The 144,179-nt window shown below is 52.0% G+C and overlaps 1 protein-coding gene across 1 annotated transcript; it reads right to left on the bottom strand.

Moving 5' to 3' along the window:
- Window positions 1–43,041: 43,041 nt before the first annotated feature.
- Window positions 43,042–110,676, bottom strand: LOC144731183 (inter-alpha-trypsin inhibitor heavy chain H2-like). Its single transcript, XM_078612150.1, has 20 exons — window positions 110,519–110,676; window positions 93,293–93,474; window positions 91,802–91,906; window positions 87,008–87,170; window positions 81,729–81,833; window positions 81,060–81,197; window positions 77,206–77,322; window positions 74,942–75,110; window positions 74,504–74,629; window positions 63,939–64,120; window positions 62,791–62,982; window positions 61,533–61,672; window positions 61,069–61,238; window positions 54,126–54,182; window positions 50,537–50,623; window positions 50,137–50,250; window positions 48,052–48,280; window positions 47,162–47,334; window positions 44,338–44,449; window positions 43,042–43,193 (listed from the first exon to the last, which is right to left on the bottom strand). Exons 1-20 carry the CDS (start codon window positions 110,657–110,659, stop codon window positions 43,055–43,057), a joined length of 2,841 nt encoding a protein of 946 aa, XP_078468276.1. The 5' UTR covers window positions 110,660–110,676; the 3' UTR covers window positions 43,042–43,054.
- Between the last annotated feature and the right edge of the window lie 33,503 nt (window positions 110,677–144,179).

Below are 144,179 nucleotides of genomic sequence, written 5' to 3'. Positions count from 1 at the left end.
AGGAGGCGAAACCAATGAAACTACGAACCTCCGTGACCGAGGTTGGCGTTGGCCATGAGCTGACGCAATGCGTCTTAGCAGGGTCCGTCGAGATCCCTGAACGACTCACGATATGGCCCAAATACCTGACCGATTCCCGAAGCAGAAAACATTTAGCCGGTTTAAATTTAAGCTTAGCGGAACGCATCCTGAGGAACACCGCTCTCAGTCGCTGGAGGTGCTCCTCGAAAGTCCGACTAAAGACGATGATATCGTCGAGATAAATCAAACAGGTATCCCATTGGAGGCCCGACAAAACCAATTCCATGAGTCTCTGGAACGTGGCGGGAGCGGAATGTAAGCCCATGGGCAAACGGTTGAATTCAAATAGGCCCCCAGGTGTCCGGAAAGCAGTTTTAGGTTTAGACTCGTTATCGAGTGGCAATTGCCAAAATCCAGAAAGCAGATCGAGTGTGGAAAAAAACTGCGCTCCCGCCAAGGCATCCAGCGACTCATCCATCCTGGGGAGCGGATACGCATCCGCCATCGAGATTTTGTTTAAGCGGCGGAAATCGACACAAAACCGCAAGGACCCGTCCTGTTTCTTTACTAGGACAATAGGAGCACCCCACGGACTAGAAGAGGGCGAAATGATATCGGCCGCCAACATATCATTAACCGCCGATTGCACATGTTCCTTCTCGGCTGGGCTGAGCCGGAAGGGATTCTGACGAATAGGGGCCGCGTCCCCTGTAGCTATGTGGTGGCGCAACAGGTCAGTGCAGCCGATATCGTACTTATGTTTGCTGAACACGTCAGCAAACTCGATTAGCAAACCCCTCAATGCTCCCAATTGCACCGCGGACAAGTTAGCAGAACCGGCACACAACGAGTCCAACCACTCAGTCCCCTCATCACTTGGAGGATGCGACTTAACAGTGAAATCTGCTTGAGCCACGAGCCGTTCCTCAACGGGTAGCGGCGCGGCGTGAGCCAGCACCGTTCCCTGCGCAATTACGGCCGGCCGCGACCCCGTATTCAGGACCATTACGAACGGCTCACTGTCCCCTCTCACCATGGTTTGAGCAACCGCTAAGTCGAGGCCCCTACTGGCTCTGTTAGACGGCCCCAACAGCACCCCCTGTGCCTCCGCACCCACCTCGAGTGGCTTCCTGAACCGAAGGGGTACTAACATTTGCGATCCCGGGGGCACCCGTACAGTGTGAGTCGCCAGCGCCTGCACCGTCGCACAAACCGTGCGCATTTTGGTAGGGCTCGACAAGAACGCAACCCGCCGACCTGACGGAAGCTCTATGCAGGCCTGATCTATAAGAATTTTGATGGGCATTTTGGACAAAAAGTCCGTACCTAGCAAACAGGGAACGGCCAGCGATGATGATACAAAAATAGGGCCCGCCAATTTGATGTCACCAATGCAAATAGTCGCCCGAATCTGGCCGATGATCCCCAGGGATCCCCCATTCGCCGCATAAAATGGCACGTCTACTGGCAGAAGGGGTCTACTTTGGACGGGAAGAATGTTATAAATAAGGTCCGAGATGATGGTGGCCGACGCACCCGTGTCAACAAGCACCCGGACCTCAACCCCGTCAATGAACCCCGTTACCACGGACGACCCGGCCGACGCAGCCACGATCCTGTGGGCCAATTCGGACCACTCGACTGCTTGCGGGCCGCGTACGGACCCCCCTCGCCGAAATGAACCCCCGGCACCCAGCCGCGAACCCCCCACCGCGAAGCGGCGACCCGAATGTGCCGTGTTTGTGGACCGAACGTGTGAGGTGCCGCGACTTGCCGGGTTTTGTTGGGATGACTTGTGGCCCTGGTCGTCGTCCCGACGTGGTCCTGTGGCGCGCTGACGCGGGGCCCGGCACCCGGCTGCGACGTGACCCCGAAGGCCGCAGTTGTAGCAGACGACGGACGTCGTAGGTTTCGGTTGCTCCAGCTTGCGGGGCGAACGTGTGGGCGAACGACCTCCCGTTCTCCACTCCCCCGGACGCGATGCAGCGAAGGCCTGCTCCTGCCCCGCAGCTGGCTGAGGTTCGGCGATCGTGGCGGCCAGTGCCGCGTTCCCCGCCCATTTGCAGACGACCCCCGGCTTGCGTTTGAGGACCTCGTACGCGTGGATGCTCGTGGCGATCGCCAGGGAGCAGATATCCATCTCGTCCGCCACGTTGATGGGGACCCCCAACTCGTGGGCCAACACCAGCAGCTGCTCCGTCACCATGGCGTCCTTCCCCTCCTTATCCATGCGGGGAAAAGCTGCGTCCGCCAAGGCGAGTAGTGCCGTGCGATAGGCGAGCGTCGTTTCTCCAGCCACCTTCCGCCGATCGTAGAACTGGTGGCGACACGTGGAGGGCGGCCCGAACACCTTCGCCATCAGGTGTTGTGCGGCCTGGAGCGTAGAGCGGGACGACCTTGCAGCAGATGTGAAGGCTGCAAGCGCGTCGTCGTCAAGCATCGCTGGCAACGCACGCAGGGCAGTGGTGTCGGACCACCCCGACATCTCCTGATGAGCGAGGAACCTTCGTTGGAAGGCTCCCCAGTCGCCCCCATCCGCCTTGAACGCCGACAGCGCGGGCAATCTTTGCTGGAGGACCCGATCGTCGTCGACGTCGGAGAGATTTTCCCGCGCTCCGCTGTAGTTGTGTAAAATGTCGGCTCGGTTGTCAGGCGCAAAATGGAGGGCTCCGGCGCGCGCTGATGACGTGGGCTGCGCTGCGCGGAGGTGTCCGGCCACGTGGCGTCCGTCTTTCCCGCCAATCGGTGGCGGCCCCCCAAAAACGGCGGCAACTTCCAGACTTTTGGCGCGAAGCGCCTTTTGGCGGGAATCCTCCAACGTCGCTTCCTCCACGACCCCCGCAGCCGTTTTTCCGCTCGCCGGAACGGAGATGTCGGCCAAGACAGCGGCGGCGGCGAGTAGCAACTCCGCCAACCGGGAGTGCGCGTCCTGGAGGCTGGTGTCGGAGGCAAGCGGAGCGTCGGCCATCACCGCGAAGTGCTGCATCGGCGGCAACTCCTCGTCCTCTACTCCCGAGGTCGGTGTCCCCGGTACGCCGTCGTCGTCCCGACCTCGCTCGTGGGTACGGGTAGTCTTCCTCGTGTCCATACTTCTTGAAGACAGGTTTACTTCTGACGCCAGTTGTAATGTAGTAACTCGGCGGGAGACGACTTCACGGGTAACACACTCTTTATTTTATCAAACTCGTTCACAGGTGACTAACACCTACTTTGTATCTCGGGTGACAAACACCCACTTAGTATCTCGGGTGACAAACACCCACTTAGTATCTCGGGTGACAAACACCCACTTAGCTACTTGGCGACTAACGCCCACTGAGCTACTCGGATGACCAACATCCACTTAGTATCTCGGGTGACAACCACCCACTTAGCTACTCGGCGACTAACGCCACTGAGCTACTCGGGACACTCCCTGCCCGGGGTATCCGTCTCGACTGTGGGTCCCCAGCCCGACCCACGGGGGCGTCGGACCCCGGGTCCCACAGCCTCGCCTCCGAGCCACACAGGGCCCCGGTCCCCACAAGGACGGCGGGACTAGGGGTCTCGGGGCACTAGGTCTTCAGCTCCGTCTTCGGGTCTTCAACTGGGTAACTCTCCCCGAGTGCTCTCGCGCGTCCCCCTTTATACCCCACCTGCGGACGTCGCTGCGAGCACCCACTTATTCGACCAATCGCCGGGCGCTGGCTACGATCCTGTTTTCCCACATCTCATCGTGCCTCACCACCCACGCCGCGCCGCCCCGTCATCTGTCACTCCCGGCGCGCGCGTCCACACCACGCCCACAACGCGTGCCCAACCCCGCACCCCGCGCCGCCCCGTGATCCATCACTGTCACAGTCGGCGCACGTCAATACCACCACTACAAATGCATAGTTTCGCCAATGTATAAGTGTTTATTCATTCATTTTAGTCAAATGCACAATCTCGTAATTGCATAAGAATTTTAGTTATTCATATTAGTCGAATGCATAAGATAGTTAAATGCATAAGAGGTTTGAGTTATTCAATTTAGTTAAATGCATAGTTTCGCCAATGCATAAGTGTTTATTCATTCATATTAGTCAAATGCATAATCTCGTAATTGCATAAGAATTTTAGTTATTCATATTAGTCGAATGCATAATATAGTTAAATGCATAAGAGGTTTGAGTTATTCAATTTAGTTAAATGCATAGTTTCGCAAATGCATAAGTGTTTATTCATTCATTTTAGTCAAATGCATAATATCGTAATTGCATAAGAGTTTTAGTTATTCATATTAGTCGAATGCATAATATCGCAAATGCAGAAGTATTTTTAGTTATCCATGTTCGTTAATTGCATAATCTTGCTCAAGAATTATTGACGCATGCTTGACCTGCATGATAGAATGTCACGTGCTTGTTAGAATAAAATTGTTATCACAGAAGCGTATCGAGTGTTCATTCCAAGTCCATGCAAAACTATCTTATTCTTGATAACTGTATCCTGTGATGAGATATGAAAATGGAGACCTAAAATATCATAACACACACTAGGATAATCGGTAAACGTTAAATCGATGATAATCGTGTTATCCTGATTGATAGCAAGCATCCGCATAAATCACTACGATTATCTCCGCGATTATCATAATTTATGCATATAATTACACGGCCTGTGGAGGGGTTACGTTCTGGGATCTTACACTAAATGAGTTCTAAATGAGTTCTATTTGAATATATGTAAAATAAAAAAATTTTGCGTAAAAATTGTAAAATTTTGGGAATTTTTTTTCACGAACATTAATTGTCTCGCACAACGAGTCTGTGTGGAAAATGTCAGCTCGATTGGATCACGGGAAGTGGGTTAAAAAACGACCGAAAGATTTGCATGGTCGTAAGCAAGCAAGCAAGCACGCAAGCAAGCACGCAAGCAAGCAAGCGAACTTAATATAAAGGATTTAAAAACTCCGACCCAGGGGCTTACCCTGCCTCCTCCCCCCCCCTCAACCAGTATATATACAAGGTCGGGTCTCTTGGAATTTCTCTTTACTTGATACAGCAATCGTGCTGTGACGGTTCCACCTGAAGACGGAAGCTTGTGTCGCCTCCGAAACGTCGTGATTTTTTATTTAACTTTTTATTTTATTAATTTTAATTTTATTTTTTACCTACGTGACCGAAAAAACCCAAGAGTACTTGGGGGGGTTGTTCGCCTTTTTGCGTTTATCCATCTAACACCGGGTGGCGACACACCGGGTGGCGACACACCGGGTGGCGACACACCGGGTGGCGACACACCGGGTGGCGACACACTGGTATTGAGACTAGGCCCTAAAGAAGGATGCTCTCTCCGGTGTAGACAAATGCCACATTATCAAAGCATGTTTTTGTCTGCATGTTCACCACAAGTATGTGTTTTATGTCCAGAAAGGCTACAGCCTATTGCTACGCTGTTAAAGGCCCCACCACTGAGCTGCTATGTAGCCCTTGTTTCTCAAGAGCAACCTGACCATCACAAATCATTGCTCAACGAAGTGGGGCCTCATCATTATCACCATGTGGAAATGTACAGCAGAAGCAGCCAATTACTCTAAATGTGTGTTGACGTTGTTTCTAAATGTGGAAGGAGAAAAAACGGAGGACCCAGAGAAAAATCCACGCAACCACGGGGAGAGAGATAGAGACGCAAACTCCAAATATACAGCAGGCGTCAGGGTCGGTATCGAACCCACAACCTCCTGTATACCAGGGGAAGGAGTTAACATTTCCTGGCCACCACGGCCGACGTCGTGAGTGGATTAGCCAAAGTTTACTACATATGGTGCAAATAACTTTAACACTTTCACAGAGACCCACAGACACCCAGACCAATAAAGACCCAAACAGATCCTTAGACACCCACAGAGACCCCCAGAAACCCGTAACACAAAACCTTAACTGACTGTCTGTGTCTGGTGGTGGTGGCAGGTTTAACGATTACACATATATACTCATGCCTTCTAACCCAATAAAAACCTCTGTGGGTGTCTAATGGTGTCTCTTTGGGTGCCTTTGTGGGTCTCAGTGAGAGTGGGTCTCTATGGGTGTCTCTGTGGGTCTCTGTGGGTGTCTCTTTGGGTCTCCATGGGTGTCTCTGTGTCTCTGTGAGCCTCAAGGGATGTAGTTGTTGTTATCGTTGTCGTAGCTGTCGTTGTTGTTGCCGCCCCGGGGTTTGCCGACCTTGTCCACAGTGAAGAACCATACTTGTTTCATGGCCTCCAGCTCCAGCTTTTGGCGATGACTTAGCTGAGGCCCAAAGAGATCCAGGATCGCTGCACACATGACAACAATAACAACATCTTAGACTTTTAACTATTTCTGTTTTGTTTACATGCCAGGTAAGGCCCCCGCTAGAGCTACATCGTCATCGTCGTCATCATCATCACATGGAGACTCATCACTCCACTCAGACCCACAGAGACCCATACTTGTATCGAACCATAACGACCCATAGAGACCCATACTAAAACTAGACTATATATTTTTATTTTGGCAGGTAAGGCCCCACCGAAGTGGCTGTGATCTTCATCACGTGGAAATATATAGCAGCAGCCAATTACTGTATACCCATGTAACATGGCTGCCATGACATCCCTCGTGCAACATGGCCACCATGACAACCCCCATGCAATATGGCTGCCATGACATCCCCCATGTAACATGGCCGCAGTGACATCCCCCATTCAACATGGCCGCAATCAAGTCCCCCTTGCAACATGGCCACAGTGACATCCCCCATGCAACATGGCCACCATGACAACCCCCATGCAACATGGCCGCTGTGATATCCCCCATGCAGCATGACCATCATGACATCCCTCATGAAACATGGCCGCCCTAAAGACCCCCATGCATCATGGCCGCCGTGAAATCCCGCACGAAACATGGCCATAGTGACGTCCCCCATGCAGCATGGCCGTAGTGATGTGTTGTATATGTTGTGATTATGAAATTTTGATAAAAATAATAAAAATTAATGAAATTTCGAAAAATGCGCATATCGCATTCATTATGTTAATGTGTGTAATTATATGCATACATTATGATAATCACGGAGATAAGCGTAGTAATTTATGCGGATGCTTGCGATTATGTTAATGTGTGCAGTTATGATAATTAGGCTTAGCTTCGTTATCCAGAGTTGTATCAATCAGGATAACACGATTATCATTGATTAAACATTTACTGATTATCTTAGTGTGTGTTATGTTATATTAGGTCTCCAATTTCATATCTCATCGCAGGCTACAGTTCTTAGGAATAAGACAGTTTTGCATGGACTTGGAAAGAAGCACTCGAACGCTTGGTGTTAAGCAATTTTAATTCTAAACAAACATGTGACACTCCGATATGCAAAGGCAAAGTAGACGTTAGTAGATTCATCGGCAAGATTATGCAATTAACGAAAATAAATGACTAAAACATTTCTTATTCATGTAACTTGACGGCAGCAACTGCTTTGCACGATGAGTTGATTTGAACGCACCACCATGAAATGGCAACCCTTTTTGAACACAAAGATAACTTTTTGAAAATCTTATTCGTGTGCGTGTTGTGTGTGCGTTGTCCCTTTGTAAAATTAATTAAATTTTCTTAGAGCCGGGAGTTGTGTCGTTAGCTTGTGGGGTGGGGGAGATACAACCAGCTCTTTAGAGGTTCCTCTCGCTTGGGCGTGGCCGCAGCGAGCTCATGCTGTCTCCCTTTCTCCACTGCTCGATTGAGTGGCGTTGGCACGATGTCTGCCGTCGTGGTGCGCGATGATTCCGTCGTCGGATAGCGCGCAGCTCCTCCACGAGTCGGCACGACGCTCGGTGACGTCCGAGTCGTGCTGCTCGTGCGCTCTCTCTCCCTCTACTGCTAGATGAGTGGCGTCGGCACGATGCTCGTCGTCATGGTGCGCGATGATATCGTCGTCGCTCTGGACGTCTTGTCTGTTCTCACTGGGTGTTGGTCGGTGTGTGTATAAAACACACTGCGCATTCGATGGCGCTTTCTCTCTCTTGGTGGCAACCCCCGGCTTCTCCACTGCTGTGTTGATTGTTGAGTCGGCACGATGCTCGCCTTCGGCGGTGTGCGATGATATTGTCGTCGCTCTCTCCTTGATCGCTGCCAACTTCACACGGACACTCGCCCTTCAGGCGGTGTTGACTCAGGCTCTGCACAACGCGGCTGTGTGCGCTCACTGGCTTGGAGCGCTCTGGCGATGAACGATGGCTCTTGTTGCTCATCCGCTGCTGCTCGTCCTTTTCGATGCTCGCTTGGTCGACGCTTGGCGATTTCCGCCCTTCCTACAGGTTGTGATTGCTTGTCGTCACTTGTCACTCTCTCTTCTCCGTGCTTTCCTTTGTTCGTGCAGCTGCCAGCTTCACTTGCTCTTAACCACACCTCGTCACTTCGTTCTGCGAGAAGCGACACCTGCGATCGGTATCGGTGTTTGCTCCCTCACGACGCTCCGCCAGCCGGAGCACGGCTGAACCCAGCCTCGACCCAGGTTGAACTCAGATTTCTGCGACTCGAACGACCCCTCCTCGTTCCATCTCTCTTCGAGGCACGACGCGCCCCAGCTCCCTTGCGAGCCCCGTCGCAACGCCGCGTTGCAAGTCGAGTTGCAAGACTGAGCACGACTCGAACCAGACTGTTCACTCTCCTGCGCGTTTTTGCTTAACTCAAAAACGTGAACACCCTCTCCTCTCTGCGCGTCTCTTGCGAGAGAAAAACAAACAACAAACCGAGCGAGAAGAACCAGACACCCTTGCGACCCCTCCTCGCGACCTTTTCTAACCCCCTAAGTATTTATGGGCCATCTGTTTGTGCCAGACCGTTGGAGACAAAGGTGGCTGAGGAGATTTTTGCAATACATTTATGTGGTCCTGTGTGTTACATTTATTCTTGATATTTCTTATGAGTTCCCTCGGTCTTAGTATATCGTGGTTATTATTCGGTCTATGAATATTCGTAATGATCCTCGTTACATCATTATTTTGAGGGCTTGCCAAGTTTAGTTATGCGTTTCTTTCCAGGGATTGGTGTTTATTTTGAGTTATATTTTAATGTCCTGAGGTTAAGTGTAACTAAGTTTCCACTTAAGCTTTCTGGAATACGTATTCTTTCGTTTTTAGTAAGGTCATGCAGATAGAAACATACAATACAAATTAATCTATGTGCGGTGAATACGAGTAATATGAGGGAATATCTAATAACAAGCCCCTATTGTTTGCTGGTTAATTCTTTTGTTAAGTTTCTACTTTTCGTTAAGAAAAACGTTAAAGAAAACGCGAGTTGCAACAGTTGTTTTTCCCTGCTCTGCACGTTATCCGTGCATCTCCAGACCTTTTGGGAAGGTCATGCCATCGACCTTTTGTCCATCTGGATGTCTCTGACCTCTCTGTGCTCTGAAATCTTGTCACTTAATGGCCCTCCCCATTTCACAGATTCCCGGTGTGCTTGTGAGGAGTAGAGGCTGTTTTCATTATTTAATTAAACAATATATATATGTTAAAAAAAACGTATTATTATTATTTTTAATATTAATTTTTGAAAAACAGGGCATAGATACAACAGATGTACCCCATGCAACATTGCTGCCGTGACATCCCCCATGCAAAATGGCCACAATGAAGTACCCCATGCAACATGGCTGCCATAAAGTCTCATAAGCAACATGGCCACCGTGAAGTCCCCCATGAAAAATGGCGGTAGTGACTTCCCCCCATTCAACGTGGCCATTATTGCTCACTGCTGTTCCTCACCTCGAGGCGATTTACTGCAGATAGGGCCGGTGCCGGCTGCGGACAACGCGCTCCACGTGTTGCCAGAGACTCCCACCCTCCTTGCTCCAGCTTGGCTCGTCTATATGCACATACACACATAAAAGCAATATTGGAGTAGGCTCCTCTACACACAGACTTCAAATAAAAGTAGACGTCAGGGTCGGGGTCGAACCCACGACCTCCTGGAAACCAAGTGAGGTTGTTAATATCTCGCCATCGTGGTGCCACAGAGTAGTGTACAGGCATCACAAACACTCACTACATCTCGCGGAGGATCGTTCCGCAGTTCGGTTCGCAAGTGCGAGTTGTTAGTCGATGTTAAACAAATATATTTCATGGAAGCTCGTTCGTAGTGTGGGTGGTGTTTGTAAGTGTGGGTGGTGTTCGTAAGTGAGGGTGTTGTTCATAAGTGAAGGTGGTGTTCGAAAGTATGGGTGTTGTTCATAAGTGCTATTGGTGTTCATAAGTGCTGGTAGTGTTAGTAAGTGCTGATAGTGTTAGTAAGTGCTGGTGGTATTCGTAAGTGAGGGTGATGTTCGTAAGTGTGGATGGTGTTCGTAAGTGAGGGTGGTGTTAGTAAGTGCTGGCGGTGTTCGTAAGTGTGGGTGGTGTTGGTGAGTGCTGGTGGTGTTCATAAGTCGAGCGTAGGGGCCCATGCGTACCTCCATGGTGTTGATACTCAGAGTGACTTCTCTCACGCAGCAGTCCCCAAGGTATCTGTGTGGAAAGCTGTGGGTGGGGGGGGGGGGGTGGAGATGGTGTAGAGAGTAACAACACTAACTCACATCCTCACCACTTTCCCACATCCCCCAACCAGGAACCCACCATTCTAACCACGAAACCCCATCCTCACCACAAACTCAACACGGACTCACATCCGCATCACGGACCCACATCCGCACCACGGACCCACACACTCACCACGAACCCACAACATGGACCCACACACTTACCACGAACCAACAACACGTACCCACACATTCACCATGAACCCACAAAACTCACATCGTCAAAAGTTTCGCTCGGATGGCTTCAGCAGAAGTTGTTCGAAAGGCGACGATGATGAAGCTGAAGCAGCTGAAGTTTAAGAAGCTGCCGTCTCCTTCACGCCCGTCGCGAACTCTGAGGAAGCACGTGGTGATTGCGACGTCACCGGTGATGTAACAGCGCGAGGGATGTGACCACGCCCCTTCAGCCACGCCCCTCCGAGTGACGTGCCAGTGCGCGACCACGCCCCCGGAAGCCGCCCCTCCTCTGGGCGACCCCACCTCCACCCCCAGCTTCTACTTCTGCTTCCGGTCGGGGCGAATGGCGGTGATGGCGGGAAAAATCTGAACCCTGTCTGGGCCTCCTCGTGGTCGACTCAGCCTGAAGATGCCGACACGGGGCTCTGTGTGAGGTGAGTCTGTGGGTCTCTGTGTGTGTCTGTGAGAGGTGAGTCTGTGGGTCTCTATGTATCTCTATAGGTCTCCATGTATCTCTATGGTTCTCTATGTATCACTATGGGTCTCTGTGTGTCTCTGTGGATAAGCGTGGTTTCTTAAGCGAACTAGGGAATGTGGTGGGCGCGTAACATGGGAGACGATGGGAGCTCTATGGGATTGTCCGGCGAGTGCGATTGTAATGCGTAGTGCGGATCGGTAGGGAGGCTTATGTCATGTAGGGAATGTGGAGGGTGGGTTAAGTGGGAGCCTATGGGAGCTCAATGGGAGTGGCCGGCAAGTGCGATTGTAATGCGTAGTGCGGATAAGCGTTGTTACGCGACCTGGGGAATGTGGGGACGGGTAACGTCGGAGACTATGGGAGTAGTCGGTGAAGGTGATTGCAATTTGTAGTGCGGATAGGTTAGGTAAGTTCTGTCCATGACGGCCCGTGCAGAACTCATTAATTGTAACTCAGACACGTGCCCCACCCCACTTGTGACGTCACCACGGCACTTATGCCAGGCTAGGTGCATGTACTCTGAGGCCACGTGAAGTGTCGAAGGGTCGCTGCTGGCAGGAGGTCACGGGACAGACCCAGCAGGTGCCATGGGTTGACTGCTGTGCCAGACTAGGTGCAGGAGGAGGCCACGGGACAGACCCAGCAGGTGCCATGGGTTGACTGCTGTGCCAGGCTACGTGCATCTGACGACAAACATCTGGGCAGTTCACCATCATTGGTTCAAGCAGAGCTTGTCTCTTGCTTCTGTTGATGAGACATGGAGTTGGGCAGACTCCAAATACACAGCAGCAGCAGGCATCGACAGGGTCGGGATCGAACTCACGACCTCCTATGTACCAGGCGAGGTAGTTAATATCTCATCAGGGTCGGGATCGAACCCACGACCTCTTGTGTACCAGGCGAGGTAGTTAACATCTGGACCAAAGTCACCTGAGACCCAGGCAGCAGCAACTCGCCACAACAAACACAATTGCAAAGTTCTGTTGAGTCAGCTGATTTATTAACAACAATCGATAAACAAACAATGGTCTAGATATATATGTACACATTATTACATTATAACTTTTTTTATCTCTATCCTAACTCTTCACACGTGCACGTGGCTAAGCAGGCTCTAGTCCATTGTGTGGTGAGTGGGTGGTGAGTGTGGGTGGTGTGATGAGTGTGGGTGGTGAGTGTGGTGTGGTGAGTGGGGGTGGTGAGTGTGGGTGGTGTGGTGAGTGTGGGTGGTATGGGTGGTGTCGGTTGTGTGGGTGGTGAGTGTAGGTGAGCGACGATGACGACGATGGCGATGGGAACTTCTCCTCCGGCTCCGCTCTGTGGAGAGAGGCAGCAGCACCACAGCAGCGCATCATCATCGTCATCATCATCAACATTGTCATCATCAACATCATCGTCATCGCCATCGTCATCATCAGACCCACAGAGACCCATAGACCCACAGAGACCCATAGACCCATGTAGACCAGAAGCCACTTGGCCATCTCAGCTGATAGCCGAATCAAGTGGGCTGATAACATCATCATCATCTTCATCACGTGGACATTCATAGCGGCAATCAATTACTTGAAGTGCGTGACGCCGATTCTCAACATGTAGGGGAAAATATGGAGGACCCTGAGAAGAATCTACGCGGTGACCACCACGGGGACAGAAACGCAGACTGCAAATATACAGCAGAAGGCATCGTCAGGGTCAGGATCGAGCCCACGACCTCCTGCGTACCAGGCAAGGTAGTTAACACTCACTACATCTCGCAGTGTTCGTAAGTGAGGGTGGTGTTCGTAAGTGTGGGTGGTGTTCGTAAGTGTGGGTGGTGTTCGTAAGTGAGGGTGGTGTTCGTAAGTGTAGGTGGTGTTGGTGAGTGCTGGTGGTGTTCATAAGTCGAGCGTAGGGGCCCATGCGCACCTCCATGGTGTTGATACTCAGAGTGGCTTCTCTCACGCAGCAGTCCCCAAGGTCTCTGTGTGGAAAGCTGTGGGTTGGTGGGGGAGGGGTGGAGATGGTGTAGAGAGTCACAACACGAACTCACATCCTCACCACTTTCCCACGTCCCCCAAACAGGAACCCACCATTCTAACCACGAACTCCCATCCTCACCACAAACTCACAACACGGACTCACATCCTCACCACGAACTCACAACACGGACTCACATCCTCACCACGAACCCAACCTCACCAATAACCCACAACACGGACCCACACACTCACCACGAACCCACAACATGGACACACACTCACCACGAACCCACAACATGGACCCACACACTCACCACGGACCCACAGCACAGACCCACACACTCACCACGAACCCACAACACGGACCCACACACTCACCACGAACCCACAACACGGACCCACACACCACGGACCCACAACACGGACCCACACACTGACCACGAACCCACAACACGGACCCACACACTCACCACGAACCCACAACATGGGACCCACACGCTCACCACGAACCCAGAACATGAACCCACACACTCACCACGAACCCACATCCTCACCACGGACCCACACACTGACCACGAACTCACAACAGGTACCCAAACACTCACCACGAACCCACAACATGGACCCAATCTCACCAATAACCCACAACACGGACCCACACACTCATCACGAACCCACAACATGGACACACACACTCACCACGAACCCACAACATGGACCCACACACTCACCACGGACCCACAGCACGGACCCACACACTCACCACGAACCCACAACACGGACCCACACACTCACCACGCAGCCACAACATGGACCCACATCCTACACACTCACCACAAACCCACAAAACTCACCTCGTCAAAAGTTTCGCTCGGATGGCTTCAGCAGAAGTTGTTCGAAACGCGACGATGATGAAGCTGAAGCAGCTGAAGTTTAAGAAGCTGCCGTCTCCTTCACGCCCATCTCGAACTCTGAAGAACCACGTGGTGATTGCGACGTCACTGGTTATGTAACAGCGGGACGTGACCACGCCCCCTTCAGCCACGCCCCTCCGAGTGACGTGCCAGTGCGCGACCACGCCCGCGGAAGCCGCCCCCCGCCCCTCCTCTTTGGGCGACCTCCACCCCCAGATTCTACTTCCGCTTCCGGTCGGGGCGAATGGCGGCGATGGCGGAAAAAATCTGAACCCTGTCTGGGCCTCCTCGTGGTCGACTCAACTTGTAATGCCAACACGGGGCTCTGTGTGAGGTGAGTCTGGGTCTCTCTGTGGTGAGTCTGTGGGTCTCTGTATGGTGAGTCTGTGGGTCTCTGTGGTGAGTCTGGGTCTCCGTGTAGTGAGTCTGTGGGTCTCTGTGTGGTGAGTGGGTCTCTGTGTGGCGAGTCTGTGGGTTTCTGTGTGGTGAGTGTGTGGGTCTCTGTGTGGTGAGTCTGTGGGTCTCTGTGTGGTGAGTTGGTGGGTCTCTGTGTGGTGAGTCTGTGGGTCTGTGTGGTGAGTGTGGGTCTCTGTGTGGTGAGTCTGTGGGTCTCTGTGTGGTCATCGTGTGGACATTCTGATTCCCACCATAGGAATGTGGAATTTCCGCCACCGGCTAGGGACCACTAACGGAGATGAGCAGAGTTCAGTGAGCCTTTGAAAGTGGAGCAACGGTGACTTTGAAGTCTAAGTTTGGCATAGCTGCCGTCTTTACTGTCGCCTGCTTTACTCTTTTTGCTGAGATGAAGAGTGGGGAAATCAGCTCGTGGTTTTTAAAACAATTGTGCCCGTACAATTATTCCATTCATATCATACGTGCCTTTCTCTACTCGTGCATATGGGTCATTAGAATAACACCACGGGTGAAATCTTTTGACACGAATGCTGTTGCCTGAGTTTACTACAAAACAACTCACGGCCACTGGAAAATTAACCAATCTGAATTGCCATGCATGTGTAATGTAGTAACTCCACGGGAGACGACTTCACGGGTAACACACTCTTTATTTTATCAAACTTGGTTACAGGTGACTAACACCTACTTTGTATCTCGGGTGACAAACACCCACTTCGCTACTTGGCGACTAACGCCCACTGAGTTACTCGGATGACCAACATCCACTTAGTACTCGGGTGACAAACACCCACTTAGCTACTTGGCGACTAACGCCCACTGAGTTACTCAGATGACCAACATCCACTTAGTACTCGGGTGACAAACACCCACTTAGCTACTTGGCGACTAACGCCCACTGAGCTACTCGGATGACCAACATCCTCTTAGCTACTTGGCGACTAACGCCACTGAGCTACTCGGATGACCAACATCCACTTAGTACTCGGGTGACAAACACCCACTTAGCTACTTGGCGACTAACGCCCACTGAGCTACTCGGATGACCAACATCCACTTAGCTACTCGGCGACTAACGCCACTGAGCTACTCGGATGACCAACATCCCCTTAGCTACTCGGCGACTAACGCCACTGAGCTACTCGGCTTCACTAGGTCTTCAGCTCCGTCTTCGGGTCTTCAACTGGGTAACTCTCCCCGAGTGCTCTCGCGCGTCCCCCTTTATACCCCACCTGCGGACGTCGCTGCGAGCACCCACTTATTCGACCAATCGCCGGGTGCTGGCTACGATCCTCTTTTCCCACATCTCATCGTGCCTCACCACTCACTCCGCGCCGCCACGTCATCTGTCACTCCCGGCGCGCGCGTCCACACCACGCCCACAACGCGTGCCCAACCCCGCACCCCGCGCCGCCCCGTGATCCATCACTGTCACAGTCGGCGCACGTCAATACCACCACTACATCACCCCCTACCACATAGCTCGCAGCCGCCCCGGCTGCTACAAAAATTACAAACCCTCCCTGTGTGCCCCGTAACACAACACAACAACAAGAACAACAACTAAGCTAACAACACAACACGACGCGAACACCACCATCCGCAACCCTCAACCAATGCCACCGCGACAACAGAACAATATATACAAACCGGCGAGTGACAATAGCAATGTGTATACAAAAAAAATAAATGGAAAATTTTTTTTTTTTCTCTTTCGACTCGTGCAGTGTCCCCTTTTCTTCCGAGCGTCCCTACAACGGGACATTATCCCGGCAGAGGGGAACACCGGGCGAGCTCGGTGTAGAGCACAAAAAAAACCCGTCCTCATGAAAATTGTTGAGACCTAGCCCGAGTCCGCCTTGCCGGTCCGTCGTACGGCACCAGACGCGGTTGAACGTCCGGTGGTGCCGGCGGTTCAGGAAGACATCGGCCAGGCATCGAGGACTCGTGCGTGCCCCGGGGTTCAGGCTCTCGATGGTCAGCAGCCGTCAAGCCCGAGGCACCTGGGGGTGGGTCAGGTGGAGACACGTGAGGATCAGCCTGCGACACCTCCCTCCCCGAGTCGACGGTCACATCACACGCCCGGTCGTCACGGCACAGAACGGGGTCACACGGTGCCGCATAGGGCTTCAGTCGGGAGGGGTGCACATACCAACGGCGTTTCCCCCATTTAATCTGTATACTCTGGGGCCGTGCAACCCGCACAATTTCCACCGGTCCCCTCCAAGGTCTCAACAACTTGGGGGACGTAGCCAACGGTGCATGTGGACAATGCAGCCAGGCCTTATCGCCTGGTTTCCAATCATGCGTATGCACCCTCCGCTCATGCAATTTCTCGTTTGCAATTTGCCGCGACCGCGAATTCAACCTTGCCCCCTCCCGCGCTTCAGTCAATTTGGCGATATTAAATTTGATGTGGTCTGCCAATTTAGATTTTGCACGTGGCTGGGAAATCCCCAGTTGGACGTCCATGGCCGGATCGGCCTCCCGCCCATACATAAGAAAAAATGGGGAAAACCCTGTCGCCGCATGAGGGGCCATTCGATAGGCCGCGAGTACCCCCGGCACCTGTAAGTCCCAATCAACCTGATCGTCGCAGACCTGTTGGCACAACATAGACGTAATCGTTCTGTTCAGACGCTCAACCATCCCGTCAGTCTGCGGGTGGTAGGGGGAAGTACGCACTTTCTTTGTACCCAACAGGTCGCACACCTCGCGCAACAAAACGCTCGAAAAATTCTTCCCTTGATCCGTCAGCAAGCGTTCGGGGGCGCCCTTGTCCAACACATAACCCTGGACAAAGGCGTCCGCCACCGCCGCAGCCGACTGGTTGGCGAGCGGCCATGCCATAGGCCATCGGGTGAAGTATTCCACGCCAACCAGCAGGAACCTATTTCCCCTTGGTGTAACCGGAAAGGGCCCCAAGATGTCCAACGCTACCAATTCGTTTATACGCGAAACCTGAATGGATTGCAGCGGTGGATTAGCCGCCAATGGTGGCGGTTTCCTTTTGGCGCACTCTACGCATCCCTTAAGAATATTCGCCACGTCGTTACCCATCCCCGGCCAATAATAGTCTCGCTGGATTAGGGCGAGCGTTTTGTGAAAACCCAGATGCATGAGCCGTTCATGAGCTGCCAGAACAATCCTACCCCGCATAGCAACAGGCACCACGAGCACGTGACGCCGGGACATGTTGTCCCACCTCATCAACAGGCCCTGTCTGCACACCCAGGAACCGACCCGCGCCTCCCCTTGTTCGGGAGCGCCAACTTTCCGACGCAGCGTAAGTAGGGAGCTGTCGGACATCTGGAGGCGGCCCCACTCAACGAGGGGCAACGACAACAGCGAATCCCTCCCCGTGGGGGCGTCCTCTCCCGGGGTGTCAGTGGCGGCGAGCGCAACTCCCGGGGCGCCGGCGACCGGGGGTTTGCACCGCGCTGATCCCAACAAACATGTGCAGTCCGTGCACGGCGGCAACCGCGACAAGGCGTCCGCGTTTGAGTGCCGCAACCCTTTTCGGTAAATCGTCGTGAATTGGTAGTCTTGAAGGACCTCCAACCATCGGGACAATTGGCCCGATGGCTGCGCCACGCGCATAGCGTATTGTAGAGCCGCATGGTCCGTCCGGACCGTAAAATGACGGCCGTAAAGATACGGCCTGAATTGCTGTGTAAAAAACACAATGGCTAACAATTCACGACGAGTTACGCAATAGCGTTGTTCTGCGGGGGAAAGAACCCTACTACCGTAGGCGACCACCCGTTCAACCCCCCCGACCAACTGTGAGAGCACCCCCCCGATACCCGTATTGCTGGCGTCCGTGTCAAGCAAAAACGGTTGTGTGAAATCGGGGTAACACAAGGGGGGAGCCTGCACCAAAGCGTCACGGAGGGAGCAGAACGCATCCTCCTCCTCTGCCCCCCAGTGAAACCTCACACCCTTAGCCGTCAAAGCGTGCAGGGGCTTGGCTATGGTGGCAAATTGCTTGACAAAACGACGGTAATAGGAGGCAAAACCAATGAAACTACGAACCTCCGTGACCGAGGTTGGCGTTGGCCATGAGCTGACGCAATGCGTCTTAGCAGGGTCCGTCGAGATCCCTGAACGACTCACGATATGGCCCAAATACCTGACAGATTCCCGAAGCAGAAAACATTTAGCCGGTTTAAATTTTAGCTTAGCGGAACGCATCCTGAGGAACACCGCTCTCAGTCGCTGGAGGTGCTCCTCGAAAGTCCGACTAAAGACGATAATATCGTCAAGATAAATCAAACAGGTATCCCATTGGAGGCCTGACAAAACCAATTCCATGAGTCTCTGGAACGTGGCGGGGGCGGAATGTAAGCCCATGGGCAAACGGTTGAATTCAAAAAGGCCCCCAGGTGTGCGGAAAGCAGTTTTAGGTTTAGACTCGTTATCGAGTGGCAATTGCCAAAATCCAGAAAGCAGATCGAGTGTGGAAAAAAACTGCGCTCCCGCCAAGGCATCCAGCGACTCATCCATCCTGGGGAGCGGATACGCATCCGCCATCGAGATTTTGTTTAAGCGGCGGAAATCGACACAAAACCGCAAGGACCCGTCCTGTTTCTTTACTAGGACAATAGGAGCACCCCACGGACTAGAAGAGGGCGAAATGATATCGGCCGCCAACATATCATTAACCGCCGATTGCACATGTTCCTTCTCGGCCGGGCTGAGCCGGAAAGGATTCTGACGAATAGGGGCCGCGTCCCCTGTAGCTATGTGGTGGCGCAACAGGTCAGTGCAGCCGATATCGTACTTATGTTTGCTGAACACGTCAGCAAACTCAATGAGCAAACCCCTCAATGCTCCCAATTGCACCCCGGACAAGTTAGCAGAACCCGCACACAGCGAGTCCAACCACTCAGTCCCCTCATCACTTTGAGGATGCGACTCGACAGTAAAATCTGCTTGAGCCACGAGCCGTTCCTCAACGGGCAGCGGCGCGGCGTGAGCCAGCACCGTTCCCTGCGCAATTACGGCCGGCCGCGACCCCGTATTCAGGACCATTACGAACGGCTCACTGTCCCCTCTCACCATGGTTTGAGCAACCGCTAAGTCGAGGCCCTTACTGGCTCTGTTTGACGGCCCCAACAGCACCCCCTGTGCCTCCGCACCCACCTCGAGTGGCTTCCTGAACCGAAGGGGTACTAACATTTGCGATCCCGGGGGTACCCGTATAGTGTGAGTCGCCAGCGCCTGCACCGTCGCACAAACCGTGCGCACTTTGATAGGGCTCGACAAGAAGGCAACCCGCCGACCTGACGGAAGCTCTATGCAGGCCTGATCAATAAGAATTTTGATGGGCATTTTTGACAAAAAGTCCGTACCTAGCAAACAGGGAACGGCCAGCGATGATGATACAAAAATAGGGCCCGCTAATTTAATGTCCCCAATGCAAATAGTCGCCCGAATCTGGCCGATGATCCCCAGGGATCCCCCATTCGCCGCATAAAATGGCACGTCTACCGGCAGAAGGGGTCTACTTTGGACGGGAAGGATGTTATAAATAAGGTCCGAGATGATGGTGGCCGACGCACCCGTGTCAACAAGCACCCGGACCTCAACCCCGTCAATGAACCCCGTTACCACGGACGACCCGGCTGACGCAGCCACGATCCTGTGGGCCAATTCGGACCACTCGACTGCTTGCGGGCCGCGTACGGACCCCCCCCGCCGAATTGAACCCCCGGCACCCAGCCGCGAACCCCCCACCGCGAAGCGGCGACCCGAATGTGCCGTGTTTGTGGACCGAACGTGTGAGGTGCCGCGACTTGCCGGGTTTTGTTGGGATGACTTGTGGCCCTGGTCGTCGTCCCGACGTGGTCCTGCGGTGCGCGGACGCGGGGCCCGGCACCCGGCTGCGACGTGACCCCGAAGGCCGCAGTTGTAGCAGACGACGGACGTCGTAGGTTTCGGTTGCTCCAGCTTGCGGGGCGAACGTGTGGGCGAACGACCTCCCGTTCTCCACTCCCCCGGACACGGTGCAGCGAAGGCCCGCTCCTGCACCGCAGCTGGCTGAGGTTCGGCGATCGTGGCGGCCAGTGCCGCATTCCCCGGCCATTTGCAGACGACCCCCGGCTTGCGTTTGAGGACCTCGTACGCGTGAATGCTCGTGGCGATCGCCAGGGAGCAGATCTCCATCTCGTCTGCCACGTTGATGGGGACCCCCAACTCGTGGGCCAACACCAGCAGCTGCTCCGTCACCATGGCGTCCTTCCCCTCCTTATCCATGCGGGGAAAAGCCGCGTCCGCCAAGGCGAGCAGTGCCGTGCGGTAGGCTAGCGTCGTTTCCCCAGCCACCTTCCGCCGATCGTAGAACTGGTGGCGGCACGTGGAGGGCGGCCCGAACACCTTCGCCATCAGGTGTAGTGCGGCCTGGAGCGTAGAGCGGGACGACCTTGCAGCAGATGTGAAGGCTGCAAGCGCGTCGTCGTCAAGCATCGCTGGCAACGCACGCAGGGCAGTGGTGTCGGACCACCCCGACATCTCCTGATGAGCGAGGAACCTTCGTTGGAAGGCTCCCCAGTCGCCCCCATCCGCCTTGAACGCCGACAGCGCGGGCAATCTTTGCTGGAGGACCCGATCGTCGTCGACGTCGGAGAGATTTTCCCGCGCTCCGCTGGAGTTGTGTAAAATGTCGGCTCGGTTGTCAGGCGCAAAATGGAGGGCTCCGGCGCGCGCCGATGACGTGGGCTGCGCTGCGCGGAGGTGTCCGGCCACGTGGCGTCCGTCTTTCCCGCCAATCGGTGGCGGCCCCCCAAAAACGGCGGCAACTTCCAGGCTTTTGGCGCGAAGCGCCCTTTGGCGGGAATCCTCCACCGTCGCTTCCTCCACGACCCCCGCAGCCGTTTTTCCGCTCGCCGGAACGGAGATGTCGGCCAAGACAGCGGCGGCGGCGAGTAGCAACTCCGCCAAGCGGGCGTGCGCGTCCTGGAGGCCGGTGTCGGAGGCAAGCGGAGCGTCGGCCATCACCGCGAAGTGCTGCATCGGCGGCAACTCCTCGTCCTCTACTCCCGAGGTCGGTGTCCCCGGTACGCAGTCGTCATCCCGACCTCGCTCGTGGGTACGGGTAGTCTTCCTTGTGTCCATACTTCTTGAAGACAGGTTTACTTCTGACGCCAGTTGTAATGTAGTAACTCCACGGGAGACGACTTCACGGGTAACACACTCTTTATTTTATCAAACTTGGTTACAGGTGACTAACACCTACTTTGTATCTCGGGTGACAAACACCCACTTCGCTACTTGGCGACTAACGCCCACTGAGTTACTCGGATGACCAACATCCACTTAGTACTCGGGTGACAAACACCCACTTAGCTACTTGGCGACTAACGCCCACTGAGTTACTCGGATGACCAACATCCACTTAGTACTCGGGTGACAAACACCCACTTAGCTACTTGGCGACTAACGCCCACTGAGCTACTCGGATGACCAACATCCTCTTAGCTACTTGGCGACTAACGCCACTGAGCTACTCGGATGACCAACATCCACTTAGTACTCGGGTGACAAACACCCACTTAGCTACTTGGCGACTAACGCCCACTGAGCTACTCGGATGACCAACATCCACTTAGCTACTCGGCGACTAACGCCACTGAGCTACTCGGATGACCAACATCCCCTTAGCTACTCGGCGACTAACGCCACTGAGCTACTCGGCTTCACTAGGTCTTCAGCTCCGTCTTCGGGTCTTCAACTGGGTAACTCTCCCCGAGTGCTCTCGCGCGTCCCCCTTTATACCCCACCTGCGGACGTCGCTGCGAGCACCCACTTATTCGACCAATCGCCGGGTGCTGGCTACGATCCTCTTTTCCCACATCTCATCGTGCCTCACCACTCACTCCGCGCCGCCTCGTCATCTGTCACTCCCGGCGCGCGCGTCCACACCACGCCCACAACGCGTGCCCAACCCCGCACCCCGCGCCGCCCCGTGATCCATCACTGTCACAGTCGGCGCACGTCAATACCACCACTACATCTGCACTTTTTTTAACCACAATTCGTAGACAATCGTTCCTTCCTTTGTCTCTACAACAAACATCTCTTTAGTACCGGCGCTCATAGTGGCAAGTCGTATACAAATTCATACATTTGTTAACATTATTCACCCTTGGAGTGTGCACGACCATCATGCACAGTTTTAACAACACGGTTGCCAAAGACCGGCGACATGCATTGTTGTTTTCAGAGATCTAGGAGCCAGCTGCTTTGATGTTTATGAGTTTAACATTGTACGTTGTGGCAATGAGAACCACTGTCACATCTGATGGCTCTTCCAACGTGGTTCCCGTACAAAACGTGTGCTCGGCGTTTACATCATTCTCCACACAGCGGTGTGCATGACGAGAAACTTAATTTGTCTAGACGCGAGTCATCCTGTCAATCACAGTAGTATTTTGTCGTACATAGGGCTCGTCCTAAACAGGAGGGACGCGTGAACGATGGTATCGATAATCAAATATGTATAAACTTTGACCTATTCTTTGGTTCTTTCGGTAAAGTCACGTATAAAGATAAAATAATAAATTAAATAATAGCATACTACGACGTTTCGATTGCAACACAAGCAATCATCATCAGGTATAAAATAAATAGCAACAAAAATCTAACCAGAAAACTATAGACAGACATACAAGCAGACAGACATCACAAAGACACACAGAGAGAGAACACGTATCGGCACAAAGAGAGAGGTCGTTTCTGTGACGAAGCCTTAAATATAGAGAGGGGGCGGGGGCGGAGAGAGGGAGGGGGCAGAGGAAAAATTAGCATGTCAATGAGTGGACGACGACGTGGTACGGTAAGCAAGACAATGACGTGGTACGGTACGCAAGCTTGAAAATTAGGAGAAAGGCACACTAAAATTAAATAACCTAGTAAAATATCGAAATGTAATGTAATGCAACACAGAGTCGGTCAACACACAATTAACGCATAGCCCGGTTGATTACGTATTTCAAAGATTGCTAAGGCAGAGAGAGAAAACAAAAAGCCAGAGAGAGAGAAAAAAGATATAAGATAAGCTTAAAACGTCCCCGTAGAAGTGGTTCAATCTCAATTTTGGAGCTTTCGTGACTGCAGGAATTATTCTTTGGCTCTACCGAAAGAACCAAAGAATAATTCCTGCAGTCACGAAAGCTCCTGAATTCTAACCTAGCAATCTTTGAAATACGTAATCAACCGGGCTATGCATTAATTGTGTGTTGACCGACCGCGAGCACAAATCAGATTTGAAACACGGCAAAATTGACTCTTCCGCCGTTGCCGATCATTGCTACAACGCGGTGGGCTCTCATGAGATTGTTTTCTCCGAGACTAAGGTGCTCTGCAAACCCTCTGGCTACCATCAAAGGTTTGTACACGAAGCCATTCAGATATACAAACACAGACATAATTTCAACCGTGATGATGGGTACAAACTTAGTAATCATTGGAAAGATGTTATCAACCATACAAAAAAGATTTAATTACACATTTTTGGACCATCTTATCTGACAGGCACTATTTTACTTCACCGAGTATTTACATCCCAAACGTTTAACAGTACTCTCTTTATTGTCAGCCAACACTGGTATAAACATAGGCATTTTCGTTTTCCTTTTCTATTATGTACATCCACAGTGACTTGCGCATAAACACGGCGTTGACCACGACCACGAGTACCTCGTCCCTCTGTTAGCCCCGCCCCCCCCCTCCCGATTTGTTCCATTAATTGGCTACCACATTCTGATAAGCCCCTCCCCTCCCTCCCCCCTTAACTGATACTTAAGAGCTTACATCCTGAATCCCTCCTTCACTTGATGCAGCAAATATGGCTGTGACGGTCCCACCTGATGACGGAGACTTGTGTTGCCTCTGAAACGTCGTGATTTTTATTGTTTTATTTTTATTAATTTTTATTTCATTTTTTACCTACGTGACTTTACCGAAAGAACTAAGAGTATGAATCCTTGCAGTCACGAAAGCTTCAAATCTAGAATTAGGTGGTGTTGGTCGGAGATGCAGTGGGTCCTATGGTGTAGTGTTTTGATGAGGCAATTCTTCTGTGCTGGATGGTGGTGGGAATCAGGTTTTAGATAGGAATCTGTGTGGGTGGCTTTTCTGTGGATAGAGTGTCCCAACGAGCCGTCAGGCCTCTTCTCAAACAGAACATCTAGGAAGGTTTCCCTCATAAAAACACTACACCATAGGGCCCACTGCATCTACGACCAACACCACCTAGCCAGTGAATTGGAACAGAATTACACCAAGCCCTCAAGATGAATTGGAACTCGGACCGCATTATTCGCAAAGTTGTTTCTCCAACCATGGAGAAACAATTTCCTGAGAATCCAATCAAAACCATCACTTTACCATACATAGCGGGTGTACCAAAAATATTTCCAAAATCTTAAACAAATACAAGATCCAGGTATGATTCAATACAGTACACAAAATCCGTGATCTAATCCCATCTGTGTAGGAGGTAATTCCTGACATGCAATACCCTGGAGTCTATAAACTGAGTTGTACCTGCGGTAGCAGTTACATTGGTGAAATGAAACGACGCCTCGGACCGTGTTCGCGAACACAAGGCAGATCTGAAACATGGCAGAACCAATACCTCTGTCGTAGCTGACCATTGTTATAATGCTGTGATATTGTTTTTCCGAGGGTACTCTGCACACCTTCGGGCTACTATCAAAGGTTTGTTCATGAAACCGTCCAGATATAAAAACAGACAAAACTTGAACCGAGAAGATGGATACAAATTGAACACTCATTGGAAGGATGTTATCAACCAGGTAATGCCTTAACTTGTTGTTGTTGTTGTTTTCATCATTACCTGCCGGTTTACTGCTAGCCCCGCCCACACCCCCCCCCCCCCCCAGCCTCATGTCCTCTAGCTGTTCTTCCACCACCTTCCCACTTTTAGCCCTGCCCACTCCCCCCCTCAGCCTCATGTCCTCTTCCCCGAGCGCTCACGCCCCCCTACCCCATACCCTCCCCTCTCTTTCTCCCCCCTTGCATCCTCCCCCCTCTCTTACCTACAAAACCTCTTGCCACGGCAGCTCTCCCGCCGACTTCAGCATTTTCTTGCTGTGGTTGTTCCACCTGATAAAGATCGCTTGTGTTGCAATGGAAGTGTCGTGATTTGTTTTATTTTATTTTACTTATACCTACGTGACTTTACCGAAATAACCATAGAGAATGGATTCCTGCAGTCACGAAAGCTTAAAATCAAGATTAAAAGAGTTCAGTTTAATTTGTATATTTTTGAATAGTTTGTTTGCCTTTCCTGTCGTGTTTTTGTATGTTTTTGTTATGTTCTGACCTGCCCGATTGGACGGCTGTGAAAACAAATCTTTGTAGCTCATCGAATTCATCCAGTGTAAATAAATATTCATATTTAAATTCTATTGACCTCTGTGCGAGTCTATTGGTTTCCGAGTTTGTGGGTCTCTGTGAGTGTATGAGTCTCTGTGTGAGTCTATGGGTCCCTGTGTCAGTATATGGGGTCGCCGTATAAGTTTATATGTGTCTGAAGGAATGTATGGGTCTCTGTTGGAGTGTACAGTGAGGGAAAAAAGTATTTGATCCCCTGCTGATTTTGGACGTTTCCCACTGGCAGAGAAATGATCAGTCTATAATTTTAATGGTAGGTTTATTTGAACAGTAAGAGACAGAATAACAACACACAAATCCAGAAAAACGCATGTCAAAAATGTTATAAATTGATTTGCATTTTAATGAGGGAAATAAGTATTTGACCCCCTCTCAATCAGAAAGATTTCTTGCTCCCAGGTGTCTTTTATACAGGCAACGAGCTGAGATTAGGAGCCCACTCCTAAAGAGAGTGCTCCTAATCTCAGCTTGTTACCTATGTAGTGGTGATACGCGCTGGGGTAGGGATCGTGTGTCAGCGCGTAGTGATTGGCTGTGTGTGTTGGTGACGCGCGCTGACGGTGGGGGATCAGGGGTCAGCGCGGGGTCATGGGTTGTGTGGTGGTGATTGGCTGTGTGCCGGTGACGCACTTGAGAGGGAGTGATCGTGTGGCAGCGCGGCGTGATTGGTTGTGTAGTGGTAACACGCGCTGGGGAAAACGGATCGTAGGAACAGCGCGGCGTGATTGGTCAACTAAGGAGCGATGCTCACGTCGAGGTCCGCATACACTCCGTCTCCCGTGAGCGGGGACTATATAAGGGGATGCGCACAGGCGCACGGGGAGAGACGGAGGAAGAGGCGGAACCCTGGGACCCGGAGCCGAACGTCCGTGAGAGAGCCGGCTCGTGGGACTCGGAGGTTGTGGCCCACGCCCAAGCCGGGGTGGGCCTGTAGGCTTCACGGACGTTACGGAGTCAAGAGCAGTGTGTGTAGCCGGAGGGATAGAAGCTACACGAGTCAAGTGCAGTGTGTGTAGCCGGAGGGATAGAAGCTACACGAGTCAAGTGCAGTGTGTGTAGCCGGAGGAATAGATGCTACACGAGTCAAGTGAAGTGTGTGTAGCCGGAGGAATAGATGCCACACGAGTCAAGTGAAGTGTATGTAGCCGGAGGAATAGATGCTACACGAGTCAAGTGAAGTGTGTGTAGTCTGAGGAATAGAGACCACTCGTTGTATAGTGACAAGTCAAGATTTAATAAAAAGTGTGTTACCCGTCAAGGAGTTTCCTGCCGTCATTCAATACTTCAACTGGCGTCAGAAGTGAAACAGTCTTCCAAGCATGGATACAAGGAAGACCCGTCGGACTCACGAGATTGACCGCGAGGATAACCTTGACGACTCGGGCCAGCTGGCATCGGGGGGTGAGGAAGAAGAAATGCCGACGCCGCAGGATCCGCCGAGGGCGCCGGACGAGCAGTTGGGGACGGAAGCCGTGCTCCGCGAGGCGCACTCCCGTCTGGCGGAGCTGCTGCTCGCCGCCGCGTCCATCCTGGCGGAGATCAGCACGTCGGGAGGAGCGGGGACGTCGGTGGACTTTCAACAGGCTCGCCCCGGGGATTCCCGCCAAAATGACTGGGGGATTCCCGCCCTTTCTACTGCGCGGCCATCTTTTGGCGGGAATGGCGAGCACCACGTGGCGGCGGTTCTCCAAGCGCGCCCGCTTACGTCATCGACGCGCGCTGCGGACCGCCATCAGACACCCGCCATTGGGGCCGCCATCTCACACACCGACGGAGCGGCGGAGAGGAACCACGAGGCAGAGGACGCCTTCATCTTTCAACAGCGCCTTCCAACATTGTCAGCCTTCAAGGCGGATGGCGGGGACTGGGCCCAATTCCAGCGCAGATTTCTGGCGCATCAGGAGATGTCCGCCTGGTCCGACGCTACGGCGCTGCGGGCACTGACTGCCATGTTGGACAACAACGTGCTCGCGGCCTTCACATCAGCACGGAGGTCGGACCGCTCCACGCTTAAGGCCGCGTTGGGTCTCATGGCCAAGGTCTACGGACCTCCCTCGGCGTGTCGCCATCATTTCTACGCAAGGCGGAAGGCGGACACGGAGACCGTGCTCGCCTACCGGACGGCGTTGCTGGCTCTCGCCGACGCCGCGTTCCCTCGTATGGACGAGGAGGGCCAGGACGCGATGGTCTTGGAGCAACTGCTCAAGTTGGCGCAGGACCTGGGGGTCCCCATCAACACGGCCGACGAGATCGATATTTCTTCCTTGCGGGTCGCAACAAGTATACAGGCGCACGAGGTCCTTCAACGTAAACAGGGGGTCGTCTGCAATGCTGCCGTGGCCTCAGCTCCGGGCCCGGTGGTCACCGAACCCCAGGTTGTCAGCCCACGAGAGGAGGCGTTCACCACGGGACGACCGGGGGACTGGAGGTCGGGGGGTCGTTCGCCTCTGCGATCGGCCCGCAAGCTGGAGCAACCGAGATCTCCGACGACCCTCATCACGTGTTATAACTGCGGCCTCCGGGGCCACGTGGCGTCCGGTTGCTGCGCTCCACGTCAGCGCGCCATGGGACCTCGGCTGGACGACGACCAAGGCCCCAAGTCGTCCCTACTAACCCCGGCAAGTCGCGGCACCTCACATGCTCGGCCTACGTGCACGACACACATGGGCCGTCGCGTTGCGGCGGAGGAGAGCCGGTTAGGGTTCGGGAATTCGGTTCGGCGAGGGGGGTTCGGCCGGGACCGGGGGAACATTAAATGGTCGGAGTTGGGGCACAGAATAGTGGCTGCCTCGGCGGGATCATCCGTCGTTACGGGATTCATTGATGGGGTCGAGGTCAGGGTGTTAGTGGACACGGGGGCGTCGGCGACTATTATATCGGACCTCATTTACAACATTCTCCCCGTCCAATGTCGACCGCTGCTCCCAGTGGACGTGCCATTTTACGCCGCTAATGGGGGATCGTTGGGCATTATCGGTCAGATTAGGGCGTCCATTTGCATTGGAGATATAAAATTGTCGGGACCCCGTTTTCGTTTCTTCTTCCTTGGCGGTTCCTTGTCTATTGGGCACTGATTTTTTGGCTAAAATGCCCGTTAAAATTCTCATCGATCAGCGTTGCATTGAACTACCATCGGGTCGCCGTATTTCATTTTTGACGAACCCTACTGAAATTCGGACGGCGTGCGCTACGATACAAGCGTTAGCGACACAGACCGTGCACGTGCCCCCGGGTTCACAGATGTTAATTCCCCTCCGGTTGCGGAAACCGTGGGTGGGGGAGACCTCGGAACAAGGCATGCTGTTGGGTCCTTCAAATAGGGCTGTCGGGGGTCTCGATTTGTCGGTGGCTCACACTTTGGTTCGGGCTGACAAGGACCCGTTTGTGATGGTTTTAAACGCTGGGTCGCGGCCGGCCGTTATTCAGCAGGGCACCGTGCTAGCTCACGCGGCACGGATCCCTGCGGCAGAGCGGCTGGTTGCGCAGGTTGATCCGAGCCCCACGGGGAACATTACAGCGACGGAGGACCTTGTATGGGCCGATTTGCTGTGCGCGGACTCGAACGATTTGTCAACGGTACAGTTGGGTGCGCTGCGGGCGTTGCTGATAGAGTTTTCTGATGTGTTTAGTAAGCATAAGTATGACATTGGGTGCACGAACCTGTTACGCCACCATATTGAAACGGGCGATGCGGCACCGGTCAGGCAAAATCCCTTCCGACTGAGTCCTACTGAGAAGGAACACGTTCAGTCGGCCGTCAACGATATGCTGGAAGCCGACATTATTTCGCCTTCTTCCAGTCCTTGGGGAGCACCTATTGTGCTGGTTAAAAAGCAGGATGGGTCATTGCGATTTTGGGTAGATTTCCGTCGCCTGAATAAAATCTCTGTGGCTGACGCGTATCCGCTCCCCAGAATGGACGAGTCCCTCGATGCATTGTCTGGTGCGCGATATTTTTCGACTCTTGATTTATTATCGGGATTCTGGCAGTTGCCACTCGACGACGAGTCTAAACCTAAGACAGCGTTTCGGACTCCAGGGGGCCTGTTCCAGTTTAACCGGTTACCCATGGGACTTCATTCCGCTCCCGCGACGTTTCAGCGCCTTATGGAGTTGGTTTTGTCGGGCTTGCAATGGGATACGTGCTTGATTTACCTTGACGATGTCATTGTTTTCAGTAAGACGTTTGAGGAACACCTCCAGCGATTGAGAGGGGTGTTCTTGAGAATGCGATCGGCTAATTTAAAGTTTAAACTGGCCAAATGCCACCTTCTTCGTAAGTCCGTTAGATACTTGGGCCACATTGTCGACTCTTCGGGGATCTCTACCGATCCCGCGAAGACGGACTGTGTCAGTTCATGGCCGACGCCCACGTCAGTTTCTGACGTGTGCAGTTTCATCGGGTTTGCTTCTTATTACCGCCGATTCGTTGAGCATTTCGCCACCAGTGCAAAACTCTTGCACGCTCTAACGGCAAAAGGAATCAAGTTCCGATGGGGACCGGAGGAGGAGGCTGCGTTCTGCTCCCTCCGGGACGCCTTGGTGGGTGCCCCACCCTTGCGTTATCCTGACTTTGCGAGTCCCTTCTTGCTAGACACGGATGCTAGCAACACGGGCATTGGGGGGGTGCTCTCGCAAGTCGTTGGAGGGGTCGAAAGGGTGGTCGCCTATGGTAGCAGGGTATTGTCACCGGCGGAGCAGCGCTACTGCGTCACCCGTCGCGAGCTGCTTGCTATTGTTTTTTTTGTACAACAGTTTAGACCGTATCTATATGGCCGTCACTTTACAGTCCGGACGGACCACGCGGCGCTTCAGTATTCATTGAGGGTCGCCCAACCCTCGGGCCAATTGTCACGGTGGTTGGAAAGTCCTCCAGGACTATCAGTTCACGACTACATACCGTAAGGGGTTGCGCCACACAAACCCCGATGCCCTGTCGCGATTGTCGCCTTGTCACAAATGTGCGTGCTTATCGGGATCGGCGCGCTGTAAACCGACAGTTGGGGAAGGTGTGGGGGCGTTGGCTGCGACTGCGGGTGCACCAATCGGGGATGTTCCCACTACCCCTGAGGGAGAGGACTCGCTACTCTCACTGTCGCTGATTGAGTGGGGCCGTCTCCAAATGGAAGACAGCTCCCTGCTGGCGTTGCGCCGCAGGGTGGGGGGCCCCGAGGAGGGCCGTGAGCGAACTGGCTCCTGGGTACTTAAGCAAGGCCTATTAATGAGATGGGATAGTTTGTCCCGGCGGCACGCACTTGTGGTGCCTTCCGCTGTGAGGGGGAAAGTTGTCCTGGCCGCACATGAACGCCTCTTGCATTTGGGAGTAAACAAAACGCTTGCTCTGCTTCAGCGTGACTATTATTGGCCGGGGATGGGGAGTGACGTGGTAAATATTCTAAAGGGATGTGTTGATTGTGCCAGACGGAAACCGCCGCCCGTGGCATCTAATCCACCGCTGCAATCTATTCAGGTCTCGCGCACTAACGAGCTCATTGCGCTCGATATTTTGGGGCCTTTTCCAGTCACGCCTAGGGGTAATAGGTACCTGTTGGTGGGTGTCGAATATTTTACTCGGTGGCCTATGGCGTGGCCACTCGCCAACCAGTCGGCGGCGGCTGTGACGGACGCCTTTGTCCAGGGCTACGTCCTGGACAAGGGGGCTCCCGAACGCTTGCTGACCGACCAAGGGAAAAATTTTTCAAGTAAATTGCTGCAAGAGGTGTGCAACCTATTGGGTACTAAGAAGGTGCGTACCTCCCCGTACCACCCACAGACAGATGGGATGGTGGAGAGACTCCACAGGACTTTGACTTCTATGCTGTGCCAGCAGGTGTGTGAGGCACATGTTGATTGGGACCTGCAGGTCCCGGGGGTCCTCGCCGCGTATAGAATGGCCCCCCATTCAGCAATGGGATTTTCCCCATTCTATCTGATGTACGGTCGGGAAGCCGACCCGCCCATGGAAACGCAGCTGGGCCTGCCCGCACCACGAACAAATTCGAAATTGGCTGAACATATTACATTTAATATCCATAAGCTGACAGAGGCAAGGGAGGCCGCACGGCTTAATTCGCGGGCTCGCCAAATTGCAAACGAGCGGTTGCGTGCACGGAAGGTGTCCGTGCACGACTGGAAACCTGGTGATAGGGCCTGGCTGCATTGCCCTCAGGCACCTTTGGCTACGTCGCCTAAATTGTTGAAGCCATGGCGGGGACCCGTGGAGGTCGTGCGGGTTGCACGCCCCCAGTGCGTTCAGATAAAATGGGAAAGCGTCGTTGGTACGTCCACCCCTCCCGACTGAAACCGTTCTCGCCTCCATATGGCCTCCCTTTGTGTCGTGAGGGCCGAGCATGTGACGTGACCGACGACCCAAGGGGGGAAATGTCTCTGCCTGATCCTCACGTGTCTCCGCCTGATCCGCTCCCAGGTGTCTCGGAACTGACAGCTGCCGATCACCGGCGGCCGGATCTTCACGGCGCGACCGGTCCTTCCAGGCCCGATCCGCGCCGTCCAGAGCTGCCGGAGCCACCGGACGGTCGTCAGCGTCCCGTTCCATACGACGGACCGGCCAGGCGGACTCGCGCTAGGTCGCGCAACTTGTTATGACCTACCGATTGAGGAGTCGAGGCGGCCGGAGCGCCTCGTCACTGCATGTGGTCGCAGAGACACTGGACGCGTTCATTTTCTGGAATTCGCTTTTATTGTGCTGTTCGTCGGGCTGTACATAGCTTCTTATCTAGGTGTTGTTGTTGACTTTTATTGCGTTGGTTGTCGATTTGTACATAAGTTGTTGTTATTGTTGTGTTGTTGTTGTTGCGTTACGGGGCACACTAGGGGGGTGGGGTTTCTTGTGTTGTTGTTTAGCAGCCGGGCCGGCTGCGAGCTTTGTGGGAGGGGGTGATGTAGTGGTGATACGCGCTGGGGTAGGGATCATGTGTCAGCGCGTAGTGATTGGCTGTGTGTGTTGGTGACGCGCGCTGACGGTGGGGGATCAGGGGTCAGCGCGGGGTCATGGGTTGTGTGGTGGTGATTGGCTGTGTGCCGGTGACGCGCTTGAGAGGGAGTGATCGTGTGGCAGCGCGGCGTGATTGGTTGTGTAGTGGTAGCACGCGCTGGGGAAAACGGATCGTAGGAACAGCGCGGCGTGATTGGTCAACTAAGGAGCGATGCTCACGTCGAGGTCCGCATACACTCCGTCTCCCGTGAGCGGGGACTATATAAGGGGATGCGCACAGGCGCACAGGGAGAGAAGAGTACCAGCGAAGACGGAGGAAGAGGCGGAACCCTGGGACCCGGAGCCGAACGTCCGTGAGAGAGCCGGCTCGTGGGACTCGGAGGTTGTGGCCCACGCCCAAGCCGGGGTGGGCCTGTAGGCTTCACGGACGTTACGGAGTCAAGAGCAGTGTGTGTAGCCAGAGGGATAGAAGCTACACGAGTCAAGTGCAGTGTGTGTAGCCGGAGGGATAGAAGCTACACGAGTCAAGTGCAGTGTGTGTAGCCGGAGGAATAGATGCTACACGAGTCAAGTGAAGTGTGTGTAGCCGGAGGAATAGATGCCACACGAGTCAAGTGAAGTGTGTGTAGCCGGAGGAATAGATGCTACACGAGTCAAGTGAAGTGTGTGTAGTCTGAGGAATAGAGACCACTCGTTGTATAGTGACAAGTCAAGATTTAATAAAAAGTGTGTTACCCGTCAAGGAGTTTCCTGCCGTCATTCAATACTTCACCTATATAAAAGACACCTGTTCACAGAAGAAATCGATCAATCAGATTCCAAACTCTCCACCATGGCCAAGACCAAAGAGCTCTCCAAGGATGTCAGGGACAAGATTGTAGACCTACACAAGGCTGGAATGGGCTACAAGACCAGCGCCAAGCAGCTTGGTGAGAAGGTGACAACAGTTGGTGCGATTGTTTGCAAATGGAAGAAACACAAAATAACTGTCAATCTCCCTCGGCCTGGGGCTCCATGCAAGATCTCACCTCGTGGAGTTGCAATGATCATGAGAACGGTGAGAAATCAGCCCAGAACTACACGGGAGGATCTTGTCAATGATCTCAAGGCAGCTGGGACCATAGTCACCAAGAAAACAGTTGGTAACACACTACGCCGTGAAGGACTGAAATCCTGCAGCGCCCGCAAGGTCCCCCTGCTCAAGAAAGCACATATACATGCCCGTCTGAAGTTTGCCAATGAACATCTGAATGATTCAGAGGACAACTGGGTGAAAGTGTTGTGGTCAGATGAGACCAAAATGGAGCTCTTTGGCATCAACTCAACTCGCCGTGTTTGGAGGAGGAGGAATGCTGCCTATGACCCCAAGCACACCATCCCCACCGTCAAACATGGAGGTGGAAACATTATGCTTTGGGGGTGTTTTTCTACTAAGGGGACAGGACAACTTCACCGCATCAAAATATGTTATCAACCACGCAAAAAAGAATTAATTACACTTTTTTGGACCATCTTATCTGAGAGGCACTATTTTACTTTACTTTACCGAGTGTTAACATCCCCAGTTGTTTTTTAACAGTACCCTCTTCATTGTTCAGCCAACATTGGTATAAACATGGGCATTTTCGTTCTTTTGTCTATCATGTGTATCAGACCTCCCCTCCCCCTCTCTGTCCATTGTGTTGGCGTGTGCAGCAGCAACCGCGTCCAAGCCGTCGTTCAATTTTTTGGCCCCACCCCCTCCCCCTCCCGATGAGTTGTACTAACATTCTGATGAGCTCCCCCCCCCCTCTCCTCCCCCCTTCAACTTTCTTATAAGGGATTACATCTTGAATCATTGCCTCACTTGATGCAGCTAATTCGGCTTTGACGGTCCCACCTGATGACGGAGACTTGTGTTGCCTCCGAAACGTCGTGATTTTTTGTTTTATTTTATTTTATTTTCATTAATTTTGATGTTTTACCTACGTGACTTTACCGAAAAAACCTAAGAATATGATTCCTTGCAGTCACGAAAGCTTCAAATCTAGAATTTTGCAGAAGGGTCAAATACTTATTTCCCTCATTAAAATGCAAATCAATTTATAACATTTTTGACATGCTTTTTTCTGTATTTTTGTGTTGTTATTCTGTCTCTCGCTGTTCAAATAAACCTACCATTAAAATTATAGACCGATCATTTCTCTGCCAGTGGGCAAACGTACAAAACCAGCAGGGGATCAAATACTTGTTTTCCCTCACTGTACACTCCAACAGATACCCATACATTCCTTCAGACACATATAAACTTATACGGCGACCCAATATACTGTATTCCCCTGCCTGTGGTTTCCAGCAGCCCATACCCATTACAAGATCAAATGATTATAAATTTTAATAAGAATTTAAAAATCTTATTAAATGATGACACCACCCCATCCGCCCCCTTCGGTGCCTTCATGGTTTAATAGTTGGTCTTTTTGGCGCCACGGTCCCGAGCTCAGGTATGGGAAACTCTCTACTCTTTCCACAACTGCCCCATCAGCCAATTGGGAGTTATGGGGGTGGAGTGTCCGATGGTACAAAATACCCAGGCAGGTACTTAGTTTTGGTGGGGGTGATGGTAAGACCCCACCTCTTAGTGGCACGTCTCCAACTCTTCCTCTGAATGAGCAGCTATTACCAAATCATCGGCATACGTAACGTGGTTGACCAATAGGGAGCCATCCCTTGATCGCACTCGGGCATCGATCAGCCTCCCATTATATCTGTACCTAATGGAAATTCCCCCGGTACAGCTATTGAAGGCTTCACGAACTACGTGATCAAAATAGATGTCAAATAACGTGGGAGCCAGAGGACATCCCTGTCGCACCCCAAGGTGTACAGGGAACGGCTCCGACTCCCGGCCACATAGTTTTACCCGGGCCCGCTCACCATCATGAAGGTCATTAATGATCGTGAGCAGAGGGTCAGGGACTCCGAAAGCACGAAGAACAGCCCAGAGCTCAGGCCTACTGATGGCATCATAGGCCTTGACCAGGTCAATAAAGCAGAGATGTAGGTCTTGTTGGAATTCCCTTCACTTCTGCTGTAGCAGACGGACAGAAAATATGGCATCTGTGCAGGACCGCCCCTTTCTGAAACCGCATTGGGGCTCCGCAAGCCTCTCCTCAGCGTGCCTAGCAAGGCGATGTTGAATAATCCTTGCCAGGACCTTTCCCGGCACACTGAGGAGTGAGATGCCCCTGTAGTTGTTACAGTCTGTGCGGTCCCCCTTCTTAAAGAGGGTGACCACCAGGGAATCCTTCCAATCCTGCGGAACCCATCCAGTGGTCCAGACTCTTGTTATGTTGTCATATAGGGCAGTCTGTGCACAAACGCCAACCTCCCTCAGCATTTCGCTTGGGAGGTCATCTCTGCCCGGTGCCTTTCCTTGTCTCAGACTCCGGATCGCCTTCAGTACTTCCTCAACAGATGGCACCTCAGCCAGCCACTTACAGGGGGTGACTTCTTCCAATGTTTGAGGCACTGCAGCCTCAGCAGGGTCATCCCCACTTTGTGCCACGATGTTTTCCTGGCTGAAGGATTTCACCTCCCCCAGGACCTCACAGAAATGCTCAGCAAATCTACAAACTTGTTCCTGGGGGTCGGAGATTGGATCACCGTTTTTTCCCCTCATGATGGTAATAGGTGTGGCGCTGCAGGTTACTTTTTTGATGGAGTTAAATAGTGATTTGTGATCGCGGGCCACTGAGGCAGACTCCATCTCCTCCGCAAACCGCGACCACCACCCATCCTTGCAGCGCCTTACGGCTCTCCGAACCTCCGAGCGAAGGCTGCGGACAGCCTCCTCATTTTCTGACGTGGGATGCTGTAGCCGATGAGAGTGGGCCTGTCACACAGACACACCCACACACACACCCGCACAGACACACCCACACAGACACACCCACACAGACTCACAGACACACCTGCACAGACACACACACCCGCACAGACACACCCACACAGACTCACAAACACACCTGCACAGACACACCTACACACACACCCGCACAGACACACCCACACAGACTCGCAGACACACCTGCACAGACTCACAGACACACCCACACAGACTCAGACTCATAGATACACCCATACAAACTCACAGACACACCCACACATCCACACAGACACACCCACAGACACACCCACGCAGAAACACCCACACAGAAACGCCCACACAGACACACCCATACAGACTCATCCACACAGACTTACCCACGCAGAAACACCCACACAGAAACAACAACAACAACCGCCATTCGCCACTAAGTGGCGGTGACGTCACCACGACGCTTGTGCCAGGCCATGTGCACCTTGAGGCCACGTGAAGTGTCGAACGCCCGCTGGCAGGAGGTCACGGGGCAGACCCAGGTGCCACGGGTCGACTGACCGAGATGACCGAGATGACTGAGATGACTGGCTGATGCACCACCTGTGCCCCCTACTGTGCCAACTTGCTGTGCTTTAGCCACCCGGCGCTCCGCTCGTTGTTGTGAGCGTCGCTCCTCCGCCCTCCGTTGTTGTTGGAGGGCGACTGCCTCCAACTGCCCAGTAGCGTCCTTCACGAGCCTCCTCCACTGAGGCCGATCTTGACACCGCTGGTACCAGTCATCGGCAAGTCCACTCAGCTCCACGTCCTCCTGTACCACATCACTCCATCTCTTCTCTAGCCCGTGCCGCGCCCGTTTAGCCCCCTCGATCCGGCCGAACAAAAGCTGTTTAGGCATGCGGTGGCTGGGCATGCGGGCTACATGACCCAGCCAACGCAGCCTTGCCTGCCGGAGGAGCTCACTGATGGGACTTTGCCCAGATCTTTCAAGGACTTGTGAGCTCCTCACACAATCCAGCCTGGTTAAACCCAGGATGGATCGTAGGCAGGCCAGCCTAAATGTTTCCAACCGGCGAAGATGCTCCACTAGGGGGGTCCACGTTTCGCAAGCATAGAGAAGGGAGGGAATGACCGTGGCCGAGAAGACCTGAAGCTTCGTGCGGAGCGACAGACCAGGTAGCTTCCACACAGCGTTACGCAACCGATGAAAAGATATTGCCGCTCGACTGATTCGGAGTGAGACCTCTGCTGATAAACTGGAGCCGGTCATGAGCACACTGCCCAGGTATGGGAAACTCTCTACTCTCTCCACAACTGCCCCATCACCGATTGGGAGTTGTGGGGGCGGAGTGCCCGATGGTACAAAATACCCAGGCAGGTGCTTAGTTTTGGTGGGGCTGATGGTAAGGCCCCACCTCTTAGTGGCACGCTCCAGTCTCAGCAGCAGCGTCTCCAACTCCTCTTCTGAATGAGCAGCTATTACCAAATCATCGGCATACATAACGTGGTTGACCAATAGGGAGCCATCCCTTGATCGCACCCGGGCGTCGATCAGCCTCCCATTGTATCTGTACCAAATGGTAATTCCCCCGGTACAGCTATTGAAGGCTTCACGAACTACGCAGTCGAAATAGATGTTAAATAATGTGGGAGCCAGAGGACATCCCTGTCGCACCCCAAGGTGTACAGGGAAAGGCTCCGACTCCCGGCCACGTAGTTTTACCCGGGCCCGCTCACCATCATGAAGGTCCTTAATGATCGTGAGCAGAGGGTCAGGGACTCCGAAAGCACGAAGAACAACCCAGAGCCCAGTCCTACTGATGGTATCATAGGCCTTGACCAGGTCAATAAAGCAGAGATGTAGGTCTTTTTGGAATTCCCTACACCTCTGCTGTAGCAGACGGACAGAAAATATGGCATCTGTGCAGGACCGCCCTTTCCTGAAACCACATTGGGGCTCCGCAAGCCTCTCCTCAGCATGCCTAGCAAGGCGATGTTGAATAATCCTTGCCAGGACCTTACCCGGCACACTGAGGAGTGAGATGCCCCTGTAGTTGTTACAGTCGGTACGGTCCCCCTTCTTAAAGAGGGGGACCACCAGGGCATCCTTCCAGTCCTGCGGAACCCGTCCAGTGGTCCAGACTGTTGTTATGATGTCATATAGGGCAGTCTGTGCACAAACGCCACCCTCCCTCAGCATTTCGCCTGGGAGATCATCTCTGCCCGGTGCCTTCCCTGGTCTCAGACTCCGGATCGCCCTCAGTACTTCCTCAACAGCCGGTACCTCAGCCAGCCACTCACAGGGGGTGACCTCTTCCAATATTTGAGGCACCGCAGCCTCAGCAGGGTTATCCCCACTTTGTGCCATGATGTTTTCCTGGCTGAGAGATTTTCCCTCCCCCAGGACCTCACAGAAATGCTCAGCAAATCTGCAAACCTGTTCCTGGGGGTCGGAGATTGGATCACCGTTTTTTCCTCTAATGATGGTAATAGGTGTGGCGCTACAGGTTACTTTTTTGATGGAGTTAAATAGTGATTTGTGATCGCAGGCTACTGAGGCAGACTCCATCTCCTCAGCAACCCGCGACCACCACCCATCCTTGCAGCGCCTCACGGCTCTCCGAACCTCCGAGCGAAGACTGCGGTAAACCTCCTCATTCTCTGACGTGGGATGCTGTAGGCGATGAGAGTGGGCCTGTCGCTTTTTCTCAATTAACCTGAACACCTCCTCCGTCAGCCAGGGTTCCCGGGGAGGTCTGGACCGCGTACCCAAAGCAGCCATTGCAGCTGCATGAGTCACAGTCTTAAACCTCGCCCATTTACCCTCGACATCAGGTGGAGTGGGGGACGATGCCAACCCCAGCTGCAAGCGATGATGAAATTCTCGCTTGCAACTTTCATCAGCTAACTTAGACCAGGCCACTTTTGGTTGGAATGGGATCCTGGGTGTACACCCACCACCGGAGTGGAAGAATGGCAGGCGCATCTTACAGATGACTAGTCGATGGTCAGAGGGCAGATCAGCTCCACGGTAGGTCCTGGTGTCAAGGACATGGGCTCGCATCCGCTGGTCCGTCACTACGTAGTCCAGCAGATGTTCTTGCTTGGACCCGGCATGCATCCATGATGTTGTGTGGATGCGCCGATGCCGGAAGAGCGTGTTGGTAATTACAAGCCCATGGGCTGCACAAAAATCTAGCAGCCTCCTACCGTTATTATTGAGCTGATCTGGCCCATGCCTTCCAATCACTCCAGACCAGGTGCCAGTATCATGACCAACTCGGGCATTGAAGTCACCCAACAAGATGACTCTGTCCCGAGTGGCCACTTTAGCCAGCACCTGTGACAGGAGGTCATAGAAAGCGTCCGACTCATCGGCTTTGCCTGCATCCCTCCACAGATGTTCGTCTTCGGTGGGGGCATAAGTAACCACGACCACCACTCCTCGCCTCTGGTTGATGGGAAGGCGAGCCCAAAGTATCCTGGGGCTTACAGCTTCCCACACCTCACCGCCACGCTCCCACGCCCCCTTCATTCTTTTGTTCAGAAGAAGAGCCACACCCTGTTGTTTGGCAGTCTCCTGCCCCGAGTAGAGGACTGTCCACCCCTCATGGTGGCAGGAGCCAGAACCGGTCCACCGGACCTCCTGAATGCCACAGAGATCCAGGCGGTACCGGTCCAGCTCCCGACAGAGGAGTGGCAGCCTCTCCTCCGCAGTGAGCGTTCGAACATTCCACGTGGCCATCCGCAATGGTTTTTCGTTGTTTCTGGAGGAGCCCCGAGGGTTAAAATTCAATCTCCTGGCTCCGCCAAATGGGGTTTGGCCAGGAGACGTCATAAAAGCCTGACCCCCCGGGGCCTCCGGCACAAGCTTATTAATTACAGGTTTATGTTTACTTCGTAGTTTAGTGGTGGTTAATTGAAGGTGGAGGGGTTACCAGCCCCTCGCACCCGTCCAGAGCCCCCGTTTAGCCACTGTGGTGGTCACAGACGCCATGAGGGGAGAGGCCAATGGGCATTGGCCCTCCCCCCACAGCACTGCCCACGACAATGTTGCCCGTCCGGCACCGCGAGGAGGTAGGAGGTTGTTTTGCACAGACACACCCATACAGACTCATCCACACAGACACACCCACACAGAAACACCCACACAGAAACACCCACACAGACACACCCATACAGACTCATCCACACAGACATACCCACACAGAAACACCCACACAGAAACACCCACACAGACACACCCATAGAGACTCATCCACACAGACACACCCATACAGAAACACCCACACAGAAACACCCACACAGACACACCCATATAGACTCATCCACACAGACTCATCCACACAGTCACACCCACACAGAAACACCCACACAGACACACCCATATAGACTCATCCACACAGACACACCCACACAGAAACACCCACACAGAAATACCCACACAGAAACAACCACACAGAAACACCCATACAGACTCAAAGACTCATCCACACAGGCACACACCACACAGAAACACCCACACAGACACACCCATACAGACTCATCCACACAGACACACCCACACAGAAACACCCACACAGACACACCCATACAGACTCATCCACACAAACACACCCACACAGAAACACCCACACAGACACATCCATACAAGACACATGCGCACAGACACAGTGAGACTGCGTGTTGTATAGGGGTCAGCCGACCGATAGTTTATTCCACAGAAGATTGACTTAACGTGTCCTATCAACGATTCACAGTGGTTATCTGGTGGCGTCGCGCGATTTATTCCTTCCCGTTATAAAACCACTGGCGCGGAGGGCCCGTTTGCCCGGAGCGTCTGCCAATCACACGTCGTGACGATGCTGCCAATTGCCGTCCGCTTCCCTCGCAGTTGACATTAAAGACCCCCCCCCCCCCGTGTGACGTTGTTCCAAGCGGCGGCGAGCTTTTGGCCGCGCTGGTGACCACCCGCATGCTCCGGCTTTGGGGCCGTCCATAAATGACGTCACGCGATTTTGGACGATTTTTGACCCCCCCCCCCTCGTCACACGGCGTCACTAAAAGTCACACCCCCCCTCAAATATGACGTCACAAAGCTCTGCCCCCCCCCCCCCCCCCCCAAAACTATATTTCCATTTTGAAAATAAAACATGCTTCGAATCGTTTTAAACTATTATCATTGTAGTGCGTATTTAATGTGGCCCTGCACTCTGATGTTGTAGGCGAAAACATTAATTAAAAAAGAGGCGTTGGAAAGCTGAAATTTAGCATAAAATTCACTTGAAAATATTCATCGTCTAACTAAAACTGCAGATGTTCAGAATGTTATATTGAAATTATCTTATAATTATCAAAAATTAAAAGTAATTATAACTATAAAACAAATACTTCAAACTTTGTAGTAGAATGAAGCAAAATGGAGAGTACAATTATAACAATCAAGTATTCATTCCACAGAATCAAAAGCCCTGGTAGAATCATTAAAATGTAAATTTAAATAATCAAATAGTTAATCATGAAAATTAATCAAAATAAGTGTTGTTATAACAATTCTATTTAATTAAGTAGAAGTTGCGCATTTTGATGTGACGTCACATTTCTCAACCCCCCCCCCTCGTCACACATCTTCTGACCCCCCACCCCTCCCGAGGTGCATGACGTCATTTATGGACGGCCCCTTTTTGCCAAATTTGGGGATGACTCAAATTTACTCGTTCGGGATCACGCGCAGCACCAATCATCACCTCTGCCACCGATCACTGCTGGCAAAACGATGCCTGTCTAAACTAAACTATTTTACCAGGTAAGGCCCCACTGTCGCTCTTGATGAGAAGCGACCTGGCCATCACAAATGATAGCTCAACGAAGCGGCGACTCATCATCATCATCGTCGCGTGAAAATTTACAGCAGCCAAATACTCTAAACACGCGACGTTGATCCTAAATGTGGAGGGGAAAACCGGAGGACCCGCAGAAAAATCCACGTGACCACCAAATATACAGCAGGCGTCAGGGTAGGGATCGAACCCACGACCTCCTGTATACCATGCGAGGTAGTCAACAGCTCGCCACCGTGGCGCCCCGCCGTGGCAGCTGCTCCTTATGGCGCACAGGAACAGCTGCCACTGAGGGTGACCCCTGAGCACGCAGACACCCCACGCGGTGTGCACGAGGGCGGCTCCATCACAAACACAACTCATTACGACTCATTAGGGGGTGTCTGTAGGCCCCCTCCACCTCCCCGTCCTTACCCCCACCCCCCACTCCTCCTCCCCCCCCTCCTCTCTCTCACGGGCGGCTGAACAGCTCGGGGAGGAGGTAGTCGGAGAGGCGCCCGTCGATGAGTCCGTGGCCGTTGTTGTGCACGAACCAGCAGGGGACCTCGTCCCCCTGGGCCGCGTCCTCCAGGTGGTTCTTCTGCACCCCCCTGCGCCCACCAAAACCGCCGCAAACAAACTCCGCCACTCGCCCACCACCACCACCCACACGCAACCCCCCCCCCCCCCCATGTATGAACCCTGGCAGGCTGCTGGGGCGGCAACGAGCGCAGCGTAAACACGGAGGGCACCCGGCCACGCCACCACCGCCGAACGAGAGATAAGCGGTGGCGGCACGGAGCCTGCCCGCACGAGGTCAATGCACGTGCGTGCGGTCGTGTGTGTCTGTGTGTGTGTATGTCTCTGTGTCTCTGTGTATGTATGTATGTGTCTGTGGAGAGCAGTACTGTAGTGATTAGCGCATACTCTGCTACGAACACCCGAGTTTCATTCCTGCTCACGGCCAACACCAGTGACGATTATCTGAACCGGTCCCGGGCCTCCCCTAGGTCGAATCAGTCTCAAATGAGTACCTGGTGCGTTGGATAAACATCGCCACTGGGGAGGCAAAGGCGGTCGGGAGTGGATGCTGGCCACACACCCCCTCGTGTACTGTGCCGGCCTTCATAAGTGCCAACCGCTACCAGCACCTGCCCCAACAGTTAAGGCTAGATGGGGAATCCACCAAACACTGACCAACTCACTCATCCACCAACTCACCCACCCACCCACTCAGTCCTGTAATGCTACCACTACCGTAGCTGCCGTTCTCGTAAAATTTCCCTCCCCGAGTCCTCTGCCCATATCGAAGAATCCACTAAAGTCAACACTGGGGAGGCAAAGGCGGGCACGGCGCTTTGCCGCCCGACCCCCTCGTGCGCCGCCACGCTGGTCATGGAAGGCGCCACTCGCTCGTGGCACTGAACCCACGGGTGAACTTTGTCTGCTGGTGCAGCTGGTGAGCGGACAAGTTTGATTCCCGCTCACGGTCAACACCCAGTGACGATTATCTGAACCGGTTATGGGCCTCCCCTAGGTCGACTCAGCCTCAAATGAGTACCTGGTATGATGCGTAAACATCGCCACTGGGGAGACAAAGGTGGCCGAGCGTGGTGTTGGCCACCCACCCCCTCGTGTGCCACAATGCCGGCCTTCATAGGTGCTCACTAATAACACTTGCCCCAACAGTACGTTACAGGCTATACGAGGGATCTTTGTCTTTTTGGTGCAGCGGTGGTGGTGGCGTGGACTCACCGTGTGACCTTCAGCTTGTGACCCTTCACCAGCATGGTGGCCGTCGGCTTCCCCTGTTCCTCTCCGGGCTGGGGGTTGAACACCGCGACCTCGGGCTCGGCGAAGAACTGACCTGCGGTGCAGAGAGACGTGAGTGCGGTGACAGAGATCTCCGGGGTCCCCTGGATGTAATTTTTTGTTGTTGCCGGGAGGGCAGTCAAGGCCTGCGGCTTGCAAGCTTACGGGAGCAGCGGTCGCGTGGAGTCAGCAACGGCCGTAGGCTGGGCGGTGAACCGGATTTTGTGACAATTCGACGTTTGGCTATATCACGTATGTATGTGTACGTATGTGTATGTATGTATACGTGTGAATGTGTACGTGTGTGTGAGACCCGGAAAAGCGCCGGGCAGAGACGATCTCCCTCGCGAAATGCTGAGGGAGGGTGGCATCTGTGTGCAGACTGCCCTACATGACATCATCACAACTGTCTCGACCACAGGACGGTTTCCGCAGGTTTTGAAGGATGCCCACTAGGGCATCCACCAGGGCATCATTGTAACATATATAGAGGCATCTCTCTTCTCAGTGTGCCGAGAAAGGTCCTGGCAAGGATTATTCAACATCGCCTCGCCAGACACACTGATGAGAGGTATACGGAGCCCCAATGTGGTTTCAGACCAGGGCGGTCCTGCACAGATGCCATATTTTCTCTCTGTCTGCAACAGCAGAGGTATAGGGAATTCCAACCAGACCTACATCTCTGCTTTTCTGACCTGGTCAAGGCCTATGATATCATCAACAAGTCAGGGCTGTGGGCAGTTGTTCGTGCTTTCGGAGTCCCTGACTCTCTGCTCACAATCACTAAGGGCCTGTTCACCTTGGGGCGCGACAGGGATGTCCTCTGGCTCCCACATTACAGGGCGTTTTAAAAAAAATGTTAACATTTCTGATAATTTGCAATACCACAAGAAATGTGCCTCTGGGCTCTGGAGACCACCTGGAGAAGATTCCAGGCACGTGTTGACAATGATGGCGAACAAGTGGAGACTCTTTGACTTTTTGAAGCTATTAACATTACATTTGTTATCATGTTACGGTGTATTATCCGTTCTTTTTCCATTAAAAACGATACTTCCATGTCAGTGTTAATTTGATTTTCAAGCACGCTGTATTTAACATTAGCTTTGACCACGTAGTTCGAGAAGCTTCCTATGGCTGTACTGGAGGAATTTCCATCTGGTACAGATACAACTGGAGGCTGATCGATGCTCGGGTGCGGTCGGGTGATGGCTCCGTATTAATCAACCATGTATTATATGCTGATTATCTGGTGATTGCTGCTCACTCGGTGGAGGAGTTTGAGGCACTTCTGCTGAACATGGAGTGTACCACTAAGAGGTGGGGTCTTACCATCAGCCCCACCAAAACTAAGCACCTGCCAGGGTATTTTCTACCCCCAAACACTCCACCCCCTCAGCTCCTCATTGGTGATGGAGCAGTTGTGGAGAGAGTAGTGTCCTTATGACCAGCTCCGGTTTGACAGCAGAGGTCTAATTCCGAATCAATCGGGCGGCATTAATTTTTCATCGGCTGCGCAATGCTGTGTGGAAGCTACCTGGTCTGTCATTCCACACAAAGCTTCGGGTCTTCTCTTTCACGGTTATGCCCATTCTTCTCTATGCCAGGAGAATGAGCCCTCACCACTGGGGTTTCCTCCAGAAACAACAGAACAAATCCACTGTGATTGGCCATGGGAAATGTCCGAATGCTCACTGCGGAGGAGAGGTAAGGAAGCTGACAAAAGAATGAAGGGGTCGTGCGAGCGTGGTGGTGTGGGAAGCTGTATCAGGCTAATGCGGGCTCGCCTCCCCGCCAATAGGAGGTGACTAATAGTGGTGGTAGTGGCTTAAGCCCCAGCGAAGATGAACATCAGTGGAGGGATGCAGGCAAGGTTGATGAGTCAGATGCCTTCTATGACCTCCTGTCCCAGGTGTGGGCTAAAGTTACCCCTCGGGATAGAGTCATCCTGTTGACGCAGGCACCTTGCGCTGGGAGTGATGGGAAACCATGGGCGAGATCAGCTCGGAGACATGGGGGAGGACACAGATCGACAAGGAGACAGGGTGTGGCGAGGGGCCCTGTGTACCGACGAGCCCGAAGTGTGTGGGGCAAGAAGGCCGGCGCACGATGTGGAGGCCCGGATACACAGAGACACAGCCACGCAGATATGGATAACACGGAGATGCAGAGACAGTCCCTGGCCAGGTGGTGCTCTGGCACAATAAAAGCAACTGCAACGGAATCACCGATTTCGCGGATATGAGCCAATCGAGTGAAGGGGGTCCGTGCCACACCACTACTCGATCCAAGCATCGCTTGCCAATGAATCGACAATTTTTAAGACGGCTGTCCCGATGCAACTTTGAGCGACGACCTGAGCTGAATTTATTACAGATTAAAACCTCGATTCACGATCCACTAAGACCACACACACCAATACTCGCGACTCAGTGACGGTGACGTCAGGCCAGGTGCACATTGAGGCCACGTGAAGTGTCGACGGCTCGCTGACAGGAGGTCTCGGGACAGACCCAGGTGCCATGGGTTGGCCAAGTGAAATGACCGGTAGATGCACCAGTGAGTACCCCTCACTGTGCCAACTTGCTGCATTTTAGCCACCCGGCACTCCGCTCGTTGTTGTGAGCGTCGCTCCTCTACGTTCCATTGTTGCTGCAGGGCGACTGCCCCCCCCCCACTTCGACCAACCATCCTGCCAGACTTTTTTTCATATATATGAGGGGGGGGGGGGGGAGGAGGGCAAATTCTGCATCGCAGCACGGCGTACCGATGAGGCCGTGCGTGCTAGCTGACAGGAGGCTCTGGTCCACAGTGTAGAAGCCCAGGAAGTCTCGGTGCACCTGGTGGCCTTTCCACACGCGGTGGAGGACAACGACGAAGGCGGGGCGCTCGTCCAGCAACACTGTGATCCTGCGGCCCGCCTCCACGTGCACGCGGACGCTGCGGGGGAAGGGGTGGGGGGCACATGGGGGGACAGAGACACGGAGACACGGGGGGGTGGGGGAGACAAGGGGACGCACGGAGAGACGAGGAGAGATACGGAGAGACACGGATATAGGAGACATGGAGACATGGGGAGAGAAGATAGAGACACAGGGACATAGGGACATGGGGTACAGAGACACGGAGACACAGCAAGGAGACACGGAGATACAGGGACAGAGACACAGAGATACGTGCCACAGATACACGGAGACATGGGGAGAGGAGACAAAGAGAGACACGGAGACACATGGACATGGAGGACATAAACACGGGACAAGGGAGACAAGGGAAAAGACTCAAATCATTCATTGTAGATTTTTGGTTAGGCCCCAAGATGGCCTCTCCAAATGTTGTGTTGTGTAACCCTCCACCACCCAACTCATATTCATAACCTGTGCGACACCTCATCACTTCCAACAGTCCTCACTGGTCCTCTTCACACTTAATCTCTTCCAGCACACCTCGTCACCCCTCCCCGCACACTTCATCACCCCTCCCAGCATTTCTTTGCTCTTCCCCGCACCTCGTCTTCCCTCTCTGCACCTCGTTGCCTCTCCCTGCCCCTCGCCGCACCACGTCGCCCCTCCACACACACCTCATCGCCCCTCGCCGCACCTCATCGCCCCTCCCCGCACCTCGTTCCCGTTCCCGCATCTCGTCGCCGGGCCTCACCTGCCGTGGGTGATGGTGGCCCCCGTGGCCCAGGGCAGGGTAGTCTCCCGCACGCCGCTGCCATTGTTGGCCCCGTTGCCGACGGCGACGACAACGTCGTCCGTGTCGACGTTGAGCGTCACGTCGGCGCGGTCCATTGCCACGGCGACGCGGCCCAGGTAGGTGGCGAGCTTCGTGGCGCCGACCTCGGGCCTCTTGGCCCCCACGAGCTCAGCGTTCACTACCACACCTGGCGCCACCGCGAGAGCACAACCGGCACGGTTAGCGGACGTGGGGTTACGGTGCGTGGCCAATTACCCGCGCCCATGTGAAAAGTCCGCCCGCCTGTCCACCTTTGTCTCCCCCCAGTGTGGATGTTTTTACACATCGCACCCGGGTACTCATTTGAGGCTGAGTCGACCTAGGGGAAGTCCAGGACCGGTTTAAATAATCATCACTGGCGGTGTTGGCCATGAGTGGGAATCGAACTGGGGTCGCGTGGTTCGTAGCGCGGCGCGCTAACCGCTGCACTCCAGCTCCCCACTATAGACACACAAAGATCCCCCGTATAGCCTTAGAGAGGCTGTTGGGGAAAGTGCTGTTAGCGAGCAGCACCGATGAAACCGGCACGGCACACGAGTGGGTCAGTGGCCAGCACCACGCCCGGCCGCCTTTGTCTCCCCAGTTGCAATGTTTACTATTCACCGCACCAGGTACTAGCCCAGTGCGGTGTTTATTACATTAGGGGTGCCACGGTGGCGAGATGTTAACTCCCTCGCCAGGAATGCAGGAGCTCGTGGGTTTGATCACGACCCTGACGCTGTATATTTGGAATTTGCGTGTCCCTCTCTCTCCCCATGGTGGTCGCGTGGATTTTTCTTCGGGTTCCTCAAATATTTCCCTCCACATTTATAATTAACATCAGGCGTTTATGGAGTATTTCGCTGCTATAAATTTCCACATGATGATCACAAGCCGCTATCATTTGTGGCCATGTCACTTCTGAAAAAAAGAGTTTACTTTAGTTTAGAGACGACACATTAGCAGGAGCACAAATTGAAAAGTTATTAAATGGACCGTCTGGATCCATTAGTCCCACTTCTTTGGTACCCATATCTGTTGTCATTATTACGATGACTATTTAACGTCTTCCCAACATCTTCTTCTGCCGTTTCAACTCAGCTCAACGTTTTCATTGCTACACAGGTGAAATCCAGTGTAGCCAACTGCCCAGATAGTTTCGGTGGCAACGGCCCAGAGGCCCCCGGACAATGGGGGAGTTACTGTCGGACATCGAGAGGAGCCCAGAGCCAGCAGTCAACCAGCAAACTGTAGGCATCGATCGTTGTTAGCAGCAGGAAGGTACGTCCCCATAGCTGTCAACCCCTTATCAGTGCCTACCCTATCAGAGACCAATTCAGACCTTATTGGTCACTGTGTCCCTTATACATTTAAAAGTTCATCCTACAAAGTCCCATCACAACGGAGAAACACAAAAACATAGACAAACTTTTTTTTTATCGTAATTAAACGACTGTATGCCGTACGGACCTGATAAACTCAATTTCCCTGTACAAGAATACGGGTGAACCATATGGGTTGACAGGTATGCGTGCCAATGTATCGATCCGACTTTTAATAGATACATTGGCACGTAGTGCCCTAAGAACAATTGTTTAAGTGACCCTGTCAATAATAATGATATCTGTGCAAACAATCAAGTTCGGGTGGTTGAGGGCTGACAATGAGGATGCTGGCGTCAAACTGACACCGCGTGGCCTAACCCAGAAGCTTGCATGTGTCATAGCGCTGGCACTGTGCGAGTCTACGGGTCTCTGTGTGAGTCTATGAGTCTCTGTGTGAGTCTACAGGTCTCTGTGTGAGTCTATGGGTCTCAGTGTGAGTCTACGGGTCTCAGTGTGAGTCTATGAGTCTCTATTAGTCTACGAGTCTCTGTGCGAGTCTGTGAGACCCCTGCATAATCGCTGTGGTTGGGCAGCTGATGATGAAACCCGGACGGGAAGCCGGGCTCTCAGCTGTGCCGACTGGTGACCTCAGTCGGCCAGCCCACACACACACAGACGGAGGGGTTCTAACGACGGACACCTCGCTCTGGGTCGGACACGAGATTGATGATCTTTCCCGGCTCCTCGTCCACATTGAAGCAGACGGTCACCTTCCACTTGGGCAGCGCGATGATGAAGTGGGGATCATTGTCGACTGGGAGACGGCACGGGCAGAGACACACAGCCATCAACACCCCTCCTCCACCCCCCACCACCGCTCCTCCACCCCTGACCACCCCTCCAACACCCCCCATCCCTACCCCATCCCTTCTGCATCCCCCACCACCCCTCCCCCCACCACCCCACCACCCATCCCCCATCCCTTCCACCCATCCCCCACCACCCCTGCCCAATACCCCACTGCACCTCCCCAATCCCCCCACACATCCCCCACTATCCCCCCTCCCCCATCCCGGCGGGGTGGTGTGGGCGGCACTCACCCACGTGGGGAAGGCGTGGGATGAATTCCACGGGGAGGACGGTGGGCGGGGTCTTGACAAGCGGGGGGCATTGCTTCGGTGGTGAACCTGGGCAGCGCAGCGGCGGTGGTGGAGGGGGGCAGGGTCGCAGGGGGGCAGGATAGGAATCACATCCGTGTGGTTCGGGCACCTAAAGCCACGGCGCTGGCAGCAGTGAGCGAGCACGGCCGATAAAAAACACAACTCGGTACCTTTGTCATCGCGTGCAGCCCCATAGGGAACAAAGACATACAGGGACCCCTTTACTCACGAACATACCTCTAGAACCTAACTTGTCCATTTGCAAGTCCAACTTTACTCTTGTCGATTCGAAACGTGTTGTACGGCGTGTGCCCTAAACATGGGGAATGGCTTTATAATCTCCTGCAGATATAGATGCCACTGGTTCTTCACGTTCTGCAGATGTAGATGCCACTGGTTCTTCATGTTCTGCAGATATAGATGCCACTGGTTCTTCATGTTCTGCAGATGTAGATGCCACTGGTTCTTCACATTCCGCAGATGTAGATGCCACTGGTTCTTCACTATCTGAAGATGTAGATGCCACTGGTTCTTCACGATCTGCATATGTAGATGCCACTGGTTCTTCACGATCTGCAGATGTAGATGCCACTGGTTCTTCACATTCTGCAGATGTAGATGCCACTGGTTCTTCACGTTCTGCAGATGTAGATGCCACTGGTTCTTCATGTTCTGCAAATATAGATGCCACTGGTCTTTCACGTTCTGCAGATGTAGATGCCACTGGTTCTTCACTATCTGAAGATGTCGATGCCACTGGTTCTTCACGTTCTGCAGATGTAGATGCCACTGGTTCTTCACATTCTGCAGATGTAGATGCCACTGGTTCTTCACTATCTGAAGATGTCGATGCCACTGGTTCTTCACGTTCTGCAGATGTAGATGCCACTGGTTCTTCACATTCTGCAGATGTAGATGCCACTGGTTCTTCACTATCTGAAGATGTCGATGCCACTGGTTCTTCACGTTCTGCAGATGTAGATGCCACTGGTTCTTTACATTCTGCAAATGTAGATGCCACTGATTCTTCACGATCCGAAGATGTAGATGCCATTGGTTCTTCATGTTCTGCAGATATAGATGCCACTGGTTCTTCGTGTTCTGCAGATGTAGATGCCACTGGTTCTTCATGTTCTGCAGATGTAGATGCTACTGGTTCTTCATGTTCTGCAAATATAGATGCCACTGGTCTTTCACGTTCTGCAGATGTAGATGCCACTAGTTCTTCATGTTTTGCAGATGTAGATGCTACTGGTTCTTCACATTCTGCAGATGTAGATGCCACTGGTTCTTCACTATCTGAAGATATCGATGCCACTGGTTCTTCACGATCTGCAGATGTAGATGCCACTGGTTCTTTACATTCTGCAAATGTAGATGCCACTGGTTCTTCACGATCCGAAGATGTAGAAGCCATTGGTTCTTCATGTTTTGCAGATGTAGATGCCAATAGTTCACGTTCTACAAATGTAGATGCCACTGATTCTTCACGTTCTGCAGATGTAGATACCACTGGTTCTTCACGTTCTGCAGATGTAGATGGCACTGATTCTTCATGTTCTGGAGATGTAGATGCCACTGGTTCATCGCATTCTGCAGATGTAGATGCCACTTTTTCTTCTCGTTCTGCAGATGTAGATGCCACTAGTTCTTCATGTTCTGCAGATGTAGATGCCACTAGTTCTTCATGTTCTGCAGATGTAGATACCACTGGTCCTTCACGTTCTGCAGATGTAGATGCCACTGGTTCTTCACGTTCTGCAGATGTAGATGCCACTGGTTCTTCACATTCTGCAGATGTAGATGCCACTGGTTCTTCATGTTCTGCAGATGTAGATGCCAATAGTTCTTCATGTTCTGCAGATGTAGATGCCACTGGTTCTGCACGATCCGAAGATGTAGATGACACTGGTTCTTCATGTTCTGCAGATGTAGATTCCAATAGTTAATGTTCTGCAAATGTAGATGCCACTGGTACTTCACGTTCTGCAGATGTAGATGCCACCACGGTGGTGGCATCTACTTACGACTCTTGGTTCTGAATAGGCAACTGGACATACGGATCAGGATTGTGCATATCTCTCAATGTTCGTAAGTCGAATGTTCGTAAGTAGAGGAGGAGTCCCTGTATCATAGCTGACATTGCGGGCAATGGCCCCTCCCCATTGATGTGCTATTCTAGTAAATATATATTTATTTTCTGTTGTGGGTCACGAAGGAAAATGGCAACGTCACCTGCGAAGCCTTTAACAGACTGTTGGGGCAAGTGCTGTTCGCGAGTAGTTGCACCTATGAAGGCCGGAACGGCACACGAGGGATTAAGTGGCCAGCACCACGTCCGGCCGCCTTTGTCTCCCCATTGGTTATGTATACACACCGAGTAACTCATTTGAGGTTGAGTCGACCTAGGGCAGGATCAAGACTGGGTCAGATAATTGTCACTGGTGTTGGTCGTGAGCAGGAATCGAACCATGGTCGCCGAGTTTGTAGCACAGCGTACTACCAGCTACACCACCACTCCCCAGCACACACACAGACACACACACACAGACACGCACACACTGACACACACACACACGCACAGACACACACACCGACACGCGCAATGTAATTGACAAACGCGATGTGAGATGTTTTAGTTGGAGACACTCTTCTCTCAGTCGTGAATGGGAAAGTTAATTCATGAGCAAAGTGAATGCATGAGTGAATGTGTTAGTGAATATTGAGTGAATGTGTGAATGAATACTTCCGTGAGTGAGTGGATGAGGATGAGTAAGAGTAAGTTGATAAGTGAATGAGTCAATTGATGGTTGAATGAGTTAGTGCATGAGTTAATGAATGAATGAATGAGCGAGAAAGTGGATGAGTCAGTAGATTAGTAAGTGGATGTGTGAATGATTGAGTTAATGCATGTGTAATACCGTTGAGGACTCTTGGACACCCGGGGTTGAGGCACACGTATTTATTCCGCAACAGTTGTCACAACCGCGGACATACAATACTGGAGGGGGTATCGGCCCCCTCACCCGGCTAGCTGGGAATACACTGCTAGCTATCTCTGACCTACCTCTTAGTCCTCCACTAACGGGCTAGGGGAGGCTGTCTGGCCCGACACTGGTAAGTCGGGCTACGGTACCCGGAGTCCCAGAGCACTAGCTCTGGTTCTCGGGACCACGCCGCTGGCTCGGTCCTGCGCGGCCCTGACAAGGGCGGCGTCCCAGGGGAGTCCAGGGCTCTAGCTAGACGATCTTCGGTCTTCACTGGTTTAGCTTTAACATTCTGCCCCGAGCCCTCTGACACATCCCCCTTTATACTCAACCCCCGCTGAGGGGTGGGGCCCCGGGCTGCCTGGTGCGGACGTCGTTGAGAGCACCCCCCCCGTGCACTCACGTAGCCCCGCCCACTGTGTTTGTTTCCCATAAGCTGCCATGCATAACGGCTCTCTCTAACACCCCTATACATGGATGAATAAATGAATCAGTGGATGAGTGAGTGAACGAGTGAGTGAATAAGTAGGCATCTCACGCACATGGAGGGTCAGGCTCGGGCAGATTGGGGTGGGGCGTCTGCCCAGGGGAGACTCGTCCTGTGGAACACAAAGATAAAGATAGTGGTCCCCTGTTTAGCCAACACACGCTTTTCGGGCAAGTGCTCTCAGCGAGCACCTATTAAGGCTGGCACGGCACACAAAGGGCAGTGTTGCCAAAACCACGCCGGGACGCCTTTGTCTCCCAAAATGTTGACGTTTACACACCATACAAGGTACTTGTTTAAGGCTGAGTCAACCTAGGGTAGGCCGACGACTGGTTAAGATATTTGCAACTGATGTTAGCTGTAAGTGGGAATTTAACTTGGCTTGCCAGGTTGGGAGCACAATGCGGTAACCACTACACTACCGCTCCCCACTCACACACAAACATAGAGTCGGCTCACCCAACAGCAACATTAGCCGCCATTCACCATGACGTAACAGTGATGTCACCACGGTGCTTGTGCCAAGCTAGGTGCACTTTGAGACCACGTGAAGTGTGGGAGGCTCGCTGCTGGCAGGTCACAGGACAGACTCAGCAGGTGCCATGGGTTGACTGACTGGGATGACCGGCAGATGCACCACCTGTGATCCCCACTATATAAATTTGCTGAGTTTTCACTGCCCGGTGATCAGCTCGATGCTGCAAGCATCGTTCATCTGCCCTCCGTGTTGCTGGAGGGCGAATGCCTCCAACTGCCCAGTCACGTCCTTTACGAGACTCCTCCATAGGGGCCGATCTTGACACCGCTGGTAACAGTCTTCCACAAGTCCACTCAGCTCCATATCCTCTTGTACCACATCAGTCCATTTCTTCTATAGCCTGTTTAAACATAAACTCCTCTGGCATGCATTGGCTGGGCATGCGGTGGCTGAGAGCTAACTGTTGGGACTATGTTCAGATCTTTCAAGGATCTGTGAGCTCCTCACGCAATCCAGTCTGGTTAATCCCAGGATGGATCGCAGGCAAGCCAGCGTGAATGTTCACACTGGCGCAGATGTTCCATCAAAAGGCTTCACATTTTGCAAGCATAGAGAAGGGAGGGCATAACCGTGGTCGAGAAGACATGATGCTTCGTGTTGAGCGACAAACCAGGTAACCTCCGCACAGCGTTACGTAGCTGATAAAAGGATAATGCCGCCTAATTAATTTGGAGTGAGACCTCAGTTGTCAAACCGGAACTGGTCATAAGCACACTGACCAGGTAAGGGAACCCATCCACTCTCCCCACAACTGCCCCACCAGTCACAATACACAACAAGGAATGCGCTTTGTTTTGGTGGGGCCGAGGTTAAGGCCCCATTTCCAAATAGCATATGCCAGGTTCATCAGTAGCATCTCCAACTCCTTCTCAGAGTGGGCAGCAATTACCAGATCATCAGCGTACATAACACATTTGACCAACAGGGAGCTATCGCTTGACATCACCTGGGCATCGATCAGCCTCCCATCATATTGTACAAAACAGAGATTGGTCCGGTACAGCTATGGGAAGCTTCTCGTGGTTAAAAATAAATGTTAATTATTGTAGGAGCCAGAGAGCATCCTTGAGAATAAACCAGTGCCCTGGCCTATTGATTGTATAATAGGCCTTGACCTCCTCGACCTGAAACGACATAAGGGTTCCGCGAGCCTTTCCTCAGCGTGCCTGGCAAGGCGATGTAGAATCATCCTAGAACATTTCCGAGCCTCACACTGGGGAGGGAGATGCCCTGGTAATGGTTGGAATCAGTGCTGTCCCCCTTCTTAAAAAATGGGGACCACCAGGGCATCTTTTCAATCCTGCAAAACCTGTCCTGTTGACCAGACATTTGTAATGAAGTCACATCGGGAAAAACTTGCACACAAACACCAACCTCTCTCAGCAGTTCAATTGAGAGGTCATCTCTGCCCGGCTCTTTACCTGGTCTCAGGCTCCAGATCAACCCTTCACGCTTCCTTCAAAAGATGGCACTTCAGCCAACCACTCACTGGGAGCGACTGCTTCCTCCAATATTTGAGGCACAGCAGCCTTAGCAGGGTCAACCCCACCTTGGCCCATTATATGTTTTTTTATCTGAAGGGCTTCCCCTCCCCCAAGACCTCACAGAGATGCTCAGACAACCTACGAACATGTTCTTGGGGAAACCACAAAGATACATAGAGAGAGAACACACATCGGCACACAGAGAGAGAACGTCTCTGTGACGAGGCCTTAAATAGAGAGAGGGGGCGGGGGCGGAGAGAGGGAGGGGTTAGAGAAAAATGTGCATGTCAATGAGTAGGACGACGCGTGGTAAGGTACGCAAGCTTGAAAATTAGGAGAACGGGAGAGAGACACACTAAATTAAATAACCTAGCAAAATATCGAATTGTAATGTAATGCAACACAGAGAGTCGGTCAACACACAATTAACGCATAGCCTGGTTGATTACGTATTTCAAAGATTGCTAAGTTAGAATTTAAGTGTGAAAATTCCAAAGAGAGGCAAAACACAAACACGAGGAACGGAGACACACAGACAGAGCAGAACATAAGAACGACAAAAAACGAGTGGAGACAGAAAAAGTACACTAAATCAAATAAAACCTAGCAAAATTTCGAAACTTAATGCAATGCAACACAGAGGGTCGGTCAACACACAATTAACGCATAGCCTTGTTGAAAGCGATCTTCCAAAAATTGCTACATTAGAAGTTATGTGTGAAATTTGGAAGACACAAACACGAAGATTAATACACAGGGCAGAAAGAGAAAACAAAAAACCCAGAGAGAGAGAAAAATATAAACTTAAAACTTCCCCGTAGAAGTGGTTCAATCTTTATTTGGAGCTTTCGTGACTGCAGGAATTACCAAAGAGTAATTCGTGACTGCAGGAATTACCAAAGAGTAATTCCTGCAGTCACGAAAGCTCCAAATTAAGTCTAGATTTGAAGCTTTCGTGACTGCAATGATTCATATTCTTAGGTTTTTTTAGGTAAAGTCACGTAGGTAAAAACATTAAAAAGTAAAATAAAATAAAAATAAAAATCACGACGTTTCGGAGGCAACACAAGCTTCCGTCTTCATGTGGTACCGTCACAGCCACGACAGCTGTATCAAGTAAATGAGAGATTGCAGGAGTTACCACTGCGTTTATATAATGGTTGGAGAAGGTGGTGGGGCAAGGGCCGCATACTTATTATTAATATGGTAAGGTGAGGCTTGAGACTAAGAATAGACTGCATAACAAAGGCTGTGACTCAACCTGTAAGAAGAAGACCACCACTAAACATGGTAAAACAGTAATGGTTGTCTGTCAAATAAGATTGGAAAATAACCAAGGTTCTCTGCAAACCTCCTGGCTACCATCAAAGGTTTGTACACGAAGCCATACAAATATACAAACACAGACATAATTTCAACCGTGATGACGGTTAGAGGCAAAACACAAACACGAGGAACGGAGACACACAGACAGAGCAGAACATAAGAACGACAAAAAACGAGTGGAGACAGAAAAAGTACACTAAATCAAATAAAACCTAGCAAAATTTCGAAACTTAATGCAATGCAACACAGAGGGTCGGTCAACACACAATTAACGCATAGCCTTGTTGAAAGCGATCTTCCAAAAATTGCTACATTAGAAGTTATGTGTGAAATTTGGAAGACACAAACACGAAGATTAATACACAGGGCAGAAAGAGAAAACAAAAAACCCAGAGAGAGAGAAAAATATAAACTTAAAACTTCCCCGTAGAAGTGGTTCAATCTTTATTTGGAGCTTTCGTGACTGCAGGAATTACCAAAGAGTAATTCGTGACTGCAGGAATTACCAAAGAGTAATTCCTGCAGTCACGAAAGCTCCAAATTAAGTCTAGATTTGAAGCTTTCGTGACTGCAATGATTCATATTCTTAGGTTTTTTTAGGTAAAGTCACGTAGGTAAAAACATTAAAAAGTAAAATAAAATAAAAATAAAAATCACGACGTTTCGGAGGCAACACAAGCTTCCGTCTTCATGTGGTACCGTCACAGCCACGACAGCTGTATCAAGTAAATGAGAGATTGCAGGAGTTACCACTGCGTTTATATAATGGTTGGAGAAGGTGGTGGGGCAAGGGCCGCATACTTATTATTAATATGGTAAGGTGAGGCTTGAGACTAAGAATAGACTGCATAACAAAGGCTGTGACTCAACCTGTAAGAAGAAGACCACCACTAAACATGGTAAAACAGTAATGGTTGTCTGTCAAATAAGATTGGAAAATAACCAAGGTTCTCTGCAAACCTCCTGGCTACCATCAAAGGTTTGTACACGAAGCCATACAAATATACAAACACAGACATAATTTCAACCGTGATGACGGTTACAAACTGAGTAATCATTGGAAAGATGTGATTAACCATGCAAAAAAGATTTAACTACACTTATTTGCCAATCTTATTTGATAGACAACCATTACTGTTTTACCATGTTTAGTGGTGGTCTTCTTGTTACAGGTTGAGTCACAAACCGCACATCTCCATAACAAAGGCTCAGCCTTTGTTATGCAGTCTATTCTTAGTCTCAAGCCTCACCTTACCATATTAATAATAAGTATGCGGCCCTTGCCCCACCACCTTCTCCAACCATTATATAAACGCAGTGGTAACTTCTGCAATCTCTCATTTACTTGATACAGCTGTCGTGGCTGTGACGGTACCACCTGAAGACGGAAGCTTGTGTTGCCTCCGAAACGTCGTGATTTTTTTTTATTTTACTTTTTAATGTTTTTACCTACGTGACTTTACCGAAAAAACCTAAGAATATACTCCAAATTAAGATTGAACCACTTCTACGGGGAAGTTTTAAGTTTATCTTTTTCTCTCTCTCTGGGTTTTTTTGTTTTCTCTCTCTGCCTGTGTATCGATCTTCGTGTTTGTGTCTTTCAAATTTCACACTTAACTTCTAATTTAGCAATTTTTGGAAGATCGTAATCAACCAGGCTATGCGTTAATTGTGTGTTGACCGACCCTCTGTGTTGCATTGCATTAAGTTTCGAAATGTTGCTAGGTTTTATTTGATTTAGTGTACTTTTTCTAGTCTCCACTCGTTTTTTGTCGTTCTTATGTTCTGCTCTGTCTGTGTGTCTCCGTTCCTCGTGTTTGTGTTTTGCCTCTCTTTGGAATTTTCACACTTAAATTCTAACTTAGCAATCTTTGAAATACGTAATCAACCAGGCTATGCGTTAATTGTGTGTTGACCGACTCTCTGTGTTGCATTACATTACATTTCGATATTTTGCTAGGTTATCTAATTTAGTGTGTCTCTCTCCCGTTCTCCTAATTTTCAAGCTTGCGTACCTTACCACGCGTCGTCCTACTCATTGACATGCTAATTTTTCTCTAACCCCTCCCTCTCTCCGCCCCCGCCCCCTCTCTATATTTAAGGCCTCGTCACAGAGACGTTCTCTCTCTGTGTGCCGATGTGTGTTCTCTCTCTATGTATCTTTGTGATATCTGCCTGCTTATATGTCTGTCTATAGTTTTCTGGTTAGATTTTTGTTGCTATTTATTTTATACCTGATGATGATTGCTTGTGTTGCAATCGAAACGTCGTAGTATGCTATTATTTAATTTCTTATTTTTTCTCTATACGTGACTTTACCGAAAGAACCAAAGAGTTATTCCTGCAGTCACGAAAGCTCCAAATTAAGAATGTTCTTGGGGGTTGGAGATCGGATGACCGTGCTTTATAATTAAGATTGGTGGTATGTGTAATACTGAAAGTTAATTTTTTGGAGTTAAATTGTGATTTGTGATCACGCGCTGCTGAGGTTGTATCCATCTCTTCCGCAACCCACGACCACCACACATCCTTGTAGCACCGCACAACTCTCTGAACCTCCGAGCAAAGGCTGCGGTAAGCCTCCTCATTCTCGGCTGTGGAATGTTGTAGACGGCAGGTGCCTGTCGTTTTATGTCAGACAGCCAGAACACCTCCTCCTTCAGCCAGGGTCTCTCTGGGAGAGGTCCGGACCTTGTACCCAATGCAGCCACAGCAGCTGCATATGCCACAGTTCTGAGCGTCACCCATTTCCCCTTGGCATCGGGAGGAGGGGTGAGGCAATGCTAACGCGAGCTATCAGTTCTGTGCCCCATGTGTAGGGGCTGTCCCTCCCCTCGTAGTGAATGGAGCCAGAACCAGCCCACCGGACCCTCCCATAATCCACAGAAGTCCAGGCGGTACCATTCCAGCTCCCGGCAGAGGAGTTGGCAAGCCCCTCTTCTGCCGTGAGCATTCGAATATTCACGTGGCCACTCGCAGCGGATTTCTGCTGGAACCCTGAGAGGAGGGGGTACAGTCTCCTGGTTCTGCCAAATGGGTTTGACCAGAATTCGTCTTCGAAGGCTGGCCCCCTGAGGTCTCCAGCACAAGCTTAGTGGGGAGTTTTCACCGTGGGTTTTAAGTGATGTAATTGAAACTGTGGAACGGTTGCCAGCACATCACACACACCAATCTAATCAGTCACCTGCACACTCATACAAAAAGACAAAAATCCCCCCTATAGCCTTAACATATTCTTAAGGCAAGTTACGTTAGCAAGCGCCTATGTAGGCTGACACGGTACACATGGGGGTGGGTGGCCAGCATTACACTCGGCCGCCTTTGTCTTCGGAGTGGTGAAGCTTACACACTGACACAACAAGTTAGTGATCAGGCTGAGTCGACCTAAGGGAGGCGCAGGACTGGTTCAGACAATCGTCACTGGTGTTGGCCGTGAGCGGGAATTGAACTCAGGTCACCGAGTTCGTAGCGAGGCATGCTAACCGCTACATCACCGCTACACACAAAATCACTTGCTCACCTGCCTTCTCGCCCGCCCAGTCACACTCACTCGCTCGCTCACTCACCTGCTCACTCACCCGCCCATTCGCCCGCACGCTCACCTGCCCGTCCGCCTGCATACTCGCCCGCCCACCCACACACTGGCTCACCGGCGCAGCACTTGCGCTCCCCGGCATGGCCGCCCACGAGGTTTTGCTTCGGGGCGTTGGGCACGGTGAGCACCATGGCGGTGAGCGGGGTCACGAAGCTGTAGCGCAGAGAGAGGTCGAGCGCACGTTGGGACAGCCGACTCTTCTCCTGGGCGGACAGCGAGATCGTCCTGCAGGGCGAGCGGGAGGGCAAGCATGAGGGCGAGTGGCAGGGTGAGTGAGAGCGTCAGCTGGAGGGTGAGTGAGAGGGTGAGTGGATGAGAGAGTGAACTGGTGATTGAGTATGGAAGTGGGCGGGCGAGTGGGCGATTGATTGTGCTGGTGGGAAAGTGGGTAAATGAACGATTGAGGGGTGAGTGGAAGAGAGTGAGTGGGTGAGCCGGTGATTAAGTATGTCAGCGGGCGGTGGGTGATGATTGGGCTGGTGAGCGAGTAGGTATGCGAGCGGGCGAGGAGGAGGGGACCTCTGCAGCAGCAGCTGGTTGATGGTGAGGAATGCCCAGAGTCGCTCGGCGAAGGTCGGGTCGGTGAAGCGATGCTCGCTCAGGAATCGCTCCGTGTCACCCGCGTCGGCCACCACGTCGAGCGTGAGGTCACTATCCACCTGCCGCCACACGGTGGACTCCACTTAGTAGTCACCCGCTGACCCGGTCACTCACCCATCAGATTACTGGGGTCACTCACGCACATGCTCGCCAAAAGTCACTCACTTGATGAGTCACTCACTCGATGGCCAGTCATGCATTCGCTCACTCGTGGAGTCATTCACTAATTTAGAGTCGCCCAATCACCGAGTCACTCACCCGATTAGACGTTCATTCATTCGCTCATTGATTCCTAGAATCGCCGCTTCACCACGTGATGTTCACTGGACACTCGCAGCTCTCACCCGTGTGTTCCTGTGGAGAATTAAAAAAACCTAGACACTTTACATGTGATGAGTGACCGAGCGAGTGAGCAAGGGAGAGAATTTGCGAGTGAGTGGGTGATTGATCAAGTGATAGAATGAATAACTGAGCGAGCGATCAAATGAGTGAGTGTATGAGTGATTGAGCGAGTGAAGGAGTGAATGACGGATTGAACGATCAATTAAATGAGTGAGTGAGCAATCGAATGAGTGAGTGTGCGAGTGATTGGATGTGCGAGTGACTGATCAAATGAGTCAGTATATGAGTGATCGGGTAAGTGATTGAAACATTGAATGATCAATTGAGCGAGCGAGCGTTCAAATGAGCGGGCGAGTGCGAGATTGAGGCAGTAAGTGACTGATACATTGAGTGGGTGCATGAGTGAGTGAGCCCGTGAGTGAGCAAGTGATTGAATGATCGATTGAGCGAGTGAGTAAGCGATTGAATGAGTGATCATTCGAATGAGTGAGCATTTTAATGAGTGAGTGAGTAATTGGATGAGTGAGTGACTAATTGAAAGAGTGAGTGCACGAGTGAGCAGGAGAGCGAGTGAGTGATTGAATGATCAATTCAGCAAGTGAGTGAGTGAATGTTCGAATGAGTGAGCGAGCGAGCGAGTGAGCGAGCACATGAGTGAACTAGCGAGTGACTGAGTGAGCAAGCCAGTGAGTGAGCAAGTGACTGAATGATCTTTTGAGCGAGTGAGAGAGCGATCGCATGGTTGAGTGATCAAATAAGTGAGCGAGCGACCGAGTGACTGAACGATCAATTGAGCGAGCGAACGGACTAGCGGGCGAGCGAGGCCGCATCTCACCGACTCGGCGGTGACATGGGCGCTCAGCTTCGGCCCCCCCGTGGCCTGCGCCGCCGTCTTGCCGGCGACCACGAGCTCTGCGCCGTGGAAGTAGTTGTCGAAGGAGGTCTGCGTGAGCGCGGAGACGGGCGCGCCCGCATAACGCACCGCCACGTGCGACAGGAGAGGCGTCGCCACCTCGTCATAGAAGCCCTGGAAATGATAATCGCGTCGTATTTTTAAACCCTCTCTGCCAATAAAACCGGAGGTACATTAAGATGTTCAAACACTGAATAAATACCTTTTCGTAAGGCATCAAGTCTGTGTTAACCACACATGGGACATAATATACGCATCGAGTTTGAAACTGATTTGGCCTACACTAGAGACAGCAGCCTTCTTTATGGCCTAGTCTCACCAGTGTCAGACCAGAGAACAGTACGAAGACAATGCAAGTATCAGAACACGCATAGCTCAGGTAGAGCAGTTATATCTATGGGGCCTTTTTGCATGTTTTGCCACAAGTATGTGTGGTTAATGAAGAATGTATGCCTTGTAAAAGGTGTCTATCGGAATACCTGTATTATTGCCAGAAAGTGTATAAAACCTATTCTTATTTTTCATCATTTTGGATGCTGGCAAAAAGGTCGCAGAAGATATCGACATGGCAATGCTCGTGGACAGGAACTGCTGCCACTGGGGGTTCCCTAGGATAGACCACATCGCTATCATGGTCTCCTATTGGTGGGCCAATACACAGGGACAGATGTCACTGGGGGTGCCCTAGGGTAGAGCACATCGCTAACATTACCTCCTATTCGCAGGCTCATGCACAGGAACAAGTGCGACTGGGGGTGCTCTTGAGATGCGATGGGATGGAAAGCACCCTAGGCATATAAGGTGGTGCTACTTTACAGACAAATCATCATCGTTATCATCATCATCGATTCATTTTCCAATAATAATCATCCACTATACTTGTCATCATCAGCAAGATCAATATCATCATCATTGTCGTCCATGCATTGTTCATTCATCATCCTCATCGCCACCATGTGACTATATGGGGACTGCCTGTTGGCGGGGCCCCACATGGCCCAAAATGGCCCCACGTGACCCCCACGTAGCCCCACACGGCGGTGCAGGCTCCTGCGTGGCCCAGCACGGACCTTGAGCTGCGAGTCGGCCTTGTTGTCGACGAGGATGCGGCGCGCGATGCCACGGTTCTCGAGCGCGAGTCGCTCCAGGAAGTCGTAGTCGACGTCGAAGCCGAAGCCGAGGGCGAACAGAGAGAAGTTGCCGGCCGTGGCCGCCTTCACGTTGGCCGAGATCTCGGCCAGGTCAATCACACCTGGAGCACACGATTCCACGTAACCGTGGCAAGCAGAAGGAGGGGGAACGCTTTAGCGTGGCACCAGAGCGAGGTCAGCGGATTGGAATCCGGTGGACCAACCCCGGTCACAGCCGCCGTGGGGTGCGTCGACCATTGGTGGCACCGCTCGGCGCTCTCCGCTCTTGCTCGCAGTGTGGACGTCTGAACAACAACTAGCAATATATCGTGGAGACGTCTCCAAGACGTCGTGGAGACGCCTTGGAGACCCGATTGGCTCACAAGTAACTACATCACATTCACCCCCACCTCTATTTAAGACCGAAACAGTAGGATTTTTACACAGCTCTGGCTGTCGCCTGATGATGCTGGTTGTTGTTGTAATTACTGGTGAAACGTCACGGTACTCGAATTGTAAATGTTGTAGTGAGTTTACTCTCCAACACATGACCGGTGAGTGCTGGACTAGTATACAACACTATACACTACACTACAATACACTACACTATACACTACATTATAATTGTAAATGTTGTAGTGGGTTTACTCTCCAACACACAATCTCTGAGTGCTGAACTTGTATACTAAACTACACTACTATACACTACAATACACTACACAATAATTGTTAATGTAGTAGTGGGTTTACTCTCCAATGCACAACCGGTTGGTGCTGTACTAGTGAAGTATTGGAAAATGACGGCAGGAAACTCCTTGACGGGAACACACTTCTTTTATTAAATCTTGACTTGTAACAATACAACGCGTGGCCTCTCTTCTTCACAATGCGGTCACCATACAACGGTACAACTCGTGACCTCTTCTTCTTCACCCTACGCTTCTCTTGACTCTCTGGATTCTGTGCTGCCGGCTCTCTGTGCCTCGTGTAGACTCCGCGCCTCGGCTACACTCCTCTCTCGCCTCGTGTAGACTCTGCGCCTCTGCTACACTCTCCACTCGCCTCGTGTAGACTTTGCATCTCTCTCTCTGGCTACACCGTATGCATACTCGGCTCGTGTAGACCTTCCTCTCTCTCTGGCTACACCGTATGCATACTCGGCTCGTGTAGACCGTTCTCTCTCGCTGGCTACACACTATACATTACTCAGCTCGTGTAGACCGTTCTCTCTCGCTGGCTACACACTATACATTACTCAGCTCGTGTAGACCGTTCTCTCTCGCTGGCTACACACTTATACCTTACTCTCCTCTATTCTCCATTACTCTCCTCTACTCTCCATTACTCTCCTCTACTGGCTCTATCTCTGCACCTTCGTCTTCATTCTTAGATGGTTCCACTTCTGCCCCCTGCTCCTCTGTGCATCACCTTATATACCCCTTCTTCCCGGGAGACGGAGCGGATGCGGACCTCAACGTCGGCACCGCTCCTCAGTTACCCAATCCCCACGCGCTATCCCTACGATCCGGTTCCGCTCAGCGCGTGTTTCCACTCCCCAACCAATCACACCGCGCTGCTACCCGATCACTCCCTCTGGGCGCGTCACCGGCACACAGCCAATCAGCAGCACTACCCCCCACCCGCGCACTGACGCCTGCTCCTCCCCGTCAGCGCGCGTCACCACACACACACCCGTACATACGCGCTGGCACACGACATATACACCCAGCGCGTATAACCACTACATCACCCCCTCCCACATAGCTCGCAGCCGGCCCGGCTGCTAACAACAACCAACCGCGATGATAAAACGACAACCAACAAAAAAAAACCCCGTAACCCCCCGAGTGTGCCCCGTAACATAACACAACAACAACAACAACAACAAGAATAACTATGTACAGATTGACAATGAACACGAAAAGTCAACAATAACACGATACGAGCAAATTCGAAACGAACGCGCCCCACGTCCCTGCGACTACACGCAGTGACGAGGCGCTCCAACTGCCCCGACTCCTCACGAGGCAGGTCATGCAAAGTAGCACGACCTGGCGCGAGTCCGTCTGGCTGGTCCATCATATGGGGCGGGACACTGACGACCGTCCGGCGGTTCCGGTTGCTCCAGACGGCGCGGAACGGGCCTGAAGGGGCCGGCCCCGCCGCGGAGATCCGGCCGCCGGTGATCGGCAGCTGTCAGTTCCGAGACACCTGGGAGCAGATCAGGCGAAAATACGTGTGGATCAGGCAGAGACATTTCCCCCTCTGGGTCGCCGGTCACGTCACACGCCCGGCCATCACGACACACGGGGAGGCCATATGGAGGCGAGAACGGTTTCAGTCGGGAGGGGTGAACGTACCAACGGCGCTTTCCCCACTTTATCTGAACGCACTGGGGCCGTGCAACGCGCACGACCTCCACGGGTCCCCTCCACGGTCTCAACAATTTAGGCGACGTAGCCAAGGGTGCCTGAGGGCAATGCAGCCAGGCCCTGTCACCTGGTTTCCATTCGTGCATGGACACCTTCCGTGCCCGCAACCGTTCATTAGCAATTTGGCGAGCCCGCGAATTAAGCCGTGCGGCCTCCCTCGCCTCTGTCAGCTTATGAATATTAAACTTAATATGTTCTGCCAAATTAGAATTAGTTCGTGGAGCGGACAGGCCAAGTTGCGTTTCTATTGGCGGGTCAGCTTCCCGACCGTACATCAAATAGAATGGGGAAAACCCCGTAGCTGCATGGGGGGCCATTCTATACGCGGCAAGGACTCCCGGGACCTGCAGGTCCCAATCTACATGTGCCTCGCACACCTGCTGGCACAGCATGGAAGTCAAGGTTTTGTGGAGTCTCTCCACCATCCCGTCAGTCTGCGGTTGGTACGGGGAGGTACGCACCTTCTTGGTACCCAACAGATCGCACACCTCTTGCAACAATTTACTCGAAAATTTTTTACCTTGGTCGGTCAGCAGGCGTTCGGGAGCCCCCTTGTCCAGGACATAGCCCTGGACGAAGGCATCCGTCACAGCCGCTGCCGACTGGTTAGCGAGAGGCCACGCCATAGGCCATCGGGTAAAGTATTCGACCCCCACTAACAAATATTTATTCCCTCTCGGCGTGACTGGGAAGGGCCCCAAAATATCGAGTGCAACGAGCTCGTTGGTACGCGAGACCTGAATAGATTGCAGCGGTGGATTAGCTGCCACGGCCGGTGGTTTACGCCTGGCGCACTCAACGCACCCCTTCAGAATATGCACCACATCACTTCCCATTCCCGGCCAGTAATAGTCACGCTGAAGCAGGGCAAGCGTCTTGTTAACTCCCAAGTGCAAGAGGCGTTCGTGTGCCGCCAAGACAACCCTCCCCCTCACAGCGGAAGGCACCACGAGTGCGTTCCGCCGGGACAAACTGTCCCATTTCAATAACACTCCCTGCTCAAGTACATAGGAGCCGGTACGCTCCTGGTCCCCCTCGGGACCCCCAACCTTGCGGCGCAATGCTAGCAGCGAGCTGTCCGCCATCTGGAGGCGGCCCCATTCGCTGAGCGACAGCGAGAGCAGCGAGTCCCGACCCTGAGAGGCAGTGGAATCATCCCTGATCGGTGCGCCCGCTGTCGCAGCCAGTGCCCCCATCTCCCCCGCAAGCGTCGGTTTACAGCGCGCCGATCCCGACAAACACGCGCATTCATCACAAGGCAACAACCGCGACAAGCAATCGGCATTCGTGTGTCGCAACCCCTTACGGTACGTAGTCGTAAACTGATAGTCCTGGAGGACTTCCAACCAACGCGACAACTGGCCCGAGGGCTGGGCGACCCTCAATGAATACTGTAGCGCCGCGTGGTCCGTTCGGACTGTAAAGTGACGACCATAAAGATATGGCCTAAACTGCTGCACAAAAAAAACAATGGCAAGCAGCTCGCGACGGGTGACACAGTAGCGCTGCTCCGCCGGAGACAACACCCTACTACCGTAGGCGACAACTCTTTCGACACCCCCAACGACTTGGGATAGCACCCCCCCAATGCCCGTGTTGCTAGCATCCGTGTCCAGCAAAAAGGGACTGGCAAAATCGGGATAACACAAGGGTGGGGCACCCACCAAGGCGTCCCGGAGGGAGCGAAACGCGGCCTCCTCCTCCGGTCCCCATTTGAACTTCACTCCCTTCGCCGTTAGAGCGTGCAAGGGTTTTGCAATAGTGGCGAAGTGCTCAACGAACCGCCGATAATAAGAAGCAAACCCGATGAAACTACGCACGTCGGAAACGGACGTAGGTGTCGGCCACGAACCGACACAATCCGTCTTCGCGGGATCGGTGGAGATCCCCGAAGAATCGACAATGTGACCCAAGTATCTAACCGACTTCCGAAGGAGGTGACATTTGGCCGGTTTAAATTTCAGCTTAGCCGATCGCATTCGCAAGAACACCCCTCTCAATCGCTGGAGGTGTTCTTCAAACGTTTTACTGAAAACAATGACATCGTCCATATAAATCAAGCATGTATCCCACTGCAAGCCCGACAAAACCAACTCCATAAGTCGCTGAAACGTCGCTGGAGAGGAGTGAAGTCCCCTGGGTAACCGGTTAAACTGGAACAGCCCCCCTGGAGTCCGAAATGCTGTCTTAGGTTTCGACTCTTCGTCGAGCGGCAACTGCCAAAACCCCGATAACAAATCAAGAGTCGAAAAATATCGCGTACCAGACAATGCATCGAGGGACTCATCCATCCTGGGGAGCGGATACGTGTCAGCCACAGAGATCTTATTCAGGCGACGGAAATCAACGCAGAATCGCAGGGACCCGTCCTGCTTCTTAACCAGCACAATAGGCGCTCCCCACGGGCTAGAGGAGGGCGAAATAATATCGGCTTCTAGCATTTCGTTAACAGCCGACTGAACATGTTCCTTCTCCACGGGACTCAGTCGGAAGGGATTTAGCTTGACCGGCGCCGCATCGCCCGTTTCAATGTGGTGGTGCAACAAATCTGTGCACCCAATGTCATACTCATGTTTACTGAACACATCAGAGAATTCTATGAGCAACTCGCGCAGCGCACCCAACTGCGCCGCCGACAAATCGTCCGAGGCGGCGCATAGCGAATGGACCCACTCAAGGTCTTCCCTTGGCTCAACGTTCCGCGCGGGGCTCGAGCCCACCTGCGCAACCAACCCATCATCCACAGGGACCCGCGCCGCGTGAGCCAGCACGGTGCCCTGTGGAATGACAGCTGGCCGCGACCCCGCGTTCAAAACCATCACAAACGGATCCCTGTCAGCCCGCACCAAAGTGTGAGCCACCGATAAATCAAGACCCCCGACAGCCTTGTTAGAAGGACCCAAAAGCATACTTTGTTCCGAAGCCTCCCTCACCCATGGTTTCCGCAACCGGAGGGGAATCAACATCTGTGAACCCGGGGGCACATGCACGGTCTGTGTCGCCACCGCTTGTATCGTAGCGCACGCCGTCCGAATGTCAGTAGGGCTCGTCAAAAATGCAATCCGGCGACCCGATGGCAGTTCAATGCATCGTTGATCGATAAGAATTTTAATGGGCATTTTAGCCAAAAAATCAGTGCCCAAAAGACACGGAACCGCCAAAGAAGACGAAACGAAAACGGGTCCCGACAATTTGATATTTCCAATGCAAATGGACGCCCTAATCTGACCGATAATGCCCAACGATCCCCCATTAGCGGCGTAAAATGGCACATCCACTGGAAGCAGCGGACGACATTGGACTGGGAGAATATCATAAATGAGGTCCGATATAATAGTTGCCGATGCCCCCGTGTCCACTAACACCCTAATCTCGACCCCATCAATAGATCCCGTAACAACGGACGAACCCGCCGAAGCAGCCACAATTCTATGCCCCAATTCCGCCCATTCGATGTCTCCCTGGTCCCGGCCGAACCCCCCTCGCCGAACCGAATCCCCGAACCTTAACCGGCCCTCCTCCGCCGCAACGCGGCGTCCCATGTGTGCCAAATAAACAGGCCGAGCGTGTGAGGTGCCGCGACTTGCCGGGGATTGTAGAGATGACTTGGGATCTCGGTCGTCGTCCAGCCGAGCACCCATGGCGCGCTGACGCGGAGCGCGGCACCCGGACGCCACGTGGCCCCGGAGGCCGCAGTTATAGCACGTGACGAGGGTCGGAGTAGATCTTGGATGCTCCGACTTTCGGCCCGATCGCAGAGGCGACCGAGCCCCCGGCCTCCAGTCCCCTGGTCGTCCCGTGGCGAACGCCTCCTCTCGTGGGCTGACGACTTGGGGTTCGGTGACCACCGAACCCGGAGCTGCGACGACAGCAGCGTTGCAACCAACTCCTTGTTTCCGTTGTAGGGCCTCGTGCGCTTGAATACTCGTGGCGACTCTCAAAGAAGAAATATCAATCTCGTCAGCTGTGTTGATAGGGACCCCCAGGTCCTGCGCCAACTTAAGCAGCTGCTCCAAAACCATCGCGTCTTGGCCCTCCTCGTCCATCCGAGGGAACGCAGCATCAGCAAGAGCCAGCAACGCCGTGCGATAGGCCAGCGCGGTCTCCGTGGCCGCTTTCCGTCTTGCGTAGAAATGATGGCGGCACGCCGAGGGAGGTCCGTAGACCCTGGCCAACAAACCCAGCGCATCCTTCAGCGTGGAGCGGTCCGACTTCCGTGCAGACCTGAAGGCCGCGAGCGCGTCGTCGTCCAGCAGGGCAGGCAACGCCCGCAGCGCCGTAGCATCGGACCACGCTGACATCTCTTGATGCGCCAAAAACCTTCGCTGAAATTTGCCCCAGTCTCCGCCTTCCGCCTTGAAGGCTGACAACGTGGGCAGACGCTGCTGAAAAATGAAGTCATCCGCCTCGTGGTTCCTCTCCGCCTCTCCGTCGGTGTGTAAGATGGCGGCTCCAGCGGCAGACGTAAAATGGCGGACCCCCTCGCGCGCTGATGACGTCGATGCGCGCGCTTGGGAACCCACCACTACGTGGCGCTCGCCGTTCCCGCCAAAAGTAGGCCCAGGCGCAATGGCGGGAATCCCCCATTCGTTTTGGCGGGAATCTGCGGGGCGACCTTGTAAAATGTCCCCCACCGTCCCCGCTCCTCCCGACGAGCTGATCTCCGCCAAGATGGACGCGGCGGCGAGCAGCAGCTCCGCCAGTCGGGAGTGCGCCTCACGAAGCACGGCCTCGGTCCCCGGTCGCTCGGCCGGCGCCGTCGACGGATCCTGTAGCGTGGGCAAGTCTTCCTCCTCGCCCCCCGCCACCAGCGGCCCCGAGTCGTCCAGGTTTTCCTCGCGGTCAATCCCGTGGGTCCTACGGGTCTTCCTTGTCTCCATGCTTGGAAGCCCGTTTCACTTCTGACGCCAGATGAAGTATTGGAAAATGACGGCAGGAAACTCCTTGACGGGAACACACTTCTTTTATTAAATCTTGACTTGTAACAATACAACGCGTGGCCTCTCTTCTTCACAATGCGGTCACCATACAACGGTACAACTCGTGACCTCTTCTTCTTCACCCTACGCTTCTCTTGACTCTCTGGATTCTGTGCTGCCGGCTCTCTGTGCCTCGTGTAGACTCCGCGCCTCGGCTACACTCCTCTCTCGCCTCGTGTAGACTCTGCGCCTCTGCTACACTCTCCACTCGCCTCGTGTAGACTTTGCATCTCTCTCTCTGGCTACACCGTATGCATACTCGGCTCGTGTAGACCTTCCTCTCTCTCTGGCTACACCGTATGCATACTCGGCTCGTGTAGACCGTTCTCTCTCGCTGGCTACACACTATACATTACTCAGCTCGTGTAGACCGTTCTCTCTCGCTGGCTACACACTATACATTACTCAGCTCGTGTAGACCGTTCTCTCTCGCTGGCTACACACTTATACCTTACTCTCCTCTATTCTCCATTACTCTCCTCTACTCTCCATTACTCTCCTCTACTCTCCATTACTCTCCTCTACTGGCTCTATCTCTGCACCTTCGTCTTCATTCTTAGATGGTTCCACTTCTGCCCCCTGCTCCTCTGTGCATCACCTTATATACCCCTTCTTCCCGGGAGACGGAGCGGATGCGGACCTCAACGTCGGCACCGCTCCTCAGTTACCCAATCCCCACGCGCTATCCCTACGATCCGGTTCCGCTCAGCGCGTGTTTCCACTCCCCGACCAATCACACCGCGCTGCTACCCGATCACTCCCTCTGGGCGCGTCACCGGCACACAGCCAATCAGCAGCACTACCCCCCACCCGCGCACTGACGCCTGCTCCTCCCCGTCAGCGCGCGTCACCACACACACACCTGTACATACGCGCTGGCACACGACATATACACCCAGCGCGTATCACCACTACACTAGTAACAAATTGGCCACGTTTTGTTTACGTGACAAACCCCTTACTAATTGGCAGTGTGTGGTGGTGGCGGTGGCAGGATGTAATGAAGCAATTATATTTACACGATCTAACCCGAAACCTCTATTATTATGGATAATATTGGTGGCGAAATCCACCTCCAACTACTACTACTCGATGTTAAACTGACTTGGGGGCGTTCATCGCAAGAGGAGCTGGCCATTCTGTGCCAGTGTCACTGCCCATAATTTGAAAACTAAACTATTAACTAAAACCATTTTTATTTTACCAGATGATTCAGTCATCACAAATGGCAGTTCAACGAAGTGCCAAGCTCATCATCATAATCATTATCATCACGTCGAAATGCATAGCAACCAAATACCCTGAAAATACCGTGATGGTGATTCTAAATGTGGAGGGAAAAACCGGATAACTCGGAGAAAAATCCACGCGACCAGGGGGGGAGAGAGAGAGACACGCAAATTCCAAATATACAGCAGCAGGCGTCAGGGTCGGGATCGAACCCACGCACCCCTGTATACCAGGCAAGGTAGTTAACATCTCCTAACCACCGGGATGATGATGAAAGAGAGACAAGTAAACTCCAAATATACAGCAGCAGGCGTCAGGGTCGGGATCGAACCCACGCACCCCTGTATACCAGGCAAGGTAGTTAACATCTCCTAACCACCGGGATGATGATGAGAGAGAGACACGTAAACTCCAAATATACAGCGGGCATCAGGATCGGGATCAAACCCTCCAACCTCTGTATACCAGGCGAGGTAGTTAACATATCCTAGCCACCGTGATGATGATGAGAGAGAGAGAGGGAAACGCAAACTCCAAATATACAGCAGACATCAGGGGTTGTATCGAAACCCACGACCTCCTGTATACCAGTCGAGGTAGTTAACATCTCCTAGCCACTGTGGGGTGTGCGGCGCTGCAAGGGTGAGTGGTGATCATGGTTTGCTAATGAGATGGAGACTTTGTCAGTCGCCCTTGATTACAAATCATTCTTACATCCCATTATAAAAAGTGACTTGCAGCCCACGCGTACCCAGCCACCGCATGCCCAAGCAGCTTCTGTTTGGCCGGATAGAGGGGGCTAAATGGGCATGGCATGCCCTGGAGAAGAGATGGCGCTTTTCACAGAATTAACAAAGGTACAACGTGTGGATGTAGTGGTGGAGATGCGGTGAGTGAAATACATGAGAGAAGCGATGGGGTCTAATCTTCGATAATGCGTGAATTCGGTGAAAGTAAAATTAATGACAGTGAGCGATGACAAATGTATTTGTAGTGAGTCCAACTGAGTCACAGACGTCGTTCTTTAGAGGCAACACTTTCATTGTAACATCAACACGCTAACACAAAGGGGTAACTGCCCTTTCACCAGATACAGCCTAGGGTGGTGAGCACCCAGCTAACTACTCTATACGTAGGAGTTACAGCTACGAAGGGTCAGACCAGAGGTGTGGACTCGAGTCATGTGACTTGGACTCGAGTCAGACTCGAGTCATGAATTTGATGACTTGCGACTCGACTTGGACTTGCATAACAATGACTTTGTCCCACCTATGAGATGTGGACTCGAGTCATGTGACTTGGACTCGAGTCAGACTCGAGTCATGAATTTGATGACTTGCGACTCGACTTGGACTTGCACAACAATGACTTTGTCCCGCCTCTGGGTCAGACCCTCATTCGGGTCCCCGGCCACGTGTTGATGCCTCGTAGGACGTAGAGCTTCCAGCTTGTGGACGTGGAGCTTCAGCTTATAGAATGCAGCGACCCCGGTCCCTCTCAGGGACCCACCTTATATCCCCCTCCAGGTCGGGGCCACTCCGCCCTTGGCCTCGCCCACCTTCTCGAGTGTTCTAGCTCCCTCTCGATCCCTGATGTCGCTACATATTGAATGAATTTGGTTAATGAGTGAAATCTATACAATGAGACTGTGAAGAGGGAAGAGTAACAATGGGGGTAGTCAAGAGGGGAAGATTAAGGGGGGTCGTGGGGTGAGCTAGGGGTAATAATAAGTGAGCTGTGAGTGAGGAGTGGAAACTTTGTGAGTGACGGTGACGGCTTCACGTGAAGGAGGATCTGAGTGAAATAGGCGATGAGCGGCACCAGCGAGCGGCCGGCCCCCCATGGGGGAGGCTCCTCGGCGTACCAACTGTGGGGTCACCATCGGTGAGCAGCACCAAGATGGAGGTGGAGCGCTCGGGGAGGCTTCCGTGCAGCTTGGCGGAGCAGAGCATCTCAACGGCTCGCAGCACCGCCTCGTTAATGTTCGTGCCTGGGGGGAGGGGGTGGGGGCAGAACGAGGAGGAGGATGCCATTACTCCTCGTACAAGATACAAAAAATGGTTTCTGTGCACAAAACCTTCACTGTCGTTGTCCATCAGTGATCACGCCAAATCACGAGCACATTCGGACCCGAGTCTCCACATCTCCATGTCCTCCCACATCTCCGTGCCTCTCATCCCTTTGTCCTCATGTCCGAGCATGCCTCTGCGCGTGTTCCCATGTGTTCCTTCGCGTCACCTCATGTTCCCCCCACGCACCCCCCCAAGCGTTGCCCCCCCCCCGTGAGTCCCTCCCCCCTTACCCCCTTCGGCTTGCAGCCCCTGCACATATTTCTTGGCGTCATCCACGTTGCAGGCCGAGGCCTGCATGAGCTCGTCGGTCCACGCCTCCACGCGGTGGTCGAAGCGGATAATGCTGAAGTGGTCGTCTGGACGCAGCTCATCCAGGATGGTGCTCAGCGCCTGCTGGGTCTGCCCGACAGCGCAAACAAACAATGTCAGACGAGGCTGGGCGTGCCACGTCCGGCAAACCATTGTGGCCCTCGGTCACCAGCGGCCGTGGCATTCATTGGTCACCTGTCACTGCCTACAGTCTGCACAGCAACACCAAAGGTATCCGCTGAGATATTAACCACCGGACGTATGGGTCTCTGTGTGATCAGTCTATGGGTCTCTGTGTGATGAGTCTATGGGTCTCTGTGTGAGTCTCCGGGTCTCTGTGCGAGTCTATGGGTCTCTGGTGCGTCGATGGGCTCTATGAGTCTACGGGTCTCTGTGCGAGTCTATGGGCTCTGTGTGAATCTATGGGTATCTGTATAAGTCTATGAGTAGGGGTCTCTGTATGAGTATATGGGTCTCTCTGTGAGTATATGTGTCTTTGTGTGAGTCTATGAGTCTCTGTGTGAGTCTATGGGTCTCTGTATGAGTATATGGGTCTCTATGTGAGTTTATGGTTATCTGTGTGAGTCTAAGAGTCTCTGTCTGTGTGAGTCCATGGGTCTCTGTGTGAGTCTATGGGTCTCTGTGTGTGTGTTTGAATCTATGTGTGTGTGAATCTTTAGGTCTCTGTGTGAGGCTATGGGTATCTGTGTGTGTCTATGTGTCACTGTGTGAGTCTATCGATCTCTGTGTAATAAATCTCGTTGAGGTGACTTCTGGAATCCGTCTTTTATTCAACTTGTATTACAGCTTTCCTTCACGCTGCTGACAGGCAGCGTGAGAGGGACAGATAGAGAGAGAGACACACTGCCACGTGGCAACCCGGAGCCCCGCTCCCACGTGGCCCCCTTCCTCTGTTCGTCCCCGTTCTGACCCCGTGCCGCTCGTCTCCACCCCTATTTAATACCCGGGTCACGTGGTACGTTTCCGCCAATCCACGTTAGCCTCCATGGAATATTCCAGGCCCCCTCGTAAGCTCCCGGGACAACGCCTCTGACTCCTCTCCCCATTGGCTGTGGCCAAAGCCAGCAGAACCAATCCTTACAGCTGTCACCTTTCCATTACGTCAGGGCCATGCCCCTAGGCTCCCCCCCATTGGCTATAAACCAGGACCGGCAGAGCCAATCATCATGACGAGTTGTGATACGTCAGTGAGCCGGATATATCCTCACATTACATCTGTGTGAGTCTATGGGTCTTTGTATGATTATATGGGTCTCTATGTAAGTCTATGGGTGTCTGTGTGAGTCTATGAGTCTCTGTGCATGTGAGTCTATGGGTTTCTGTGTGAGTGTATGGGTCTCTGTGTGTGTGAATCTAAGGGTCTCTGTGTGAGTCTATGGGTCTCTGTGTGAGACTATGAGTCTCTGTGTGAGTCTATGGTTCTCTGTATGAGTATATGGGTCTCTATGTGAGTCTATGGTTCTCTGTGTAAGTATAAGAGTCTCTGTGTGAGTCTATGGGTGTCTGTGTGAGTCTATGAGTCTCTGTGCATGTGAGTCTATGGGTTTCTGTGTGAGTCTATGGGTCTCTGTGTGAATGTATGGGTCTCTGTGTGTGTGAATCTAAGGGTCTCTGTGTGAGTCTATGAGTCTCTGTGTGAGACTGAGTCTCTGTGTGAGTCTATGGGTCTCCGTGTGTGTCTATGTGTCTATGTGTGAGTCTATGGGTGTCTGTGTGAGTCAATGAGTCTCTGTGCATGTGAGTCTATGGGTTTCTGTGTGAGTCTATGGGTCTCTGTGTGAGTGTATTGGTCTCTTTGTGTGTAAATCTATGGGTCTCTGTGTGAGACTATGGATTTCTGTGTGAGTGTATGGGTCTCTGTTTGTGTGAATCTGTGGGTCTCTGTGTGAGTCTATGGGGGTCTGTGTGAGTCTATAAGTCTTTGTTTGTGTGAGTCTATGGATCTCTGTGTGAGTCTATGAGTCTCTGTGTGAGTGTATGGGTCTCTGTATGAGTATATGGGGCTCTGTATGAGTCTATGGGTCTCTGTGTGAGTCTATGAGTCTCTGCGTGTGTGAGTCTATGCATCTGTGTGAGTCTATATGTCTCTGTGTGATTCTATGGGTCTCTGTGTGACTGAGTGTATGGGTCTCTGTGATGAGTCTATGCGTCTCTGTCTAGTCACCTGCTTCATCTTGAGGCCCCACATGGATCCGCTGACGTCGATGATGAAGACAATATTCTTTGGCGTGGGAGGGATGTTCGCTGGAGCGATGAAGTGAGCAAAGTAGCCATTGGAGATCTGGCGGTCACAGTGAGAGACACAGAGAGAGACACACAGACACACACACACACAGTGACAGTGAGAGACACACACAGTGACAGTGAGAGACACACAGTGACAATGAGAGTAACACACGCAGTGATAGTGAGAATGACACACAGTGACAGTGAGAGACACACACATTAACATTGAGAGTTACACATACAGTAAGCGTGACACACACAGTGAGAGTGAGAAAACACACACAGAGTGACAGTGAGACACACAGTGAAAGTGATACACACAGTGACACACAGTGACACACAGTGACAGAGTGAGGCCTCTGCTTTCAAACCGGAGCTGGTCATAAGCAAACTGCCCAGGTATGTAAAACTATCCACTCTCTCCACAACTGCCCCATCACCAATGGGGAGTTGAGGGGTGGAGTGTTTGATGGCACAAAATACCCAGGCAGGTTGTTTAGTTTTGGTGGGGCTGATAGCAAGGCCCCATCTCTTAGTGGCACACTCCAAGTTCAGCAGCAGCACTTCCAAGCCTGATCTGAGTGAGCAGAAATCACCAGATCATCAGCATATGGAACATGGTTGACCAATAGGGAGCCATCCTTTGACCGCACACCGGCACTGATCAGCCTCCCATTGTATCTCTACCAGATAGAGATTTATCCGGTACAGCCATAGAAGGCTTCACAAACTACATAGTCTAAAATGATGTTAGGTAATGTGGGAGCCAGAGGGCATCCCTGTGGCACCCCAAGGTGAACAGGGAATGGTTCCGAATTCTGGTCACGAAGTTTTATCCAGGCCTGTCCACCATCATGAAGGTCCTTAATGATTGGGAGCAGAGAGTCAGGGACTCCGAAATCACAAAAAACAACCCAGAGCCCAGACCTATTGATGGTATCATAGGCTTTGACAATGTTAATAAAGCAGAGATGTAGGTTCTTTTGGAATTTCTTATACTTCTGCTGTAGCAGACGGACAGAAAATATGGCATCTGTGCAGGATCGTCCTAGCCTGAAACCACTTTGGGGCTCCACATGCCTCAGCGTGCCTGGCAACGCGATGTTGAATAATCCTTGGTAGGACCTTTCCTAGCACACTGAGGATCGAGATGCCCCTGTAGTTGTTACAGTCTGTGGGTGACCAGAAGGGCATCCTTCCAATCGTGCAGAACCTGTATAGTGGCCCAGATTGTTATTATTATGTCATATAGGGCAGTCTGCACACAAACGCCATCTCCCTCAGCATTTCGCATGGGAGATCATCTCTGCCTGGTGATTTTCCTGGTCTCAGACTCTGGAGCGCCTACTGTACTTCCTCAATAGATGACATCTCATCCAACCACTCACAGGGGATGGATACTTCTTCCGATATTCGAGGCATTGCAGCCTCCGCAAGGTCATCCCCACATTGCACCAGGATGTTTTCCAGGCTGAGGGGATTTCCCCTCCTCCAAGACCACACATAAATTCTCAGAAAATCTGCAAACCTGTTACTGGGGGTTGGAGATCCGATCACCTTTCTTTCCCCTAATAGTGATGATAGGTGTGGTGTTGTAAGTTTATTTTTTTATGCAGTTAAAGAGAGATTTGTGATTGTGGGCTGCTGAGGCAGATTCCATCTCTTCAGCAATCTGCAACCACAACCCATCCTTGCAACGCAGCACGGCTCTCTGAACCTCCGATTGAAGGCTGCGGTAAGCCTCCTGATTCTCAGGCGTGGGATTCTGTAGACGGTGGGAGTGGGCTTGTCGCTTTTTCTCAGCCAGCCCGAACACCACCTCTGTCAGCCGGGGTCTCCGGGGAGGTTTGCACCATGTACCCAAAGCCACCATTGCAGCTGCATGAGCCACAGTCCTAAACCTCGCCCATTTCTCCTCGGCATCAGGAGGGGTCACAATGCCAACCCCAGCTGCAAGCGATGATGAAATTCTCACTTGCAAATTTCATCACCTAGCTGAAACCAGGTCACTGTAGGTTTCAATGGGTTTCTAAATGTATACCCACAACCAAAGTGGAAGGACGGCAGGCGCATCTTACAGATGACACGCCGATGGTCAGTGGGCAGATTAGCTTGACGGTAGGTCCTGGTGTCAAGGATATGGGCCCGCATCTGCTGTTCCGTCACTATATAGTCCAACAAATGTTCTTGTTTGGACCCAGCATGCATCTATGATGCTGTGTGATGCGCTGATGCTGGAACAGTGTGTTGGTAATTATAAGCCTATGGGCTGCACAGAAGTCAATTAGCCTCCTACCGTTGTTGCCGAGCTTATCTGGCCCATGCCATATAATCAATCAAGCACAGGCACAAGCATCATGACCAACTCGGGCATTAAAGTTACCCAACAGGATAACTATATCCCGAGAGGGCAACTTTAGCTAGCACCTGTGACAGGGGGCCATGGAAGGTATCTGACTCTTCAGCCTTGCCTCCCTCCCTCCACTGATGTTCATTTTCAGCAGGGGCGTAAGTAACCACTACCACCACTCCTCACCTTTGGTGAATGGAAAGGTGAGCCCACAGTAGCCTCGGGCTTACAGCTTCCTACACCTCACTGCCATGCTCCCATACCCCTTCATTATTTGTTCAGAAGAAGAGCCACTCCCTGTTGTTTGGCAGTCTCCTGCCCCGAGTAGAGAACTGTCCATCCCTCATGGTGACTGGAACTAGAGCCAGTCCACGGGACCTCCTGAATACCACATAAATCCAGGCGGTACCAGTCCAGAGGATTGGCAGCCTCTCCTTTCGCAGTGAGCATTCGAATATTCCATTTGGCCACTCGCAGTGGCTTTCCTACTGTTTCTAGAGGAACCCCGAGGGTGTGGATTCAGTCTCCAAATGGAGTTTGGCCAGGAGACGTCATAGACCCCTGTCCCCCCGGAGCTTCCGGCACAAGCCTCGTCAGATTTTTAACATGCGTTTTAGTGTATTGAAGGTGGAGGGGTTACCAGCCCCTCCCACCTGTCCAGAGCCCCCATTGGCCGCTGTGGTGGCTACAGGCGCCATAAAGGGAAAAGCCAAATGGAATTGGCCGCACCTCCCATTAAATTTTCTGCATCCACCACAGCATTACCATCCGGCACCACCGAGAAGGTAGGGGGTTGTTTTGTCGGACTATACACATATAGCCTTAACAGACTGTAGAGGCAAGTGCTGTCAGCAAGCACCTATGAAGGCCGGTACACGAGGAGGTAGGTGGCCAACACCAGGCCCTGCCGCATGTGTTTCCCCAGTGGCGTTATTTACACATTAAACCAGGTACCCATTTGAGGCTGAGTCGACCTAGGGGAGGCCCTAGGACCGATTCAGATAATCATCACTGGTGTTGGCCATGAACATCAATCGAACTCGGGTCACCAGGTTCATAGTGCAGCGTAGCGCTAACCGCTGCACGACCGTGTGAAGTACACACACGTACACACACGTCCACACACACACACGTCCACACACACACACGTCCACACACACACACGTCCACACACACACACGTCCACACACACACACGTCCACACACACACACACGTCCACACACACACACACGTCCACACACACACACACGTCCACACACACACACGTCCACACACACACACGTCCACACACACACACGTCCACACACACACACGTCCACACACACACACACGTCCACACACACACACGTCCACACACACACACGTCCACACACACACACGTCCACACACACACACGTCCACACACACACACGTCCACACACACACATGCACTGGCAGGCACCTGCACGTCCCCGGCGCTGAGCTCGCGCTTCACGTCGTAGCGCACCACCATGTTGCCCTCCAGCACCGCGCTGTTGCAGCCCGGACATGGCCCCCCCTCCACGGCAGCCGGGGGGCATGGCCGCAGGCGGATGTGGGCCTGGGCAGGGGGGTAGGAGACAAGTGGTGCAGAGGGGCAGTGGTGTAGGAGATCAGTGGGGCAGGGGGACAGGGGGGTAGGGGATCAGTGGGGCAGGGGATCAGGAGGGTGGGGGATCAGTGGGGCAAGGGGGCAGCAGGGCAGGGGGGCAGTGGGGTATGGGATCAGGGGGACAGTGTGGCAGGGGGGCATGGGCGTGAGATTTGTCGTTAGGTGTCTGTGGTGAGTGCGCTGTGCGTGGCTGGTGAGCGGTCACGAGCAACTGGCGAGTGTGTTGCGCGTGCACAGTGAGTGATTGATCATTCAGCAGGTGAGCGTTGCTCTGTGGGTGATCAGGTGAGAGGGTGAGCATCACTCAGCAGGTAAGCGGATGAGCGTTGCTCTGCGGATGAGCAGGTGAGCGTCACTCACTCGGTGAGCAGGTGAGCTTTGGTATGCGGTTGCGTAGGTGAGCGTCGCACAGCGGGTGAGCATCGCTCAGAGGGTGAGCAGGTGAGTGTTGCTCTGCGGGTGAGCGGCTGCCTCCCTCACCTTATTGTTGCTGTGTGTGATGTTGATGATATTGCTGGGAATGCCGGGGATGGGCGGCACGTGGATGAAGCTGATGCCCTTGGGCTCCATGACGTAGACATCCACCTGGGGGAGAGACTCCCCACTCAGAGGTGCATGCGCATCAAATGAGTACCCGGTGCGGTGTTTAAACATCGTCGCTGGGGAGGTAAAGGCGGCTAGGTGTGGTTTTTGGGTACACCACCACATCGTGTGCCAGTGCCGGCCTTCATCGTGTCTAGAATAGATTAAACGGCTCTCCAAGGACCTGCTGATCCTTGGAAGTGTTGAAAAATCGTGCGTGAGAGTGTACATGTGTGCGTGTGTGAAATTGAGTGACGTGGTACAAGGAGTGGACTTGCCGATGGCCAGTACCAGTGGTGAGATCAGCCTCTGCGAAGGATGCTGCTACTGGCCAGTTGGAGGCAGAGGAGCGATGCTAACAACAAGAAGCGGAGTGCCAGGTGGCTAAAACATAGCAAGTTGGCACAGCAGTGGGTACAGGTGGTGCATCGGCCTATCATTTAAGTCAGTCTACCCATGGTACCTGGATCTGTCCCGTGATCTCCTGTCAGCAGCGAGCCATTAACATTTCACGTGGCCTCAAAGTGCACCGAGCCTGGCGCAAGCGCCATGGTGACGTCACCACCACTTAGTGGCGAATGGCGGTTGCTGTTGTTGATGTTGTTGTTCTGTGACAATGCGAGTGTGCGCGCATGCACGGCGGTATCTGTGTAAGGACAGTGCGTGGCTTAGAGGCCGTGAGTGATCATTACAGTTACAGGAGGGGGCGGGGCATCGAGACAGTAAGCCAGGTGGGGTGAGCTGCGAGAGAGAGGGTCGAGAGAGGGGCAGGAGCTGAGCCCGGAGGAATATATAGGGGGAGCATGAAATGGGGCTCAGGCTGCTGTGGGGAGTCTGGGTCTGGATCGTCTTGGCTGCGATCATCGCTGTCCTCATCGTTGTTGTCGTCCCTGTTATCGTCATCATCTAATTTATAAAGTCAACATCGTCGCTGGCGGCTACATCGTCGTCTCCGTATATAGTCAACCAGATATATAGGGAACATCTCGTAGTAGCTACATTTAGTCAGCCTACATCCTTCTGTGACACTTTGAATAAATATAAAACATCAATTGTTGAATCGCTGCCAGTGTGAAATCGTTGTGTGATGCCAGTGGTAAATGCGTGCGTGGTGGCTAACAGAGAGAAGCGGTTGAATCTGGCTGATCTAGAGGCAGGAGTCCTCCTTACCCCATCTAATGCAGTGACCCGGGGGCTTACGCTGGTCGGGGTGCAAACAAATTTGCAGAGGAATCAGGAACCGTTTCTGCAGGTCCTTAATGTGGGTGTAGGACCAGCTGTATTTCAGGCAGGAACAGTGCCGACCCATGCAACAACGGCGGGTACCGAGGCTATCAACTCCACCTTGGAAACAGTTATAGGCATGGTAGAACAGGCAGTCGAGGCCGATGAGAAATGGATGGAGAAATTGTGTGATGAGAACCCAAAATTGTCCCAGGTGCATCGGCTCGAGTTGCGATCGCTCCTGCGGGAGTTTTCTGATGTGTTCAGCAAATTTTACATTGACCGTACCTCCTTGCTGCAACACCCTATACGAAAAACCCCATATATGTTGAGCCCGCTGGAAAAATAAAATGTACAGCAAGCGGTGGAGGAAATGTTAGTGGCAGATATTATTTATTTCTCCACTAGCCCTTGGGGAGCTCCTGTGGTGCTAGTAAAGAAGGCCGATGGTACCCTGCGATTTTGCGTCGATTTTCAGAAATTGAATAAAGTTTCAGTCACAGACATACCCGCTCACACAAATGGATGATTCCCTGAATGCGTTGTTGGGCGCTCGGTTTTCTGAACTTTAGACCTGTTGTCAGGGTTTTGGCAACTTCCCCTGGATGAGTCATCCAAGCCAAAAACAGCATTCTGAACACCCCAGGGGTTGTACCACCTTAACTGCCTTCCGATGGAGTTACATTAAGCCCCTGACACATTTCAGAGGTTAATAGAATTGGTTCTGGCAGGCCTGCCGTGGGACTCGTGCCTCATTTATCTTGACAACGTCATTGTATTTGGCCACACTTTTGAGGAGCACTTACAACGGTTGAATTCTGTGTTATCTCGGATGCGGTCGACTAATCTCAAATTAAAACCTGCCAAGTTCCATCTGTTGCAAACATCGGTGCGATATTTGGGTCACTTCATGAGCAATTCCGGAATAGCCATGGACCCCAACAAAACGGCGTGCATGCGCAACTGGCTAACTCCCAAGTCGGTAGGGGAAGTGCGCAGTTTTGTCGGGTTTGCGTTTTACTACTGACAGTTCATCCCACAATTCGCAACAGTTGCAAAACCCCTCCATGCTTTGACTATGAAGGGCCAGAAGTTAAGATGGGGGGAGGAGGAGGCCGCGTTTGTTGCATTACGCGAACGTCTTGCCAGCGCGCCTCACCTTGAGTATCCAGATGTTTCCTTGCCGTTCATTTTGGGCACAGATGCGAGTGACATGGGCATAGCGGCTGTCCTGTCACAAGTTAAGAATGGAGTCGCGTCTTGTCGACCATGGAGCAGCGTTACTGCGTAACCCAGAGGGAACTGTTGGCCATGGTACACTTTGTGCTACAGTACAGACGCTGCCTTTACGGGAGGGGCTTCCTGGTCCGCACGGATCACGCGGCCCTCCAGTACTTCCTACGTGTAGATCAGCCCTCCGGCCAGCTTTCACGCTGGCTGGAAATATTACAGGAGTACTCGTTCCAAGTGGTCTATCGAAAGGGGTTAGGCACATTAATGATGACGCACTCCGATTGCCGTGAAGTGAACAATGTACACGTTCATTGGGTACGGGGTGGTGTAAACCGCTGGTGGAAAAGTCGTCAGACATCGTGGTGACGTTAAATTACGCTGCACTTGTCGGGGAGGTCGCGAAAATGTATAAAGCATTAGGCCTCACGCATGCAGAGTGGGAACAGTTGCAGTTGAAAGATGTTTCATTATTGAAATTGCGGCAGCCTGCCGAGCGGGAGCGCGGCTTGTCCTTAGGGAAGGACTGCTTATGTGATGGGACAAATGGTCGCAGCGTTTTGGCATTGCAGTTCCCACTGCCCTGTGGGGTAAGCTAACGCGGGTGCTACACAAAGAGAAATTGTTACACCTCAGCTTTCGAAAAATGTTGCTAACCCTACAAAGAGACTATTTTTGGCTGGGAATGTCAGATGATGTGTACCACCTTGTTATGGGTTGCACCGACTGTGCGCGCCAGAAAGCACCTGCCAAAAAGTCTCAACCCCCGTTGCAGTCCATCACAGTGTCCCGAGTCAATGAGCTGGGACCTTTTCCCTCTACGCAAAAAAGGAAATAAATTCCTCCTTGTCAGGGTGGAATATTTTTTAGACAGCTGCATCCATAGCCGATGCATTTTTGCACGGCTATATGATGGACAAAGGGGCTCCCGAGCAGTTCCTTACGGACCAGGGCAGGAATTTTTCCTCTAAGCTGCTGCGCAAGGTGTGTGACGTGCTGGGCATGAAAAAGATTTGGATGTCACCTTACCATCCTCAGACAGATGGTATGGTAGAACGCCTCCACAGGACCTTGACATAGATGCTTTGCCAGGCAGTCAATGAGGCGCAGACAGATTGGGACTTGCACGTTCCTGGGGTCCTTGAGCAATATAGGATGGCCCCTCATGCCTCCATTTTATTCATGTATGGGCAGGAAAATGAACCCCCCATTGAGGCTCAATTGGGTATGGCCTCTGGGAAAAAGAAGTAGTCCATGCCCGTGCCCCTGCAAGTCACGCTGGATTGGGTATCGGAAGCACACGAGACGGCCACTGAAAACTCTGCCAGGGCGCAGGCCACTAATGAAAAGAACACGGCCCCGCCGGGCGGACGTGCTCCCGTGGACAATAGGGGACAGGGAATGGTTGCACTGCCCTCAAATGTCGCTGCATACGTCCCTTAAATTGCACCGGCCATGCAAGGCCCTGTGGAAATTATAGAAATTAAGCACCCACAGTGTGTGCGAGTGGCAAGCGGGATGTCGCCATTGGTTTGTCCACCCATCATGTCTAAAACCTTATGTGTATCCCCAGTTAGATAGCTCATCCCCAACGTCTGTGCGGCCGGTGTCTGGTGTGTCCGGCGAGTCGGAGCAGCTGGCCAAAGTAATTGTACGCTGAGAAAAATGCGTTGTGTTGCCCACAATTTCCGAGCGTCTGATGTCGGGGGAGCCCCAGGATTCCGCCACAAGCGTTGGACCGCTGGTAGGGGACCGGTCGGTTTCTTCCAGGATGACCAAAGAGGAGCCCACCCCTTACAGGCTTGTGTGCAAGCCCCCGGTTTGCGAGCCCCTGTTGCCGAGGGAGACTCAGCAACTCGCCCGGAGCGATGGACTGGTGTCAAGGACCCGGTCAAAATGCTTGACATTCCGTTAGCGGATCGCCAGAATTTGCGTTGTGTTAATGTTGCGATCGTTTCTTCGGGAATGTTCGTCTGTTGCTGCGTTGATCAGGTTGGTTCATGTCACTTGCGTTGTATTGGAAATATGGGGGTTTTTTTCTTCTCTCGGGCGAGTCGGGTTATACCGCTCATTCATCCTTATACGCGTTTTGTTCGTCGGTCGTCGGGTTGTTGTTTTTAATGTAGATGGTTCTGCCCTACTGTTGAATAAAAAAAATCAGTGTTAGCCAGGACGGCTATTTTTTCTAGAAGGGGGGCGGGGGGTGATGTAAAGGCAGTACGCAGCTTAGTGGCTGCGAGTGATGGTTACAGTGACCGGAGGGGGCAGGGCTCTGAGACAGTATGCCAGGTGGGGAGAGCTGCGAGAGAGAGGGTCGAGAGAGGGGCGGAAGCTGTGTCCAGAGGAATATATAGGGGGAGCGTGGAATGGGGCTCGGGGCTGCCGTGGGGAGTCTGGGTCCGTGGCTGTGATCGTCGCTGTCCTCATCGTTGTCGTCGTCCCTGTTATTGTCATCATAATCGTCTAATTTATGAAGTCAACATCTTGTTTGGTGGCTACATCGACGTCTCCCTATATAGTCAACCAGATATATAGGGAACGTCGTGTCGTTTAGCCAGACTACATCCTTCTGTGACACTTTGAATAAATAGAAAACATCAAGACAGCGTCTCCGAGTGCTAAAATTACACCTGCATGGTCTGCACGCACTGTGTGGTGCACAGGCTCAGCGTGTGAGTACACGGGTACCTGCATGGTGTGTGTGTACATGCACATGAGGGTACCTGCATAGTCTGGACACGCTGTGCCATGCGCAGGCTCAGAGTGTGCTCGTAGCGGCCCAGCTGACGGCGCAGGAGTTCGTCGTAGCACAGCTCAAACTGCACGGTGCTGCCCGGAGCAAGGCTCACGCCCACCACGAAGCGCTCCACGTCACGCCCGGGGCTCCTGCGGCCAGCGGGGCCATCGCCGGTGGGACAGATGGACCCCAGGGAGTCATAGGTGAGTCACGGGTGGGTCACGGGTGAGTCACGGGTGGGTCACGGGTGAGTCACGGCTGAGTCACGGGTGAGCAAATCAAAATTGTGACGGGGCACCAGATAATAGTCACTGGTGTATGTGTGTCGACCTTGACCGAGAATCGAACCTGGTTTTGCCGGTGTTCATAGTGCGGCACGCTAATCGCTATGCTAATGCTCCCCACCACGGATGCACAGAGAAAGACATATCCCCCGTGCAGCCTTAACAGACTGTTGTGTCAAGTGCTATTAGCGAGTAGTACTTATGAAAGCCGGCATGGCACACGAGGGGGTGGGTGGTCAGCACCACGCGCGGCCATCTTTGTCTCCCCAGTGCCGATGTTTAAACACCGCACCAGGTACTCGCATACTATAGCACACACCCGTATACTCTAGCACACACTCGTTTACTTCAGCACACACTCGTATACTATAGCATACACTCCATCACACACCAACAACAACAACAACCGCCATTCGCCACTAAGTGGCGGTGACATAACCACGATGCTTGTGCCAGGCTAGGTGTACCATGTGAAGTGTGACTGGCTGATGCACCACCTGTGCCCCCTACTGTGCCAACTTGCTGTGCTTTAGTCACCCAGCGCTCCGCTCGTTGTTGTGAGCGTCACTCCTCCGCCCTCTGTTGTTGTTGGAGGGCGACTGCCTCCAAATGCCCAGGAGCGTCCTTCACGAGCCTCCTCCACAGAGGCCGATCTTGACACCGCTGGTACCAGTCATCGGCAAGTCCATTCAGCTCCACATCCTCCTGTACCACATCACTCCATCTCTTCTCTAGCCCGTGCCATGCCCGTTTAGCCCCCTCGATCTGGCCGAACAAAAGCTGTTTGGGCAAGCGGTGATTGGGCATGCGGGCTACATGGCCCAGCCAACGCAGCCTTGCCTGCCGGAGGAGCTCACCGATGGGACTTTGTCCAGATCTTTCTCGGTTTTGTGAGCTCCTCACACAATCCAGCCTAGTTAAACCCAGGATTGATAGTAGGCAGGCCAGCCTAAATGTTTCTAACCGGCGAAGATGTTCCATTAGGGGGGGTCCACGTTTTGCAAGCATAGCGAAGGGAGGGAATGACTGTGGCCGAGAAGACCCGAAGCTTCGTATGGAGCGACAGGCCAGGTAGCTTCCACACAGCGTTAAGCAACCGATGAAAAGATAATGCTGCTCGATTAGATCGGAGTGAGTCCTTTGCTGTTAAACCGGAGCCGGTCATGAGCACACTGCCCAAGTATGGGAAACTCTCCACTCTCTCAACAACTGCCCCATCACCGATTTGGAGTTGTGGGGGTGGAGTGCCCAATGGTACAAAATACCCAGGCAAGTGCTTCGTTTTGGTGGGGCCCCACCTCTCAGTGGCACACTCCAGTTTCAGCAGCAGCACCTCGAACTCCTTCTCTCAGTGAACTGCAATTACCAGGTCGTCGGCATACATAACGTGGTTGACCAATAAGGAGCCATCTCTTGACCGCACCCGGGCATCGATCAGCCTCCCATTGTATCTGTACCAGATGGAAATACCTCCCGTACAGCCACTGAAGGCTTCACGAACTACGTGGTCAAAATAGATGTTAAATAATGTTGGAGCCAGAGGACATCCCTGTCGCACCCCAAGGTGTACAGGGAATGGCTCTGACTCCCGGCCACGTAGTTTTACCCGGGCCTTCTCACCATCATGAAGGTCCTTAATGAGCGTGAGCAGAGGGTTAGGGACTCTGAAAGCACGAAGAACAACCCAGAGCCCAGGCCTGCTAATGGTATCATAGGCCTTGACCAGATCAATGAAGCAGATATGTAGGTCTTGTTGGAATTCCCTACACCTCTGCAGGTAGCAGACGGACAGAAAATATGGCATCTGTGCAGGACCACCCTTTCCTGAAACCGCATTCGGGCTCCGCAAGTTTCTCCTCAGCATGCCTAGCAAAGCAATGTTGAATAATCCTTTCCAGGACCTTTCCCGGAACACTGAGGAGTGAGATGCCCTTGTAGTTGTTACAGTCTGTGTGGTCCCCCTTCTTAAAGAGGGGGACCACCAGGGCATCCTTCCAATCCTGTGGAACCCGTCCAGTGGCCCTGACTGTTGTTATGATGTCATGTAGGACAGTCTGCGTACAAACGCCACCCTCCCTCAGCATTTCGCTTGGGAGATCATCTCTGCCCAGTGCCTTTCCTGGTCTCAGACTCTGGATCGCCTTCAGTACTTCCTCAACGGATGGCACCTCAGCCAGGCACTCACAGGGGGTGACTTCCTCCTGCAATATTTGAGGCACCGCAGCCTCAGCAGGGTCATCCCCACTTTGTCCCATGATGTTTTCCAGGCTGAGGGATTCCCCCTCCCCCAGGACTTCACATAAATGCTCAGAAAATCTGCAAACCTGTTCCTGGGGGTCGGAGATTGGATCAACGATCTTTCCCCTAATTATGGTAATAGGTGTGGCACTCCAGGTTACTTTTTTGATGGAGTTAAATAGGGATTTGTGATTGCGGTAATTGACGCAGACTCCATCTTCTCAGCAACCCGCGACCAGCACCCATCCTTTCAGCGCCTCATGGTTCTCCGAACCTCCGAGTGAAGGCTGCGGTAAGCCTCCTCATTCTCTGACGTGGGATTCTGTAGCTGATGAGAGTGGGCCTGTCGCTTTTTCTCAGCCATCCTGAACACCGCCTCTGTCAGCCAGGGTCTCTGGGGAGGTCTGTACCACGTACCCAAAGCAGCCATTGCAGCTGCATGAGTCACAGTCCTAAACCTCGCCCATTTACACTCGACATCAGGAGGAGTGGGGGACAATGCCAACCCCAGCCGCAAGCGATGATGAAATTCTCGCTTGCAACTTTCATCGGCTAACTGAGACCAGGCCACCTTAGGTTGGAATAGGGTCCTGGGTGTACACCCACCACCAGAGTGGAAGAATGGCAGGCGCATCTTACAGATGACTAGTCGATGGTCAGAGGGCAGAGCAGCTCCACGGTAGGCCCTGGTGTCAAGGACATGGGCTCGCATCCGCTGGTCCATCACTATGTTCTTGCTGGGCCCGGCATGCATCCATGATGTTGTGTGGTTGCGCCAATGCCGGAACAGCGTGTTGGTAGTTACAAGCCCATGGGCTGCACAAAAGTCTAGCAGCCTCTTACCGTTGTTATTGAGCTGATCTGGCTCATGCCTTCCAATCACTCCAGACCAGGTGTCAGCATCATGACCAACACGGGCATTGAAGTCACCCAACAAGATTACTCTATCCCGAGAGGCCACTTTAGCCAGCACCTGTGACAGGAGGTCATAGAAGGCATCTGACTCATCGGCCTTGCCTGCATCCCTCCACGGATGTTCGTCTTCGGTGGGGGCATAAGTAACCACGACCACAACTCCTCACCTCCGGTTGATGGGAAGGCTAGCCCATTCCATGTGGCCACCCGTAGTGGCTTTTCGTTGTTTCTGGAGAAGCCTAAAGGGTAAAGATTCAATCTCCTGGCTCCACCAAATGGGGTTTGGCCAGGAGACATCATAAAAGCCTGTCCCCCCGGGGCCTCCGGCACAAGCTAATTAGTTAGATATTTCAGTCATGGTTTAGTAGTAAATTATTGAAGGTGGAGGGGTTACCAGCCCCTCGCACTCGTCTAGAGCCCCCATTTAGCCGCTGTGGTGGTCCCAGATGCCATGAGGGGAAAGGCCAATCGGAATTGGCCCTCCCCCCATGGCACTGCCCACGACAGCATTGCCCATCTCACACCGCGAGGAGGTAGAGGGTTGTTTTGCCGGACCATCACACACTCGTATACTCCAGCACACACTTGCATATTCCAGCACACAGTCGCACACTCCAAGGCACCTGTATAGGCCAGAAGCTTACACGATGGGGTGGGTGGCCAGCACCACGCCCGACCGCCTTTGTCTCCCCAGTGGCGATGTTTACACACTGCACAAGGTACTCATCTGAGGCAGAGTCGGCCTAGGAGAGGCCCAGGACCGGTTCAGATAATCGTCACTGGTGTTGGCCGTGAGCGGGAGTCGAACCTGGGTCACCGGGTTCATAGCGCAGCACGCTAACCGATGCATGACCCCCCCCCACTTCACTCTCATGCACGATTCTTCAACACTTCCAATGATCGGCGGATCCTTGGAGAATCGTTTAATCTCTTCTCTTAGACCTGACGATGTCGCACGCAACGCACACGTCATTAGCCTATACCGTGCTGGCCCCATGCCGGCTCAAATATGCTCGTGGAGAAGGAGAGTGTGTGACCGTGTATGTCTTCTCGCTAACAGTACTCACTCCGATCGTCTGTTAAGGCGATATTGGAGTAGGGCACGGTAGTGTTGCGGTTAGCCCACCGCGCTATGAACCCCGGCTATCCGAGTTCGATTCTTGCTCACGGCCAACACCAGTGATTATTATCTGAACCAGTGCTGGGCCTCCCCTAGGTCGACTCCGCCTCAAATAAGTACCTGGAGCAGTGTGTATAATACACCGCCACCCACCCCCTCGTGTGCCGTGCCCCAACAGTCTGTTCAGGCTATACAGGGGATCTTTGTATTTGTCTTTGCTCACCGGAGTAGAACAGGTGGCAGGTGGCTCTGTCGCGCCCGCTGGTACTGCAGCTTTGCCTGCAGTCTGTCCTTGACGCTGCCCAGGTAAGTCTTCCCGTCCACCGTCCTGTGGGACAGGTGAGACCCATAGACGCAGTTCAGACACACGGACGCAGGTAAGAGCCAGGCAGCTGAAACACTTGTACTGGTGAGATAGGCAGATATGACGTACGGACAGGTGAGACAGACAAGTGACACACACAGTTCAAGTTCAAGTTAATTTATTAGGTATAGCCCTGTGAAACATTCGGCTCTTGAATCGGGTGCAACTGCAACAAACAAAAAACAAAAACATGAACAAAAAACATCTTAAAGTGAATATGTGACTAAGTGCAAACAGAAAATCCAAGAAAATCCAGCAAAATATTGCAGAAAAAAACGTACACCAAAGCTGTGTGCAAAAATCCCAGTGGGATGCAAGTCAAACAACAACAACACAGACAGGTGAGATGCAGAGACAAGGGAGACACAGAGATGAGACAGAGATGAGACAGATGAGATATGTTGTACACATGTGAGTTACAAAAACAGATGAGACATACAATCGTGTATGTATGTATGCGTCCGCACAGAGTATATAGTGTACAGTCGTGTGGGCTATTGTAGTTTGTAGTGCAGTGTATAGCACAGTGTGCAGCATAACGTAGCGTGTGTGGTGCATAGTTTGTTGTGATGTGTAGTGTGGTTCAAGGGTGAACATGGTGAGGTTGAGGTGAGAACGAGTAGGAGTCAGTAGGGGTAAAGCGTTGAGTGTGGTGAGGTGTGGCTGAATTGAGTGTGAATAAGGGTGAGTGGGGAGCGGTAGTATAGCGGTAAGCGCACTGCGCTACTAAGCCGGCGATCAGAGTTCGATTCCCGTTTACGGCCAACCCCAGTGACGATTATGTGAACAGGTCCAGGGTACCTCCTAGATCGCCGGGCGTGGTGTTGGCCACCCACACCCTCGTGTGCTGTGCCGGCCATCATAGGTCCTTGCAAACTTTCCCAACAGTCTGTTAAGGCTATATCTTTGTTTTGTGTGTGTGTATATATGCGCGTGTATGTACACATGCGGGAGTGTGTGTGTACACGTGTGTGTGTAAGGGATACAGCTGGTGCATCTACCGGTCATCTCTGTCAGCCAACCCATGACACCTGGGTCTGCACCGAGACCTCCTGTCAGCAAGCCTTCGACACTTCACGTGGCTTCAAAGTGCCCTGGCACAGGCACCGTGGTGACGTCACCATCACTTAGTAGCGGTATTGGTCTGTGTACACGCACGTATGTGTGTGTGTACTCATGCGTATGTGAACACGTGCGTGTGTGTACACGTGCGTGTGTGTACATGCGTGTGTGTACATGCGTGTGTATACACGCATGTGTGAGTGTGTACACGTGCGTGTGCGTAAGCGCATGTGTGTGTGTACACGCGTGTGTGTGTGCTAGTGTGTGTACACGCGTGTGCGTGCTCACATGCTGAAGTTGGAGATGAACGCTCCCTTGGGCACGAGCATGTGGAAGAGGCTGTGGCGCGCGCGCTCCCCGTGGTTGTGCGCGCGGCTTGTGACGCGCGTGCGCGCAAACCGCGACGTCACGATGGACACCACGTGGACGCTCTGCAGCTCCGCGGGCTGGCACGTGGGGGAGTCCCCTGCCTGAAGACACAGGTGAGGATACTACGTCACACTCCTCACCACCCTGAGTGTACAGGTGAGTTTCATTACAGTCCATTACTCAGGCATAATTAATCTGGGTTTCCATCCGTCTGTCTGTCCCAACCAATGTATCTGAGATAAGATAAAATAGAGACACGCAACATTTTCATAATATATTTTGTACACAACAGCTCGATGCTATTTCAGTCAAATTTACGGTATTTATTCTTGCAGTAAATACAATATTTTACGTTAATACATTTCAGAAATGTTTAGAAATGAACTATAATTCGCATTCCCTCGGTATGCGCATGGGAATTTAAATGACAACTTCGTTATTTTTGTCTTCGAATTTGGCGACCCACCTAACATGGCGACAGCCTTCGTTCCCCTACATGGATTGGTGGCCGCCCCTGACGTCCAGGCACTTTGTTGACATCTGAGTTGGATTTATTGTGGTTCCTGGGCATTGTCTGTGAGGGCTGGTTGTGTGTGGGGGTGTTTGCGTGTGTGGGTGGTTGCGTGTGGTTGCGTGTGGGGGTGGTTGCATGTGGGGGTGGTTGTTTGAAACTGATTGGCATACACCAGAGACAGCCTTCAGTTTCAAAGACAATGCATATATTATCAGAGCGTGTTTGTTTGCATGTTCACGACAAGTACTGCATGTGGTTAATGCAGACTTTATTCCTTGTGTAGTGAGTTCAGGGAGACGACGTCGGAGTTGAGGCACACTCTTTTTATTAACTCAGGGACAGACACAATAGTTGAAGGGGTAACGGCCCCTTCACCCGTACTATGTGGGAAACCACCCTAGTACTAAGCCCTCTGTCCTGCTCCCCAGTCCTCCTCTAATGGGCTACGGGAGGCTGTCTGATCTGGCCCTGGTAAGCACAGATCTCGGCACCAGCTAAGCCGGCCCTGCCCTTACAAGGGCAGAGGTCCGGGAGCTCTTGGGCCGCGCCGCTGGCTTACCCAGCTCGGCCCTGACAAGGGCAGCGAGACAGGGGAGTCCCAGGGCCTAATCTCAGAGTCTTCAGTCTTCACTGGTCAGCTTCGTGTCGAACTCGCCCCGAGCTCTCTGGCTCCCCGCCTTTTATAGAGATCCCCTCGGAGGGGCGGGGTTATGGGGGATCACAGAGCCCCCATGGCCCCCCAGTGGTTAACGGATGCGGACGTCGGTGTGGCCACCCGTGTGTGCGGGTGCAGACACCCCTGTGTTTCTCGTCCGCCTTTTCTCCCGTAATAACCCCTACATCACACCCCCCTGTACAGCTCGCAGCCGTCCCGGCTGCAACAATCCCTCAAACCCCAAGAATAAAGACTTAACACAGTCAACACGCGTGTGCCTTGTAACAGTAACACTAACAAGAACAAGTGTAACAACAACCGACGGTCCCCTATAAATACCCACCGCCCCAAAATGCAACATATGTACAGAACGTGGTTCCCCATCCCCATCCACACAAAAAAAAAGAAAAAAAGGTGAGTGAGCCCACCAGCAGCGGAACATGCGTGGAAAGCAATTCACAATAACCGGCGCATCTTGGCGCGTGTCCGTGCAGCGGGCCCGTCACAAAGGCCCGACCCGGTAGGGTCGGCGGCAGGTGTTGAATGTACAGGTGCGCGGCCCTCCGGCATCCTGGACGAGCCAGCGTCGACCCCCTCAGGGGAGGCTGGCGGCCGAGAGGGCATCAGTCCTTGGGCCCCTGAAGATGGAACAGTTAGCAGCGGATCAGAGGCAGGCGGCGACCCCGCCCTCCAGGAGTCAGTGGACCCCCCACATGTTCGGCCATAGTCATGAGAGGAAGCATGTGGAGCAAAGAACGGCTTCAACCGTGAAGGGTGAACGAACCACCGATGCTTCCCCCATTTAATGCGAACACATTGAGGCCGCATAACCTGCATAATTTCCACGGGGCCCCTCCATGGTCTCAACAATTTAGACGAGGTGGCCAATGGCACCTGGGGGCAGTGCAGCCATGCTCTGTCGCCCGGGTGCCATTGGTGCGTGTGTGATCGGCGCGATCGCAACCTTTCATTCTGCTTCTGGCGCGAGTCAGAGTTTTGCATGGCCACCTCCCGTGCCTCAGTCAACCAGAAGATGTTAAACTTAACATGGTCCGCCAACTCAGATTTAGCGTGCGGCGCGGCATTCGTCAGCTGAGTCGCGACAGGCGGGTCAACTTCGCGGCCATACATTAAAAAAAACGGCGAGAATCCGGTCGCCGCGTGAGGAGCCATTCTGTATGCTGCTAGGACTCCCGGGATCTGAAGGTCCCAATCGGTTTGGGACTCAGATACCTGGTGGGATAGCATGGACGTAAGAGTCCTATGCAGGCGTTCTACCATCGCATCCGTTTGTGGGTGGTAAGACGAAGTACAAATTTTCTTTGTACCTAGAAGCTTACACACCTCGTGTAAAAGGGCACTAGTGAAATTCTTTCCCTGATCGGTCAACAACCGTTCCGAAGCGCCCTTGTCGAGGACATAGCCCTGAACAAAAGCCTCCGCAACGGCTGCTGCTGACTGGTTGGCGAGGGGCCAAGCCATAGGCCATCGCGTGAAATATTCCACGCCAACCAGCAGGTACATATTACCCCTCGGCGTGGAAGGAAACGGCCCCAAAATATCAAGGGCGACAAGCTCATTAACCCGGGTGACCGAAATAGACTGGAGCGGTGGGCAGGCTCCCCTCGCTGGCGGCTTCCGTTGAGCACACTGGGTACAAGACTGCAACAGATCGTCCACATCCCTTGCCATGCCCGGCCAAAAGAAATTAAGCTGGAGCATGGCAAGGGTTTTGAGGGTGCCCAGGTGCAAGAGCCGCTCGTGAGCGGCCCATACAGCCCTACCCCTCAACGCGGAAGGCACCACCAGCCTGTGGCGGTGGATCGTACCGTCCCAATGCATGAGGAGGCCCTGGCACAACCCCCATGAGTCAACGCCCGACTTTCCCTGAACGGATCCTTCCGCGCGACGCCGTAGCGCCAGGAAGGAAGCATCCTCCATTTGGAGGCGCCCCCACTCCACACATGACAAGCCCAGTAGGGAATCCTTCCCTCCCACAGCAATAGGGTCAACGTCCGAAGGAGCCTCAACGGCGGCCGCAAGGACCCAATCGTGGCCATCGCTCGCCGATTTGCAACGCCCCGAGCCCAAGAAACAAGTGCAATCAGAAGCGACCGGCAGGCGTGACAGGGCATCGGCATTGGTGTGGCGAATCCCCTTGCGATAAGTTGTTTCGAAATCGAAATCCTGAATGATCTCCAGCCATCGGGACAACTGCCCCGATGGCTGGTGAATACGCAGGGCATACTGCAATGCCGCATGATCTGTACGGACGGTGAAATGCCGGCCGTACAGATATGGCCGGTACTGTTGAATAAAAAAAACAATAGCCAACAGTTCACAGCGGGTGACGCAGTATCGCTGCTCGGCCGGAGACAATACTCTACTACCATAAGCCACAACGCGCTCCACGCCACCCACAATTTGTGAAAGCACGCCCCCAATCCCGGTGTTGCTCGCGTCCGTGTCGAGCACGAAGGGTAGAGAAAAATCTGGGTAACTTAACGGCGGGGCCCCCACCAGGGCATCACGAAGAGAGTTAAAAGCGGCCTCCTCCTCCGGCCCCCAATGAAATTTCACCCCCTTGGCCTATAAGGCATGTAATGGCTTAGAGATGGAAGCGAACTCCGCGACAAACCGGCGGTAATATGAAGCAAATCCGATGAAGCTTCTAACCTCCCCCACCGAGGTGGGAGTTGGCCAGGAGCTGACACAACGCGTTTTGGCGGGATCGGTTGAGATGCCTGACCGGCCGACGATGTGACCCAAATATCTTACAGATTCGCGCAGCAAATGGCACTTTTGTGGCTTGAATTCCAAATTAGCTGCGCGCATTTTGAGAAAGACGGCCCGAAGCCTATCAAGATGTTCCTCGAACGTCTTACTGAATACGATAACGTCGTCTAGGTAAATCAAACACACCTCCCATTGCAAGCCAGCGAGAACCAATTCCTCAGGCGCTGGAACGTTGCGGGAGCGAAGTGGAGCCCCATAGGTAACCGATTGAATTGGAAGAGGCCGTGCGGCGTTCGGAAAGCCGTTTTGGGCTTTGATTCGTCGTCCAAGGGAAGTTGCCAAAATCCTGAGAGCAAATCCAAAGTGGAGAAGAATCGTGATCCCGCGAGGGCATCCAGCGATTCGTCCATTCGAGGAAGCGGGTAAGCATCGGCCACCGAGATCTTATTTAACCGCCGGAAATCAACGCAGAACCTTAGGGACCCGTCGTGCTTTTTAACCAACACTATGGGTGCACCCCAAGGGCTGGTCGAGGGAGAAATGATGTCAGAAGTCAACATGTCATCTACAGCCGATTTGACATGATCCTTTTCGGCGGGACTTAACCGGAAAGGATTTTGGCGGATAGGAGCATTGTCACCGGTATCAATATGGTGGCGCAGCAAATTGGTACATCCGATGTCGTATTTGTGCTTGCTAAAAACGTTGGAAAATTCTCGCAAAAGGGTGCGCAATTTAGCACATTGTGAGTCGGACAGGTCAGGTGACTCAGCACACAGCGCCTCCAGCCAACCCTCGTCACTGTCCGAGGGCGGTCGCGACTGAGAATCGGTGGCCACCTGGCCAATGATCGGCGTTTCTGCAGGTACCGGAATCACATGTGCGAACACACTTCCCTGTGAAACCACCGCCGTCCGTGTCCCGACATTGAGGACCGCGATAAACGGGTCCGCATCCCCTTTAACAATAGTCTGGGCCGTCACCAAATCTGGCCCATTCACCCCGGCCCTAGACGGCCCCAGCATAATGCCCCGGTCTGAGACCCCTTTAGCGAACGGTCGACGCAACCGTAGGGGCACAAGCATCTGTGCCCCCGGGGGTACGCGCACCGTTCGAGCAACGAGCGCCTGTACCATTGCACAGGCAGTACGCAAGGCAGGGGTGGAAGGCAGGAACGTTATACGTCGGCCCGATGGAAGCTCGATGCATCCTTGGTCAATCAAAATTTTGATAGGCAATTTGGCCAAAAAGTCTGTCCCCATCAGGCACGGAATCGCCAGCGAGGAGGAGACCAACACCGGTCCAGATAGTTTAATGTCCCCGATAGAAATTTGCGCTCGAATTTGGCCGATGATACCTAATGAGCCCCCGTTTGCAGCGTAACACGGTATGTCGACGGGGAGCAATGGGCGACTCTGAACGGGCAGGATATTATAAATCAAATCGGAAATGATAGTCGCCGAAGCTCCCGTGTCGATGAGTACCCATACCTGCACCCCATCAATGTGCCCCGTGACAACGGACGACCCCGCTGACGCAGCCACAACGCGGTGAGCCAACTCGGACCATTGGCCCAGTTGGAGCGCCCTCCCCATCAAGCCCCAGCATCCGAACCCCGAGAATCGTGTGTCGGACCATGTGAGAGGGAAGTGGATGTGCGTGCAGGCCGAACATGTGGGGTGCCACGACTTGCCGGAGGATGTTGCGGAGGCTTTTGAAGAGGGCCGTCCTCAGCCCCAGTTCTCGCTCCGCGCTGTCGAGGAGCCCGGCATCCCGACGCCACGTGGCCCCGGAGGCCACAGTTGTAGCACACGACGAGCGCTCCAAAAGACTTGGGCTGCTCTCGGTGGCTCGGTACATCCCGAGCCGGTCGTACGCCAGATCGCCATCCCGCAGAATGGCCCGCAGCGAAGGCCCCTCAGATTCGGAGGTGGTCGCCGCCACGGTGTGTCCCGCAGCCGCCTTGTTAGCCTTCCTCCGCTGGGAAATCAGATTGGCATGAATGTGCCTTGCAGCCCGCAATGATGACATGTCTGCATCATCCTGTGCTAGGATGACGAAGTCCAAGTCGTCGGCCAGCAGCAAAATTTTCTCGGCCACCATTGCATCGATCCCCTCCTCGTCCATACGCGGGAAGGCCGCCTTCGCCAATGACAGCAGGGCCGTGCGATACACAAGTGGTGACTCCTTGTCGCCCTTCTGCCGCTTGTAGAAGAGCTGGCGACAATCGGAAGGCGGTCCATAAACCGTGGCCAGCAGCTGCAGCGTCGACTGAAGCATGGAGCGTGCCGACTTGGGTGCAGCGGTGAGGGTGCCAAGAGCGTCGCCATCCAGCATCGCCGGAAGAGCACACAGCGCCTCGTTGTCCGTCCACCCAGCCATTTCTTGTTGGGCGATGAACCGGTGCTGGAACCCACCCCAATCACTGCCGCTTGCTACGAACACCTGCAGGGCCGGCAGGCGTTGCTGAAATGTCGGCTCCGTCTCCGATCCTCTCGCAGCACTCGTACCGTGTCCATGGACAGTATGAGGAGCAATGGCGGACCCTAATGGAGGTCGCGCCGTCAGTGGCGCGCTGGTTCCAGCTTGGTCAGTGCTGTCGTCCGCTGGTGATGACCTGGCAACCGCTGATAGGCAGCCACTGCGACTCGCCCCCGCCGATGACGTGGCGCTCGCTGGTTGGGCTCCGCCGCCCGCGTGACGAGCTGGGGCCCCTCCCTCAGCTCCTACTGTCCCCGTGGCGGGAATTTCAAGCCTCCTGCCCATCGTAAAGGCGGGAGTTTCTGGCGGGCGCTGTCCATCTTCCCGCCGCGTCGCTCCCCCCGGCCCCAGGCGAGTTATCTGCTCCAGCATGGCGGCCGCTGCATATAGGAGCTCCACCAGTCGCGAGTGGGCTAACGCCAACTCATCAGCCGACATCCCGACCCTCTCCGACTGTCCCGCAGGTGTTGGAGCCGGCAGCGGTTGTGCAGGTACGTCGGCGGCGATGTCTTGCACCGCCTCTCCCTCATTGTCATCCTCTCCCGGGTCTTGGGCACGAGTCGTCCGTCTCGTATCCATGCTTGGACCACTCCTGACGCCAGATGTAGTGAGTTCAGGGAGACGACGTCGGAGTTGAGGCACACTCTTTTTATTAACTCAGGGACAGACACAATAGTTGAAGGGGTAACGGCCCCTTCTCCCGTACTATGTGGGAAACCACCCTAGTACTAAGCCCTCTGTCCTGCTCCCCAGTCCTCCTCTAATGGGCTACGGGAGGCTGTCTGATCTGGCCCTGGTAAGCACAGATCTCGGCACCAGCTAAGCCGGCCCTGCCCTTACAAGGGCAGATGTCCGGGAGCTTTTGGGCCGCGCCGCTGGCTTACCCAGCTCGGCCCTGACAAGGGCAGCGAGACAGGGGAGTCCCAGGGCCTAATCTCAGAGTCTTCAGTCTTCACTGGTCAGCTTCGTGTCGAACTTGCCCCGAGCACTCTGGCTCCCCGCCTTTTATAGAGATCCCCTAGGAGGTGCGGGGTATGGGGGATCACAGAGCCCCCATGGCCCCCAGTGGTTAACGGATGCGGACGTCGGTGTGGCCACCCGTGTGTGCGGGTGCAGACACCCCTGTGTTTCTCGTCCGCCTTTTCTCCCGTAATAACCCCTACACTTGCAAAAAGTTTCTGCTTGGTGTTTGAACATCTTAACACAACTCCTATTTTATTGCCGGAAAGGGTAAACACCGATTCTTATTCATACTTTTTCAAGTGACTAATTCGGAAACGATGAGACATGGAGGCACTTATTAACAAGCACCATCGGGGTTAACACTCTTCATAAGTAGTCCATCTATTGTCGGCAACACTGCTCAGTCAGGAGAGTTGGTAGTCTGCCTGACTGGTGGTGCTCCAAGATGGTGAAGACGACAACAAGAATAATGGTGAAGGCAACGAGAATAATGGTGAAGGCAACGAGAAGAATGGTGAAGATAACAAGAAGAATGGTGAAGATGGCAAGAAGAATGGTGACGAAGGCTTCAGCAGCACGCTGGGGATCCCACTCCAACCACAGCCCTGAGGTCTCCTACAGGGGCCCCTCTTATACTGTCACGTGGCCTCGCTCCACCCCCGGCCACGCCCCCTTTCTGGAACCCACCAGCGGGTTCTTGGTGTGCCCCTTTTGTGACCTTTCCCCTAGATCTCCCTCTGGTGGATCACGTGGCCTGCTGACGTCAGGGCTGCCATACACTGCAGATCCCTTTTTCTGCCAGCAGCCAGCGCTATGCTACTACACTACGCCACTACACTTTGATACTGGCAAAAAGGTCCCATGCTATTTTTCCTATCTTGCTTGTCAACCACTGGGCGAGATCCACTAACAGTTGTATATATATCCAAAAATATGAAACAAAAACACTTTCAAAATGTTAATTCTGGCTGTCACAGATAATACATATTCCCCCACCTCCAATTATCACGGTTGGCTTGCGTACAGTGCGAAAGAAGTTCAATATACATACCTCTTACATTCACCATCATCATTATGGCTCACTCACCCACTTGTAAAGCTCTCAATATCGCCTCCCCAGGCTGTGTGCACGTTGGGTAACCGCATCGCTCACAACCACCATCATCGCCAAAGACAAAGATCCCCCATATAGCCTTGAACAGACTGTTTGGACAAGTGATGTTAGCGAGTAGCACCTATGAAGGCTGGCACGGCATACAAGGAGGTGGGTGACCAACACCATGCCCGGTCGTTCTTTGTCTCCCCAGTGCTGATGTTTACACACCGCACTAGGTACTCGTTTTTTAGGCTGACTTGACCTAGGGGAGACCCAGGACCAGTTCAGATCATTGTCACTGGTGTTGGCCGCCGTGAGCGGGAATCGAACAACACTACCCACACATGCACACACTACCCACAGCCCACAGACGATCACACTACCGACAACCCACACACGCACACACTACCCACAGCCCACAGAAGACCACACTACCTACAACCCACACACGCACACACTACCCACAGCCCACACACGACCACACTACCCACAATCCACACACTACCCACAGCCCACAGAAGACCATACTACCCACAACCCACACACGCACACACTACCCACAGTCCACAGAAGACCACACTACCCACAGCCCACACACGACCACACTACCCACAACCCACACACTACCCACAGCCCACAGAAGACCACACTACCCACAACCCACACACGCACACACTACCCACAGCCCACACACGACCACACTACCCACAACCCACACACTACCCACAGCCCACAGAAGACCACACTACCCACAACCCACACACGCACACACTACCCACAGCCCACACACGACCACACTACCCACAACCCACACACTACCCACAGCCCACAAAAGACCACATTACCCACAACCCACACACGCACACACTACCCACAGCCCACAGAAGACCACACTACCCACAACCCACACACTACCCACAGCTTACACACGACCACACTACCCACAACCCACACACTACTCACAGCCCACAGAAGACCACACTACCCACAACCCACACACGCACACACTACCCACAACCCACAGAAGACCACACTACCCACAACCCACACACGCACACACTACCCACAACCCACAGAAGACCACACTACCCACAACCCACACATGCACACACTACCCACAGCCCATAGAAGACCACACGACCCACAACCCACACACGCACACACTACCCACAGCCCACAGAAGACCACACGACCCACAACCCACACACGCACACACTACCCACATTCCACAGAAGACCACACTACCCACAACCCACACACGCACACACTACTCACAGCCCACAGAAGACCACACTACCCACAACCCACACACGCACACACTACCCACAGCCCACAGAAGACCACACTACCCACAACCCACACACGCACACACTACCCACAGCCCACACACGACCACACTACCCACAACCCACACACGCACACACTACCCACAGCCCACAGAAGACCACACTACCCACAGCCCACACACGACCACACTACCCACAGCCCACAGAAGACCACACTACCCACAATCCACACACGCACACACTACCCACAGCCCACAGAAGACCACACTACCCACAACCCACACACGCACACACTACCCACAACCCACACACTACCCACAGCCCACAGAAGACCACACTACCCACAACCCACACACGCACACACTACCCACAACCCACACACGATCACACTACCCACAACCCACACACGCACACACTACCCACAGCCCACAGACGATCACACTACCGACAACCCACAGAAGACCACACTACCCACAACCCACACACGCACTACCCACAGCCCATACACGATCATACTACCCACAACCCACACACGCACATGTAGTGGTGTAGTGGTGTAGCGTGCGCAGAATTTGCAAACAGCAGTTGCATTATGTACGGGGTTGCAGACAGTGAGGTCAGCTAAGGATAAGTAGGTGCAGGCGGGTGGCCTGGGTCACAGCAGACAGAGAGACGCCAGCAATTAGGGTAAGAGGCAGTGATTGGCTGGCTGCAAATGCAGAATAGGCGCCACGGAGGCGAGAGATAGTGGCGATAAGGGGGAGAACACGTGCGTGAGGCGTGGGGAGGACGCCGGTTTAATGAGGGTCATCTGGGGCCACTTAATGAGGAGGATAAAAAGGGAACGTGTGAGGCAGAGGGGTTGAGTTGGTTGGAGTGAAGACAAGGGAGAATTCAAGAGAAGCCCGGGACCCCGCTCTCCATACCTCGTCCTCTCCAGCGGTGTTGGCTGATCCCTCGCTGGATGCAAGGGCGGTTGGAGGAGTGAGGGTAGACCGGCTAGCAGTAGAGAGGCTAGCGGAATCCTAAGTGTGAGTGTGAGACAGGCTAGCAGTGGAGAGGCTAGCGGAATCCTACGTGTGAGTGTGAGAAGGCTAGCCGTGACCGGGGTCGCCAGGTTCGCTGCGAAGTGTAGCGCTAACCACTTCACTACCGCTGGTGGTGCAGAGTTAGCACTACTGCAGTGTTAGTGCTCGTATTGCAATGCTAACACTGCATTGTTAGTGCTAGTATTGCAGTTCAGTAATCAGTGTTAGCACTGCAGTGTTAGTGCGCCACCCTGTGCTAGCCTGCCGCCCAACAGTAGCATCTTTATTTGTTAGAAAAACCAAACCACTGCAGCGAACTCGGGAATTTTAGTTTCACGGAACGTTGACAGGGGAATGGAACAAGGCCCACAGGCGGTGTCATGACGTCATTCATCTGTCCTTTATCCGTCATTCATCAGTCGTTCATCCGTCATTCATCCCTCATTCATCTGTCATTCGTCCATCATTCATCCGTCCCTCATCTGTCATTCATCAATTTTTCGTCTGTCATTCAACCGTCGTTCATCCGTCATCCATCCGTCATTCACTGTCGTTCGTCCGTCATTCATCCGTCGTTCACCCGTCGTTCATCCCCCCTCGCGGAGGAGACGATGCCGACTCTGCAGCCGCACGCTCTGTGGCTCGACTATGGCAGTGCCACCGTTGGTGCATTGTGGGCCGTAAATCGCTCGTGGAGACGCCTGTCCTTCCTCCCCCCCACACACCTCCGATTGGCACGGTTTGGTTACTTACGGTGCAAATTCTGTCTGTCTGTTCTGCCGTAACGCACTGCTGGTGGTGGTGATTGTTGTTGGGTTGCTGAGGAACACCGCGTTATGGAAAAATCGCGTTGTAAATAAACGAGTTCATGAATCCTGTCGTCGCTTGGCAAACGTTTTCAATACATATAATAATTAAGCTGATATTATTATTTTTATTTACGATCAGACACTAATAACTACTCCAAACATTTATATTGTTGACGACTTGATTCAACTTCTTTCATTTTAAGACGTACCCATCGAAAACCGCTCAATTTAAAGATTATGTTCTTTCTTTGTTAAAAAGAACAAACATTTATTAACGTAAAACTATATGAGGGGAAGCTCTCCCATCTTTTACCGTTTTCGGATTACTCAGATTTGAGCATCATAGAATCCGAAATATCTCAAGAGCAATAAAAGATGGAACAATGGTTCTCGCTTTAATTGTATTTGCCGTTTAACGCTCTATCAAACGAAACCACTCGCAATCTTATATTTTGAATGGTTTCTGAATGGCACCAGGCACAAACATGTTTATGGGGTACTTCAATTAGGGCCTTCAAATAAAAAATCTCGGAATTTGAGATGTTCCCTGTTTGTATCCTAAAAGCTGCCTGTGTACCAAATTTCAGCTTTGTACCTTTGCGAGAAGTACCCTAGAGGTTTTGAGACATACAGATTAAGGTCTTTATTTATATAGATCGTGTATAGCACAGTCCGCGATAATGAGTGAGATGCATCACGCAGGGCCGAACAAAGACTGAGGCGCACCTCAATCTGCGGGTGGGTAGTGTCTAGAAGCATCCAGCAGCATCCCAATGCCTTGTTGTGCGATGCCACGCCGAGGCAGCCATTATGACCACTTGTTCCTACTCGCGCTGACGTAGTTCGCTCGATCGCGTTATATCAAATTCGTATCCGTGTTATAAACAATACGTTCCCTCGTACATTCACTGCGTTGTATCCACTCCGCATTGTGAAAACAATATGTGGCGTTATAGGAGAACGGACCGCATGCATGTTGAACTTTTTCGCACCATACGTAGCCGACCGTGCCAATCCTGGACAATTCAGGGGCCCGCAAATCATCGGTGAGCAACAAGACAGATAGACAGCAGCAGCTGAATCTCCAGCAGCGTTACCCCAATGCGAGCAACACTCCGGACCAGTTTCAGCACACCATCAGCAGGGTCAGGCTCGCCTCAACCAATGCTGGTGAACTGCCAGATGTGTAGAGGAGAGGTTCCTCTCTGTTAGGATGCATGTAGAGGGACTCATCGACTTACGAACGAGTTAAGTTCCTGAGGTCTGTTCGTAAGTCAATTTGTTCGCAAGATCAAACTTTACTCCTGTCAATTGCAAACACGTCGTATGGCGTGTACACTAAACAAGTTGTATAAACTACTGTAGACGTAGATGCCACTATTCTGCAGATGTAGATGGCACTGGTACTTCATGTTCTGCAGATGATCCACCGCCGCCATCTATTGAGCGGCGGTTGAACCTACGACTTTCGATTCCGAACAGGCAACTGGATATGCGGACCAGGTTTGTTATCTCTGAAAGTTAGTAAGTCGAATGTTCGTAAGTGGAGGCGGAGTCCCTGTAGAGCGATAATATCGTACCCCCGACAAGATCTCCGATCAGAGATTTGCCCTCCACCCCCTATATTTGGAAGAAAGTGGGCGTGTTTTTGGCCAAAGGGGGCGTGTTTTTGCCCATATATGGGCATCATGGATCGTTATCGAGACTAATCGTATCGATTCCCGCTCAGTCGATCTGTAATTAAACAAACATATACCGGGTTGATCGCCGTGTGAGATTAACCTGTCAATCGATTTGCGGATCGATTAATTGTGTGACATGCCTTGACTTCATTTAAATGGCCGCTATCAGCGATATCGATGATTTGGGGGCACAGTCCGCTGTCATTGTTACCGCCACAGCAACCTTTTTTGAGGGTCGTGGTGGCTCTCACTTGGACCATCGACTGCCAACTAAGTGAGCTCAATTTTACCCAGCTAGTAAGGTGCCCCCCCCCCCACTGACCTGCTGACCTGCTGTTACTACGTAGCTTTTTTTTCAGAATCCCTGACCAGGATATTACATGATAGCAGCTCAACGAAGTGGCTGATCCATAATAAAGTTTGTGTGGGCTAGATCGCGTAAAAATGAATGTCGTGTCTTTAAACCCACCACCCGACACAGACAATTAGTGAGGGTTTTTTTCTCACAAATCTGGCTCCAACACACCGGTGTGCTGAACTAGTGACGAATTGGCCACGTTCTGCTGACGTGACAAAACCTTAGTCACTGGCTGTGTCGGGTGGTGTCAGGGGCCGTCCATAAATTATGTCACGCGATTTTGGTCGATTTTTGACCCCCCCTCCCCCCCTTGTCACACGGCGTCACAAAAAGTCAGACCCCCTCAAAAATGACGTCACAAAGCTCTGCCCCCCCCCCCTTCCCCAAAACCATAGTTCCATTTTGAAAATAAAACATGCTTCAAATGGCTTTAAACTATCGTCATTGTAGTGCGTATTTAATGTGGCCCTGCACTCTGATGTTGTAGGCGAAAACATATTAAAAAGGAGGCGTTGGAAAGCTGAAATTTATCATGAAATTAACTTGAAAATATTAATCGTCTAACTAAAACAGCAGATCTTACCGAAAGAACCAAGAAGATGAATCCCTGCAGTCACGAAAGCTTTAAATCGAAATTTAAAACAGCAGATGTTCAAAATATTATATTGAAATTATCTTATAATTATCATGTATTAAAAGTAATTATAACTATAAAAAATACTTGAAATTTTGTAATAGAACGAAGCAAATTGGAGAGTACAATTATAACAATCACATATTCATTCCACAGAATGAAAAGCCCTGATAGAATCATTAGAATCAAAATGTTTAATAACAATCATTCAAAAATAACAAAATGTATGCTTCTCCATTCTCCCAGCTTTGTCGTCTTGACTCACAAAGTATACATCGTTCGGTCCTAGCATGGACGCCAACTCTTCTAAGTGCCTTATTGTTGCCGTACAAAACAAACCGTCGATATGTTTGGCATGGTGATCGTTATGTGCTCTAATGAGTTTCACAGGGACCATTGACACATGACGCTGTCCTTCAAGAGATGACCTGCACTTCGGCAAAAGACGAAGGTAGAGCCCACTTCTACTGATTGTCAGGCTATCCATCTTCAGCTGATATAATGTAGTTATGCTTCTGTACACATCGCTCTGCCTTCTTTCATTCGATGCCGATTTATGCAAAGCAATATCCACAATAGCTTCCAGTAATAAAGGCTGATCTTCCTCAATTTTCGGCCTATGAGGCTTGGCCCTGATGCTTAGAGATGTGCGTAGGTCTGGATTATCTTCAAACAGAGCATTTAATTTTATTTTCTTCTCATCTCTTGCTTTCTGTGCTCTTTTTTATTCTTCAACTGGTTTTCCAATTAAGTGTTTTCTTCTTCTCTGCCAGTTCCACATCCTGTTGCTGTGTAAGCATTCCACGTGTTTGGCGTTCGTACAAACCGACCAGATCAGAATTCAGAATATCAATCTGTGACTGCAAATGCAGCTGGGCTGCAGCAATTCTTGATGTTGCTGAATTGCTAGTACTAGGCGCTGAATAATCAGCCTGAGTATTGGTCACTTGTCTATCAGACTGCGATACAGAATTCTGAGGTATTTCGACAGGCACATTTTTTTTTATCGGCAGATTATGTTTGTTTAGCCCAAAACGTAAGAAGTGATATTTTTCTTGTGGTGGAAATCGCCTTTAATTCTTGCAACTTTAACTTGCAAATCTGTATCATTTTTTATTTCATTCCACTTTTGAAACAGTTCTTCTTGGAAAACCTTTCTGCCTTTTGCACGTACGCGTCAAAAAGACACTGGTACATTGTATTTGTATCCATCGTAGCAGTCAATTCGTTTAAAAAAAATAATTTGAGATTTGATTGCTGTGATATGAACTTTAATTATACATTTTTATAAATGTTGTATATTTTAAGTATGATTTGAGTAGAAAATAATGACCAGCCTGAATATTAGCTATTCTATGATTATTTGATTACTATGATTACTCAATTAACTCAAACTTAAACTGATACGAAGTATAAAAAAATGAACTAGTACGGAGCACCTTTATAGAAACATGTAAAACATGTAAAATCAAAAAGTTAATCATGAAATATTCTTGGGTCTTTCGGTAAAGTCACATAGATAGGTTCAAAGAAAATAGCAAAACAGACCAAAAAACTACGACGTTTCGATCGCAACACAAGCAATCGTCATCATTTTTCTCCTTGTTTTTGTTATTTTCTTTGAACCTATCAACGTGACTTTAGCGATAAACCCAATCATATGAATTCCTGCAGTCACGAAAGCTTTAAGTCAAGATTTAATAATGAAAATTAGTAAAAATTTGTGTTGCTATAACAATTATATTTCATTAAGTAGAACGTGTTGTTTATATTTATTTAAAGTTGCGCATTTTGATGTGACGTCACATTTCTCAACCCCCCCCCCCCACCCCCCTGGTCATCATCACCATCACGTTGAAATGTTATAGCAGAAGCCTCTAAACTGCAGCGTCGCCCGTCTGGGTCGCGCAATCGTGAGCGTTGACGTTTGGTCTCGGTGGCTAAGAGATACGTTAACTCCCTCACCCGGTGTGAAAGAGCTCGTGGGTTCGATCTCTACCCTGACGCCTGCTGCTGTGGTGTATTTGGAGCTTGTGAGTCTCTTTCTCTCTCCGGTTTCTCCGTGTTTTCCCCCTCCACATTATGAATCCTCGTCACGAGTTTAGACCGAGTCTCTGGATGCTGCTCTTAATGTGCACGTGATGATGATAACCCTCCTTGTCGAACTATCATGTGTGGGCAGGTCGCTTCTGAAAAAATATCAATATATCTCAGTGGGCCTGAGCTGGTAAAGTAAAAAACATTGTTTAGTTTAGATTATAATCTGAATGTTGAATTTCTTTTACATCGTACGTAAGCAACTGTGCTAATTGGAGGTGAGAGGGGGAGGACAATAAACTAAACACAAAAAGCAGTTTAATTAATAGAGTTTCCAATCTAGACGATTTAAAAGTGAGTAGCTCGCAGTGGCTTCCTCATATCTGAAAGGAAGAGCATTCCAGACGGCCGCAGAAGCGCATCCGAAAGCGCTGCGTGACGATGCGGTGAGCGTTTATGTTTCGATGGCTGAGCCAGAAGCTGCTGCTGCGATGAGGACGACCGGGGGTCGAGTTAATGATGATTAACTTTGTTCCTTGACGAGATCAGCCAAGGGACAACACGCTGGGTGACGTGCGGTGGGTGACCGTGGGTGGTTTAGCTGTCAACCACCTATCAGTGCCCTACTTTATTACGGACCAATTCAGCCCTTATTGGTCACCCCGTGCCCGTATAAATCTGAACGTTCATCCTACAAAGTCCCATCACAAGGGAGAAACACAAACAAATAGAAAATATTTTTTGTCCCCGTATTGAAACGGCTGTACGTCGTATGGACCTGGAAACTAAATTTCCCTGTACAAGAATAGGGGGTAAATCGTATGGGTTGACAGCTATGGGGGGTGGTGAGTGCTGAGTGAACTCACCCGTCCATTGAGGCTCTCCTGCAGAGACGAGGCGAGCAACGCGGAAAGGACGCAGAGCAGCAGCAGCCGCGACATGATCGCGTGGAGGAGGTGGCGACGAGGCGCGATGATTCCGAGTTCCCCAGGACTCAGATCCCCCATACGGCGCTCAGTGAGGTCTTATTGTCAAGGGAGGCGGGCGTGTTGAGGGGGGTGGGAGGGGATACAAAGAGGGGAGGAACACGGGGAGGGGACACACTGATGGATGAGGCCTCGGTCATTCCTGGTTTTTGTGAGACTTTCTCATCGGTGATGTCGAGGAATTTTTTTAATGCTTTTTGTAACTTGTCCAAAACTAGAGGCACTCGGAGAACTCGGTTTCACGAAAAGCCGATTGTGTAATCGCATCCGTTACACCGTGTTCAACCACCACGCCACGTTCAACCAACACCACCACAGCGTGTTCAACCACCACGCCACGTTCAACCACCACCACCACTACAGCGTGTTCAACCACCACCACGCCACGCTCAACCACCACCACAGCGTGTTCAACCACCACCACACCACGTTCAACCACCACCACCACCACAGCATGTTCGACCACCACCACACCACGTTCAACCACACCACGTTCAACCACCACCACACCATGTTCAACCACCACCACAGCGTGTTCAACCACCACCACACCATGTTCAACCAACACCACACCATGTTCAACCACCACCACCACAGCGTGTTCAACCAACACCACAACCACCACAACGTGTTCAACCACCACTACCACCACCACACCGTGTTTAACCACCACACTGTGTTCAACTACCACCACCACCACACTGTGTTCAACTACCACCACCAGCACACTGTGTTCAACTATCACCACCAAACCGTGTTTAACTATTTCAACCACCACCACCACCACACTGTGTTCAACAATCACCACCACACCGTGTTTAACAATCTCCACCACCACACTGTGTTCAACAATCACCACCAACACCACCACACCGTGTTCAACTATCTCCACCACCACCACACCGTGTTCAACTACCAACACCACCACCACACCGTGTTCATCTACCACCACCACCACACCGTGTTAAACCATCACCACCACCACACCGTGTTCAACTATCACCACTACCACCACCACCACCACACCGTGTTCAACTATCACCACCACCACATCGTGTTCAACCACCACACCGTGTTTCACCACCACCACACCGTGTTAAACTATGACCACCACCACACCTTGTTCAACTATCACCACCACCACCACCACCACCACACCTTGTTCAACCACCATCACCACCACACCTCGTTCAACCACCACCATCATACCGTGTTCAACCACCACCAACACCACCGCCACCAGACTGTGTTCAACTATCACCACCACAACGTGTTCAACTATCATCACCACCACACTGTTTTCAACTGTCACCACCACCACCAAACTGTGTTTACTATCACCACCACACTGTGTTTAACCACCACCACCACCACACCGTGTTTAACTATTTCAACCACCACCACCACCACACTGTGTTCAACAATCACCACCAAAACCACCACACCTTGTTCAACCACCACCACCACCACCACACCTCGTTCAACCACCACGACCATCATACCGTGTTCAACCACCACCAACACCACCGCCACCAGACTGTGTTCAACTATCACCACCACAACGTGTTCAACTATCATCACCACCACACTGTTTTCAACTGTCACCACCACCACCAAACTGTGTTTAACTATCACCACCACACTGTGTTTAACCACCACCACCACCACGAAACTGTGTTCAACTGTCACCACCACCACACCATGTTCAACAACCACCACCACCACTACCACCACCACTACACCATGTTCAACAACCACCATCACCGCCACACCATGTTCAACAACCACCACCATCACACTGTGTTTACATATCCCATCAGCCACCCTGCCTTCCTCGCAAGAGTGTCAAGGATTTTTTTTAATGCTTTTTGTAACTTGTCCAAAAATTAGAGGCACTCGGAGAACTCGGTTCCACGAAAAGCCGATTGTGTCACCTCATCCGTTACACCGTGTTCAACCACCACCACACCACGTTCAACCACCACCACCACTACAGGGTGTTCAACCACCACCACGCCACGTTCAACCACCACCACCACCACTACAGCGTGTTTAACCACCACCACGCCACGTTCAACCACCACCACCACCACCATAGCCTGTTCAACCACCACCACACCACGTTCAACCACAACCACAGCGTGTTCAACCACCACACCACGTTCAACCACACCACGTTCAACCACCACCACACCATGTTCAACCACCTCCACAGCGTGTTCAACCACCACCACACCACGTTCAACCATCACCACACCATGTTCAATCAACACCACACCATGTTCAACCACTACCACCACTACAGCGTGTTCAACCAACACCACAACCACCACATCGTGTTCAACCACCACTACCACCACCACACCGTGTTTCACCACCACACTGTGTTCAACTATCAACACACGACACTGCGTTCAACATCCACCACCACCAGCACACAGTGTTCAACTACCACCACCAGCACCACACCGTGTTCCACTATCACCATCACCACCTCTACCACACCGTGTTCAACTGTCACCACCACCACACTGTGTTCAACTACCACCACCACCACCACACCGTGTTCAACTATCTCCACCACTACCACCACAACGTGTTCAACTACCACCACCACCACACTGTGTTCAACTATCACCACCACCACCACACCGTGTTCAACTATCACCACCACCACCACCACCACACCGTGTTCAACTACCACCACCACCACCACACTGTGTTCAACTACCACCACCACCACCACACCGTGTTCAACTATCTCCACCACCACCACGCCTTGTTCAACTATCACCACCACCACCACACCTTGTTCAACCACCACCACCACCACACCGTGTTCAACCACCACCAACACCACCGCCACCAGACTGTGTTCAACTATCACCACCACAACGTGTTCAACTATCATCACCACCACACTGTTTTCAACTGTCACCACCACAACCAAACTGTGTTCAACTATCACCACCACACTGTGTTTAACCACCACCACCACGAAACTGTGTTCAACTGTCACCACCACCACACCATGTTCAACAACCACCACCATCACACTGTGTTTACACATCCCATCAGCCACCCTGTCTTCCTCGCAAGAGTGTCAAGGAATTTTTTTAATGCTTTTTGTAACTTGTCCAAAAATTAGAGGCACTCGGAGAACTCGGTTCCACGAAAAGCCGATTGTGTCATCTCATCCGTTACACCGTGTTCAACCACCACCACACCACGTTCAACCACCACCACCACAGCGTGTTCAACCACCACCATACCACGTTCAACCACCACCACCACCACAGCGTGTTCAACCACCACCACGCCACGTTCAACCACCCACGTTCAACCACCACCACACCATGTTCAACCACTACCACAGCGTGTTCAACCACCACCACACCACGTTCAACCACCACACTACAGGGTGTTCAACCACCACCACGCCACGTTCAAGCACCACCACCACCACAGCGTGTTCAACCACCACCATACCACGTTCAACCACCACCACCACAGCGTGTTCAACCACCACCACGCCACGTTCAACCACCACAGCGTGTTCAACCACCACCACACCACGTTCAACCAGCACCACAGCGTGTTCAACCACCACACCACGTTCAACCACCCACGTTCAACCACCACCACACCATGTTCAACCACTACCACAGCGTGTTCAACCACCACCACACCACGTTTAACCATCACCACACCATGTTCAACCAACAACACACCATGTTCAACCACCACCACAGCGTGTTCAACCAACACCACAACCACCACAACGTGTTCAACCACCACCACACCACGTTCAACCACCACCACCACTACAGGGTGTTCAACCACCAACACGCCACGTTCAACCACCACCACCACCACAGCGTGTTCAACCACCACCATACCACGTTCAACCACCACCACCACCACAGCGTGTTCAACCACCACCACGCCACGTTCAACCACCACCACAGCGTGTTCAACCACCACCACACCACGTTCAACCACCACCACAGCGTGTTCAATCACCACACCACGTTCAACCATCCACGTTCAACCACCACCACACCATGTTCAACCACTACCACAGCGTGTTCAACCACCACCACACCACGTTCAACCATCACCACACCATGTTCAACCAACACCACACCATGTTCAACCGACACCACAGCGTGTTCAACCAACACTACCACCACCACACCGTGTTTAACCACCACACTGTGTTTAACTATCACCACACCACACTGCGTTCAACATCCACCACCACCACCACACAGTGTTCAACTACCACCACCAGCAGCACACCGTGTTCCACTATCACCATCACCACCTCTACCACACCGTGTTCAACTACCACCAGCAGCACACCGTGTTCCACTATCACCATCACCACCTCTACCACACCGTGTTCAACTGTCACCACCACCACACTGTGTTCAACTACCACCACCACCACCACCACACCGTGTTTAACTACCACCACCACACCGTGTTCAACTGTCACCACCACCACCGAACTGTGTTCAACTATCACCACCACCACCACCACCACCACCACCACACCGTGTTCAACTATCTCCACCACCACCACACCGTGTTCAACTACCACCACCACCACACTGTGTTCAACTACCATCACCACCACCACCACCACACCGTGTTCAACTACCTCCACCACCACACCGTGTTCAACTACCACCACCACACCGTGTTCAACTACCACCACACCGTGTTACACCACCACCACCGCCACCGGCACACAGTGTTCAACTACCATCACCACCACCACCACACCGGGTTCAACCACCACCACCACACCGTGTTTCACCACCACCACACCGTGTTAAACCATGACCACCACCACACCTTGTTCAACTATCACCAGCACCACCACACCTTGTTCAACTATCACCACCACCACCACCACACCTTGTTCAACTATCACCACCACCACCACCACACCTTGTTCAACCACCACCATCACACCTCGTTTAACCACCACCACCATCACACCGTGTTCAACCAACACCACCGCCACCACAACGTGTTCAACTATCACCACCACAACGTGTTCAACTATCATCACCACCACACTGTTTTCAACTGTCACCACCACCACCAAACTGTGTTCAACTATCACCACCACACCGTGTTTAACCACCACCACCACGAAACTGTGTTCATCTGTCACCACCACCACACCGTGTTCAACCACCACCACCACCACGAAACTGTGTTCAACTGTCACCACCACCACACCATGTTCAACAACCACCACCACCACTACGACCACCACCACCACACCATGTTCAACAACCACCGCCACACCATGTTCAACAACCACCACCATCACACTGTGTTTACACATCCCATCAGCCACCCTGCCTTCCTCGCAAGAGTGTCGAGGAATTTTTAAAATGCTTTTTGTAACTTGTCCAAAAATTAGAGGCACTCGGAGAACTCGGTTCCACGAAAAGCCGATTGTGTCATCTCATCCGTTACACCGTGTTCAACCACCACACCACGTTCAACCACCACCACCGCCACAGCGTGTTCAACCACCACCACGCCACGTTCAACAACTACCACCACCGCCACAGCGTGTTCAACCACCACCACACCACGTTCAACCACCACCACCACCACCACAGCGTGTTCAACCACCACCACGCCACGTTCAACCACCACCACCGCCACAGCGTGTTCAACCACCACCACGCCACGTTCAACCACCACCACCACCGCCACCACAGCGTGTTCAACCACCACCACGCCACGTTCAACCACCACCATCGCCACAGCGTGTTCAACCACCACCACACCACGTTCAACCACCACCACCGCTACAGCGTGTTCAACCACCACCACGCCACGTTCAACCACCACCACCACCACAGCGTGTTCAACCACCACCACACCACGTTCAACCACCACCACCACCACAGCGTGTTCAACCACCACACCACGTTCAACCACACCACGTTCAACCACCACCACACCATGTTCAACCACCACCATAGCGTGTTCAACCACCACCACACCACGTTCAACCATCACCACCCCATGTTCAACCAATACCACACCGTGTTCAACCACCACCACCACAGCGTGTTCAACCAACACCACAACCACCACAACGTGTTCAACCACCACTACCACCACCACCCCGTGTTCAACCACCACACTGTGTTCAACTATCACCACACCACACTGCGTTCAACATCCACCAACACCACCACCACATAGTGTTCAACTACCACCACCAGCACCACACCGTGTTCCACTATCACCATCACCACCTCTACCACACCGTGTCCAACTGTCACCACCACCACACAGTGTTCAACTATCTCCACCACCACCACACCGTGTTCAACTGTCACCACCACCACACTGTGTTTAACTACCACCACCACCACCACCACCACCAGACCGTGTTCAACTATCACCACCACCACCACCACCACACTGTGTTCAACTACCACAACCACCACCACCACCACACCATGTTCAACTATCTCCACCACCACCACACCGTATTCAATTCCACCACCACCACACAGTGTTCAACTATCTCCACCACCACCACACCGTGTTCAACTGCCACCACCACCACCACCACCACCACACCGTGTTCAACTATCTCCACCACCACCACACCGTGTTCAACTATCTCCACCTCCACCACCACACCGTGTTCAACTATCACCACCACCAGCACCACACCGTGTTCATCTACCACCACCACACCGTGTTCAACCATCACCACCACCACCACCACACTGTGTTCAACTATCACCACTACCACCACCACACCGTGTTACACCACTACCACCACCACACCTTGTTCAACTATCACCACCACCACACCTTGTTCAACTATCACCACCACCACCACCACACCTTGTTCAACCACCACCACCATCACACCGTGTTCAACCACCACCAACACCACCGCCACCACACTGTGTTCAACTATCAGCACCACCACAACGTGTTCAACTATCAGCACCACCACAACGTGTTCAACTATCATCACCACCACACTGTTTTCAACTGTCACCACCACCACCACCACCAAACTGTGTTCAATTATCACCACTACACCGTGTTTAACCACCACCACCACCACCACCACCACGAAACTGTGTTCAACTGTCACCACCACCACACCATGTTCAACATACACCACCACCACCACACCATGCTCAACAACCACCACCACACCATGTTCAACAACCACCACCATCACACTGTGTTTACACATCCCATCAGCCACCCTTGGTTCAACAGAAGCAAAACGGATCCGGTTTCGACATTCAGCGATCTGATCAGCAGTGTCGGTCTTTTGTTGGACCAATGCTCAATAATCATCACCATGATTTCTTTATCACCATCGTCATTTCCCTGCCATCATCATTGCCCCGCTTTTCCGATTAGCACGGTTGGCTATTGACGGTGCTCAAAGAAGTAAGTTAAACATTCAAACATAACATAATTTTACTACCATCATCATGATTCTCCATTCATGTCCAACGGCATTTCGCCTTATTTGCGCCCCCCCCCCCAAACTATTTTTTTTCTTGCCAATCTGTTTTTCTTATTTAAAAAATGCGGTCAATATTTGCTCGGAGAGATAGGAGCGACCACGACCTTCGCGGGCCGAGATAAATATCAAAGCGCTCATCCCGGCAGCCTCCACCCCCGCGTTGCACACGCAGCACAAACACGCGGGCCGTGTGCGAGGAGGAGGGCCGTGCTTTCCGGCCGGAGAAGGTCCCATACGGGGGGTGGTCGTGGTGGTGGCCAATACCCGCCCAGAAGCCCCATTGGGAACGTTTCCACAGAGTTAAGAACGCGCGCTATTTCGAGCGTTGTGATGCGTAATCGAATTTACATTTTTTCGCATCACATCGCGTGAGCACAATGCCAAATGATGTGTCGTGCATCTTCCGCCACCCGACAAAGCCAAATAAATATAGCTTTGTTGTCTCCACCCACACACCTCAGAATAGCACGGTTGGCTACGTACGGTGCATGTGTAGAGTAGCGGGATGACGTCATGTCATCTGTAAAGGAGTGGGATGACGTGATGTGATGACGGCATGTCATCGAGGCGGCGGGGTACTTAAGGGGGACCCCGGGACGAGGGTGGGGTCGCCGTGGGGAGAGAGAAGATGGGAACGAGAGCCTGCCTGGAAGACATCTCAGCCGCCGCCGAAGAAGGGCTAGTGATGTAGAGGCATCACCTCGTCGCCGGGCGGTGATGGGTGAGCCCCCGCCCGGGGCAGACGAGGGGGTAGGCATAAGAGAAGCCGTACCGGGGCGTAGGTAGCCGAGGGATGTCCGCGTAAAGGACAGAGTTCTGACGTGCGCATGACATGTGTAAGCGTCGAGGGTAGAGAGTGTTAACAGAGTGTATGAGTGTGCAAGAGTGTGAATAAACGGCAAGCAGCCCTATGTAAGAATCCTCGTCTCCGTCTTCCTCTACAAGTCTCCTGGGTGTCAAGAGTTACTACACAACACATGCGTAGTGACTGAATCGGAGACACTAAGAGTTGGAGGCTCTATGTTTATTAACACGCACCAACCAATAAATCGGTCTATAGTCGACTACGGTTCCCAGTCAGGATAGTTGGTAGACTGCCTGACTGGCGATGCCGAGATGGTGAAGACGGAGACGATGAGAAGAACGGTGAAGACTCCAGCAGCAGGAGGGGGATCCCACTCCAAACGACAGCCCCGACGTCTCCTCCAGGGGCCCCTCTCTTTTCCTGTCAGCGTGGCCTGGCTCCACCCCCAGCCACGCCCCCTTTCTAGAACCTACCCGCGGGTTCCTGGTGTGCCCCTTCCGTGACCTTTCCCCTAGATCCCCCTCTGGTCTATCACCTGGCCTGCTGCTGTCAGGGCTGCTGTAATCTGCAGTTCCTCTTCTCCGCAAGCAGCCAGCACTATGCTGCTACATAGCTAATTCGATGTCACTACAGATGTACAGCGTTTTAACACGTAGGCTTTCGCGACCAGTATTATTCATAATAAAGGCTTTTGGGTTAGATTGCGTAAGTATAAATGTGTCGCAGCCCTCCACGACCAGACACGGGCAATCAGTAAAAAATATGAACATGTACAGCGCACTGAATCAGTTTCAAAATTGAGTGTCTCATCAGCGGTGTCAGTCTTTAGGGTGTTTTTGGCTGCTTTCCAGCACACCAGTGGTTCCCGCCAGCACACTGCATCGGTTTTCAACATTCAATGTCTCTTCAACGGTTGTTAGTCTTTTCGGTTGCCCAGTGCACAGGTGGTGCTGAAGCAATCACGCCTTGCTGCGTTTGTTCACGTGACAACTTTTTATTCAACGCTTTGGGTGGAGGAGGACGCACTATGGCTCACTGTAATTGTTACTCACGCGCCACCTAGCCCCAGCCAAAATAACAATCATCACTTGTGAATTTAACAGACTCGAGTCGGGAAAGTGCTGTTAGAGAGTCGCGCTGTAACAGGATAAAATTAATCCGCGACAGAATGAAGATACATTGCGTGTAATGTTTTATGCCCACATATAGAGTAATTGGGCGTAGCTGTGCCCATATCAGGAATACTGGAAGGGGACTCGACGTATTTTTAACGATCCATCGCTCGAGTAAATGGAAATAGACCAATTTATTTTATTAAGTGTTCGAGCATGGATCGAGCCGTCACATTTCGCATACAATTTTTTTAAATCGGTAAAGTGATTTCTGGTCACGTGATTTGTCGCGGATTCATTAAATCCTGTTACAGCACCTATGAAGGCCGAACACGGCGCTCGGGGGGGTGTGGCTAGACACCACGCCCCCGGCCGCCTTTGTCTCCCCAGTCGAGAAAATGGTGCGCGTGACGTCACCAGGGGGAGGTGGTGTCACGTAGCATATGTTTTGTGAGTGAGAGAGACACGCGCGGGTCGTTGTTGCCTAAAGGCCACATTTGCCACTCCCGAAGTTGAGGTCGTTCACCTGGAGACCATGTCGTCACCGAGGTGTCGAGGAGGAACAATCATACCTGTCAATCCATAGGGGCCGTTCATAAATGACGTCACGCACCAGGGAGGGGGGGGTCAGACATTTGTGACGATGTGTGACGAGGGAGGGGGGGCTTGAGAAATGTGACGTCACATCAAAATGATCAACTTTAAATAAATATAGACAACACGTTCTACTTAATTAAATATACTTTTTAATAAATGTTTTCTCCTACAACATCAGAGTGCAGCGCCACATTAAATACGCACTACAATGACAATAGTTTAAAGAAATTTGAAGCATGTTTTATTTTTGGGAGGGGGGGGGGGCAGAGCTTTGTGACGTCATATTTGAGGGGGGGTCTGACTTTTGTGACGCCGTGTGACGAAGGGTGGGGGGGGGGGTCAAAAATCGTCCAAAATCGCGTGACGTCATTTATGGACGGCCCCATATAGTGGACCCGTATTCTTGTACAGGGACATTTTTCAGGTCCATACGTTGTACAGACGTTTCATAAAGCCCAATTTTTTGGTCTATTTGTTTGTGTTTCTCCCTTCTGATGGGACTTTGTAGGATGAACATTGATATTTATAAGGACACGGGGTGACAAATACGGTAATAATGTAGGCGCTAAGGGCATGACAGTTATGAATAATTGACAATGCGTCCCGAGCAGTCGGTGCGGTTGTGTGCTCGAGAGATTGCGTGTCAAGACCAACACGGAGACGTATGGAGTCCTTTCATAACAGACGCCTAAGGCGAATCCGCTGCATCTTCTGGCCAAACAAAATCAACGACACGGAACTGTACAAGAAAACCCGGTTGTCCTAATATCACTCATGAGACATCTAGAGACGGCGACTCAGATAGCCCGGACTTATCCTCAGAATGGACCAGGGGATCGTATACCAAAAATTGCCCTCAGATGGACGCCACCGAGCAAAAGGAAACCTGGGAGCCCCAAGACCACGTGGTGCAAGACTGTGAAGGATGAGCTAAGAGCAATCAACCCCTCTTGGGGCGAGGCTCAACATGTTGCCATGGACAGGAAGAAGTGGGGGGAACTCATTGCGGCCTCATGTCCCATAGCGGGATGAAGAGGATTAACAAATTAACATCATTCTGACAAAAGACGTTTGAAAAAAGTGTAGTATCGACAGGGAGGATCGAGCTTGAGGCAACACACGTTTATTAACACTTACGTAGGTACAGCGTATAACAGAAGAGGTAGCGGCCCCTTCACCCATTTACAGTGAGGGAAAAAAGTATTTGATCCCCTGCTGATTTTGTATGTTTGCCCACTGACGAAGAAATGATCAGTCTATAATTTTAATGGTAAGTTTATTTGAACAGTGAGAGACAGAATAACAACAACAAATCCAGAAAAACGCATGCCAAAAATGTTATAAATTTATTTGCATTTTAAGGAGGGAAATAAGTATTTGACCTCCTCTCAATCAGAAAGATTTCTGACTCCCAGGTGTCTTTTATACAGGTAACGAGCTGAGATTAGGATCACACTCTTAAAGGGAGTGTTCCTAATCTCAGCTTGTTACCTGTATAAAAGACACCTGTTCACAGAAGCAATCAATCAATCAGATTCCAAACTCTCCCCCATGGCCAAGACCAAAGAGCTCTCCAAAGATGTCAGGGACAAGATTGTAGACCTACACAAGACTGGAATGGGCTACAAGACCATCGCCAATCAGCTTGGTGAGAAGGTGACAACAGTTGGTGCGATTATTCGCAAATGGAAGAAACACAAAAAACTGTCAATCTCCCTCGGCCTGGGGCTCCATGCAAGATCTCACCTCGTGGAGTTGTAAAGATCATGAGAACGGTGAGGAATCAGCCCAGAACTACACCGGAGGATCTTGTCAATGATCTCAAAGCAGCTGGGAACATAGTCACCAAGAAAACAGTTGGTAACACACTACACCGTGAAGGACTGAAATCCTGCAGCGCCCGCAAGGTCCCCCTGCTCAAGAAAGCACATATACATGCCCGCCTGAAGTTTGCCAATGAACATCTGAATGATTCAGAGGACAACTGGATGAAAGTGTTGTGGTCAGATGAGACTAAAATGGAGCTCTTCGGCATCAACTCAACTCGCCGTGTTTGGAGAAGGAGGAATGCTGCCTATGACCCCAAGAACACCATCCCCACCGTCAAACATGGAGGTGGAAACATTATGCTTTGGGGGTGTTTTTCTATTAAGGGGACAGGACAACTTCACCGAATCAAAGGGACAATGGACGGGGCCATGTACCGTCAAATCTTGGGTGAGAACCTCCTTCCCTCAGCCAGGGCATTGAAAATGGGTCGTGGATGGGTATTCCAGCATGACAATGACCCAAAACACACGGCCAAGGCAACAAAGGAGTGGCTCAAGAAGAAGCACATTAAGGTCCTGGAGTGGCCTAGCCAGTCTCCAGACCTTAATCCCATAGAAAATCTGTGGAGGGAGCTGAAGGTTCGAGTTGCTAAACGTTAGCCTCGAAACCTTAATGACTTGGAGAAAATCTGCAAAGAGGAGTGGGACAGAATCCCTCCTGAGATGTGTGCAAACCTGGTGGCCAACTACAAGAAACGTCTGACCTCTATGATTGCCAACAAGGGTTTTGCCACCAAGTACTAAGTCATGTTTTGCAGAGGGGTCAATTACTTATTTCCCTTAAAATGCAAATAAATTTATAACATTTTTGACATGCGTTTTTCTGTTCAAATAAACCTACCATTAAAATTATAGACTGATCATTTCTTTGTCAGTGGGCAAGCGTAAAGAATCAGCAGGGGATCAAATACTTTTTTCCCTCACTGTATTAAGGGTAAGTAATTCCAGGCTAGCTCCCACTTATTCTCATACTCGTCCTCTCAAGGAGACTACCTGATGTGGCCCTGGCTAGGCACAGATCCCGACTACCAGCCACACGAAGTCGGCCCTTAGAAGGACGTCGACCTCCGCGGCTCTCGAGTGGCACTGCTGGCTTGCTCTGGCCAGCCCTTAGAAGAACAGCGACCAGAGGAGTTCCAGGGACTAGCTAGCTGGCCTTCGATCTTTACTGGTTCTTCATCTTGACCCGTTCCAACGTCTGCCTCGAGCTCTCTGGCTCTCCGCCTTTTATACCAACTTGCCACCGAGGGGCGGGGCTGTGTGGGATCACAGCGTCCCCCCACAGCCCCCCAGGGTGGTAACCGTTTGCGGACGTGAATGTGGACACCCCTGAGTAACCGTCCGTTTTCCTCTCTTAACACCCCTACATCACCCCCCCCTGTACAGCCCGCAGCCATCCCGGCTGCAACAACATTTAACAATAAAGATTGCAACAAAAACCAGAACCATGTGTGCCTCATAACAACAACAACACAACAACAACAACCGATCGCCTCAATAAATAACCCAACCCACCTATACAAATACACACTATATACAAATTTTACACTCCATCTCCCTCCCCCCCCTTTTTTGGTCCGATGACAACATCCGCGGCGAGAGAAGGGACCCGCGAGGGGGTGAATGGTTTCCGCGTCGTGCGTGAGTGCATATCAAGTCAGGCCAACTCATCATGAAAAAGGTGCATTCTAGCACGAGTACGAGTAGCCGGCCCATCGTAGGGGGCAGGGCAGGGTTGTCCGGTGGTCGGGACAGGGAACCCCGGAGGGGACGAAGTGGGCTGTCCAGCCGCACGCCCACCAACGGGATCGGGTGGCGGACCAGCGTGGGAAGCCGTCAATTCCGTCCCACCTGAAAGCGGAACAGTTAGTGGCAGGTGAGGATCAGTCAGTGGCAACTCCGACCTTGAGTCGACGGACACATCATATGCTCGGCCCTCATGACACGTGGGGGGTGTATGTGGCGCGACGGGTGAACATACCAGCAGTGCTTCCCCCACTTGATCCGGACACATTGTGGATGGGTGACCTGTACAATATCGACAGGCCCTCGCCACGGCCGCAGCAGTTTAGGCGATGTCGCCAATGGCACCTGTGGACAGTGCAGCCAGGCCTTGTCGCCCGGCTTCCATGCATGCACATGCGTCTGGCGAGCGTGCAGACGCTCGTTTGCCTTCTGACGAGAGTGGGAGTTTTGGGCCGCCGCCTCCCGAGCCTCGGCCAATTTTAGAACGTTGGGCGAGGCGCGGAAAGACGCAGCTGGGCCTCCATGGGAGGGTTGATGTACCGCCCGTACATAAGGAAGAAGGGGGAGAACCCAGTTGCAGCATGGGGAACCATTCTATAGGCGGCAAGAACCCCGGGAATTTGGAGGTCCCAATCCACCTGCGAGTCGCACACTTGGTGGCATAACATGGAGCGTCCTGTGGAGCCGTTCCACCATCCCATCCGTCTGAGGGTGGTACGGAGAGGTGCACACCTTTTTAGTACTTAAGAGGTCGCACACTTCACGCAGCAAGGAACTCGGGAAATTATTTCCTGGTCGGTCAGCAGCCGCTCCGGAGCACCTTTGTCCAGGACATAGCCCTGGACGAAGGCCTCGGTAACAGCTGCTGCCGACTGGTTGGCCAGTGGCCAGGCCATGGGCCATCGAGTGAAGTACTCTACGCCAACCAGCAGGTACTTGTTACCCCTAGGTGTCACAGGAAACGGCCCCAAAATGTCAAGTGCGATGAGTTCGTTGATGTGGGTGACTTGAATAAATTGTAGCGGCGGACTGGACGCCTTGGGTGGTGGTTTCCGCTGAACACACTGAGTGCAACCCATAAGGGTGTCCGATACATCCCTTGCCATGCCTGGCCAGAATAAATAAAGCCGGAGCATGGCAAAAGTTTTGTGGGATCCCAGGTGCAAGAGACGCTCGTGGGCAGCTAACACGGCCCTACCCCGCAGAACGGATGGTACAACGATTCTATGGCGGAGGGACCCACCATCCCAGTGCATGAGGAAACCATCCCACATCACCCATGAGTCTACGCCAACAACACCTAGATCGGATCCGTCTGCCCAACGACGAAGGTGAGTAGGGACGCGTTCTCCATTTTGGAGCGAGCCCAATCGGCAAGGGACAGATTGAGCAAGGAGGCCGTGCCCCCCGACGAGAGAGAGATAGCAGGGACTGGTTCATCAGCAGCGGCAGCCAAAACAGTGGATGGGGCATTGCCCTGGGGTTTACAGCGTCCCAAGCCGAGAAAGCAGGCAGACTCAGTGCCGGGCGTCAACCACGACAAAGCGTCCGCGGTCGTGTGATGGATGCCCCTGCTTTAGGTGGTTGTGAAATTGTAGTCCTGGAGGACTTCCAACCACCGAGACAATTGCCCTGAAGGTTGGTCAACACGAAGGGCATATTGTAGTGCCGCATGGTCAGTACGGACGGTGAAGTGCCGTCCGTAGAGTTATGGCCGATATTGCTGTATAAAAAAAATAGTAGCCAGCAGCTCGTGATGTGTGACACAGTAGCGCTGTTCTGCTGGCGACAACACTCTACTACTGTAGGCGACAATGCGTTCGACTCCCCCAACGACCTGTGAGAGCACTCCACCAATGCCGGTGTTACTGGCGTCCGTGTCGAGCAGAAAGGGCGCAGTGAAATCAGGGTAACTTAGGGGTGGAGTGCTCACCCGGGCATCGCGAATGGAGCGAAAAGCGGCGTCTTCCTCCCCACCCCAACAAAATTTTACGCCATTTGCCGTCAGCACGTGAAGAGGCCTCGCAATGGAGGCAAAGTTGGCGACGAATCAGCGATAGTATGAAGCGAACCCGATGAAGCTACGGACTTCGCCAACCGAAGTGGGTGTGGGCCATGAGCTGACGCATTTCGTCTTAGCGGGATCGGTGGAAATACCTGAACGGCTCACAATGTGTCCCAGGTACCGCATGGATTCACGAAGGTAACACTTTTGTGGTTTAAATTTCAAATTAGCGGGCCTCATCTTCGTGAATACAGCCCTCAGGCGCTGGAGGTGTTCCTCGAACGTCTTGCTGAAAACGATGACATTGTCTAAATAAATGAGACAGGTGTCCCACTGTAGGCCGGCTTAAACCAATTCCATTAATCGCTGGAACATCGCTGGAGCTGAGTGGAGCCCCATAGGTAACCGGTTAAACTGGAACAGGCCCTGTGGTGTTCAAAACGCGGTCTTGGGTTTCGAATCGTCATCATGGGGGAGCTGCCAGAACCCAGAGAGTAGGTCTAATGTGGAAAAATATTGCGCTCCCGCTAAAGCGTCGAGTGATTCATCCATTCTAGGAAGCGGATAGGCGTCGGCCACAGGAACCTTGTTAAGGCGGCGAAAGTCTACACAAAACCTGAGGTAACCATCGTGCTTTATAATGAGCACAATGGGGGACCCCCATGGACTTGTGGAAGGGGAGATGATATCTGCAGCTAACATGTCATTAACAGTCAACTTGACATGATCCTTCTCGGCGGGACTCAACCGGAACGGATTTTGCCGAATAGGGGCAGTGTTACCCGTGTCAATGTGGTGACGCAGTAGTTTAGTGCAGCCAATGTCATACTTATGTTTGCTGAAGACGTCAGAAAAATCGAGCAACAGGGCATGCAGTGCAGCCTGTTGTGGCCCTGTCAAATAACCCGTTTCGGAACAAAGCGAGTCGAGCCACCCTTCATCCTGGTTCGAATGCGGGTTCAGAGCAGGACCAGTACCCACATGCCCCACCACCGGGTCCTCCATAGGCGCCAGCGCCGCGTGGGCGAAAACGGCGCCCTGGGGGACCACGGCTGTCCGTTGCCCGGCATTTAGAACCATGATGAAGGGGTACATATCCCCTCGTACTATTGTTTGCGCAACTGCCAGGTCAAATCCCGATTCCGCAGCGTTAGATGGACCCAACAAAAGACCGTGATCTGTCATACCCGCACTGAGAGACTTCCGCAACCGGAGAGGCACCAACATTTGCGACCCCGGTGGTACTCGCACCGCCTGCACGGTCACACAGGCTGTACACAAACTGGAAGGGGCAGTCAAAAACGCCATGCGTCGGCCCGAAGGAAGCTCAATGCATCCTTGGTCCCCAATAAACATGGGACCGCGAGAGAAGATGAGACTAAAATTGGACCGGATAATTGAATGTCCCCAATGCAAATTTTAGTCTGGATTTGACCAATAATGCCTAACAATCCCCCGTTCGCCGCGTAGCATGGGACATCAACCGGTAGCAATGGGCAACATTGGACGGGTAGAATGTTATAAATAAGGTTGGAGACGATCGTTGCTGATGCCTCCGTGTCAACCAGTACACGTACCTCGACCCCATCAATGGATCCCGTAACAACAGATGAACCAGCCGAAGCAGCAACCACTCTATGGGCCAGCTCAGACCACTGGCCTAGTCTGAGCGGCCGCGCGAACCCGACTCCCCGCGATGATCCGACACCCGAATTCCGAAAATCATTCCGCGTCGCGTCTTTCGTCGTGTGCTGTGTATGCGGGGCCCGAGTATGTGTGGTGCTGCCACTTGCCGGATACTGCTGTGTCGACTTTGAAGCTAGGGCGGCGTCCAGTCGAGGTCCCGAAGTGAGCTGCCATGGGGCCCGACATCCCGAAGCAACGTGGCCTCGGAGGCCACAGTTGTAGCAGGTCACGAGGGCTGCAGCGGTCCTCGGTTGATCCTGCTTGCGCGCTGGATGCTGAGAGGGTCGAGCAGTGAATCTCCTCTGAAGGTTGGTCGTCGGGGATTTCGTTGGACGCCGAAGTTGAAGCGCTGGTGATGAGTGGCGCTTTTCGTTTGAGGACGACATGCGCGTGAATGTTCTTCGCAACACGCAAAGAGCAGATGTCAGTGTCGTCCGCAGCAAGAATAGTGATGCCCAATTCCTGCGCCAGCGCTAGCATTTTCTCCGTTACCATGGCATCGATGCCTTCACAGTCCAAAAGCGGGAAGGCTGCTTTAGCGAGTGCCAGAAGAGCTGTCTGGAACGCGAGAGGAGACTCCTTGTCACCCTTCCGGCGGTCGTGGAATGATGGCGACTGGCGAAGGGCGGTCCATAAACAGTGGCCATGAGACGGAGCACCATCGGCAGCGTTGAACGCCTCTCCCTTGGAGTAGTCATGAGGGTGGCGAGGGAGTCGTCGTCCAGAGTCGCCGGGAGCGCGCGCAGAGCCTCGTTGTCGTTCTATCCCGACATTTTTTGGTGAGCGAGAAAACGCTGCTCAAATGCTCCCCAATCGCCTCCCTCCGCTGTGAACGCCATCAGCACGGGCAGCCGTTGCTGAAACGTTGGCTCCGTCCCCGGCTGCCGAAGCTCACCCATCCCGCCGTTGTACAGTGCGTGGATGGCGGCTTCTTCCGCTGGTCGCATCACCCCTGATGTGGAGCTCGTTGATTGGTCGCTGGTGCTGACGTCGCTCGGCGATGACATGCATCCCTCGGTTGGCCCGCGTTCCCCACATGGTGCCATTGGCCTCCGCCACTCCTGTAGTTCCTCTCCGTAATGGCGGGATTTTCAAATGTCAGCGTGGTCCTGTTGGCGGGAACAGTATGGCCGCCGAACCACGCTGCTCCCTCCTTCTGCACCCCTCACACCCCCGTTCATTATCTCCTGCAGTAGGGAGGCGGCGGTGAGTAGCAACTCGGTGAGACGGGAGTGAGCGTCCCGCAGCGCACCTCCCTCCGACGGCGGCGTATCTGGCGGCTGTTGAGCCACAGGAGCCATTTCTGACTCCCTTGCCGTGTCCTGTAGTCCTGTCCCTGCGGTGTCGTCACCTTCACCTGGTCCGTGTGCATGAATCTTGCTTCTTGTATCCATAGCGTGCAGGCAGTACCACTCCTGACCCCAGTTGTAGTGTCGACAGGGACGGTCGAGCTTGAGGCAACACCCGTTTATTAACACTTACGTAGGGACAGCGTATAACAGAAGAGGTAGCGGCCCCTTCACCCGTTTATTAAGGGTATGTAATCCCAGGCTAGCTCCCACTTATTCTCACACTCGTCCTCTGAAGGAGACTACCTGATCTGGCCCTGGCTAGGCACAGATCCCGACTACCAGCCACACGAAGTCGGCCCTTAGAAGGACGTCGACCTTCGCGGCTCTGGAGTCGCACCACTGGCTTGCTCTGGCCGGCGCTTAGAAGAACAGTGACCAGAGGAGTTCCAGGGACTAGCTAGCTGGCCTTCGATCTTCACTGGTTCTTCATCTTGACCCGTTCCAGCGTCTGCCTCGAGCTCTCTGGCTCTCTGCCTTTTATACCAACTTGCCACCGAGGGGCGGGGCTGTGTGGGTTCACAGCATCCCCCCACAGCCCCCCAGGGTGATAACCGTTTGCGGACGTGGATGTGGACACCCCTGTGTAACCATACATTTTCTTCCTGTAACACCCCTATATCACCCCCCCCCCCCTGTACAGCCCACAGCCGTCCCAGCTGCAACAACATTTAACAATAACAACAACACGACAACAACAACAACCGATCGCCCCGGTCAGTCATCAGTCGAGTGGGGCACTGCTCAATTTTCGTCGTCAGACAGAAATATTGAAAGTCGAGTGAAGGAGCCCGCAGTTAAATTTCACCAGATTCGTCTTCCAGAAAGAAACCTCGGCAATGAATGTCGTGATGCGATCACTAATTTGCATGTGCGGTGTCTTCGCACTTAGAGATGGACGTCTCTTTTCAAATCGCAGGACACAACACCGGTGAGCCTCTACCAAATTATTACTCTTTAAAAAACTCGATGCGTACGACGGAGGAAATGCTGCCATGACCTCCATGGTCATTTGCCGGTGGATCGCACAGCGGTCACAGTCCTCGATTCCCACAGGTACAGCGGAATGCGTCGCTTCGCGTTTGACGTATTGCTCCCTGCCTTGGGTGTTTTTTTTTCTCTCAATGTCCTCTGGGTTTTCCCTCCACGTTTTGAAACACGCATTGGCATTATTTAGATTATTTTGCCGCTATTCATTTCCACAGGACTAGAGGCCGACCGAATTTCGGTTTCGGTTTCGGCGCCGAAAGTTGGCAAATGGCCTCTTACGGCATACTTTCGGTTTCGGCCGAAAGTACATTTTTTACTTTCGGTTTACTTTCGGTTTCGGCCGAAGCTGATATTGACCTTCGGTCGTCATTTCGTCAACCGAAAATCAAATTTTTTTAATATAACGCTAGTGCTACGTCTATCACTCTGCCTATCGGCCAGTCAGTCAGCACTAGGTAATCCTATGCAATAGGCTGTAAACACACACACGTCAGTAGCAGCAGCAGCAGCTTGGGAGCGAGGTTACAGCCGCAACCATGGTCTGCTAATGTGTATACGACCGGTCAACAGACGCAAGCCTATCTGGCTGACTGCGGAAAAACTGTTGTTTCTTAACTACAAAATTGTTTTTTTGGATATAATTACTAAGTAAGTAACACCTAAATATTTGATATTTAGCGACTCTTACTGCAGGCTCTGAATTATTAATTATAGATTTATTTTTAATTAAAGTAGTATTCCATCATGACATATATAATAAATCTTGTGTTCGGTAACTTCGGTTATATCACTTTCTGTTTCGGTCGTATTTAAACTTTCGGTTTCGGCCGAAAGTGTAGTTAAACTTTCGGTTTCGGCTTCGGTTTCGGCCGAAAGTCAACTTTTTTTTATTTTGGTCTGGTTTTGGTTTTGGCCGAAACCAGAAATTCAGTTTCAGTCGGCCTCTCCACAGGACAGGTTACTTTGTTGAGCAATTATTTGTGGCCAGGTCGCTTCTGAGAAATAAGCTAATACCTCGATGGGCTTTGCCTGGTAAGATGAGGATCGTTTAGTTTTCTTTGTATGCGTTTGGGTTATTTGTTTACCTTTCCTGTAATTTGCACTGATATCCTGCTTTTGTATTGTTAAAACGTTTTGACCTCGTGCCCCTACTTGACATCTGTGAAAAACCCTTCAAAGCTCATCAGATTCGTCCTCCTGCAGTATAAATAAATGATTCTGCTTGCTTCCCAGGGAACGTACCGGGTAGATGGATGACAACCCGGGACACTGCATCCAATAACCAATGGGGCCGACGCCGATTCTAAGCGGTTCACCAAGGATCACTAACGTGGAGCCTCATTCGAGAAGCGTTCACGGGCACGGCTGAGATCCACTGTCGCCGCTCATCGCCCCGAGTTCACCCAACGGTGTCCAACCCCGCACGCATGGACCTCGTCACAAGGTGCACCCGAATCGCCGGCTCTCTTTCATCGCCGACAACGGACTGCGCGCTCACCATCATCGGCGGCCGCGAGTTCCTGTTCGATGACCGAGTTCTGCAGGAATGCCAGGTGTCGAGCGCATTCTCAACTCGACTGAAACACTCATGCAACGCGACGCGCTAGTGGAGCATGTCAATTGAACTGTTGCGTCTCTCATCGTGAGAGGTGCTACTGTGGTGGTTAGGAGATGCGAACTACCTCGCCCGGTATGCAGCAGGGCATGGGTTTGATTCTGACCCTGACGCCTTGATGTATATTTGGAGTTTGTGTGTGTCTCTCTCTACATGTGGTTACGTGGGTTTTTCTAGTGGTCCTCTGGGTTTCCCCTCCACATTTAGAAACATGCGATTAGAGCAGTGGTTCTTAACCTTTGCACCCCTTTGGTTTTCAATTGTAAATAAAGTTTTGTTTCATCATAGGATTTGATGACACAAAGTGGTTGTTACTTAAGTGCCCGTGCTTAATTTGTTTTTGGATGATTTACTTTCTAAAACAATCTGGTCATGTCTCGCACCCATAGGGGGTACGTGCGCCCCAGAGAGTATTTGATTGCTTTAAATTTCCATATGATAAGCCATTTCGTTGAGCTACATAGCTCAATGGGACTTACCTGGTAAAATAAAAATAGTTTCGTTCATTAATTTTAGTTTAGTGAGCCAAAGAGAAGATCATTGGGATAACAATATTTAGATCAGTTTAACACGTAGGCTTTCGCAACCAATATCCATAAGAAGTGTTTGGGTTAGATTGCTTAAATATAAATGTGCGATTAACTGTGAATAACCCAACCAATAATAGGTGTCCATCATAATTAATATAAATACATTAACTCCCCCTCTGGTCTTCGCACATGATGGGTTCACAGATGACAACTTCACATTCATCCCTCTATTTAAAACCGAAACAGAAGGAGGATTTCTCCACAATTCTGGCTGTCACTTGATGATGCTGGTTGTTGTTGTAATTACTGGCAAAACGTCACGGTACTCGAATTGTAGATGTTGCAGTAGGTTTACTCTCCTACATACCGGTCGGCTGAAATGGTAAATAATTAGCATGTTTTGTTAACATTACCGATTGGCTGTGTCGGATGGTGGTAATAGAAAACACCTATTATTATGGATGATTCAGATGAGTCCACTTGCTGTACGACCATCTCGACGCAAGCCAGAGTTATGACACCTCCTCAAAGGGAGTTTCACATTTGCTGCCTCCAGTGCGGAATTGCAAACCACGTGCGGCATTGCCACCACCACCGCACGTACATACCTACATGTACATACACGTACATACATACAGACACGCACTTACATACACATATTATACACCTCCATACCTAGATGTACATACCTACATGTATATACATACGCATGCATACATACACGTACATACCTACATGCCCATACATGTAGTGTCATCGATTCAGAGACAGAATTTCTAGGAGGCACCTTCTTTATTAACAACCTCATAGTCTAGTCCACACACTCTCCACAGTAACTTCGCCTAGCCTGTACACAACACTAGCCAGATAATTCTGACGGCGCTGACTGAGATAGCGAACTACTATCTTTCATAGCGCAATATTTAGCGAAGACGTTTAGCGACGACGGCGAAGAGACGACAGCAACGACGAGATGAGTCCATTCCCAGAACCGGCACCCTCCAACTCCCGCTCTCGGCTCCTTTTATGCTACCAGCACGGCCTGGCTCCGCCCTGACCACGCCTCCCTTCTCGAACCCGTAAGCAGGTTCCAGGGGCCTCCAGATGGGGTCCTCCATGACCCTTGTCCGATGCCACACACCGTGCACACCCTCACCGGCGTTTGTACTGTCTGTCCACCACAGTTGCCGACGCTGTCCACCAGCCAGCACTATTGAACTACATCACCCCCCCCCCCCTTGTTTAAAAAACAGTCGTCCCAGCTGATACACAGCAATGCAACTGGGTTGACAGGCAGAGCAACTCCCACAACCGAGGAACATCAAAACCATAAAAAACACAAAAAATAACTATCCAAAACCATAGTTGCGATACTCCCCACGAACGAGCAACCCAACAACTGATCGACCCAAGCAAGTCGGCATGCGCGCAGGCACACCACATAACCGCGTCACCCCCTGCAAACCGACACATGGCGCGCGGAGCAGGTAAAAAAAACCTATCAGGGACAGCAAAACTGCGATGCCCTCCCCGTGAACCGACAACACAACCGCCGTGACACTTAGCGTGCAGCACAGGCAAAAAACCCCATCAACAACGACAATAACAACAAAAACCACCAACACAGAGTATGCAGCACCACACACCACCTTCTCAGCGCCCATTACCCTTTAATACACCATTTTTCCCCAATCAGACAGTACAAGGGAGAGTCCGCTTTACAATGCTCACATGAACCGAGTCCTTGACGCCGGACCCCCGCCTTGGGCAGGATCTTGTACTTCTTGGGGGCTCTGAGGAACACCAAAAAATGGCCTAAAGGGCACGGCCCCTCCCTGGATTCAATAGCAGCACTTGACCGGGCTCCAGCCTCCGATCCCACGCACACAACCTCGGAATATATTCCGGCATCAGAGGCTCGGATCCTGTGGGGCTTGGGGAGCAGAAGCAGACAGGATGGAGGCCATCGCTGGCGCTACCGACATCGGATTAACACGTGGCCCGGCCGAACACACCCGAAGTAGGTGGCCATGGGTCTCTCGCCAAGTCCATCCCGTCGGCCTTCTGTAGTGGCCCTTACCGCATGGCCAATAGCCGTACACCACAGCCACCATCTCAACCTCCCGGCACGTGGGCCCCTGTGCCTCGGCGTCCCCCATCCAAGCCGCCACCTTGGGCTATTGCTGTATATTTATGTGGGCCTGAATACACCGGGCCACCTTCAAGGATGTCAATTTATCATCTTCCGTGATCGTTAGGACGACCCCCAACTCCTGCGCCAATGACAGCCGCCTTTCCACTGCTAAGGAGTCAAACGCGTGTCCAGTACATGTGGGGATACGCCTCTTGCGCCAACGCCAGCAGAGTGCTACGAAAAACGAAAGGCGTCTCGGCCTCCCCCTGCTTACACTGCAAAAATCTCCTGCGGACGTTGTACGGTGGGTTGAAAACCTCTGCCACTTGGGCGCATGCCCGCTGGAAAGTTGACCGATCACCTTTCAAGATGACCCAGAATGCCGCCAACGCATCGTCGTCGAGGCCCATCGGTAGGGCTCGCAGGGCCTCCTGGGTGGCTTTCCTGTAGACAGAATGTCCCAAGGATCCATCAGTTCTCCTCTCAAACAGAACATCTAAGAATGGTAGTTTGCCATCTTTCTTCACTTCCATGGTGAATCTGATGGATGGGTGTCTGGAATTGATGTGGTCCAGGAAATGGTTCAATGCTGGGAGGCCATGTGGCCAAATGACGAAAGTTTCATCCACATACCTCTTCCACAGGGAAGGACGCAGGGTGGACGTCTGGATGGCGTCTGATTCAAACTTTTCCATGAACACATTGGTTATCACTGGTGACAAGGGGGAGCCCATAGGGGTACCCTCATTCTGTTTGTATAAGGTGCCATTCCAGGTAAAATAAGTGTTGGTGAGACAATGCCTAACCAGCGCAGGTACATCCGAATTCAATCCATTTTGAACCAAGTCTTCAATTGTTGTTAGGGTGTCAGGCACTGGGACTTTGATAAACAGAGATACCACATCAAAACTGACGAGGATATCGTCAGGAGATAGTACCATGTCCTTGACCATAGAGACCAATTGGGTTGAGTTAAGTACTGCTGAAGAGGTCTTGCCAGTGAAGGGAAGCAAGATCTCCAAAATTCTAAACAAACATAAGATCCAAGTCCGATTCAGTACAGTACATAAAAGCCGTGATCTAATCCCATCTGTAAAATATGTCATTCCTGACTTGCAATACCCTGGAGTCTATAAACTGAGTTGCAGCTGTGGTGATTGTTACATTGGGGAAACGAAACGTCATGTCTCCGATCGTGTCCGCGAGCACAAGTCAGATCTGAAACATGGCAAAATTGAGTCTTCCGCCGTTGCTGATCATTGCGACAACGCTGTGGGCTCTCATGATATTGTCTTTTCCGAGACCAAGGTGCTCTGTAAACCTTCTGGCTAGCATCAAAGGTTTGTACACGAAGCCATCCAGATATACAAACACAGACATAATTTCAACCGTGATGATGGATACAAACTGAGTAATCATTGGAAAGATGTTATTAACCATGTAAAAAAGATTTAACTACGCACATTGGTCCCATCTTATTTGACAGGTACTATTCTACTTTACCGAACGTTAAACAGTACTGCCTTTTTTATTTGGATTGTCAGCCAACACCGGTTACAACCCCGAGTCGAGGTGCACCGATTGTTCTCTTTTAGCCCCCCCCCCCCCAACACGTTCCATTCCCTGGCTACCACATTCAGATAAGCCCCTCACCCCCTCCCCCTTAACTTGTATTTAAGAGCTTGTCTCTTCGAATTTTGCCTCACTTGATACAGTAGATTTAGCTGTGACGGTCCCACCTGATGACGGAGACTTGTGTTGCCTCCGAAACGTCGTGATTAATAATTTTATTTCTATTATTTATATATTTATTACTATTCATCTTCTTGGTTCTTTCGGTAAAGTCACGTAGAAGGGAAGTAATAAAATAATAAAAATAAAACATAATAAAACAATTCTCACAAGAGAGAATTGTTTTATTATGTTTTATTTTTATTATTTTTCTCACAAGAGAGAATTGTTTTATTATGTTTTATTTTTATTATTTTATTACTTCCCTTCTACGTGACTTTACCGAAAGAACCAAGAAGATGAATCCCTGCAGTCACGAAAGCTTTAAATCGAAATTTATTACTATTATTTATTTTTACCTACGTGACTTTACCGAAGAAACCTAAGAGAATGAATCCTTGAAATGAAACGAAAGCTTCAAATCTAGGATCGTTTAGTCTGGAGGAGTGGTTCAATTTCCAGATCATTCTCATCAAACCAATCTTCGTGTTTCCCTGTTGAGAAGCCAACCACCTCCGCAGCTGTGTCCTGAACAGCCGTTTTTAGATGATTCCGCTGCTCTTCTCGGTCTGCATTCGTGCCTGGGTCTTGATGCTCACTGAGCCTGGTCTTGAGTTTCTTATGGAATTCATCCCTTAACAAGGGGAGCATCTCTACTTGGAGCTTCTTGGGGTGAAGACCTTTCTTCTTGGGTAGTGGTTTGATCCTGAGGGTGACTTTTGCTCTGACCAATCTGTGGTCTGCATATCAGTCAGTGGTGGGCATAACTCTGGTGTGTGGTATGTTCCTTGCATCCTGTAGGCGTACAAGTATGTAATCCAGTAGATGCCAATGCTTGGAACGCGGGTGTCTCCACGTGGTATTATATTTGGCTTTTTATTGGAACAATGTGTTATGCAGAGGTTGTGTTCTGCGCAGAGCTCCAGTAGCATACGACCATTGTCCATGCTTTTCAAGGGCTCCATTCCAGAGGTCATGGTTCTGACCAACTCTTGCGTTGAAGTCTCCCATCATAAGAAGCTTGTTTTTGCGGTCAACCTCCCGGAGAAGTGTTCCGAGGCCGTGATAAAATGATTCCTTGACGTCTTGATCAGCCTGTAAGGTTGGTGCATAAACACTGATTGTGGTGGCAAATTTGTTACCCTGGATGGGTAGCCGTAGAGACATTAGGTAGTCTGAATGGCCAATCATAAGGCTCAGGAGTTTGCCAGCGACGGTGTTCTTCATCATGAGGCCAGCACCTAATAGCCGTTTCTCCTCTTTGGCTTTGCCTGACCAGAACAAGGTGTAGCCCACCCCATATTCAATAAGGGATCCCTGCTCGACAAAAAAAACTTCGCTGAGTGCTGCGATGTCAATGTCAAGTTTGGCAAGCAGCCTTGCCAAGAGAGCTGAGTGTCTTTGTGGTCGGTTTTCAACTGAGTCCATCATTGTGCGAACGTTCAAGCACACAAATGTTGAGAAGTTTGGTTTCTTTCTTTCTGACCTCGTAAAGAGATGCCCGTTGGCTGCGGTAAGCCAACCAGGTGAGTTGAGGCAAGCTTTGCTTAGGCCACCTTTTCTAGGCCTCTCTCCACCAGGAGCAACCAATGTTGTCCCTAGAAAAGGCTGCATGGTCGCTCAGGGTGCTGCCGGGTGATGTTGTCTCCTCGAGTCAACAGTCAAACGACTAATACGGCTGAGCCACCTCTATGCAGGTTTAAAGCTGCAGCTACCAGTGCCATCTTGCACCGACCTTTTTCGCTTTTCCAACATCACTGGAGGACTTTCCTTTTCCTCCCGCATGCGCTAGAGTTTATTTAAAGTGCAGAACAGCTCGTGCACACTAATCCCACTCTTTAGACTCAGGGTTACTGCACAGTGGCTCAGCGAGCTAAGATGGCTATGGGAACAGCATAGCTGTAGGTTTTAATTTGGAGTGGCCTTCTCCTAGATGAGTTGCCACACAAAGCTATATAGCCCCACCTTCCCAGTGGGGAGGGAGAGGGGGTACTGGGAATTATTCAATTGTACTTAGTCTGGGACCTCCTCCTCGCACTTACCGCCATAGGTGACCCTACCAGGAGCATAACTCCCGATGGCTCATCATTGGAACACTCAAGCCTTTCCACCACATCAAGGTGATGATCCTTGGAAAGGTCGTACATATGTGCACATACATATATAATGGGTTCAACTGAGTCACAGACGTAGACTTGGAGGCAATGCATTGTATTAGTTCCAACACACGGGGTAACTTCCCCTAAACAGAATAACAACCGAATGTGGTGACCACCCGGCTAACTACACCAATTACTACGTAACTGTTACTATGGACCCGGGACCAACAACTTCTGCCCGAGTCCACGTGTTGGAGATTCGTTGAATGGAGATCGTAGACGAAGGGTTTCTTCCCAAGATGAACAACCACCCTGGTCCCTCTCGGGACCCGGCTTATATTCTCTGTGGCATGGCCGGCTCCGCCCTTGGCCACGTCCACCTTCCAGAATCCTCGGGAAGGATCTGGGTCCCAATCATGTGACCCCTTCTAGCCCCCTCTTGGAGCCCCTCTGTCAACTTAACCGGTCACGCGTCCTCCCGGGTCAACCAGAGTGCCATGGCCTCACACAACCTTATCCTTCAGTTGGCACCCACACACCGTGTCCTGTAGGGCCGGCACTGCACTTACAGCATGGTGCCATCCAGCGCTATTATTCAGCGCACACCTAGCCCCTCAAGGGCCAGTACTAAACCCACAGCATGGTGATATCCAGCGATGTCACTACATCACCCCCCTTTCGTGAACTCAGCCGTTCCGGCTGTCAACTCCTCCTCAACAAAACAAAGCCCCCTAGCGTGCCTCAACAAATAAATACCCCATCCCATATGTACAATATCTACAATATATAGAGTGATGAATGGGGGAAGGGAACAGAGGTACAGAACCAAACAATAGGCAAAACCACAATGTAAGAGAGAAGGGGAGAGAGAGAGAAAAAAACACACGGTAACACGAAACCTCGTGACCCCCTCCAGCACCAGCATCACCCACCCTCAACGTGTAACAACACCCACAAGCACAATAAAGGCCAGGTTCAGCCAATGACCCATACGACGTGACGAGTGCGACAACCAACTGACGGTGTGGGAATGTGTGTGTATGGGGGTCATGAAAACAGAACAGTCTTGGAACGAGTCGTTGTAGCCAGGCCCCCCTAAGCTCCCTGGGGATCCCGGGGGGAATTTGAAAATGTCCCGACGAGCCCGGCTCCTCATGAAGAGCAGTCGGCCGGGCAGACGAGCCCTCCGCTCCAGAAGCTTTCGGAGACGGCACAGGCGGCGCTATGGGGGAAGTTAAACGCGTGGAACCTGAGGACCGGATCACATAACTCCCCTGAGGACCAACCTCAGCGGGTACACACCTCAGCTCGCCCGACCCACCCGACACTCGGCCCCTGTATAGTGGAGATGAGGTGAATTCACGTGGCGCGATGAAAGGTTTTAGGCAAGAGGAATGAACAAAACTCCGTCGACTCCAGCGAATTTGAACACACTGAGGCCGAACAGCCCGAAGCACATCAGACGGCCCCCTCCAAGGTTTAAACAATTTGGGTGATGTACCCATTGGTACTTTAGTACAGTGCAGCCAGTGTCTGTCACCTGGAGTCCACTTATGTCCTGAAAAACAGAGACCCCTCAGCCGCTTATTTGCCAATTGGCGTGAATTAGAATTTTCTCTGGAAGCCTCGCGCGCTTCCCAAAGCCTCTGAAGGGTAAGGCGCATGAGCTCCGAAATGTAAGATTTAGTCCTGTTTGGCTCGGTTCGTAATTGTACATCAACTGGGGGGTCGTGTTCTCTCCCGTACATCAAAAAAATGGCGTTTAGCCGGTGGACATGTGACGGACCATTCTGTAAGCAGCCAGGACCCCGAGAACATGCTTAGTCCTAGTCAACTTGGGACTCGCTAACCTGATGGCTCAACATGGAAGTCAAAGTCTTGTGTAACCTCTCCACCATCCCATCCGTCTGGGGGTGGTAGGGCGACGTACATACTTTCTTTGTTCCCAACAAATCACACACCTCCCACAACAATTTAGAATATTTTGTTTTACCCTGATCGGTCAGAAGACGCTCAGGGGCCCCTTTATCAATCACATAGCCGTCAAGGAATGCCTCAGTGATGGGAACCGCCGACTAGTTGGGAAGTGGCCAGGCCATCGGCCATCGTGAAAAATATTCAACGCCCACCAGTAAATACTTATTCCCACGAGGGGTGGTAGGAAATGAACCGAGGACATCAAGAGTGAACAGTTCATTTATGCGGGAGACTCGAATGGATTGCAACGGTGGACACCCCTTAAATAAATTAGCGATATCTTCTGCCATACTGGGCCCGAAGAAGTCGAGCTTAAGTGTGGCCAGCGTCTTATGCACACCCAGATACAGCAGTCGCTCGTGCACCGCCAAAATGATTTTGCCCCGCATGGCGCAACCCTCCGTCCCAACACATAAGCAACCCGCCTCCGCCTACGTCAGGGGTCGGCAACCTGCGGCTCCGGAGCCGCATGCGGCTCTTTTGAACCTTGACCGCGGCTCTGGGGCGGATGCTAGCGAGGGGAGGAGGCGCACTGTGACACCTGCTCTGGCGTTGCCGCTGCTGACAGGTCGCCGCTCCGCTCCACACTGCCCGCCCGGTGACAGGCAATAACGTTGCCTTTGCTTTGTCACATGTTTGGAAGAAGTAAAAACCTTCCTGGGCAGCAAAGAGCTCACCTTTGCTGAGCTGGAACAGCCAGAGTGGCTGGAAAAATTACATTTTATGGTAGACATGACAGCACATCTAAACACGCTAAATACAACCCTTCAGGGGAAAGGAGGCACAGCCCTGCACATGCTGGAGGAGGTTTTGGCATTCGAGCGCAAGTTGACAGTGTTTGTCAAAGATTTACAGAGAGGTACACTGTCTCACTTTCCCTCTTTGAGAGAGTTCAAACAAAGTCATGATACGATAAATTTGGAATATTTCAAGTCTGCAATCACCACAATGCAAAGTTCGTTTGGGAAACAATTCTGTGAGTTCAGAGAGGAAAAAACTACATTATCCTTCCCTGTCACTCCCCTGGCGATCGATCCATCCCTATTGAATATGACTGCATTTGCAGGTGTAAGTCAACCTGATCTTGAGATGGAACTGGCCGATATAGCCGACAAAGATATATGGGTGTCCAAGTTCAAATGCTTGACCGCTACTCTTGAGGATGTTGCCCGTCAGAAGGCCATTCTGGCTCAGAATCATAAATGGAGTGATATTGAAAACCTTCCCAAACAGGACAAACTTGTATTCGAAACATGGAATGCCATCCCCAACACTTATATAAACATGAAAAAGTATGCATTTGGAGTCCTGTCGATCTTCGGCTCCACATATGTATGTGAGCAGGTCTTCTCCAACATGAACTATATTAAAAACAAACATCGATCACGCCTCACAGATGACAGCTTGCAAGCCTGTGTGAAAATGAAGGTGACGTCTTACAGCCCTGATGTGCAGACACTGTGCACTGAGGTTCAGGAGCAAAAATCCCATTAACCAGGTAATTTAGCTATTAATTTGCAAAAATATATTTTACATTGTTAAGTGAAAAAGTCATTTTTTTATTCAGATTGACAGCTGACTGCACGATCCTGTATATAGCAATAAAGTAAGAAACAATATATGCAGTGTTATATTTGTTTTAATAGTTGCAATGGTTTTGCGGCTCCCAGTTTATTTTTTCCTTCGGAAACGGGTCCAAGTGGCTCTTTATGTCTTAAAGGTTGCAGACCCCTGGCCTACGTCCATCCCGCCAAGTAGCAGTTTGTCTGTAAACAGCGTTTAAAAGCCACCCAGACACCTCCCGCGGCTGAAAATTCTTGAACAAAAGGTAGACGTCGCCTGAGGGATGGAATCTCGACAAGCGAACTCGGCGGACTTTCATATTTGGCGGGCTCTCTGTCCCGCTCTGCGCAAGCTGCGCCACGGAGCTTTCCCACTGGTGGGAAACAGCGATGGAAGGCTCGACCCCGCGTAGCTCCGGTGCTCTCTCCTCCACCACTGGCTTTCCATGGTCGAGCTCAGCGACCATCGCGGCCACGACTTCAAGAAGTTCAGCAAGGTGGGCGCAGAATGTATGGCGCCCTCTCCCTGCCGGTCGTCGCGCCGGCGGCGCCTCACTCCCTCTTTTCGGAGTCGCCATCTCCGGGGCTGTCTGGGGAATAACGCCTTCGTCGTCCTCATCGTCTGACAACGTCCTGGTATGTAGTCTTTGTCGCGTAAGCATAACCTAACTCGGCCTATCTTACTGAGAAAAGAACGTTTGGCCACTTCTGACACCAGTTGCAAAGGGTTCAACTGAGTTGCAGACGTAGACTTGGAGGCAACGCATCTTATTTGTTCCAACACATGGGGTAACTTCCCATTAACAGAATAACATCCTAAGGTGGTGACCACCCGGCTAACTACACTAGTTACTATGTAACTGTTACTACGGACCCAGGACCAACAACTTCTGCCCGGGTCCACGTGTTGGAGACTCGTTGAATGGAGATCGTAGACGAAGGGTTTCTTCCCAGGATGAAAAACCACCCTGGTCCCTCTCAGGAACCGGCTTATATTCGGTGGCGTGGCCGGCTCCGCCCTTGGCCACGTCCACCTTCCAGAATCCTCGGGAAGGATCTGGGTCCCAATCATGTGACCCCTTCTAGCCCCCTCTTGGAGCCACTCTGTCAACTTAACCGGTCACACGTCCTCCCGGGTCAACCAGAGTGCCATGGCCTCACACAACCTTATCCTTCAGTCGGCACCCACACACCGTGTCCTGTAGGGCCGGAACTGCACTTACAGCATGGTGCCATCCAGCGCTATTATTCAGCACAGTGCCCCTCTCGGGCCGGTACTAAACCCACAGCATTGTGATATCCAGCAATGTCGCAACATCGCACGCCGTGCCCCTCTAGGGCCGGTACTCCACCCACAGCATGGTGACATCCAGTGATGTCACTACACATACAAGGACGCAGATCCTCCATATAGCCTTAATGTAATAAAGGACTCTCTCTCAGATGTCGATCTCCGTTGTCCTTTATTGGGTTCGTAGAATATCGTACCACGGCGTCCTCGCTCAGGCCCGCGTCCCGCCCGACGACCTCTCCACAGCCCCTCGGCTGTTCCGTTATGCAGTTTCCCTGCTACTCCGATATGCAGTCTCCCTGCTGCTCCGTTAGGCAGACTCCCTGCTGCTCCACCTTGCAGCCACACGGCTGCTCCGCTAGCTCTAGCTTCACTGCTGCCCCGTATACAGCTAGCCTTCCCCAGCCGCTAGCGCTCTGCGTCTGACACCGATGGCTGACGGTGTCGACGTCTTCCACCGTGTGGCGACCGCGCCACTCTCTCTTCCACCGCGTGGCGACCGCGCCACTCTCTCTGTCCTGCCCAGCGTGGCCTCCTCCTGTTTCACTCCGTCTCAACTCCCCCTTCCCCTTCCGGTTCTCTCCCTAAATCCTCTCCCCCACGTGACCCTAACTCCACCCACTCCCCACGTGACCCAGACTCCGCCCCCCCTCAATCCTTGCTCGCATTACATTAACATAGTAAAGGGGCAAGGGCTGTTAGCAATCACCACGCCCGGCCGCCTTTGTCTCCCTAATGGCGATGTTTACACATCTCACCAGGTACTCATTTGAGGCTGAGTCGACTTTAGGGAGGCCCAGGAACGGTTCAGATAATCGTCACTGGTGTTGGCCGTGAGCGGGAATCGAACCCAGTTCGCCAGGTTTTAAAGCTTTCGTGACTGCAGGGATTCATCTTCTTGGTTCTTTCGGTAAAGTCACGCAGAAGGGAAGAAATA

This window comes from Lampetra planeri, chromosome 38 (genome assembly GCF_965212315.1).
Source record: "Lampetra planeri chromosome 38, kcLamPlan1.2.h2, whole genome shotgun sequence".
NCBI classification, from domain to species: Eukaryota; Metazoa; Chordata; class Hyperoartia; order Petromyzontiformes; family Petromyzontidae; genus Lampetra; species Lampetra planeri.
This window is presented reverse-complemented; position numbering and strand designations above follow the sequence as displayed.

What these genes read in the sequence shown, in the direction of transcription:
- LOC144731183 (XM_078612150.1), bottom strand. Translation starts at nt 110,659, where the DNA reads ATGGGGGATCTGAGTCCTGGGGAACTCGGAATCATCGCGCCTCGTCGC. An exon ending in TTCATCTCCAACTTCAGCAT is followed by an intron (nt 91,907 to 93,292) that starts GTGAGCACGCAC and finishes CCTGTCCCACAG; the next exon opens with GACGGTGGACGGGAAGACTT. An exon ending in TAGCACGCACGGCCTCATCG is followed by an intron (nt 44,450 to 47,161) that starts GTACGCCGTGCT and finishes TCTGCACCGCAG; the next exon opens with GTCAGTTCTTCGCCGAGCCC.